The sequence below is a fragment of the Dipodomys merriami genome, unplaced genomic scaffold (assembly GCF_024711535.1).
Source record: "Dipodomys merriami isolate MVZ:Mamm:240054 unplaced genomic scaffold, mDipMer1.0.p SCAF_106, whole genome shotgun sequence".
Taxonomy (NCBI): Eukaryota; Metazoa; Chordata; class Mammalia; order Rodentia; family Heteromyidae; genus Dipodomys; species Dipodomys merriami.
In genome coordinates this window covers 2,803,776-2,926,806 of record NW_027202338.1, presented here as the reverse complement: position 1 = coordinate 2,926,806, position 123,031 = coordinate 2,803,776, and the positions used below count along the sequence as shown (strand labels likewise).

General features: G+C 56.3%; 9 protein-coding genes and 1 long non-coding RNA gene across 14 annotated transcripts in view; all 10 read right to left on the bottom strand.

Moving 5' to 3' along the window:
* Positions 1 to 5,005: 5,005 nt before the first annotated feature.
* LOC138811819 (apolipoprotein C-II-like) lies at positions 5,006 to 6,566 on the bottom strand. The gene is made up of 4 exons (XM_069999692.1): positions 6,480 to 6,566; positions 5,811 to 5,880; positions 5,365 to 5,524; positions 5,006 to 5,261 (listed from the first exon to the last, which is right to left on the bottom strand). The coding sequence occupies exons 2-4, from the start codon at positions 5,863 to 5,865 to the stop codon at positions 5,174 to 5,176; spliced, it is 303 nt and encodes a 100-aa protein (XP_069855793.1). The 5' UTR covers positions 5,866 to 5,880; positions 6,480 to 6,566; the 3' UTR covers positions 5,006 to 5,173.
* A 395-nt stretch (positions 6,567 to 6,961) lies between these two features.
* Positions 6,962 to 10,249, bottom strand: LOC138811813 (apolipoprotein C-IV-like). Its single transcript, XM_069999679.1, has 3 exons — positions 10,103 to 10,249; positions 8,046 to 8,178; positions 6,962 to 7,174 (listed from the first exon to the last, which is right to left on the bottom strand). The coding sequence occupies exons 1-3, from the start codon at positions 10,191 to 10,193 to the stop codon at positions 7,015 to 7,017; spliced, it is 384 nt and encodes a 127-aa protein (XP_069855780.1). The 5' UTR covers positions 10,194 to 10,249; the 3' UTR covers positions 6,962 to 7,014.
* Positions 10,250 to 13,566: 3,317 nt separating this feature from the next.
* On the bottom strand, positions 13,567 to 16,382 carry LOC138813864 (uncharacterized). Its single transcript, XR_011367870.1, has 4 exons — positions 16,296 to 16,382; positions 16,123 to 16,198; positions 14,430 to 14,565; positions 13,567 to 13,719 (listed from the first exon to the last, which is right to left on the bottom strand). It is a non-coding gene; the product is annotated as an uncharacterized lncRNA (long non-coding RNA).
* Positions 16,383 to 19,153: 2,771 nt separating this feature from the next.
* Positions 19,154 to 23,211, bottom strand: LOC138813856 (apolipoprotein E-like). Its single transcript, XM_070002386.1, has 4 exons — positions 23,130 to 23,211; positions 22,265 to 22,333; positions 20,517 to 20,700; positions 19,154 to 20,026 (listed from the first exon to the last, which is right to left on the bottom strand). The coding sequence occupies exons 2-4, from the start codon at positions 22,305 to 22,307 to the stop codon at positions 19,330 to 19,332; spliced, it is 924 nt and encodes a 307-aa protein (XP_069858487.1). The 5' UTR covers positions 22,308 to 22,333; positions 23,130 to 23,211; the 3' UTR covers positions 19,154 to 19,329.
* A 1,207-nt stretch (positions 23,212 to 24,418) lies between these two features.
* LOC138813845 (mitochondrial import receptor subunit TOM40 homolog) lies at positions 24,419 to 31,862 on the bottom strand. Of its 3 annotated transcripts, none has more exons than XM_070002374.1 (10): positions 31,774 to 31,862; positions 30,588 to 30,864; positions 30,019 to 30,086; positions 29,381 to 29,473; positions 28,604 to 28,705; positions 28,415 to 28,520; positions 25,544 to 25,666; positions 25,371 to 25,447; positions 25,182 to 25,284; positions 24,419 to 24,905 (listed from the first exon to the last, which is right to left on the bottom strand). In XM_070002374.1, exons 2-10 carry the CDS (start codon positions 30,856 to 30,858, stop codon positions 24,766 to 24,768), a joined length of 1,083 nt encoding a protein of 360 aa, XP_069858475.1. In that variant the 5' UTR covers positions 30,859 to 30,864; positions 31,774 to 31,862; the 3' UTR covers positions 24,419 to 24,765. The 3 variants fall into 3 exon arrangements, with proteins under 3 accessions (XP_069858475.1, XP_069858465.1, XP_069858455.1); XM_070002364.1 differs by lacking the exon at positions 31,774 to 31,862 and adding an exon at positions 30,988 to 31,070; XM_070002354.1 differs by lacking the exon at positions 31,774 to 31,862 and adding an exon at positions 30,975 to 31,068.
* Positions 31,863 to 32,413: 551 nt separating this feature from the next.
* Positions 32,414 to 54,869, bottom strand: LOC138813838 (nectin-2-like). Of its 2 annotated transcripts, XM_070002332.1 has the most exons (9): positions 54,558 to 54,869; positions 44,743 to 45,105; positions 42,140 to 42,439; positions 41,353 to 41,470; positions 40,857 to 41,005; positions 35,489 to 35,642; positions 34,260 to 34,323; positions 33,972 to 34,058; positions 32,414 to 33,433 (listed from the first exon to the last, which is right to left on the bottom strand). In XM_070002332.1, the coding sequence occupies exons 1-9, from the start codon at positions 54,658 to 54,660 to the stop codon at positions 33,161 to 33,163; spliced, it is 1,611 nt and encodes a 536-aa protein (XP_069858433.1). In that variant the 5' UTR covers positions 54,661 to 54,869; the 3' UTR covers positions 32,414 to 33,160. The 2 variants fall into 2 exon arrangements, with proteins under 2 accessions (XP_069858433.1, XP_069858441.1); XM_070002340.1 differs by lacking the exons at positions 32,414 to 33,433; positions 33,972 to 34,058; positions 34,260 to 34,323; positions 35,489 to 35,642 and adding an exon at positions 37,483 to 38,195.
* A 5,402-nt stretch (positions 54,870 to 60,271) lies between these two features.
* On the bottom strand, positions 60,272 to 72,989 carry LOC138813831 (basal cell adhesion molecule-like). Its single transcript, XM_070002319.1, has 15 exons — positions 72,866 to 72,989; positions 71,144 to 71,265; positions 70,525 to 70,753; positions 70,373 to 70,443; positions 70,151 to 70,247; positions 69,884 to 70,066; positions 68,521 to 68,657; positions 67,933 to 68,089; positions 63,252 to 63,370; positions 63,009 to 63,150; positions 62,473 to 62,609; positions 62,171 to 62,312; positions 61,937 to 62,081; positions 60,838 to 60,955; positions 60,272 to 60,753 (listed from the first exon to the last, which is right to left on the bottom strand). The coding sequence occupies exons 1-15, from the start codon at positions 72,945 to 72,947 to the stop codon at positions 60,748 to 60,750; spliced, it is 1,887 nt and encodes a 628-aa protein (XP_069858420.1). The 5' UTR covers positions 72,948 to 72,989; the 3' UTR covers positions 60,272 to 60,747.
* Positions 72,990 to 73,872: 883 nt separating this feature from the next.
* On the bottom strand, positions 73,873 to 89,831 carry LOC138813820 (E3 ubiquitin-protein ligase CBL-C-like). 2 transcript variants are annotated; one of them, XM_070002306.1, is made up of 15 exons: positions 89,479 to 89,831; positions 88,305 to 88,451; positions 88,055 to 88,211; positions 87,647 to 87,768; positions 87,377 to 87,514; positions 85,959 to 86,046; positions 84,088 to 84,219; positions 83,460 to 83,603; positions 83,188 to 83,238; positions 81,981 to 82,112; positions 81,353 to 81,496; positions 81,080 to 81,130; positions 77,559 to 77,674; positions 77,369 to 77,448; positions 73,873 to 76,512 (listed from the first exon to the last, which is right to left on the bottom strand). In XM_070002306.1, the coding sequence occupies exons 1-14, from the start codon at positions 89,817 to 89,819 to the stop codon at positions 77,439 to 77,441; spliced, it is 1,773 nt and encodes a 590-aa protein (XP_069858407.1). In that variant the 5' UTR covers positions 89,820 to 89,831; the 3' UTR covers positions 73,873 to 76,512; positions 77,369 to 77,438. The 2 variants fall into 2 exon arrangements, with proteins under 2 accessions (XP_069858407.1, XP_069858398.1); XM_070002297.1 differs by lacking the exon at positions 73,873 to 76,512 and adding an exon at positions 77,212 to 77,271.
* Positions 89,832 to 96,748: 6,917 nt separating this feature from the next.
* Positions 96,749 to 108,940, bottom strand: LOC138813813 (B-cell lymphoma 3 protein). Its single transcript, XM_070002285.1, has 9 exons — positions 108,595 to 108,940; positions 106,262 to 106,415; positions 101,369 to 101,477; positions 100,702 to 100,906; positions 100,528 to 100,616; positions 99,935 to 100,012; positions 98,739 to 98,906; positions 97,402 to 97,519; positions 96,749 to 97,320 (listed from the first exon to the last, which is right to left on the bottom strand). The coding sequence occupies exons 1-9, from the start codon at positions 108,857 to 108,859 to the stop codon at positions 97,133 to 97,135; spliced, it is 1,374 nt and encodes a 457-aa protein (XP_069858386.1). The 5' UTR covers positions 108,860 to 108,940; the 3' UTR covers positions 96,749 to 97,132.
* Positions 108,941 to 119,722: 10,782 nt separating this feature from the next.
* LOC138811489 (carcinoembryonic antigen-related cell adhesion molecule 16-like) overlaps positions 119,723 to 123,031 on the bottom strand; it is a 13,828-nt gene continuing 10,519 nt past the window's right edge. Inside the window, exons 7-9 of the mRNA XM_069999198.1 lie at positions 121,512 to 121,838; positions 121,261 to 121,399; positions 119,723 to 119,858 (exon numbers count right to left, since the gene is read on the bottom strand). Of these exons, the coding sequence (XP_069855299.1) occupies positions 119,723 to 119,858; positions 121,261 to 121,399; positions 121,512 to 121,838 (602 nt within the window). The remainder of the gene's footprint in view (positions 119,859 to 121,260; positions 121,400 to 121,511; positions 121,839 to 123,031) is intronic.

The window sequence follows — 123,031 nt, the reverse complement described above, 5'->3', positions numbered from 1 at the left end:
GGCCACAGCCTCTGGAGTTTCTGCCCCCCACACACACGCATAAATTAGGGATCATAATAGTGCCCGCCGCTCCTGCCCGCCTCCTGCCACAAAGACAAGTCAAACCCGGCCTCAGTGGCTCATGCCCATCATCCCAGCTACTCAGGGGGCTGAGATCTGAGGATCGAGGTTCAAAACCAGCCCGGGGAAGAACAGTCCATGAGACTTTTAACTCCAGTTCATCAAATGCTAACATGCCAGAAATGGTGCTGTGGCTCAAATGGTAGAGCGCTCTCTTTGACCATGCCCAGGCCCTGAGTTCAAGGACCAGGACCAGCATCCCTCCCCCCCATACACACAAAATAAGAGACAATTTGTTAAGCACCGCTACACACCTGTAATCTCAGTACTAGAGAGACTGAGGCAGGAGGACTATGAGTTCTAGGCCAGCCTGGACCCTGTATCAGAAATAACAGCTGGTAAACAAAATATACTTCAAGCGATGTAGCTCAGGCCATCATAGAGCATTTGTCTCCTGGCTTGCACAAGGCTCTGGATTCCATCCTCAGCACCAAAAATGACAACAAAAATATATTTGAGGATTTAGATAAAAGAAGACAGAAAGTCCAGGCATGCAAGGTGCTGGGAAAATAAACATCCTCTAGCTTCACCTTGAGCTCCTCTGCTCTCAGCTCTATTTACAAAGTACTCCAAATTCTCTCTTAAGCTTCCTACAGTGACAGTCAGCTAGACCAAAGGCTTTGGAGAAGGTCCTGCAGGGATCCAGGTTCCCTGGCTTGTAAGTGACCATAAATAATTCCATTCTCAGCTGGGTACAGTGACTCACTCCTGTAATCCTAGCTGCTCAGGAGATTGAGATCTGAGAATCATGGTTCAAAGACAGCCCAGGCAGGAAAGTCCATGAGATTCTTATCTCCCGTGAACCACCAGAAAACTGCAGATGAAGCTGTGGCTCAAGGTGGTAGAGGGCTAACCTTGAGCCTAAAAGCATAAAAGCTGCTAAGGGGCAGCTCCCAGGCTCTGAGTTCAAGCCCTAGTTCAAGCACCTAAAAATAAAATAAATAAATAAATAAATTCCATTCTCTTAAGGGAATTGCAGGATGCTCTGCACACTGTACCCTCCACTAGGGGGTGCCCCAACACCAATGAGTCTGGAGAGGACCTGAGCTTTAGGGTCCTGAGGAAGAAAAGATTCTGAGTCATTTGCTAAGTGTGAGGGAGGAGGTATCAGGGGCCCAGATTTCTGAGTTAATAGAAGAGTCTGGGGGCCTGGATGCTGGGGTCCTGAAGGGAGTTAGGGTGTGTGTATGTGGGGGAGGGGATTCTGAGAAAGGAAGGAGGAGCTTGGGAATGGCTTCCAGATTGGTTGGAAGCAGAGCTGGCCTGGGCCATGGTTTGATTTGGCTTGAGTCTGTGGGAAACAAGTGGACAGAGCAAGGATTGTTCCCCCAGGATCTCCCCCCTGTCCCAGTCACCCACTAGGCTTGGCAGCTCAGTTCTTCCCAGGCCCTCCGGGCTTGGGGGCATTACCCATAGCCCTTGGCTGGGCCCCTGTTTTTCTGCTGGGCTCACAGCTGCCCAACCTCAGGACCTGGGAAAGTTGCCCCAAAAAGAAATGTTGAAAGACTGGCTGGAGGGTGGATGCCAAAGAAATGAGGACAAATGCAGCCTGTGGATCTTCAGAAAGCAACAGCCTTATTCATGGCACTTGGAAAAGGGGTGGGTGCTGCCCTCAGGCCTCGGGCACACTTCACCCAGGGGCCTGGCCCTGCTCACCCGCAAACCATGGAGCTTCTGCTCTTATTCATCCACCTTTTCCTTTTCCCCAGCAAAGTCCCCACTGCTAGATAGATACCCTGGTCTGTCCACCACGCCCCCATTTCTGACCGGGGGGCCCAATAAGAGCCTCTCCACCTTCCCCCTACTTTCCAGCCACATAGCCCTCTGCAGTACAGCCTGATCACCTATGCCTTTAAGTGACAGTTCTGGGTCTCCACCCCAACACTCTGCCTCTCCAGAGAGAGACAACACCCAAGACCCAAGCCAAGTACTTTCTTGAGCCTCTTTGGCTGGTAATTTTGTTTTTGAGACAGGGACTTCCTGACTCTGTGCCCCACCCCCACCCCCCACTATCCTCCAGCTCTCTACCTCCTGGGTAACTGAGATTACAGACATGCACTACCATTCTCAGATAACAACCCAAGGATCTTTTTGCTCTGTGAGGGCCTGGGATGTCTAAGGCCAACCTGGAGAGAAAGGAACACCCCACACACACCAACCCCCGACCCCCACAGGTACATGCACACACACACACACACACACACACACACGAATTCAATAATCACAAAATCTGAACTTGCACCAGGTCCTGACCAGTGAGGGACATTTTGAGAGATCACATGAGGTCAGCACTAACTGTCTTTGCCCTGCTGTGTTGTATCCTCCAACCTTAGGAAGTGCTTGATAAATACATGCACTGTGAAGGCATTGTTGATAAAGATCCGCCCAGGCTTTGGCTGACAGTCTTCCTGGCTCACAGCCAGCACAGGCATTGATTTCTCAAGCTGAGTGGGAACTCATCTGCAAGCTTGCCATCTTTGTGTCACAGGACTCTGAGCAATTCACTTCCAGACCATATGTCAACCACCAGGCAGGGGCCTGGCTGGCTGTGTGGCTCAGTGGTAGAGGATGGATGCAGCCCTAGTGCCACCAACCCATAAACAGTGCCACTCAAGGACCGGGATACTAGCTGGGCACTGGTGACTAGCTTAGTGACTTACTGAGGAGGCTGAGATCTGAAGATCGTAGTTCGATGGCAACCTAAACAGGAAAGCCTGTGAGACTTTTATCCCTAATGAACCACCAGAAAACCAGAAATGGAGCTGTGGCTCAAGGTGGTAGAGCCCTAACCTTGAGCTGAAGAGCTCAGGGACAGCTCCCAGGCCCTGAGTTCAAGCCCCACAGCTGTCAAAAGAAAAAGATGGCCACCCACTGGTGGCTCATGCCTGTAATCCTAGCTACTCAGGAGGCTGAGATCTGAGGATCGCGGTTCAAAGCCAGTCTGGGCAAGAAAGTTCTTGAGACTCCTATCTCCAATAAACCACCAGAAAACTGGAAGTGGCACTGTAGCTCAAGTGGTAGAGCGCTCACCTTGAGCTGAAGAGCTGAGGGACAGCGCCCAGGCCCCGAGTTCAAGCCCCATGACCAACAACAACAAAAAAAAATGGACCAGGCTGCTGCTAATGTCACATCTTGGGTTCAAGGTGTGTGTGTGTGTGTGTGTGTGTGTGTGTGTGTGTGTGTGTGTGTGTGTGTGTGTGTGTGTGTGTGTTCTTGGTCATGGGGCTTGAACTCTGGGCCTGGGCGCTGTCCCTCAGCTCTTCAGCTCAAGGTAAGCACTCTACCACTTGAGCCACAGTGTCATTTCTGGTTTTCTGGTGGTTCATTGGAGATCAGAGTCTCATGAACTTTCCTGTCTGGGCTGGCTTTGAACTGCAATCCTCAGATCTCAGCCTCTTGAGTAGCTAGGATTACAGGTGTGAGCCACCAGTGCTTGGCTTGTTTTTTGTTTTTGTTTTTGCCAGCCCTGAGGTTTGAACTTAGGGCCTGGACACTGTCCTTGAGCCTCTTTTTGTTCAAGGCTAGCACTCATTTGAGCCATTGCGCCACTTCCAGCTTTTTTTGTGTATGTGGTGCTGAGGAATTGAACCCAGGGCTTCATGCATGCTAGGCAAGCACTCTACCACTGAGCCACCTTCCCAGCCTGGGTTTTGGGTTTTTTTTTTTTTTTTTTTCTTCTGTCTCTTTGGTTGGAGAGAAGGTCTGTCTATGGTTCATCCTCTCAAGTTCCTGGATTACAGGTGTGTATCACTGAAGAATTGACCCCCATTCTCTTTTCCCAGGTGCATTCAGACATCAGACAAGCCACCAAAGGTATACTCAGACAGGGCCAATGTACCTAAGCCTGCTGTAAACATTCCATTGCGGGTCCAACCTAAAAGCCCCCATCTCCCTAGACCTAATGGCTTTTTCCTCTGCCTCCTTGCTCAGACCTCATAAAAATCCAACTTCTTTCCCACCTTTTTTTTTTTTTCTTTGCCAGTCCTGGGGTTTGAACTCAGGGCCTGGACACTGTCCTTGAGCTTCTTTTGCTCAAGGCTAGCATTCTACCACTTGAACCACAGTGCCACTTTTGGCTTTTTCTGTTTATGTGGTACTGAGGAATCGAACCCAGGGCTTCATGCATGCTAGGCAAGCACTCTACCACTGAGCCACATTCCCAGTCCATCTTGGCCCACCTTTTTACACAGTCTCCAAGCCCATGGGAAGGCATGCCCTTCGCTGTTCTATCTCAATAAACAGTCCTCAGGCTGGGAAGGTGGCTCAGTGGTAGAGTTCTTACCTTTATGCTTAAGGCCTTGGGTTCGATTCCTCAGTACCACATAAGCAGAAAAGCCGGAAGTGGCACTGTGGCTCAAGTGGTAGAGCGCTAGCCTTGAGCTGAAGAGCTTGAGGGACAGCGCCCAGGACCAAAGTTCAGGCCCCACAACTGACAAAACAAACCCCGAAACAGTTCTTTCCTGTGGAAGATGGAGTCTGGCTAGTTTCCTTTCTTTCTCCTCCACTTTCCTAACAATCGCCCCGCGCAGCTAGTAGCATTTGTTCACGTGTTCATTCCTGTGATCCAGGTTCTAGGTAAAGGCTACAATCGTGTCAGCTAAACTCAATCTACCCTTATACTTGGCTCTGCACCTCAGATAAAGCAGCAACCTGAAAGCATAAATGGTGAACGGGGCTGGGAAGGTGGCTCAGTGGTAGAGCGCTTGCCTAGCATGCATGAAGCCCTGGGTTCGATTCCTCAGTACCACATACACAGAAAAAAGCCGGAAGTGGCGCTGTGGCTCAAGTGGTAGAGCGATAGCCTTGAGCAAAAGAAGCTCAGGGATAGTGCCTAGGCCCAGAGTTCAAGCCCCAGGACTGGCAAGGAAAAAAAAGAAAAAGAAGAAATGGCATATGTTTTTCTTTATTTCTTCCTTCATTTGAAAGAATTCAGGCAAATCTTGGGGAGACAACAACACAATGCGAGCCGCTGGGATGGGGAGCTCAGTACAGTCCGTGGAGGGGGTCAGAGGCGTGGGGAGGGGGCTCAGATCCCCCTCCCCCATGATGGGATTTAGTCTCCCTTCAGCATGGTGAGGAGCTGGTCTGTGAAGATGCCGGCGTACGTGGTGATGGCAGCTGAGCCTTTGCTGTACATATCCCTAGGAGAAGACAGGGTCTGAGGTTGGAGGCCCGGCCTGCACCCCTGGGGACTGAGGGAGGAGGCTTGGGGTGTGGACCAGGTAAGTGTTGGAGGGCAGGTACCTGAGCTTCTCATCCACACTGGGCAGGTAAGTTTTCTCGTACAGACCCTGCGCGGCGGCCTTGGCTGTGTCCCAGTACGTGGAAAGGGATTCTTGGACCTGAACCAGTAGAGTTGGGCTGGCAAACGGCTCGCTCTGGGGCAGCAGGGCCCCCTGGGCCTCTGTGGCGAGATGAGGGGCTGATCGTTAATTGAGGGGAGCCTTAGACAGGACGGACAGGTTTATGTCACCCTGGAACCTGATCCATGGGAATGAAAAAGTGAAGAAACACTAGTTGCCGGGCAAGGTGACACACGCCTGTAATCCCGGCACTTGAGAGGATGGAGGACTAAGCTACACAGAGAGAGGTCAACTCAGAGTTCTCAGCCTCACCCCACTCCGCCCCGCCCCGCCCCGCCCCACCCCGCCCCACCCCGCCCCACCCCACCCCGCCCCGCCCCGACTCACCGTGTCCCAGTACTATGAGAACAAGGAACAAAGCCAGCAGGAATCGGAGGCCCATGGTGTGACACCTGGACTGCAGAGGACAGGAAGATCACCTGAGGAGCCATGGGTTGGGGTCCCGCCCCACCAAGGGAGGGGCTGTGTCCTCAGATCCCCCTCCAGGATTCCCAGCCAGGATTCCCAGAGCACCAGGCCGCTCATGAGCTATGTCTTCCATTCTCACATTCCAGAATTCCACTCCTCCAGATTTTTTTTTTTTTAAGGGGGGCGAGGGATGGTGGTGGTGGTGATGATGAGGGCATTAGGCCTTGAACTCAGAGCCTGAGAACAAATCCTTTAGCTTTTTTTCTCTCAAGGCTGGCGCTCTACCGCTTGAGCCACAGCACCACTCCTGTCTAGTCAATAGTTTATTTGGAGACAAGAGTCTCATGGACTTCCCTGCTTAGGCTGGCCTCCACCCCTGATCCTCAGATCGCAGCCTCCAGAATAGCTGGGATGACAGGCGTGAGCCTGACTTCTGCTACCATTGGGAACGCTGTGATGGCCACCTGGGCTTCTCACGGAGTGAAGTTCATCCCCAGCCCCTTCCACCCTCACTACTTCCACTCCCAGGTACCCACTCCTCCCCTCTCCCCCTCCCCCCGTACACACGCATGCGCACACACATCTTACCAGGCTGTGACTCTGGCAGGCCAGTGCTGTCCCCGGAGGCGAAGCAGCCAAGAGCCTTTATAGCTCTGGGGCCCCCCTCTCTCCAAGGCCACTGCCTCGCCTAGGCCAAAGTCCTGGCCAACAGTGCTGCGGAGGGTGGGGTGGGGGCAGGGGACAGGCCGGCTGGTGACGTGTCCATCAGCAGCAGGTGACATTATGGGGAACCCGCATTGGGAGAACACACCATGACACACATAGGGCTGGTTTGGAGACTCAGGAGGAGTTGAGAACCCCAGAATTTGCTGAGGGCCCACCCAGGGGACAGAGTATCCCAGCTACTGTCCAAGCCCTCCATATCCCTAAGCAGGGGTCCCTTGATGTCTTTCATTCCCCCCTTCCCTGCGCGAGTCATTTCCCCCTAGATCCCCTTCCCCGGTGCCCCGGCTCCAGGGCCAGGGGGTGTGAGGGGCTGGGTGGCCGCACAGAGGGACAGCAACACAAGGTTTTGGACACGGAAGACCAGCTTTATTTCCCACGTGCGGGCTGGGTGCCCGCTTCAGCTCGGCGCCCCGCACAGGAGCCGCGGGCACAGGCTGCGGGTGCGCTCCAGCAGCCTGTCCTTGGAGCTCGCCAGCCAGGCCTGGGCGCGCGGCCCCACGTCCTGCAGGTGGTCTTCGTAGTAGGTCTGCATAAAACCCCGAAGGGTGCTCGGACCCCTGTGCCAGAGGGGGTGCCAGTGAGATGCCAGCTGCTTAGGGTATTGCCCAGAACGTCCATCTGGGGCCCTCAGAGAGGAGGTTCAGACCCCAGTTCTACTCTCTCAGTTCTAGGGGTCCAGGCCCCAGCCCCCTCCCTCAGACCCAGGGATCTAGACCCCAGCCTCCTCCCTCAGACCCAGAGCTCCAGACACCAGCCTCCTCCCTCAGACCCAGGGGTCCAGAACCCAGCCTTCTCCCTCAGACTCAGGGATCCAGGCCCTAGCCTCTTCCCTCAGACCCAGGGATCCAAACCCTAGCCTCCTCCCTCAGACCCAGGAATCTAGACCCAGTCCTCCTCTCTCAGACCCAAAGATCTAGGCCATAACCTCTTCCCTCTGCCCCAGGGATCCAAACTCCAGCCTCCTCCCTCTGCCCCAGGGATCCAAACTCCAGCCTCCTCCCTCAAACCCAGGGGTCCAGGCCCCAGCCTCCTCCCTCAGACCCAGTGATCCAGACACCAGCCTCTTCCCTCAGACCCAGAGCTCCAGAAACCAGCCTCCTCCCTCAGACCCAGGGGTCCAGGCCCCAGCCTTCTCCCTCAGGCCCAGGGGTCCAGATACCAGCCTCCTCCCTCAGACCCAGGAATCCAAACTCTAGCCTCCTCCCTCAAACCCAGAGATCCAGGCCCAGTTCTCCTCCCTCAGGCTCAGGGGTCCAGACCCCAGCCTCCTCCCTCAGACCCAGGAATTCAAACCCCAGCCTCCTCCCTCAGACCCAGGGATCTAGGCCCCAGCCTCCTCCCTCAGACCCAGGAATCCTGGCCCCAGCCTCCTCTCTCAGACTCTGAGCCCTGCTTCTGCTCCACAGCCCGGCACCAGTAGCGCCTCACCAGAACCACCGCCACCTGTCCTTCGTCCCGGTCACCAGCGGCTCCACCAGCTCCTTTACCCTGGTCCGCACCAGGCTCCAGCGACCCCCATCGGGCGCTGGTGGAGGGCTCGGGCTTGCGAAGGATGAGCAGGCTGATTGGGAGAAAGCAACCTAAGAGCCAGGACCCCACCATCGCTCTCCCCCCCCCCTCTCCTCACGAGTGGCCTCCACCCAGAGGTCTTCATCTCCTCCCCCAGCCCCCACTTCCACTCACAATTTGCTCCCTTCCACACAGCTTGCACACCTGAGCAGAGCCTCTGCTCCGAGTCCAGCCATTCAACAGGCACACCTGTGCATAATCCCTAGCGCCTCAGCGCTCCAAGACTCAGTTTCCCCTCCTGGAGGATGGGGTAGGTACCTACTTTAGCATCGTGGTGGGAATTACAATGTAGGCACATAATACAGGAGAAAGAGTGGTGTGTGTGTGTGTGTGTGTGTGTGTGTGTGTGTGTGTATACACACACACAATGCACATGTGCATGGGCCAATATTGGGGTTTGAATTCAAAACCTTTTATTTTTATTTTTTTGGGTCCGGTCGTGGGGCCTGAACTCTGGGCCTGGGCACTGTCCCTCAACTCTTCAGCTCAAGGCTAGCACTCTACCACTTGAGCCACAGCGCCACTTCCGGCTTTTTTTTTTTTCTGCTTACGTGGTGCTGAGGAATCGAACCCAGGGCCTCATGCATGCAAGGTAAGTGCTCTACCACTGAGCCACCTTCCCAGCCCCATGAATTCAAAACCTTTTGCTCAAGGTTAGAGCTCTACCAATTGAGCCACAGCTCTACTTGTGGTCTGTTTTTGTTTTTGTTTTTTGTTATTGTTGTTTATTTTTGTCAGTCATGGGGCTTGGCATCAAGGCCTGGGCGCTGTCTCTGAGGTTTTTTGCTTAGGGTGAGTACTCTACCACTTTGAATCATAGTGCCACTTCTGTTTTTCTGCTGGTTAATTGGAAATAAGAGTCTCATGGACTTCCCTCCCCAGGCTGGCTTTGAACCATGATTCTCATACCTCATCCTTCTGAGTGGCTAGGATTACAGGTATGAGCCACTAACACTGGCTCATTATTTTCATTTTTAGGTGCCAGTTCTGGGGCTTGAACTCACAGCCCGGGTTCAATGATAGATCTCTACCATCTTTGAGTTACAGGTTCATGCCTGCAATCCTAGCTACTCTGGAGGCTGAGATCTGAGGATCAGGTTTCAAAGCCAGCCCACGCAGGAAAGTCCCAGAGACTCTTATCTCCAATAAACCACTAGAAAACTGGAAGTGGCGCTGTGGCTCAAGTGGTAGAGCTCTTGCCTTGAGCTGAAGAGCGCAGGAATAGCGCCCAAGCCCAGCGTTCAAGCCCCACCACCACCAACAACAAAAAAATTAAAATAAAACAAATAAAAATTTGGGTGACTATATTTCTAAAAGGACGAGCACAAAAATTTTTTTTTGGGGGGAGGCATAGATCAGGTAGTGAAGTGCCAGCAGAGCAAGTACAAGGTCCTGAGTTCAAAACCAGGTATCAAAAAAAAAATGACTGGGAGTGTGGCTCAATGGTAGAGTGCTTGCCTAGCATACATGAAGCCCTGGGTTCCATTCCTCAGTACCACATACACAGAAAAAGCCAGAAGTGGTGCTGTGGCTCAAGTGATAGAGTGCTAGCCTTGAGCACAGAGATGCTCAGGGACAGCGCCTAGGCCCTGAGTTCAAGCCCCAGGACTGGCAAAAAAGAAAGAAAAGAGCCATTCACAGACACTCAAAACATGGACAGGTGTGCACTTTGTAGGAACCTGTGCACAGTGGAGTATCCTGCATCCTTTGCACACGCACGGACGTGCACCAAGGATCCCCATCTTTGGCAGCAGCCCCACCCCCACCCCATTGTCCACCCTCAGCATCACACACACACACACACACACACACACACACACACACACACACACATGTCCACATGGGGCAAGCAGCATGGTTAACCTCCCCCCTCCCCACCGGGGTCCCCGCTTGGCCGGCCACCTCCTGTTTCTCACCCAAAACCAAGGCCAGGAACAGTACACCGTAGCCCAGGATGGACCCAGCCCGGAACCCGCGACTCAGAGGGGCCATTTCTGGAGGCTGCATCCCTCTGTCCCTCTGTGCTCAGTGTCCAGGCCTGCAGAGCCTGCCCCTTGGCAGGACTTCAGAGAGAAGGACCCAGGGGACAGAGGTGACCGTCAGAAGCCATGCCCGCCCCTGCTGGCCTCCTCCCACCCACCCTCCCAGCAGCAGGATGGCCTGATGGGAAGTCAAAGGCTCTCTGCTATCCTGAACTGAACTGGATTCAAATCCTGACTCCAGGAGAAATTCTCCTCTCCAAGCAGGACAACAGCCCACCCTTGGGGGGCGGGGGTCCCGGAAAAAAGAGGAAGCAGGTCGTGGGGAGCTGGCCAGCAGGCTAGATCACACATCAAGGGCTGGGTGTGTGTGTTTGTTGGGAATCAGGGTCTTACTATGTCATCTAAAGCTGGCCTCAGACTTTAGATCCTCCTGCCTCAGCCTCTAGAAGACTAGGCAGGCAGGCAAACAAGAACCGCCATACCCAACTCCTATAGTTACCTTTTTTTATTTCTAAGATCTTTGAGCTACTGGGCTTGAGGACTGGCCATAGGGCAAAGCCTAAACAAGGCCAAAGGTGGATGGAAGAGGTCATAATACTGAGTCAGGTGACCAGATTTCAAGCTGGCCCCAGCCATTTCGACCCCTGTTGGAATCCAGTACGCATGTGCTCCCTGTCCTTGGTTTTCTTTTTATTTTCCCTCTCCTACCCCTCCACCCCCTCTCTTGTCCTGGGGTTTGAACTCTGGGTACTGTCCCTGGGCTTCTTTTGCTCAAGGCTAGCACTCTACTTAAGCCACACCACCATTTCTGGCTTTTTCTGTGTATGTGGTACTGAGGAATCGAACCCAGAGCTTCATGCATGCTAGGCAAGCACTCGACCACTAAGCCACCTTCCCAGCCCTTGGCTTTTTTTCTTTCTTTCTTTTTGTCCATCCTGGGGCTCAAACTCTGGGCTTGAGTGTGGTTCCTGAGCTCCTTTTTTTTGCTCAAGACTAGCACTCTACCACTTTAACCACAGCTCTACTTCCAGCTTTTTTCTGTGATTAATTGAAGAGAGTCTCATAGACTTTCCTGCCCAGGCTGGTTTTGAACTGTGATCCTCAAATCTTAGCCTCCTGCGTAGTTAGGATTAGGTGTGAGCCACCTGCACCTGGTTCATTTTTTTCTTTTCCTCCATCCCCTCGGCTCCCTGCTTTGCTTTCTTGCTTCTTTTCTTGGTGGTACAGGGGTTTGTTTGTACAGGTCTTGAGGCTTGAACTCTGGGCCTGGGCACTGTCCCTCAGCTCTTCAGCTCAAGGCTAGCGCTCTACCACTTGAGCCACAGCGCCAATTCCAGCTTTTTCTGCTTATGGGGTGCTGAGGAATAGAACCCAGGACCTCATGTATGCAAGGCAAGCACTCTACCACTGAGCTACCTTCCCAGCCCCCTCTATGAGACTCTTATCTCCAATAAAGCATCAGAAAACCAGAAGTCGGGCTGTGAGTGCTAGCCTTGAGGAAAGGGGCTTAGGGACAGTGTCTAAGCCCTGAGTTGAAGCCCTATGACCCTCAAGAAAAGGAAGGAAGGAAGGAAGGAAGGAAGGAAGGAAGGAAGGAAGGAAGCAAGGAAGCAAGGAAGCAAGGAAGGGAGGGAGGGAGGAAGGGAGGAAGGGAGGGAGCTAGGGTGGGCTGGTCTGAAAGAGATCTCTGCCCTCCATACTCCCTACCCCAGCACCAAGGTCAGCCGGCAGGGGGTACAGTGGGGTGCTGGGTGTTTGCAGTCTGCAATGTTTGCTGTTCCTGGGGCTAAGAACAGGCTGAAGGTCGCTCAGGGTGGTCAGGGAGGAAAACAGCTATGGAGAATGGGAGCAGGGGTGTGGGGGAGGGAAGTGGGGTCAGGACCAGGACACCCCTGAGACCAGAGGATCTGTATCCTGCAAGTCATCAGGCCCCCCTCCTCTAACCCCCAGGGTGCTTGTTCTAGGGCTTCCCATCAACCCTGAGTTCCCATGTCCTGGTGAGAGTCTCTGGCTGCTCAGAGCAGCGAAATTAGGGTGAAAATGACTTTGAAATATCCCCCCCCTACTTTTGCCTTCTACTCTCTTCCTGAGAGAGATGCTCCCATTCTAGAAAATTCACCCCTTTGGGGTTGAGGCTGTGGGTCACAGTGGATCTAGTGCCTGGCGTGCTAGCAGGGCTTGGATTCCACCCAAAGTGCTGCAAATAAATAAATAACAGGAAGTATACAATGAGATTTATTTTTTAGCTGATTCTCCAGTTTGCACAATCACATCCACATTCCAGCACAATTTCATCATCTCCTAAAACAACCCACCCGCATGCTTGATTTGAGGTGTCTGCCCTTGCTTTCTGATGGTATGGCTGGACTTGCGAGATCCTGAACATTTCTCACAAATGGAATCTTCTGCTGGGCAGGGTGGCTCATGTCTGTCATCCTAGCTACTCAAGAGGCTGAGATCTGAGGATCACAGTTCAAAGCCAGCCTGAGCAGGAAAGTCCCTTGAGACTCTCATGTCCAATGAACCACTCAAAACCCATTAGTGGTCAAGTTGGGAATGTGGCTTAGTGGTACAGTGCTTGCCTAGTATGCATGAAGTCCCAGGTTTGATTCCTCGGCACCACATACACAGAAAAAGCCAGCAGTGGTGCTGTGGCTCAAGTGGTAAAGTGCTAGTCTTGAGCAAAAGCAGCTCAGGGACAGTGCCCAGGCCCTGAGTTCAAGCCCCAGGACTAACAAAAGATAAACAAAAAGAAGGGGCTGGGAAGGTGGCTCAGTGGTAGAGCGCTTGCCTTGCATGCATGAGGCCCTGGGTTCGATTCCTCAGTACCACATAAGCAGAAAAAGCCGGAAGTGGCGCTGTGGCTCAAGTGGTAGAGCGCTAGCCTTGAGCTGAAGAGCTGAGGGGACAGTGCCCAGGCCCTGAGTTCGAGCCCCATGACCAACAAAAATAAAACAAAACAAAACAGCTTCCTTGGCTTATTTATCTCTGCCCAGTGGGTCCAGACATCATTTATTATGATGATAATGATTATGATTATGATATTGAGGGTATGTGCTGGAACTGGGGCTTGAACTCAGGGCCTTGTTCTGCCTCTTGTTTTTCTCATTCAAGGCTGGCCTCTCTACGACGTGAACTATATTTCTACTTTCAGGTTTTTGCTGGTTAATTGGAGATTAGAGTCTCTAGGATTTCACTGTCCTGGCTTCGAACAGGGATCCTCAGATCTCAGCCTGTTGGGTAGCTTGGATTATAGGCATGAGCCACTAGACCCAGCTCCAGCTCAAAGAAGCCTTTATGAAGATTCTTTGGAGATCCTCAGGGCCCCTCTCTCCTGCTGCCTCCCCTGCCCATCCCCCCCACCCCCAGCCCCACAGTAAGGAAACACTCAGGGAGGGTTCTCTGAAGGATTTTTATTAATGGGCTGGGGTTGGGGGGGGGGCTGGAGCACTCTGTGCGCTCAGTTGTCAGGCCCAGCCCTCCTATGTGCTCAGGAGAAAGCGCCTCTGATCCTTTCTTTTGCTTTGTCCCATTTCTCTGAAATCCAGGTCCTATGGAGAGAGATGGAGGGGTCCCTGCTGTGGCCAGGACATCCAAATCCTATCCTCTTCCTGGATCTCCAGGCTTGGCTTCTGTGCCTAACTTTCACCTTGAAGTCAAAAGAGCTTCGTCCCGGCCTCCTGTCTTCCCCCACCCCCCCTCTCTCTTTCTCTTTCTGTTTTGTTGTTTTTCCAGTCATGGGGCTTGAACTCAGGGCCTGAGCACTGTCCCTGAGCTTGTTTTCTCAAGGCTAGCGCTCTACCACTTTTCGTCACAGTGTCACTTCTAGTTTTCTGGTGCTTCATTGGAGATAAGAGTCTCCTGGACTCCACCAGTGCCCGTCTCTCAAAAAGTTGTTTTTGTTTTTACAAGTGTATTCTCTACTTGTCAAAGGGAGTGAAAGCTGGCCCCTTGACCTGCTGGGCATTTATAAGTGCTCCTTCCTTCCCTTCAGTGGCGAGGAAACTGAGGCTCATGGTGATGCCCCTGTCTCACTACCACAGAGAGACTGGGCATGGTAGCGCCCACCTGTAATCTCAGCACTCAGAAGATAAAGGCAGGAGGAAGGAGAGTTGGAGGCCCCAAATCAAATAACACCAAATCCACCCACAGGGACTAGAGGGTCTACCACAGCCTGTGGACTCCGAAGCTAGGGTGCTGTGGAGAGCCGTCTCTCCCAGGAAGCAAAGACAGGAGTTAGGGAACCTGGGAGGGTCCTAACCGTGTCTTGGCAAGAAATTCGCTGTTTTTGATCCGGTCGATGGTTGTGCGGGTCTTGTTTTCCAGAGTATTTCCAATCTCCTTCACTTTCTCCAAAGTGCTGGAGAAGTCTGGGGCTGCCTGCGCCGGGGCAGGCCCTGCTCAGAAGGGAAATGAGGAAGGAATGTTAGAGGTGGCATGGGAGAGTGGCTGCCTGGCAAATGCACGGTTCTGAGTTCAAATCTCCGTACTGCCAAAGGGGGGGATAAAAGCACTTGGGAGGATCCCTTAGGATGGGATTCAAGGGAGCGATTAAGTTCGTCCTCCCTCCCTCCCTCCCTCCCTGCCTCCCTCCTTTCTTTCTTTCTTCCTTTCTTTCTTCCTTCCTTCCTTCCTTTCTTTCTTTCTTTCTTTCTTTCTTTCTTTCTTTCTTTCTTTCTTTCTTTCTTTCTTTCTTTCTTCCTTTCTTCCTTTCTTCCTTTCTGTCCTGGGGCTTGAACTCAGGGCCTGGGCACTGCCCCTGAACTTCTTTTGATCAAGGCTAGCCCTCTACCACTTGAGCCACAGCACCACTTCTAGCTTTGTCTGAGTAGTTCATTGGAGATAAGAGTCTCACAGACTTTCTTGCCCAGGCTGGCTTCAAATTGTGATCCTCAGATCTCAGCCTCGTGAGTAGGTAGGATGACAGGTGTGAGCCACGCTGTCTGATCAAGTCTTTCAATGAGATTCTTGCCCAGCACTGATGATGCACACACGTCATCTTAGCTGTATCCTAGGGTGAGGTCTGAGGATTGGGGTTTGAAGCTAACCTGGGGAAGGAAAGTCTATGAGATTCTTTATCTCCAATTAACCATAGCAAAAAAAAGCCAGGGGGCTGGGAAAGTGGCTCAAGTGGTAGAGTGCTCGCCTTGAGCTGAAGAGCTGAGGGACAGCGCCCAGGTCCAGAGTTCAAGCCCCATGACCGACAAAAAAAGAAGCCAGAAGTGGTGCTGTGGCTCAAGTGGTAAAGCATTAGCCTTGAGCTAAAGCTCAGTGACAATGCCTAGGCCCCAAGTTCAAGTACTATGACTGACAGAAAATAAAGATAGATAGATAAATAAATACAACCTGCTCAGTGCTCATGCCTATCATCCCAGCTACTCATGAGGCTGAGATCTGACGATTGCAGTTCAAAACCATCCAGGCAGAACAGTCCACGAGACTCTTCTCTCAATAAACTACTCAGACAAAGCTAGAAGTAGAGCTGTAGCTCAAATGGCAGAGTGCTAGCCTTGAGCAAAAGAAGCTCGAGGATAGTGCACAGGCCCTGAGTTCAAGCCCCAGGACCAGCACAACCCCCCCCCAACAAACCACAATTCATGGGGGGTGGTCACAATGTTAGAATGGGGGTAACTGGCATGAGACTCAATACTGGTTCTCCTCCCCACCCAGCCCCTGTCAAGTTTGGAAAAGCCTAACAGCCAATCCCAAAAAAGCATGCACTCTACATCATCTGTTGCTAGGACTCCCTGGACAGATTTACTGCCAACTGGACCAACATGATTAAACCTTGACCTCTATGTGAGGCCTGGGGGAGGGGGGCAATCAGAGGGCCATAGGGGAACCCTTAGGACACAGAGGGGACCTCCCAGCTCTCAAGGCCCTTCTGTAAGTCCGGACTTGGGGCTCGAACCCTCCCCACCCCCTGCCAGCCAGCCCTCCTACACCTGAGTTACCTTCCAAGGCCACACACAGGGCCACCAGCAGGACCGGAAGCGACAGGTAGAGCCTCATGGTGGCTGGAAGGGCTCCCTGGAGACAAGACAGGGCAGAGGAGGTGGCTGGGACCTCATCCCTCCCCACCTCTCCACTCCCATTCTTTAGGTGTGGGGGGGGGGGCTCCACCAACCTCGATCTGCTGAGCAGTCAAGCAGGACAACTTTAGGACAGGTGGAGTGGAAGGTCCCGGATGCCCCAACCTTTATTAGTGTGGGGAGGGGAGGGGGCGGGGCAGCAGGATCTCTCTCTCTCTCTCTCTCTCTGTCCCTCCCTCCCCCTTGCAATCGTGACCACCCACTTTTCCCCCTCCCCCCCTGCCTCAGAAGTCCTGTACCTCCATACTTCCCTGACCACAGACAAAGGAGGGAGGGGTGACTCAGCCTGCCTGTCACCCCCTGTCTTCTTTGAGGGGACAACTGTTCAACCCTGTCTCTGTGGCATTCCCGTCTTTGGGGAGGGTCTCAGGATCAGTCCCCCCCTCCCCCCCACACTGTGTCCCCTGGTGGCACCCACCCCCCATCCCTCCTGGGCTTCAGTTCTGCTCATGTGATTCACCCCGAGTCCACTCAGATTTTTCTTTCCCACTGGTCCAGATTGCCTTGATGTTCTGGGGGGGGTTGGTGGGGGGGGGAGACACAGAGGAATCTTAGTTTTATGTTCCCATCTTCCTTTTTTTTTGGGGGGGGAGTCTCCATTTCTCTAAGGGAGGGAAACTGCTGCTGCAAACAAGGTCCGTCCCCCCCCCCCCCCCCCCGCCATCTAGGCCCCTCTGGCTCCAAGCCTCCCCTCCCCACCATGAACACATCCTCTCCGGCCTCCCCGGCTGCCAACGCCCCCCCCCCCCCCCCCCCGCTTCCCCTAGGCTGCTTTGACCGCTAGTGATCCCTGGTAGCTGGCGGGGGCGGGGGTGGGGAGGGGGGGGGCAGGAGGGTGGCAGGTGGCCCAGGCTGGCCTGGCTCAGCCACAACCACGTGTCAGCGCGGGGGGGGGGGGGCAGGCACGTGGTTATGCAAGGAGTCACACAGATGACTGCCTGCGACCCTGACAGGATTTCGACATCCCAGTTTCTGCAGGGGTGGGGTGGGGAGAGACTGACACCCCCCCTCCCCCGCTTCCTGCTTCTGTGGCTGAACCCCGTGCCCTGAGCTGCCCAGACACTTACACACACACACACCTACCCCCATACATTGTCTGCCCACATGTCCAGCCCCACAGAGGAAACTATCACTGAGGTTTGCATAGCACAGTGGTGCTGTGTGTGGGGAAACTGAGGCACAGCTGTGCACGTGCAATGATCTAGTGAAAGGGGAGAGCTTCTGACACTCTCCTCTAGATTCCTCCCACCCCTCAGCCAGGCCCCCACTGCCCTACAAGATCTCTGGGTCTGAGTGAGGCTCAGGGCTTAGGTCTTCCATCCTGGGGATTCAATAGTAAGCCCCTTACAGGGCATGGTGGCACCTGTCTAGAATCCCAGCCGGAGGACTAACTTGGAAGTCAGTTTGGGCTGAAGAAGGAGACCCCCCTCCTCAAAAAACAAACAAACCAAAGGTGACTCGTTCTTTAGTGGCAGACACAACTGATGCCTTCTCCCATTAACAGCTGGGGAAACTGAGGCTCTGAGAGGCAAGTTCCTGGGTTGACCCTCCCCACCCCCTTCCTCCCTTGGAAAGGCCCCATAGTAAGTGTGGGAGAGGAGTTGGCCCGGCCTTCAGATGGGCATCTAGAGCTGTCTGCGCCAGGGAAAGTTCTGGACTCAGGGTGTGCCAAGCCAGCAGGGGCCTGGAGAGGAGGAAGCCTGGCCCAGGATTCGCAGCTCAAGCCCTGGCCTGCCTGCAAGTGGGAACCCGGCTCTGGGTCCTGAGAACTGAGGGGGTGGCAGGCGGCTCCCCGACCTTCCTTCTTGTTCTCGGCTCTGCCAGCCCCAACTGGCCTGGTGACGGATATGGGGTGCTTCGTCCTGGCCTCCCCAGCCTGCACTCAGGCCTCAAAGGTTTATTCGGAAGGACAGGAGGGGGAGAATCTCCCTCCGGGCAGGGGGAGCGCAGGCAGGGGAGGCAAGGATAATAGATAATAGCTAGAGGAAGAAAATCAAAAATCAGATAAGACCTTGGGAGGGAGGGAGGGAAGGGAGAGGCAGAGAAGATAAGAAAACCAGTCTCAGCCAGATACCAGCGGCTCATGCCTGTAACCCCAACTACTCAAGCGGCTGCAATCTGAGGATGGCAGTTCAAAGCCAGTCTGGGGAGGAAAGTCTGTGAGACTCTTCTCTCCAGTGAACCACCAGAAAACCGGAAGTGGTGCTGTGGCTCAAGTGGTAGAGCGCTAGTTTTGAGAGGAAAAAAAAAAAATAGAGACAACTGGGTGCTGGTGGCTCACGCCTGAAATCCTAGCAACTCAGGAGGCTGAGATCCGAGGATCTCAGTTCAAAGCCAGCTCCTGCAGGAAAGTCCGTGAGACTCTTATCTCCAATAAACCACCAGAAAACGGGAAGTGGCGCTGTGGCTCAAGTGGTAGAGCGCTCGCCTTGAGCTGAAGAGCTGAGGGACAGCGCCCAGGCCCAGAGTTCAGGCCCCATGACCGACAAAAAAAATAAAATAAGGTAAAAAGAAGGGAATCAGGAGCCCAGCAAAGTTCGGTTTTGCCCTCAGGGTTAAGGGCTTTCGGTAACTTTGGTCTGTGGGTTCTGGGTGGCACCCACAGACAAAAGTGAATCAGTGAGGCCAAAATGAAGCCGGGGGCGGGGTGGGGGGTGGGGACCTCGAACTTGTCAGTGGACAGAGAGGTTCCAAAAACTGAGTGTGGTTTTTGTTCCTGTGGGTGTGCCAGTATAGCAGTTGAATTTACAGACTTTTCCTGCTGGGTCTGACTTTGAACCATCCTTAGATCTCAGCCTCCTGAGGACTGTTTACAGGGCAGTGACACACACACACACACAGATCTAGGGGACAGTGTGGGGAAGGGGGGAGAAACTGAGGCCAGCAGATGCTGTGTAGCTTGGATAATCTTTATTAAGCCAGGCTGGGGGCCAGGGGTCTCCTGTCGATCCCCGGGACACAGGGGAGCCAGGGGAGGGGGGTAGGAAGGGGGCTGGGAAGGGGGGGCCGGGGAGGTGCCCTTCCTGGGGTGGTCTGCCCAGGCGATGGGTGGGTGGCTGGGCGGCCGGATCAGTGGTTGTCGACGGCGGGCACAGGGACGGCGTTGGGGCCCACGGCCGCCTGCATCTTCTCCACCAGCTCGGCCCAGTATTGCTGCATTTCTTCCACGAGGGGCTCGAACCAGCTCTTGAGGCGGGACCGGAAGGCCTGGGCCTGCTGCTCCATCTTGGCGCGCACCTCCTCCACCTGCACGCGGACCTCTTCTAGGCGGTCGCGGGTCTGGCTGCCCACCTCCTCCAGCCGCCCTCGCAGCCGGGCGCCCAGGGCCTGGGCTCGATCGCGCAGCCGGGCGGCGCCGGCGTCCAGGCCCGCGGCCCGCGTGCGGCCCTGTTCCACCAGAGGCCCCAGGCGCTCGCGGAGGGCGCTGACGCTGCGTTCCACGCCCTCGTGGGCCCCGGCCCCGTACACGGCCAGGCGCTTCTGCAGGTCCTCGGCGTCGCGGCCCAGCCGCTTGCGCAGCTTCCGCAGGTGCGAGGCCAGCCGCGCGCGCATCTCCTCCGTGCTCTGGCCCAGCATGGTCTGCACGTCGGTGCGGTACTGCGCCAGGCGCGCGCGCACGTCTTCCATGTCTGCCTCCAGCCGTGCCTGCGCTGCCTGCAGCTCCTTGTTCAGCCGGGCCTGGGTCTCCGCCGCCATCGGGCTCAGCTGGCTCTCCACCTCGGATTTGTACGCCTTTATTTCCTTCATGGTCTCCTCCATCAGCACCCTGGGTGGGGAAGGGGGGAGGCGAGGGTGGATGGCCATCATAGAGCGAGGGAACCCTCCCCCAGAGAGAGAAATTCACAGAGGCACAAAACAGACATAGATCCACAGACACATGGACTCATGAGAAAGCAAGGGCCTCGCATGGAAGCACACGCCTGCAATCCCAGCTCTCCACCTGACGCCCATCATGCCCCAAGTGCCAGCTTTTGTCTGGAAAATAAATGGAAGCAAGACAGGCTGGGGATGGGGGGGCTGGAGGTGGGGTCGGACACTGCCCAAGTGCGGTGTGACCAAGGCCCCAAGTTCAAAGTCCAGCAGAATGGGGCACCAGAAAGAGAACAGAGACAGGAAGATCAATGGAAGAACAGGAAGGTGCAGAGACTCGGACCCTAAAGAGAGGGGACAGGGAATGCAAGGGACCTGGGGCCCCAGGGATCCACCCACAGGCAGTTGGCCACCAGGAGGGTCAAAGGTGAGGGTGGGTGACTCACGTCAATTCCTGGGTGACCTGGGAGCTGAGCAGTTCCTCCTGCACCTGGTCAGACATTGTCTGCACCCAGCGCAGGTAATCCCAGAAGCGGCCGAGCGCCAGCTCCCAGGGATGGCTGGCCTGCCACTGCGAGCGCTCAAGCATCTCCGGCTCCGACTCGGGCTCCACCACTTCAGCCCGGCATCCTGTGTGGAGCAAGTTCATGGCTCTGTGAGGGTTTGGCCTGAGGGAGCTGGTACACAGCACAGGCTCCATTAATGCTCCTGGGTGTGTTTGGAGCCACCCAGACCCTCCCCACTGAAGGGTACTGTTCGTTTACCTGGCCAACATTTATGGTCTCTGTGTACCTGTGATGGGCACATTACTATAGTGTGTGTGTGTGTGTGTGTGTGTGTGTGTGTGTGTGTGTGTGTGTGTGTGTGTGTGTGTGTGTGTGTGTGTGTGTGTGTGTGTGTGCGCGTGCTGGGGCTTGAACTCAGGACCTGGGCGCTGTCCCAGAACTTTTTTGCTCAAAGCAGATGTGCTACCACTTGAACCACAGCTCTACTTCTGGCTTTTAATGATTAGTTGGAAATAAGAGTCTCTTGCATTTTTCTGCCTGGGCTGGCTTTGAACCACAGTTCTCAGATCTCAGCTTCCTAAAAAGCTGGGATGACAGGCATGAGCCACTAGTGTGGGCACTAATTCTGGGGCTACAATTTCCCCTCCCTCCCTTTTTCTTTTCAGTCATGGGCTTGAACTCTGGGCCTCGGTGCTCTTCAGCTCAAGGTGAGTGTGCTACTACTTGAGTCACAGCGCCACTTCTGGTTTTCTGGTGGTTCATTGGAGATAAGAGTCTTACAGACATTCTGTTCCTGCCAGGCTGGCTTTGAACTGCAATCCTCAGATCTCAGCCTCCTGAGTAGCTAGGATGACAGGCGTGAGCCACTGGCACCTGACTATAATTCCCATGTTTATACCCAAAGCCCACCCAGTCCAAAACTGCTCAGGGCAAATGTCAGGAGAGTCCCAGATATGGGACTTGCTCTCAAAAAGAAGATGTAGCCAGGTGCCAGTGGCTCATGCCTGTCCTCCTACTCACTCAGGAGGCTGAGATCTAAGGATCATGGGTCAAAGACAGCCCAGTCAGGAAAGTTTAGTGCTATACCACTTGAGCCACAGCGCCACTTCCGGCTTTTTCAGCTTATGTGGTGCTGAGGAATGGAACCCAGGGCCTCATGCATGCAAGGCAAGCACTCTACCACTGAGCTACTTTCCCAGCTCCATCTTATCGTGAGACTTTTATCTGCAATGAACCAAGCACAAAAAACAGAAGTGGAATTAGAGCTCAAGTAGTACCGTGCCAGCCTTGAATGAAAAATGTAAGAGACAGGGTCCTGTGTTCAAGCCCTCAGTACTGGCACACACAAAAAGAATGAGATGGAAGCCAGGCACTGGTGGCTCACACCTGTCATCCTAGCTACTCATGAGGCTGAGGTCTGAGGATCTCAGGTCAAAGCCAGCCCAGGCAGGAAAGTAGGTGAGATTCTGATCTCCAGTGAACCATCAGAAAACCAGAAGTGGAGCTCAAAGGGGTAGAGTGCGGGCCTTGAGCAAAGAAGCTCAGGGACAGCGCCCAGGCCCTAAGTTCAAGCCCCACGAGTGGCCAAAATATAAAAAAGCAATGGAATCTAGGACTTGAGTTAGGGAGAGGGGGTGAGATGGGCCAGGGGAGAAGGGCAGAGCTGGGAACAAACCCTGCCCCCATACCTGCCAGCAACGTGACCACCAGCACAGCCCACAAAAGCTTCATCTTCTCAGAGCCTGCTATTGGCCAGTCTGCGGAGGAGAAACTGTCAATAAACAGCCAAGAGATGGCTCCTCCCTGCCACCCTCAGCCCTGCCCCAGGTTAGGGGGCTAATCCAATCACAAACACCTACCAGGATGCCCCCACACCCCCGTCTTTTGTCCTAGCCTCCTCTCTCGCTCCATCCCCAGGTCCTCTCCATTGCCAAAAATTCCACCTTGCTCTCCCAGGGTTCAAATTCCATCCCACCCCACCCCCAATCTCCAGCTGCTGCTGTGTTCCCAGAGGTCCAAACTAACTCTACATCTAAATCCCTGCTTTCCATTGCTGTGCTAATGTAACCCTCATTTTAAACTCCTGGTCCAGAGCAGAGGTGCAAATCTGTAATCCCATATAAGGGAGGCTGAGGGAAAAGGTAGCACGGAGGTTTGAGGCCAAACCTAAGTACATAGAAAGGCTAAAGTGTCCCCCCCCCCAAAAAAAAAGTCCTTCAATGTAGTTGAGGTACCCCTGTGCCCCCCAGCATGAAAATAGGACTGTGGGAGCCTTCAGTGGTGTTCGATCAGTAACAGGTTTTAATCCTGGGTCGTTTGTGGTCTCCCAGCTGCCCCCTTGGCTCACTTTCTAGCTGGACTCTTGTGGCCCCAGCCACGGGCTGCTTTTTCTCCAGTCCCCAAGTGACTTTTCTATGCTCCAGCCTTGTCCTGCCTGTCCCCAACTCTTCCTTGGAGGCCAGGGAGTCCCCAGATCCTCCATCTTATCTCCCCACTGCTCCAGGTCAGGCTGTGTCCCCAGACCCTTCCCTGCGGCTCTGTGATCCTCCTCACCAGCTCCAGGGGGGTGCACGATCCTCTCCTCCAGGGGCAGAATAGCGATCTGGGATCCCAGACCGGCCCAATTATAGGGCTCCCTGCTCCGCCCCCTCCCCAGGGCCCGAGGGCTGGGCCAGGCCCTGTCACGAGGAGGGGAGGGGAGAAGGTGGGGCTGGGCTTGGAGGCCTAGTGACCCCCCCCTCCCAGCCCCCTGAAAGGGAGGTAACCCTTCACCCAGTAATACAGGTGTCCTCCTCTATTTCGGGGGGGCGGACTGGAACCCCCAGTACTTACTCCCCGCTAAACTGGACGATGTATATACATTATGGGAAAGGGGCTGGGGTTCGCATAGAAGCGCAGGAAGGGATGAGGCACTTGGATGGACAGGTGCTGGGCTTTGGCCTCAGCCTCCCGTGGCTGTGATCATGGGTGATACACTTCTGGGACCCTCTGTCCCCAGCTGAGAAATTGGACCCTATCCCCTGCCCTGGGGGCCTGGAAACACAAGCAGTGCCCCCCCACCAATCTGGAAGCTGAGCGCACCAGTCAGGGGAACCTGCCTGCCAGACTTTGCCGGTCACCCCTATGGTGGCTCTGGGCAAGTGACTGAGCCTCTAGTGTGCACTGCAGCCTCTGAGCCTTGCCTGAGGCCCCCCTACCCCCCCATCTAGGGTGTGGGCAGAGCAGGCCAGAAGCTGGGGCCAGGGTACCAGCTGGCCCCTAGAGCTGGAAAGTGGCCCTGGGGCGGGAGCAGGGTGGACACCTGGTCCAGTGCCTTGGAGCCTAGGCTGGTTCCTGGTTAACTAGGGGTCACCTCTGGCCGCCAGCCTAACCTTGGACAGGGGCGGGTGAGGTCTCTGTTCCTGTCTGGGGAGGGCGGGCAGTGTGGTAGGCTCCGGTAGTCCCAACCTTTGGGAGTCAGCGGCTGGAGAACTGAGGAGGCCATCCTGGGTCACCTGGCCCCTAACACAAGGGGCTGGGTCTGGCCGGGTGGGGCCTGTGTCCTTCCCTAGGTGACTGCCAGGCTTGGGGCACCCTGCCTCCTGCTCTGCATGGGGGGCCGGGAAAGGCCCTGGGCTGTGGGACTCCGGCCCCCAACCCTGCACTCTGGGCTCCCCATGGCTTGTTTACAGGGACAAAGTCCTTGCAGCTCAGCCTGGGATCTGACCGAGGGCGCATTCCCCCCAGCCCCCCCAAGGGGAGCACGGGGTGCGGTGCGGCCAAGGCCCGGCCCCACAGCGCCCCCTGCCGGCCCACACCGGAGAAAACCACGTCCTCCTCCCAAGTGGTTTTTTTTTTTCCACGTATATATTTTTTTCTGCAAAATGTCCCGGTTCTTCCATAACTTATAAACATGATTTATACGGGGGAGGGGGAGGTGGACGGGGCGGGAGCTCCTCTCGCTGCCCAGGGCCGGCTCGGTGGGGCCCCGGGCTGCTGGGACACCGCCCTGAGGTCTTCCGGCTGCCTCTTGCACGGTGCTCGGAATATTCCAGAATCCCCTCCAGGACCCCAGGCCCCCTGGCGCTGGGAATCCTGAGACCCCCCTGGTGGGCTGCTGGGGGGGGGGCCGGAACCCCGTTCCCACTGCCCCCGCCCCGGGAGGGAGGGAGGGAGGCGCAGGGTGGAGGACGAAAGGCGGAGGCCGGGCTCAGCCGATGGTGAGGCCGAAGCCGCACAGGAACTTGTTCTTGCGGTGGTTCAGGAAGGCGCCCAGGGCCAGTGTGAGGGGCAGCGGGGGAAGCTTCTTCTCCAGCGTGGCGCCCACGATCCAGTTGCTGTCCACAGAGCCTGCAGGCGAGCAGGTGGTGGGGGAGCTGAGTACCGGGCGCCCTACTTCCTAGACCCCTACTCCCCAGCCCAGCAAGGACGAAGCGGTCAGTGCGGGAGCACGGGGCTGGACAGAGCCACCAACCCCGGTGAGGGGGAGAGGGGGTGACACGCAAGGCCAGGACAGCCGCCCAAACGGACGGTCTGCATCGGACTGGTGGCTCTCAGAGCCTCAGTTTCCACTTTCCAGGCGGGGGGTGGCACAGGCCAGCCGGGGCTGGCACTCTATGGGCTCACCTTTGAAGAGGAGGTTGGCCTTGGGCAGGTCCAGCTGGTACCCGAAGGAGACGCTGGTGTCCTGCATTCTCGTGCTGGCCTCAAACTCCACGCCCACCTGCAGCTGGAGGGGTGGGGCCACAGGGGTGAGGGGCGGGCCCCTGTGCATGCGCCCTCCCTGGCTCCCCCCCCACCACACCCACCCCTCACCTGGTCACTGGCTTTGTGGTAGTATGTGGCGTGCATGCCCGCCTGGCCCAGTGTGACTGTGGCCAGCCAGTTGTTCACTGAGGAGAGCAGAATGGAGGTGATGTCCCAGGTGGGACCCCGGGACCCCCTCCAGCCCCAGCTCCCCCATCCCCAGCCCTTCGTGCCCCACTCACATGTGTACTTCCCGGCTAGAGACATGACGGTGCCCTCCTCACCCGGCCGCCGGTGGTAGACCAGCTCTCCACCCAGTGCCAGGCACGGCGTGACACTTTGCAGGTAGTGGGCCACGAGGATGCCTGGGGACACACACAACGCCAGGCTGAGGTGGGTCCGGGTGGCCAGTGTGCTTGCGCAACTGGAGCCAGCACCATGCCTGCACACCCAAGACCCAGTACCGCGCCTGCGCACCCTAAGCCGGCACCGATGTGCCAACCCGGGCCTCCGCCACCCAGTCCCGTGTTATATGAGCCATCAGGGCCGCCGGGCAGAGAACACAGCCCAGGTCAGGCAACCGGGATTCAAGTCCTGGCCCATCTTTGCAGCCCAGGTGACACAGAGCCCCCGCACCTTGGGGCCCAGGACCAGGGCCAGACAAGTCTAGGCAGGGCCACCCTGAACGGCTGGAGGCTCGGGATCCCTGGCAGCAAGAATGCAGCCGTGGGCCTTGCCTGGGCCACTAGCACCCGACAGCCCCCAAGGCTGCAGAACACCAGAGACCCAAGCAGGCAGCAAGGGCCCGAGGCGGAGCTGGAGCACGGCAGGCCCGTTCTCTACCGTCTGAGTGAGCACCCACCCTTGGGCTAGGCTGTTCCAGACCGTGTTGGGACTGAAGCCTGTACCACCATGCCAAGCAAAGTGGCACCATTTTTGCCTTTTGCAAGAGTAACAAGGGTCAACATCCAGCACAACAGGACGAGGGGAAGCATTTCGCACAAGGAGCACGTGTAAAGGCCCGGAGGAAAGTGCCGTATTGGTGGAGCTTTGTGGCTCAACCGGGGCGACAGTGTAAGCCGAGTGGGTGGCAGATACCATCAGGTCAGCAGGACACAGGAAATATGACCTCCACCCTCGAGCCCCTGACCAAGCCTACGTCAAGCCCTCCAGCCCCCAGCTTCTCGCCATGCCCTTCTCCACTGCCCCCTGCTCAGGATGCTCTGGCTTCAGCCTCCTGGGTACACAGGCCCGTCCTGACCATGCAACCTCAAACTTCCTCCCTGAGGACTCTGTCCAAGACATGGGGGACAGGGCCTGCCCTCCACCAACACGCATGCTCCCCTGGCAGCCATTCCCAGCGCTCCACTTTCCACAAACGAGCCCCTGTAGTCTGCTGTCTGCTCCCTGTCCCTGAGCACAAGGCCAGGCCTGTCCCTCACTAGCTCAGCTCTGGTGGCAATGCCCCAAGCTCAGGAAGAAGGTTGAGTTCTGTAATCCTAGCTACTCAGGAGGCTGAGATCTGAGGATCATGGGTTCAAAGCCAGCCCGGGCAAGAAAGTCCGTGAGACTCTCGTCTCCAACAAACCACTAGAAAACCAGAAAGTGGCACTGTGGCTCAAGTGGTAGAGCGCTCGCTTTGAGCTAGAGTTCAAGCCCCATGATCGACCAAAAAAAAAAGAAGCCCAGCCTGGAAATGTGGCCTAGTGGTAGAGTGCTTGCCTAGCATGCATGAAGTCCTGGGTTCGATTCCTCAGTACCACATAAAATAGAAAAAGCCAGAAGTGGCACTGTGGTAGAGTGCTAGCCTTGAGCAAATGCAGCTCCGGAACGGTGCCCAAGGCAGAGTTCAAGCCCCAGGACTGGCAAAAAAGGAAGTCCAGAGGGCAGACACTTCAGTCATCCATTTATCCCTTCTCCTCAGGACCTAGAAGGCACTGTACAGAACATGCTGAAGACATACACACTGAAGCTGGGTGCTAGTGGCTCACACCTGTCATCCTACCTACTCAGCAGGCTGAGATCTGAGGATCATGGTTCAAAGCTAGCCTGGGCAGGAAATTCCATGAGACTCTCATCTCCAATAACCTACTCAGAAAAGGCCAGAAGTAAGCCGGGCGCTGGTGGCTCACGCCTGTAATCCTAGCTACTCAGGAGGCTGAGATCTGAGGATCACGGTTCAAAGCCAGCCCGGGCAGGAGAGACCGTGAGACTCCTATCTCCAATAAACCACCAGAAAACCGGAAGTGGCGCTGTAGCTCAAGTGGTAGAGCGCTTGCCTTGAACTGAAGAGCTGAGGGACAGCGCCCAGGCCCAGAGTTCAAGCCCCACGACCGACCAAAAAAAAAAAAAAAAAAAAAAAGGCCAGAAGTGGAGCTGTAGCTCAAGTAGCAGAGTGCTCGCCTTGGCCTTGAACAAAACAAGTTCAGAGACAGCGCCCAGATCCACAGCTTAAGCTCCAGGACTGACCTAACAAAAAAACAGAATGCATTGAGCATATGTGCTCATGCCTGTAATTCCAGCACAAGAAGGTAGAGGTGGGAAGATAGTGAGTTTGAGGTCAGCCTGGGATGCACAGCAAGATCTTGTCACACACACGAAGAGTGTAGGTATTTAGCTACTTGCAGAAACCAAGAGGAACCACAAGGAAGAACTTGGAAGTCCAGTCAGTAGTCAAACCTGCCCCCCCTCCCCGCCTGCCCAATAGTAGTCACCACCCCCAGCCAGACCTTCATCTCCCCACCTGCACATGGTCTTGGGCCACCCTGTGACCTGCTGTGTTCTAGAACCAGCCACTAGGGCTCACCAGGGGCGACCAGCGCCCGCCTCAACTAAGCTTTCTCTGTGCATCAGCTTTTCCTTTGGCACCACTGGGGTTTGAACTAAGGGCCTTGTATGTTAGGTGGGTGCTTTCCCCCTTGGACCAGGCCTCCAGACCTGAGCTTCTCTAATCGCTGGCACCCGAGGAGGAGTGGCCTTGCAGAGGGGCCCAAGGCACTGCCATGCCACCAGGGCTCTCATTCTGGGGTCACTGGTTCCCTGACAAATGCAAGGGCAGGAAAGGAGGGACAGCGGACAAGTTCTGGGAGCCCCCTCAGAGGCTGACCCCTTACCTGATCCCACCAGGACGTCGGGGTTCCCCAGGGTGACAGCTGCTGTGAAGTCGGAACCCCGGTACTCGCCGTCCACCTGCCAGTTCACAAACTTGGACTGCTGGGTCTGTGGGGAGAGAAGAGGTGAAGGCGGCGTCGGCAGGCGGGGTGCACCTGCAGGCGAGCGGCAGGCCCTAGCCCTGCACTCACCTGGAAGGCCATCTTGGACCTAAGGCCTGGGCTTAGCTGGTGGATGACCTGAGCATTGAGGCTGCCGCTGTTGTCCATGTCGCCCACCAGCACGGGGAATGCCTGGGGACGCCGAGCAGGCGAAGGTCAGGTGTCAGCCGTGAGCCCCTCTCCCAAACCACCTTGCTTAAGCTGTGGACCCCTGGGGCTCCCACAGCCCTTCCAGGCCTCTTCACCCAGGCCAGTAGCTCTCTGGGAACAGATCCTGGACACATGGGATGGAGGCTCATGGCTGCGCAGTCCCTGCTATGTCCCACAATGGCAGATGGTAATGCAGCCCAGGGAGGGAGGCTGGAAGGTGCCAGCCTCCCATCTCAGCCTCCCAGGTGTTTCAGGAACTCACTGAAAGAATTCAGGCAATATAGACAGGAACCTAATACAGTTCCGCCTTCCATAAGCCTCAATCCTGCACCCCAGGTCTGGCACTCCCAGGGCAGGCATGTCTACATGTCTACAGCATCAACTAACAGCTCCGTGTTTGCCTGGGTCAGGTGTTCCATGGCTCACCAGCGCCCCCTAGAGCCAGTCCCGGCAGCAGGCCTGGCTGGTCTGCACCAGGTGCACCAGGGAACAGGTAGGGCTCAGGGGATGCTGATGGAGGAGGAGGCTCCCTGTACTCCAGTCCACATGCTGGGGAGACCCAAGCCCACAACCCAGCCAAATATTCCAGCACCTCAGCCAGGCGGGCCATGTGGTGAACATATTTGTCCAAAGACACTGAAGCGGCAGGAACCTCACCTCCGTGGGACTCAGCTGCTTTGTCCCTACATAGGTGACCCCGAAGTGGTAGTTGGACTCCCCAATTGTGCTCAGCGCTACCGTGTGGTTCACCTAGGAGAAGGAGGAAAGCTTGAGGCACTTGCTGGCCTGGGTTGGCCCCCCTACAGAGGGTAAAGACAGGGTCCCCAGCAGGGGGATGGAGGGAGTGTGTGGCCTAGTGATGGGACACTGCTTTCAGGGGCCTTGGGTTGGATCTGCACAGAGGTGAATAAATTCAGAGGTGGGGCCTGACTAGATTAGAAGCCATGCATCCGAAAAGGTGAGCTGGGGTGTTCTCCACACCTAGCCCTTCACTCTTGCCTGGATATTGTGGGTTCCAGGCCTCTGAGTCCTGAAGTCCTACCACTAAGTGGTGAGCATTCTATTTGTCTTTGGTTTCCCCCGGGGCCCTCCATGTCTTCCTAGTGTAGCCCAGGCTGACCTAGGAACTCTTGTTCCTTTTGCCTCCTGAGTGCCAGGATCATAGGTGTGTGTCTCTACACTCTTTTTTTTTAAAGTGTTTCCAAGCCCAGGGAGCCCAGTCCTTCAGGCAGAGAGAAGACTTAGGGGACAGCGCTGTGAGGTCCTGGGAGGGCAGGGTCCCAGGAAAAACCCACCTGGAAACGGTTACTCAACCCTTTGTTGACTGTAAGCTTGACACCCTCCATCTGAACGGGAAACAGCTCTGGGGAAGAGAAATCCACACAAAACTCTTCTTTCCTTACGACCCCATCTCTCTCCCCGGAGACCCTGCCAGCAGCACAACAGATTCCAAGGCATCCCAACCAGAACAGTGGATGGCACCAGGGCCTTATCATCTTGGAAGATGGGGAGCCTCATCATGCAGGATGCGGACGGGAAGGATTTGACGAGTTATCCCAGACTGAGGATTCGAGGACTCTTTGTCAGTTCCTCCCACCGTCACCCCACAATTACCCCAATTACTCCAGACTTGATAGTGAGGCGCGTTGGAGGGGGGGGGGGTTTCCCACCTGTCCAGGGAGCCCTGCTGACACCGTGACCTTGGGTGTCGGTCCCCTCCGTGATCACCCCCCCCAGGAGTCTGATTCTGCCGTACCCCGAGTTTGCACCATCGGCTCCCGTAGTCCGCGGACCCCCCACGGTCCGCCCCCGGCCCCCCGCGGCAGGGTCCCCAGACGCCGCCCCGCCCCCCGGCGCCCCTCACCCTTGCACTTCCGGTGGCACTCCTCGAACGTGCCGGGGTTGGGCAGGCAGCCGTAGGCCCCATCGTCCACGGCCCCGCCGGCGCCGGCCGCGGAGGCCCCGGGACTCCGCTCCGACCCTCGGCCCGCGCTGGTCCCGGCGCCCAGGCCGCCCCCCAGCGGAGGCAGCGTGAAGCCGGGCGGCGCGGGCGGCGGCGGCAGCCCCACGAGGGACGGCGCGGGAGGCGGCGGCGGCCCCGCGGGCGGCGAGCTAGCGGCCAACACGTTCCCCATGGTCGCCTGCGAAGGGAAAAGGTCAGAGGGCGGAGGTCAGGACCCTCTCTCTCCTCTCCCCCCGCCCACGCTCGGCTCAGCCTCAGCTCAGCCCCTCCCCCAGCCCTGCTCCGGACCCTGGTTTCTCACTGGCGGCGACGCCTGCTCCCGGCCTGGGCTCCGCTCCCACCCCGTGCGCCACGCGCAACCGAACCCGCTGCCGCCGCTGCCACCACCGTCGCCCCGCCCCACCTACCTCATTGGTTCGGTACTCTCCAAGATCCACCCACCTCCCCTCAGGACCCGGGCTTGCTATTGGGCTTGTGGTTGGAAGTCCCACCCACTCACTTCCAACGTCCTACTCTAATTGGTTGTCACTCGCAAGAGGGCCTGAGCAGACCCTCACCCTTCCTATTGGCCGACACTACCTGCGTCTATTGGTTCGTGACGCCGCGGGTTCAGTTCTAAGGGCGGCACTGGTCTGTACTGCTTGCCAAGAGACGCCTATCAATGCGTCGCCCCGCCCCCTCCCTGGTGGGAAAGCCCCCGCCTCCACTGAAGGCGAATGTCCCGATAATTGGACAATTTTGGCTCACGGAGCATCTTGATTGGCCGGGGAGCATACGAGGGCGGGTCAATCCTAGTGACGTATCAGCTTGATTTTTCTCATTGGCTAACGTGCTGGGGTCAAAGGACACCGGTGAAGATGGGTTGAGCGGTAGACGCTGCTAGGCAGCAAGGTCAGGCCCCCGCATCCCACCAGGCACTGCGGCCGAGAAGGGGGAGGTGGGAAGGCACCCCCTGAATGCCGGAAGTGCTGACCCTTCCCACAGTGCTGCGGGCCATTCCTCGCCTGTTTCGCCAGCCCGGCCCCGGTGCTGGCTCACCCACAAGGCCCGGATTCAGCTCTTAAAGCCACAGTTGCCCTAGACCTACCTCTTCCGTTACCCATCATGCCGCCTGCCCCGGCGTCACTGCGGCTTCTGTCTTTGGTCCATTCATTCCCGTCCCATTACCCGGCATGCACCTGCCTCATTCATTCCAACTCCCGTGGCTTCCACCGCCCGTGGCCCATTTCTTCCTGGTTACCTCCCAGCAGCCTTCCGGTCTTTCTTTTAACTGACCGTCACGTGGGTGCTGGCTGTCCCGACACCGGCCCAGCACCCATCATGCCCCAGTCTCCATCCCTCCTCCATCACTTTGTCTCTGCCTCCATTCATTCAGGTAAATTACCCATCATGCCTTGGGGGCCTGGTAAATTATTAGTTTCGTCTTTAGCCTAACTTTACCTGCGATTTATCCCTTGAATCCTTCTACCTAGTGACGGTAGGTTTATCATCTGTGATGTCAGACTTTATTTCTGTTAGATCGATCCCTACCCTCACACCCGTTGGTTATTTTGGTTGGTGGTTTGCTATATCTTGAGGACCTTGTCATTTTTCTTTTCCTTGGTGGGCATCTTTGGTTCTTTTGTTTGTGTTTGCAAGCCATTCAAGTTGTGCAGCCTTTTCCTTTTTTTTTCCCCTTCCCCTCGTGTCTTACCCTTCTCCACAGCCCACAGAAAACACAGACCTGATAAGTATAAATTCATCTTTTGTAGGAAATACTAGTGTACAAAACAATATCGCATCACCCAACCCAGGTGGCCCATGTTTGCCCTGCCAAAGAGGGATGTTTAGGTTTTATGCCACTGGGCCAAAGTAAAAGGCTTCAGTAGTCAAGAAATCAGCAAATGTTTCCCAAAGCTACAACTGCTCTTTACATGGGAATTGGGGTGCTAGGGGCTCAGAGAAGGATGAGGAGGGAGATGGGCACATTCCCTCAGGATGGGGAACTCCCTCCTACATTGGGGAGCAAGGATGAGGGGGGGCAGGGGGAGCTCTGCTGCTTGGAGGGCTCAAGTCTGGATAGCAGGGAGCTCTTACTGCCCAGTGCTTGCCGACCCAGCGGCGATTACTGCCTGAGAAGGAATGAGAGGTCTGGAGTTGTGGGTGGTGAGATGTGGGTGGCCGGGAAGTGAGTGGCATGGTGTAAGGTGTCCTAAGAAGTCTTAGGACTTCTTGGGGACAGAGGTGGTGCTCAGACACATCCTCGCTACCCCCTGCCACATGAGATAAAATCACCAGCTTTCCACTGTTGTGTGCAGCAGGTTTCTCGGGGTCAGAGGTCACAGTGGACTGGCTAAGGTCGATGTCACCAGGGAGAATATACAATGTGTTAAGTGACAGTGGCTTGGCTGGGAGTTCAGGGCCACTAGATCCCTGGCAGAAAGCTAAGAGATCAAAGGTGAGAGGTGAGAGGGCAAACCCACATATGCAGCCTACTACACATACATGGCCCGGGACACAATGAAACCTTTGCCCTGGTAGGAATCAGAGGGGCTGGGGTAGGTTAGGGCATCATAGATGGGGTTAATTTTGTCCAGGTAGTCTTCATCCTCATCATCGTCATCGTCATCTTCTAGATCTAAGGAGACCCCCTCTATAGTTGGTGGTGCTGGAGTGACCAGGATGGGGGGTGCCATGCTTGTGGCTCCTAGCAGCATGTGCCCTGATCGCTCTTCCAAGGTGGGCAGCTCATGATACCGAGGCATTTCCTGGAGAGGACGGGAAGTCTAGGTCATCTGACTATTACAGAATCCCAATCTGCCATTTGACCCCAAATCCTGAACACCCTCTCTGCATAACAGACCTAATTTTACCTGTCACCCCTCCACCTCTGAACAGGGACAAGTACAAGTACATGTCAATCTGTAACTCCAAACTTAGAATCTGGACCTCACTTGGTCAATCCTGGATCTCACCTATGACCCTTGATCTATGACCTCTCAGTTCTTTACCCATGAACCTTTGACCTCAAACTTGAATTCACCTTACTTAACCTTGAGCCCTAAGTTGCATTTGAACTTAGAGTTGGTTCTCAGCCTCCAAACCTGACCCCCCTGACCTCCAGGAGAGGGGAAATGACTGTTGTGTTCCAGCTCTAAGGACAGCAGTCTACAGTGACAGAGTAACTGTAACCTCCTGTCCTTGGACTTTGCACCCCGCACCTCCCTCAAGGAATCCTCAACACTTCTCAATGTCATCTATAAACTCAGACCCAAAAGCCACCCGGGTCCTCCTATGACTAAATACCTGTTCAGGGCCTGAGCCGCCAGCATCAAAATAAGGGGTCTTGAGTGGGCTGTGTTCAGAGGCCCCCAGGGTGAAGAGCTGGGAGGGCTGTGGTAGGAGAGGAGGACCAGGTCAGGATGCCTCCACATCGCCTCCCCCTCCCCTCCGGTCCCACCCACCAGCCACGCCCACCACCACAGAACCACACCCAAGGCAGCCCCACTTGGCCTAACAGGCCCCTCCCACCCAGTGGGCCAAGCCCCACCTCCACGGGGAAGGGTAGGTTCTGAGTTGGGCCACAGGACTCACCATCTCAGGCTCTTCTAGCTTGGCCTTGGGGGTCGGTGGCTTGTAGGACGGAGGAGCTTCCAGGCTGTGCAATTAGGAGGCAGGTCAATTGGAGGCTCAGCCCTGAAAATGCCTCCTCTGCAGGAGAATGTCTGCACAAATCCTCCACAAGGAGACTCTTCCTGTCCCTGATCTGGCCCTCTCCTACCCATCATCCCTCCTCCTGTGAATCCCACCTTTTCCTGGAAGCATCCCTGATTCCGCTCCGGGATCAGAAAAGAAACTGCTAGTCACATCCTCAGGGACCTTGCTGAGCCTTCATAGTTTATTTCATTTCTGTTTTGTTGGTCGTGGGACTTGAACTTAGCCTGGGTGCTGTCCCTGAGATTTTTTCATTCAAGGCCAGTGTGCTACTGCTTGGAGCCACAGTGCCACTTCCGTTTTTCTGGTGATTTGTTGAGATAAGAGTCTCATTTGGACTTTCCTGCCTGGGCTGGCTTTCAACTGTGATCTTCAGATTTCAGCCCTCTGAGTCAGCGAGGATGATAGGTGTGAGCCACTGTTGCCCAGCTGAGCTTTACTTTATGTTATTTATTAACCCAGCCTGGTTGGTGGCTCACACCTGTCATCCTAGCTACTCAGAAGGCTGAGATCTGAGGATCATGGTTCAAAGTCAGCTCAGGCAGCAAAGACCTTGAGACTCTCTCCAATCTCCTTTTCTTTTCTTTTCTTTCTTTTTCTTTTTTTTGATCCGGTTGTGGGGCCTGAACTCTGGGCCTGGGCGCTGTCCCTCAGCTCTTCAGCTCAAGGCTAGCGCTCTACCACTTGAGCTACAGTGCCACTTCTGGCTTTTTTTTTCCTGCTTTATGTGATGCTGAAGAATCAAACCCAGGGCCTCAGGCATGCAAGGCCAGTGCTCTACCACTGAGCCACCTTCCCAGCCTTTTTATTTTCATAGTGACTGATATTTAATGTGGACCGATGGCCACTCAGAATAAAGACTACATTTCCCAGGCTCCTTTGCAGCAGGGGGAACAGCCATGTAACCTGATTCTGGCCAATAGGAAATGAGAAGGGGTACCAAGTAACTGGGATGTTCTTTACAGGCTAGTCACATGTTCTCTATTCAAGTGATCACAAGTACACAATACAAGGCCTTGATGGCAGAGTGGACCACCATCTTTGAGTGTGAATGAAGGAGCCCAGCACTGTCCCATCCTGCCAGCCCTTCCCCAGCACCCATCACTCACTCCTCCTCCTCCTCTGCCCCCTGTAGCCTCTGCTCCTTCCGCTGCTGCCTGCAGATGAGGATGCCGGTGACAGCCACCGCGGTGGCGATGATGGCCGCAATCATCCCTCCGATGATGCCTCCTGTGGCCCCTGCACCTGCCGTGTTGGGCGTCTCTGTAAGGAGAAAGACAAAGTAAGGGTCTCCAGCCCCAAGTCACCACCCCCCTGCCTTGTGCCATCCAATCAGTCCTCGCTGAGCACCAGCAAGCACAGGTGTATGAATATTTTGGGGAGTGGGGGGGATGGATGATGGGTGATTGACAGTGGGGAGCCAAATATATTCAGCGTCCACCTCCCCAGAATACACATTCATTTGCCAACAGCAAATAAAGATCAAGAGTGGAGCTGGGTGTGGTGGCACATGCTTGTAATCCCAACACTTGGGAGGCTGAGACAGGAGGTTCTGGTCAAGGCCTGCCTTGGCTCCCTGTCTTAATGACTGAATATATAGATCAGTAGTAGAGTGTTTAGGCAGGCACCAGTGGTTCACACCTATAATCCTAGCTTACTCAAAAGGCTGAGATCTGAGGATCGAGGTTCAAAGCTGGCCAGGAAAGTCATGAGAACTCTTACCTCTAATTATCCACCAAAAAGCCAGAAGTGGAATGTGGCTCAAGTAGTAGAGTGCCAGCCTTGAGCAAAAACAAAAAACAAAACAAAAACAAAAAAATAAAACACTTAGGCCCCGAGTTCAAGTTCTAGTACAGGCTCACCAAAAAAAAAAAAAACAAAAAAAACCTCAGAGTGGGAGAAGTATTGGAGTGGACCCCCCGAAGATAAGAGGTGAAGGAGAAGCAAGAGCAAGCCAGGGGAGTGTCACAGGCAATGGGATTAGCCAGTGCAAAGGTCCTGGGGCATCCTCATGGTGTTTTAAAGGAGTAGGAAGATCACATCAGGGCTGGGCCAGAATGAAAGGAAAGAAGATGACTATAAAGGAAGGAACCAGCCAGAAGGTCACCTAACAGGTGAAATGGAAGACACTCTGCCAGGCAGCAGAACCCCTCATTTATGACAGGGTCCATCACAGAGGAACAGAAGGGGTTGAGGGCTCATGGCTTCTCTGTCACAACGTTTTGTTTCTTTTTCCCACTTCTGTCCTTCCTGATGGGAGTAGTCCCTACAATCATTACCTACTCAATTGTCATTTGTCTCCTAGACTAGGGAGCCTTAAGGTACTGACTGTGTATCCCGGGGCTGCCTGGGGACCAGGGACTACAAGCAGTAGAGACCCACAGGTGATAGCCACCCAGATGTCCCCAGGTGCAGATGTGGCTTCGGGTGGAGGCTGTGTGGCTTCCATGCTCCAGAGCTCCAGTGTGCGTGACAGCGGGGGTCCCAGCGCCCAGGCCACGCCCCCAGCATCCTAAACACGCTCTTCCTGCAGGTATCAATGGCGGGCGCCCTGGGAAGGCAGGGCCAAGCTATCCAGCCAGGCCATTGCTGGGTCCTGTGTGGCCAGTGGGGGTCTCAGCCTTGTCTGGAGAAGGTTGGCACTGAGTGAAGTCATCTTGGAGTCCTGGGGTCCAGGCTGATCCACGCAGGGGGCGATGCCTGCTGCTTCTTCTCCCCAACTCTTTAGCTTTCTAGTTTTTTTTTGGGGGGGGAATCCATTCCCAGGTCCCCGAGGATAAAGGGAGGCTGGGATGAGATTCTCCCAGCATCCTCAGTACCCATGCTTGACCTTCCCCCTGACCCCCCAAAAAGAAACTTGATGCCCCAAGGAAGGGTAAGGGCAGCCAGGCTGGACCTGCACCTGTCCTGGGACACAGAAGCCCCAATGTCCCATTAGCTTTATGGAGGGGGGAGGGGTCATGGCCTAATGCCCTCCCCTCTCCCTCCCAGCCCCAAGGAGCCCCATTCATCTTTCCCAAGCCCCAGGACTAAGCTGTCCCTGCCCCACATGCTCTTCCCAAAAGAGGGGGGGCATGTATTACAAGACACCCCAGAGTTCACCCCCAAGGCATTTATTAACTCCTGAGTGGCAAGAGACCAAGGGGTGGGCTGAGGCCAAAACCGCGTCTCTGAGGGGCCCTCCTAGTGGGAGGAAGGAGGGGTGTACCACCATGCAGCTTCTGGGGTCCCCCATTCCCCCATGTGTCCCCAGAGCCCAAAGGAGTCTGGTGTGTGTTGCCACTGTCCCCTCTGTCCTCCACATCCAGTGGCCAGATGAACCAGTCCAACCAGTCTGGAGCCCATAGCCAGGGGGTCAGGGCGGGAGCGTGTCTGTCTGTCCATCCATCCGTGTGTCCTTGTATCACACATAGACCGCCCGGCGAGAGATGAGGGAGCCATCCAGGTGGGATTCCATGTCATCCTTGAGCACCACAGACGGAGGCAACATGAGGCCTTCCTCAGCCTTCTTCTCCTCTTCCTCCTCCTCCTCTTCCTCCTCCTCCCTGCCATCCGGCCTCCGGGGACTTGGGATGTCCGGTGTCCAGAAGACAGGGCCCCCATTTCCAAACACCTGAGTCTTAGGATCGTAGGATCCCCGGTAGCCGCCACCGCCACCGCCTCCTCCTCCTCCAACTCCAGGGCTCTTCCTCCTCTTCTTCCTCCTCAGCAAGACAAAAGCCAAGGCCCCCCCAAGAAGGAGAAGTACCAGCAACGTTCCCCCCACGGCCCCCCACACCAGCGGACCCACGTCACGGGAGGAGGCCTGGGGAGTGTCTGAGAAAAGAGAGAGAAACAGAGACAGATGAAAGTCAAGAGGCTGCATCTGGGGGGAGGGTTGGGGAACTCAGGACACAGGGGTTAGTGACAGGAATTAGCGGGGTGACTGGCTGGGAAAAGAAGAGGGGGAGAAATGGGAGAAGGCATGCATGATCTCTCACTTTAGGGAGACCCTTGTACAGGTATGGAGCGGGGGGGGGGAGGAGCGGGGGGGGACAGATAGGTATCCCCAAGATACAATTTTCTTTAAAAAGTAAACCTAGCTGGGCACTGGTGGCTCACGCCTGTAATCTCAGCTACTCAGGAGGTTGAGATCTGAGAATTGCAGTTCAAAGCCAGCACGGGCAGGAAAATCCATTGAGACTCTTATCTCCAATGCATCCCCAGAAAACCCAAAGTGGCGCCGTGGCTCAAGTGGTAGAGCGCTAGCCTTGAGCTGAAGAGCAGAGGGACAGTGCCCAGGCCCAGAGTTCAAGCCCCACGACCAACAAAAACAATAATAAAATAAAATAAAAATAAACCTGCCCAGGCATGGTGGTACATGGCTGTAATCTTAACTACTCAGGAGACAGAGGTAGGAGAATCCTAAATTTGTGGAGAGGCTTGGTAATTGGAGACCTTGTCCCCAAAATGAAATGTAACAGGCCCTGAGTTCAAATCTCCCACTGCCCCCCCCCAAATGAAATTAACACAAAAGGGCTGGTGGGTGTGTGGGAGGTGCTGGGTTCCATTCCCAGCACTGCAAAAGAAAATAGAAGGCCGGGTGCAGGTAGTTCATGCCTGTGATCCTAGGCCCAGATGGGAGGATCAGGGTTTGAAGCTGTGGTTCAAGTGGTAGAGCACTAACCTTGAATGGCAAAAAGCCCAGGCCCTTAGTTCAGGCCCCAGTACACAGTTAGACAGGCAGACAAGACAGGAAGCACAGGCAGAAATTGGTTCCCTCCCCCACTTCCAGTAAAGTACGTAAAATAGCTTAGTATTTGCATAAAATCTGCATATACACTCCCATAACCTTGAATCGCCAGGGGATTGCTTATAACACCAAATACAGAGGGAGGCAGCCGAGGTAGCTGGTACACCAAACTGTCTGGGGAAAATGTGGGGGTACACACTGAAGAAAGAGGCTGGGGAACAGGAAAGGGAGAAGAGCTGTTAAATCTCCCAAAGTTTTCTTTGTTGTTGTTTTGTTTTGTTTTGTTTTGCCAGTCCTGGGTCTGGTCACTGTCCCTGAGCTTCTTTTGCTCAAGGCTAGCACTCTTTAACACTTGAGCCACAGCCCCACTTTCGGCTTTTTCTGTGTATGTGATACTGAGGAATCGAACCCAGGGCTTCAAATGCTAGGCAAGCACTGTACCACTAAGCCACATTCCCAGCCCTCCCAAAGTTTTCTTCTGTATCATTCATTTTCTTTTTTTTCATTCGTGGGGCTTGAATTTGGGAGCCTGGGCGCTGTCCCTCAGCTATCAAGGCAAGAGATCTACCACTTGAACCACAGCACCACTTCCTGTTTTCTGGTGGTTAACTGGAGATAAGAGTCTCACTGACTTTTCTGGCCCCGGCTGGCTTTGAACCTCAATCCTTAGATCTCAGCCTCCTGAGTAGCTAGCATTACAGGTGTGAGCCACCAGCACCGGGCTTCATTTTTTTCAGTCATGGGCTAGAACTCAGGGCTGGGCACTGTCCCTGAGCCATTTTGCTCAAGGCTAACACTCTTATCACTCTGAGCCACAGTACCATTTCAGGTTTTCTAGTGGTTCATTGGAGGTAAGAGTCTCACAGACTTCTGCCAGGCCTGGCTTTGAATAGCAAATCCCCTGATCCCAGCTTCCTGAAGGATTTACAGGCATAAACCCCCAGCTGCTTTTTCATTTTCTTATTTTTCCTTTCGCTTTCTCACTCAAGACAGGTGCTCTACCACTTGAACCACAGGTACACTTCTGGCTTTTTGCTAGTTAATTGGAGATAAACAAGAATCTCACAGGCTTTCGTTCCTTGGCTAGTTTCCCACCTCAATCTATAAGATCTCAGCCTTCTGAGTAGCTGGGATTACAGGCGTGACCACCACCAATGGGCTAATCCTGCCCAGGATGGGGCACAGACAGCTCTCTGCCCAGACAGGCTCTCTACCAGAAAGCCACACCCCAGTCCTCCGTTTCTTCCTGGCTGTGCATCTTGGGCTGATCTATTCTTTTTTTTAGGGGGGAAGGGGTTAGTTCTCGATCTTGAAATCAGGGCCTGGGCGCTGTCCCTGAGCTTTTCTGCTCAAGGTGAGCGCTCCACTACTTTGAGCCACTTTGAGCCACTTCCGGTTTTCTGGTGGTTCACTGGAGTCAAGAGTCTCACGGACTTTCCTTCCCTGGGGCTTGGCTTGAACTGCAAGTGCCCAGCTCTGATCTGTTTCTAAGTTGGGGCTCCGGGAACTCGGGGTGTTTTGGCTCTCGGTTGCTTGGTGTGAACTTTGGGGTGCACGTTGCCCCTGCTGCAGCCTGGCTGGCATTCCCGGTCCCCTCGTTACCCCATGTCCAAGCGAGGCGGGTCTGAGCCCCTCCCTTCCCAGATGGCACTGACCACAGCGTAGCCCTGAACCCCAAAGTCAGAGACGTCAAAGAGCGCCCTGGGGCCTTTGTGTTCCCATGCAGCGAGCCCCAAGTTGCTTACCTCGGAGCACGATGACCTGCTCGGCGCGCCCGGTGCCCACGGCATTGGTGACGGTGCAGATGAAGGTGGTGTTGACCTCTCGGTCCACCGAGTGCACGAGCAGCCGGGGGCCCTGGACCACCGCTGAAGTGGGGAACATGCCCGAGACCCTGGGGGGGGGGCAGTGAGGGCCGGGATAGAGCCTCAGGGCTTATCCCTCCTCACCCAAGAAGGCCCTAAAGGCCAGCCCTCCTCCCTCAGACCCTGGGGTCCAGACCCTGCCTCCTCCCTCAGACCCTGGGGTCCAGGACCCGGCCCTCCTCCCTCAGATTAAGGGTGCATACCCAGCAGTCTCCCTTAGACCCAGGAGTCCACGCCTCAACCTCTTCCCTCAGGTTTAGAGGTGCCGACCCAGCCTCCTCCCTCAGACTAGCGTTCCAGGCCCCATTCTTCCTCCTTTGGCCCCAGGGATCCAGGCCTGGCCTCCTCCCTCAGCCCTGGTGCAGCCTGGACTCACGTGCTCCAGTCGTAGCCCGTGGGCTCGGGGTTGCTGCGTGCGCTGCAGGTCAGGGAGGCCTCCGTGCGGCCCAGGTACCAGTTGTCATCGTACCCGGAGATGGAGACCTCGGGGGGATCTGGGGAGACGGGGGGCCTGGCTCAGGGACAGGGACAGCGCCAGGGGGGACAGGGCAGCAGAGGGCGGGCGGGGGTGTCACTGCTGATGCAGGGCGGCCTCGGGGAAGGAGGGAGGAGCAGCAGTGCCGGGCAGGGGAGGTAGCCCCAGGCCTGGGCTGGGAACTCAGGCGTTTGGGGGACAGGGTGACCTGGAGCAGCGCTGGCCCAGGAGAGTTCGCCAGGATCTGGGTGAGGGACCTGGGAGGCGCCCCTGGGGACTGAGGCTGAGGGGCCTGACCCAAGCTGTAGAGCACCAATGTGGAGTGAAAAAGACGAAGGGACAGCCAGGCGCTGGTGGCTCATCAATCTAGCTACTCAGGAGGCTGAGATCTGAGGATTGCGGTTCAAAGCCAGCCCGGGGAGGAAAGTCCGTGAGACTCTTATCTCCAATAAACCACCAGAAAGCCGGAAGTGGCGCTGCGGCTCAAGTGGTAGAGCGCTCGCCTTGAGCTGAAGAGCTGAGGGACAGCGCCCAGGCCCAGAGTTCAAGCTCCAGGACTGGCACGCATGCGCACATGCACACGTTAGAGCCCTAGGTGGATGATGGCCCTGGCAGATGGGACCCCAGTGTCTAACAGGCGGCAGTTACGGGGGACTGGGGGAGATGGAGGACAGCGCCCCACACTCACAGCGCACAGCCAGCGTGACGGGCAGCAGCACCGGCTTGTCGAAGCTCTCGTGCTCCACTCTGCACGTGATCTTCGCGCCATCCGTCCGCCCCGAGGGCACCAGGGTATAGCGGCTGGTGACGGTGACGGTGCCCGTGTAGGGCCCCGGTGCCTGGCTCTCTCTGGCCTCCCCACCCTCCAGGGTGGAGATCCAGCTGATCTGGGCAGGGGGGCGGCCGCCTGTGGCCACGCACCTGGCCACGGGCATGGGCTCCAGGCTGAGGGTGACCTCCTGGGCTTCGGCGTGATTCTCAGGCTGAGCTGGGAAAGGGGGAAAAAGGGGGTATGTCATTCCTGCCTAAGCATCCCATGGGCCCCACTGCAGGCCTGCAGGAATCCCCAAGTCTTTTTTTTTTTTTTTTTGTTGGTCATGGGACTTGAATCCTGTCCCTGAGCTTTTGCACTCAAAGCAAGCACTCTACCACTTGGAGCCACAGCACCACTTCCGGTTTCTTTCCAGTTAGTGGTGCATTGGAGATGAGGCTCATGGACTTTCCTGGCCGGGCTGGCCTCAAACCATGATCCTCTGATCTCAGCCTCCTGAGTCGCTAGGGCCATAGGTGTGAGTCACCAGCCCCTACCTCCAACCCCCCAAGACAGATGTGTGGTAACACTGTTTCCTCTGTGTCAAGATACATGAACAAAGTCTCAGCCCTGGGGATTGGTGTGTGATCAAAGAAAGCAAAGAAACCCACACAGGTGGCCAGCACACATGATGTTCTCCCGGGTGTGAACTGTTTTATGATGTTGCTGTTGTGCTGTTTGGAAACCTCAGATGGGAGCCGGGAGCCTGTGGCTCACGCCTGTCATCCTCACTACTCAGGAGGCTGAGATCTGAGGATCTCCGTTCAAAGCCGCCCCAGGCAGAAAAGTCCATGAAACTCTTATCTCTAGTGAACCACCAGAAAACCAAGTGGCTCAAGTGGTAGAGTGCTCGCCTTGAGCTGAAGAACTCAGGGACAGTGCCCAGGCCCAGAGTTCAAGCCCCATGACCAAAAAAAAAAAAAAAAGAAAGAAAGAAAGAAAAAGAAATGTCAGATGGGGGACACAGCACTGCCCTCCTGTAATCCCAGTCTCTCGGGAGGCGGGGGGTAGGTGGATCACTAACTCAACGCCAATCAGTAGAAAGCAGAACCCTAAGAAACAAGATACAAAACTAAGAGTGCTGCAGGCACTTCAAGTGGCAGAAGGAGCGTAGCAGAGCGGGGTGGCCCTGGGGTGAACCCTCAGAACTACTGAACAAACAAACAGAGCCTGACGGAAAGTCCGGCTTTCATGTAGCTACAATCAATCTGTGCACTCAAAGCAGATTGAGATAAAAGGAATGGAGGTAAGGAGGGTACCAGGGACTCTCGCCAGTAATCCCAGCTACTCAGGAGGCTGAGATCTGAGGATCTTGGTTTGAAGCCAGCTCGGGCAGGAAAGTCCATGAGACGCTGATTTCCAAGGAACCAGCAAAAATCCAGAAGTGGAGCTGTGGCTCACGTAGTTAGAGCATTAACCTTTTGTTGTTGTTGTTTTGGCCAGTCCTGGGCATTGTCCCTGAATTTTTCTTCTCAAGGCTGGCACTCTACCACTTGAGCCACAGCACCACTTCTGGCCTTTTCTGTTTATTTGGTTACTCAGGAATGGAACTCAGAGCTTCATGCATGCTAGGCAAGTACTCTACCACTAGGCCACATTCCCAGCCCCCAGTGCATTAGCTTTGAGTAAAAGAGCTCAGGGACAGTGTCCAGATCCTGAGTTCAAGCCCCAGGACTGGCATAAAAACAAACAAGCCAAAAGAGTCTTATACCTGTAATCCTAGCTACTCAAGTAATCAGAGGATTATGGTTCAAAGCCAGCCTGGGGCAGGACAGTCCAGAAGACTCTGATCTCCAGTGAACCAGCCAAAAGCCAGAAGTATGGGCTGGGAAGGTGGCTCAGTGGTAGAGTGCTTGCCTTGCATGCATGAGGCCCTGGGTTCCATTCCTCAGCACCACATAAACAGAAAAAGCTGGAAGTGGCGCTGTGGCTCAAGTGGTAGAGTGCTAGCCTTGAGCTGAAGAGCTGAGGGACAGCGCCCAGGCCCAGAGTTCAGGCCCCATGACCAACAACAACAACAACAAAGAATCTCATAGAAGCTGGGTGCTGGTGGCTCATGCCTTCAATCCTAGCTACTCAGGATGCTGAGATCCGAGGATCCCAGTTCAAAACTAGCCTGGGCAGGCAAGTTTGTGAGATTCTTATCTCCAGTGAACTCTCTCCCTGAGCTTCTCTGTGGTCAAGGTGAAGCGCTCTACTACTTGAGCCACGGTGTCACTTCCAGCTTTTCCTGAGGAGTTCATTGGAGATCAGAGTCTCACAGACTTCCCTGCCTGGGTTGGCTTCAAACCACGATCCTCAGCTCTCAGCCTCCTGAGTAGCACAGTAGCTGCTTCGATGATTATTTCCCAAACGCTGCAAACGCACACAGCCCACAGTGCTCTTACAACTATTTCCCAAGCCCCTTGCAGTCAAGACAAGCAATGTGTGTGGGGGGGCGCTTTGGAGCACCCCGATCCGACCCTCCCCAGCCTGCTCACCTATGACCCGGAGCCAGGTGACGCCCCGGCGGGTGCCGTTGGGGAAGGTGGCAAACTCGCAGGTGTAATTGCCCTCGTCCTCTACCTTCAGCTCCTGGATGACCAGCGTGGCGTCGCGCAGGTCTGACTGCGCATCGTCTCCCGCCCTGACAAAGGACAGGCGGTCCTTGGTGGACTGGGGGTTGGGGAAGTGGACGCCGTAGGAGGGGTGGAAGGCGGCCACCGCGGAGTTGAGGAGCTGCCAGGTGACCTGTGTGATGCGGACGCTGGGGCTGTGTGACAGCAGGTGGCAGGGCAGCTCCACCGTGCCGCCCAGGAGACCCCGCACCTCGGGCAGTACCTGGACCTGGACATCTTGGGCTCCTGGGGGAGACAGAGAAGAGGGGGTCAGCTGGGGAAGGGATCCGGGGCCTCCAGGGCCATCCTCCTACCCACTGGACCTGACCTAGAGAACTGGGAAGAAACACACCCCGGCTCGGTTTTAAAGATGGGGTCTCTCGCCAGGTGCCAGTGGCTTACGCCTGTCATCCTAGCTACTCAGGAGGTTGAGATCTGAGGATGGCAGTTCAAAGCCAGCCTGGGCAGGAAAAATCTGTGAGACTCTTTATGTCCAATAAACCACCAGAAAACCAGAAGTGGTGCTGTGGCTCAAGTGGTAGAGCGCTAGCCTTGAGCTGAAGAGAGCTGAGGGACAGTGCCCAACCCCAGAGTTCAAGCCTCACAATCGACCAAAAACAAAAAGATGGGGGGGGGTCTCTCAGTAAGTAGAGTAGGTTCTCAATCTTCCTTATCTCAGCCTCCTGATGGCTGGGATTACAGTTATTGTCCCCCTTTTCAAGTTCAAGCACGGAGACTTCAACTCAGGACCTTGCTGCTCTTGCTCAGCTTTTTCATTAAAGGCTGTTTAACCACCTGCTCCATGCCTCCACTTAAGGGTTTTTGCTGGTTAACTGGAGATGAGTCAGTCTCATCTTATAGTCTATGAATATTCTTGTGCTTGTTATAATTTTTTTTTTTTTTTGGTGTGTGTGTGTGCGTGCTATCCTGGGGCTTGAACTCAGGGCCTAGGCACTGTCACTGAGCTTTTTTGCTCAAAGCTGGGGCAGTACCACTTGAGTCACAGCTCTGCCTCTGACTTGTTTTTGGAGTGGTTAATGTGTTGTTTTAACCACTCAGGGCCTCAGACATGCTAGATTGGTGCTGTAAGCACTTGAGCCTCATCCCAGTCACTTTGTTGTTTTTTGTTTTTGTCAGTCATGGGGCTTGAACTCAGGGCCTGGGCGCTGTCTCTGAGCTTTTTCATTTTAGGCTAGTGCTCTAGCATTTTGAGCCATACTTCCACTCTTGGTTTTCCAGAGTTAACTGGAGATAAGAGTCTCACAGACTTGGGGCTAGAAGGTGGCTCAGGGGTAGAGCACTTGCCTTGCATGCAGGAGGCCCTGGGTTCAATTCCTCAGCACCACGTAAGCAGAAAAAAAAAAGCCGGAAGTGGCGCTGTGGCTCAAATGGTAGAGCGCTAGCCTTGAGCTGAAGAGCTGAGGGACAACGCCCAGGCCCCAGAGTTCAGGCCCATGACCAGACCCCACCCCCTTAAAAAAGTCTCACAGACTTTCCTTCCCCAGGCTAACAGCCTCCTGAGTAGTTAGGATTGTAGATGTGAGCCACTAGTGTTTTTGTTTGTTTTGTTGGTTGTGGGGCTTGAACTCTGGGCCTGAGAACTGCCACTCAGCTCTTCAGCTCCAGGCTAGCGCTCTACCACTTGAGCTACAGCTCCACTTCTGGTTTTCTAGTGGTTTATTGGAGATAGGAGTCTCACAGACTTTCCTGCCTGGCAGGCTTTAGACCATGATCCTCAGATCTCAGCCTCCTAAGTAGCTAGGATGACAGGCGGGAGCCACCCATGTGCGGTTTTTTGTTTTTGTTTTTTGGTGGTGGTGGTGTGTGTGTGTGTGTGTGTGTGTGTGTGTGTATGTGTGTGTGGGGGGGGGGTTTGGAATGGAACCCAGGGCCTCATGCATGCAAGGCAAGCACTCTACCACTGAGCCACCTTCCCAGCCCATGGGTTGGCTTTTTTTAAAGTTTGTTTTGCAAACAAGAGTTGCCTGATTTTGCCCAGACACCAATTCTCTTACCACTGCTTCCTGAGGAACTGGGATTATAGATGAGTACCATCATTTCCCAACAAGTGTTTGAGAGAGGGTCTTAAGACTTTTTGCTTGGCCTGGCCTCACTGAGACATGATCCCACTGTGTCACTGAGACAAGATCCCACTGTCTACCCAATACCTAGGATTCTAGGCATGAGCCACCATGCCTGGCCTGGATATGAATTTGTTGTTGTTGTTGTTGTTCGTGGGGCTTGAGCTCTGGGCCTGGGCACTGTCCCTGAGCTCTTTATCTCAAAGTGAGTGCTCTACCACTTGAGCCTTTCAGCACCATTCTGGGTTTCTGGTGGTTAACTGGAGATAAGAGTCTCACGGACTTTCCTGCCCAGGCTGGCTTTGAACCGTGATCCTCACATCTCAGCCTCCTGAGTAGCTAGGATGACAGGTGTGAGCCACTGGCGCCTGGCTTGTATATGAATTTTTTTTTTTTTGGGTCCGGTCATGGGGCCTGAACTCTGGGCCTGGGCGCTGTCCCTCAGCTCTTCAGCTCAAGGCTAGTGCTCTACCACTTGAGCCACAGCAACACTTCCGGCTTTTTTCTTTTTGCTTATGTGGTGCTGAGGAATCAAACCCAGGGCCTCAGGCATGCAAGGCAAGCACTCTACCACTGAGCCACCTTCCCAGCCCCTTGTATATGAATTTTTGTGTGAACCTAATTTGTTCATTTCTCAGCCTACCATCTGTCTTCTTGTTTTTGGTGTGTGTGTGTGTGTGTGTGTGTGTGTGTGTGTGTGTGTGTATGTGTGTGTGTGTGTGTGTGTTCTTGTTCACAGTGTGTGTGTGTGTGTGTGTGTGTGTGTGTGTTCTTGTTCACAGTGCTAGGGGTCAGAGGACCTTGGGCATGCTGGGTAAGAACTATCACAAAGGCATACCCTAGCCTGGCTTTCTCCCTGTACAGACCAGGGATTCAGAATGTGCGTGTTTGAATCCTCCCCCTGTCTGAGCTGGTGACTTAACATCTCTGTGCCTCAGTTTCTCAGCTGCAAATGACAATAATGATTAGTGCTTGTTTCTCTGGTGTGTGTTACTTAAAGCCTGGAGAGCATGTAGGCCACCGGACACTCAAGATAAGAGCTAGTTACAAAAAACACCTTCTCCTGGCACTTCAACCCAGGGTAGCGTGGGGACAAGGGTTCTTAGCCCATCTTAAGGGACAGGGCACACCCCAGCCACACAAACAGAATCTGGTTGGAGCTGCAGCTTGGGGACTGGGGTGGGGGGAGGGGTAAAGGAGAGGGGATGCCAGCCCAGCACCCCAGAGGAAAGGCAAGACAAGCAGGCCCCACAGGCCAAATACCCCAGGCTTTGGCTCTTCTAAGGAAGTAAAACTTAAAAGACAGACATGTGACTGCTCACTCACGCCTGTAATCCTAGGGACTGAGGAGGCTGAGATCTGAGGATCACAGTTCAAAGCCAGCCTAGGCAGGAAACTCCATGAAATTATTATCTCCGATTAACTACCCAAAAAAGCTAGATGCAAAACTGCAACTCAAGTGGTAGCACGCTAGCCTAGAGCAAAAAAGCTCAGGGAGCCGCGCACTGGTGGCTCACGCCTGTCATCCTAGCTACTCAGAAGGCTGAGATCTGAGGATCGCGGTTCAAAGCCAACCTGGGCAGGAAGCTTTGTGAGACTCTTTTTTTTTTTTTTTGTCGGCCGTGGGGCTTGAACTCTGGGCCTGGGCGCTGTCCCTCAGCTCTTCAGCTCAAGGCGAGCGCTCTACCACTTGAGCTACAGCGCCACTTCCGGTTTTCTGGTGGTTTATTGGAGATAGGAGTCTCACGGTCTCTCCTGCCCGGGCTGGCTTTGAACCGCGATCCTCAGATCTCAGCCTCCTGAGTAGCTAGGATTACAGGTGTGAGCCACCAGCGCCCGGCTGTGAGACTCTTATCTCCAATGAACCACCAGAAAACCAGAAGTGGTGCTGTGGCTCAAGAGGTAGAGCACTAGCCTTGAGCTGAAGAACTGAGGGACAGCGCCCAGGCCCAGAGTTCAAGCCCCACAACCGACAAAAAAAAAAAAGCTCAGGGACAGGACCCAGGCCATGGGTTCAAGCCCCAGGACTGGTGTGCGTGTGGGTGTGCGTGGGCACACGCACACACACACAGATTTATGCACGTACACACACACACACACACACACACACACACACACACACACACACGGAGAGAACATTTGTTCCTATGGGATTATAGAAGGGAAGAAGTGAGCCGGTGCCAGTGGCTCACACCTGTAATCCTAGCTACCCAGGAGGCTGAGATCTGAGGACTGAGGTTTGAGGCCAGCCTTGGCACATAGTTTGTGAGACTTTTATTTCCAATTAACTGGCAAAAATGCAGCAAATAGAGGTGTGGCTGGAATGGTAGAGCGCTCAAGCCCTGAGTTCAAGCCCTAATGCAGGCAAGCAGAAACACACACACACACACACACACACACGCATGCATGCATGCACGCACTCACACCATCTATGAGACCCAAGGTGGTCCACCTGCCAGCCCAGATCAATCCACCATCACCACCCCTGCATTCCCAGGGAGCCACCTTCCACCTGGCGGATTCTAGGCTCACACACAGCCAGAGGTAAACTACATTGTTGGGCTTTTCTCCTGCCCCAGGGCCTTTGCTTGGGCTATACACCCTTTTCCTCACTTCCCCTAGGGCCTTTTGGCTACATTCCTTGACCACTGGGTCCATAAGGACACTCTGTGGCTTTCTTTTCACTAATTAAGCTCAGAGTCACTAGGAGTGGGGCAGATCCTGTCTGTCTTCCCCACCTGACAGGAGCCCCAAGGGGCAAGAGATCTTTGTTCCTTCCACTGGAGGCTGGTCTCCTGAGACAGAGCTCCACAGGCTCCCTACCCATCCACCTGCTGAATGAATGAATGAGATCAAGCTGGAGAGTCAAAGCTCACTAGATCACACCGGCTGAGGCTGCATTTAGCGTTTTTCTCTGCCAGCCCTGGGCGGCTATGGCCCTATAACCTCAGGGAGAAACAGGGTGAAGCTGGTGCTCTAGAAAGCTGCCTGATAAGCCAGGGGCTGGGGGGGTCTAATGGCTCACCCCTGTAATCCCAGCCAACTCAGGTTGGCTCAGATCTGAGGATCACAGTTCAAAGTCAGCCCAGGTAGGAACATGTGTAAGGCTTCCATGAACCACCAAAAAGCCCAAAGTGGAGCTGTGGCTCAAGTGGTAGAGCACTAGCCTTGAGCAAAAGAAGCTTAGGGACAGTGCCAAGCCCTGAGTTCAAATCCTAGGACTGGAAGAAAGGGGGGGGGAGAGAGAGAGAAGAGAAGAAAAGAAAGCAAAGCAAAGCAATCTGAGGACAGAGTTGGGGCTCTGGATTGGAACTTTCTGGAATGGGAGTGTGGGACTGGGAACAGGGAAGCGGGGAGAGAGAGAGGGGCGGGCAGGCTATGGCGGGAGGTGATGTGGCTGAGGGCGTGATCACCTGCAGGTCAGGTGGAGGCCGGGAAAGAACAGAAGATGGCAGCTCTGGGATTAGGACCCTGTTGTCCAGCACAGGGTGGCCAGGCGGTGGCCGTGACCTTGGCGGGGATGCAGTGTGTGCCTGCTCAGGCTGCCGGTGATGGCTTTATGGAGAGATCAGCCAGGTCCCCAAACACACTTCCTCTGTCCCTGCGGACTGGCCGTCCGACTTCCTGTAGGGCCTAGGGTCCGCAGAGGCCCAGGGAAGACATCAGTGAACTGAGACACGGAGTCCGGGACTGCAGGAGGGACGACCGGGACAGACAGGAGGCTTGGGGAGAGCAAAGGGGCCCTGGAGGAGGCGGCTGAGGCCAGGAGACCTGGGTCTGGGAGCCTCTGTGGACTATAAAAACCTGGTGACCCCATTCTCTGAGCAGGGCGGGGCAGGACTGGAGGTCTCGGAAGGTGGAAGTGGTTGGAGCTCAGGCCCCAGCTGCCGCCTCAACCACGGGGTTAATTAATTAATTACATTAATCACGGGGCCCACCCCCACAGTGGAAACCCAGAGCAGGTCTGGGGGGGCAGGGCTGTCTGGCCTGGAGTCTCCAAGGCCTTAAGGAGCCCCCCTCCCCCACACCCCCCTGCAGTGGCCTGAGGTCGGGCTCCCCCCCTCCCCCCCCCTCTCCCCCCTACATCCGTCTCAGGAAATTCACACCTTAGTGTCCTCTCTCAAACATCTTTTCTAGAAACATCTCCCTGATTTGGGTTCCAAGTCGGGTCATTCCTGGGGGAGGGGGGGTTAGGGCTCCTCCCTCCCCTCTCTCTCCCCTCCCCTTATTTATTTGCTTATTATTCATTTTCATGCCAGTCCCTCACACTCTTCACTCTTTCTGCTCAAAGCTGGAGCGCTACCACTTGAGCCGTGGCTCCGCTTCCTGCTTTTCGGTGGTTCATTGGAGAGAAGAGGCTCGTGGACTTTCTTGCCCCTGGCTGGCCTCGAACTGTGATCCTCAGATCTCAGCCTCCTGAGTGGCTAGGATGATAGGCTTGACCCCCCCCCCACAGTCACCCGGTTCAGTCCACCCACTTAAAGCATCCAGTTTAACATCTTCCAGTTCATTCGGAGTTGTGCATCTGTCCTCACAGTTTTAGAACATTCTTGGTAGCCACGGAGATGCCCACATTCCTGACTCTTCTCTCTCTCAGCCATAGCCCTAGCCTTTTTATTTTCCTCTTTGTCTTTGAGACAAGGTCTCACTAACTTTGCCTGGGCTGGCTTTGAACTCTAGATCCTCCAGCCTGAGCCTCCTAAGTGAGCCGGAATTACAGGTGGATGCTACTATGACCGGCTTTCCGAGTCCTTGCCTTCTTTTTAACTATACATCTGAAGTTTCCAGGGTGTGGGGTCTCCCAGGGCCTTCAATCTTCTCTGTGGGAAGATTCCTGATGGGGGGGTAGGGAGGGGGGGGCTCTGACCACCCCAAGATGTCTGGTAATGAGACTCTGTGTCTCTGCAGCTCCCTGCCTCCTGGCGCTCCAGTCTCTCCTTATATCTGCAACACTTTCTCCACGCAGCCATCTCGGGTCCCCTGTCCTCCTCCCCCCTCTCTGCTCCATTTCTCAACAGCGCTGGGACATTAAAAATGTAACAAGAGTCCCAGGCAGAGGCGGGGGAGCTGGGGCTCCTGTGAAACTCCCTGTCCCTCCCCACGGCACTCACAGCCTGCTGGGGCCCTGAACCCTGGGTCACATTACCCACACTCTCCCTAAGCTTTGGGGTCTTTGGGGCTCCCCCATTTTTCACCCCCAAGCCTCTCAGCTCCTCTCCTTTGGCTGTCCCGGCCTTTACTCTGGTAATCTCCCCCCCCCCACTCTGTCCCTCTCTGGTCTTTCTACCCATCCCCAGGGGACAGTCTCCCCCCACCCCATGTCTCTTTTCTGTCCCCTACCCCATCCTTGGGTCTGATTCTGACATTCCCCTCCCCCTCCCTGGCTTCGAGCCCCATTCCTGTATGTCTATCCTGTCTGTGGACCCCTCCCTCTCTCCCCATCTACCTGAACCCCTGCGCCCCCCCCAAACCCACACACACACACACACACACACACACACACACACACACACACACACACACACACACACACACACACACATCCTCCTCTGCTCAGTCCCCCTTCCCTAACAAGAAGAGACAGCCAGGCCTGGAGTCCCCTCTCCTCCCCTCCCCCACCGCCGCCTGGCTGACAGGGAGGAGCAGAGCACAGAAAAAGCCAGAGAGGAAGATGGGGAAGGGGGGGGGGAGAACTCTGTCTGCGGGCTCAGGCAGAGGTCCAGGTGGTGCACTCCCATTCCCAGAGAAGGGCACATGTGGGGGGGGCAGGCAGAGAGAGACAGAGGAAGACACAGAGAGGAGACAGAGAGACAGAAAGACACAGCCAGACAGACGGAGCAGAGGCAGAAGGTGGAAGGTTAGGAAAGTAAAAGCCCCTTCTCATCTTTCTGAAGACATCAAGGAACATCCCTCAGGGACAGGATTTAAAGGTCCCCTTGTTCCCACAGGGAAGGGACTGTCCTCAGTTTTACAGAAGGAAGTAAGTGTCACAAGCACCTGCTCAGCCAACAGCCCAGAAGTGCTGACTGGGCGCTCTCTGTGCTGGCTTTGGAGGCCGTGGGGCCCTGGCAAAAGCGGCTGGTTCTCTTTAAGCGCCTGTCTCCTCATCTGCACAAATCAAGACTTCTTCCTTGGGGGGGAGGGGGTGGGAAGGCGGAAGAGAATCTGGAACCTTCCACGAACACCTACCCCCAGTAAAAGCTTCCCTCTATTCCAAGGCTCTCAGCTCAGGGATGGCGGGGTTTTGATCCCCAACCCCCCCCCGCCCCCGCCCCCCCCCAGCTCCCCGCTTTTCCCTACCCGGCTACCATAGGAGGGAGAGGCCCGGAGAGAGAAGAAGCAGTTTCACAAGTCAGAAACCCCGACATCAGAGGGCAAATGTCCACTGGCCAGTGGAGGGACAGCAGCCCCCCCCTCCACGATCCCCCGGAGCCCCCCTTTTCCGTCTCAGCCATTGGGCGACACCAGGATTCCAGAGTTTCGAGCTGGGAGCGCGCTGGGCCAGGCCACCTGCGAGGGGCGGGGCCGCGCGCTACACCTGTTTCCTCCCGCCCCGCCCCCGCCCTGGCCGGGGCAGGAGCCCCTCCCCCCGGGTGGAGGGGTGGAGAGGGGACGCCGGGATTAGCCAGGCAGGGTTCCAAACCCGTCCCCCCACCCCCCAAGAGGCTGGGAGGACAAAGACGGGACCCGAGGAAAGATAAGGCTCCCGAAACCGACCTGGAGAGAGGAGCCCGCAGCCCGGCGCGGCCACCCCGCCCCTCCCCGCCCTCCCCTCCCGGGCTGGGCGAAAGCGATACCCGGAAAACTTCCCCTGGGAAGTCTCCCCGGAGAGGGGGGCTCCCCGATAGGCACAACCGATCGCCAGCCCCCCCCCACTTCCAGCTTCCAGGCAGAGCGCTAGGGTGTGGGGGGCGGTCCTGGCTTCCATCAGTAGGCCGGAGGACGGGGTCGCCATGGCCACCTGAGGATCTGAGTCTCAGATCTTCACGGCCCACCGTCCAATCGGAGCCTCCTGACCCCGTTTCCACCTTTAGGACCCCAGGATCAGACAGAGCACCCTGCTCACAATTAAACTGACACCCCACAAATGTGAACCCCCCCAATTCTACCCAGACCACCCCCAGAGGCTGGGGTAGGAGTTGGCCTCAGGCCCTTCTTCCCCACCCCCCAGGGCCCCCAAAGTCCGAGCTTCCCGCCCCTTCTCCAGGGGAACCCCAGTGAATGGCCCCCCCAAATCTTACCGGGGCCTCAAACGTCCCAAGCCCTTCAAGACGGAAAAATTAAGGGGGGTTGGGGGATCACATTCCCCACATTCCTGAGGGGGGGCGGCGGAGACGGAAACCCAGCTTCCCGGTCGGCGCGGGGTGGGGAGGGGGTGCGCGGCCTCCGACGGACCTCGGATTTAACCCCTTCGGCGCGGGGATCGGAGGAAGCCGGGGTAGGATGGGCAGGTGGGGTTAGGAGGGGGGATCGGGGGCTCGGATGGAAAAGGGGGTGGGAGGACGTAAGGGAGTAGGGCTGGCCTGGAAGTGGGCGCGAGGGGCATGGGGGAAAGATGCCCAGGCTTCCGCCCCCTCGGAAGGGAAAGGGAAAGGAAGGGCATCCGCGGCCTCGCACCTGTTTCCCGGAGCAGCAGCAGCAGCAGCAGCAGCAGGAACGACCTCAGCAGCAGCGTCGGCGGCGGCAGTCTGGACGGCGGGAGGACTGCGGCCCGGGCCATGGAGGGCCCGGGAGGGGTCTGGGCCCGGGCGGGGGCCTGCGGGCCACTATGCGTGCACCGATCGGCTGGGAGGGCCAGCAGGTGTCTGCAGAATCCGGCTCCAGCCCGGTTCCCGCCCCGCACGGCGCTCCCAGCTCGGTTCTCCGGGCTCCAGCTTCGCGCGCCCGGCTCTCAGGATCCGCGCCCCCAGCCCCGGGGTTAGTTGTGGCGATCCGTACTCGCTGACGTCACAGGACACGCCCCCTCTCCCGGTGACTCTCCCCGCGGAGCCGATCCTGGGCTCCGGCCACGCCCCTTTTTGATGGTGTGGTCACGCCCCTTGGAATTTCACACCCCGCCCATTCAGGAATCGACTCGACGTTAAGCCCCGCCTACTGGCGTTACGGCCACGCCCCCTGCTCGGAGTCCTCTCTGCCCTCTCGATTGGCCCGGGCACTCAGGTTCTGACCACGCCCCATCGGAACTTCCGGTCACCGCCCTCTTGAAGCCACGCCCCCACACCACGCCCCCTGCCCTCCGGGTGTCTTGTCCCCTGGGTCCCGGGGAACCCTCAGCCTCAATTGGGGCCCATTACACCCGCGGGAGTCACGTGGGCTCCCGTGGGCCCTCCTTCTCTCCGGGGCGCCCCCCGGGTGTTTCCCGCCCCCCGGGTCCCGGCTTGTGTCAGGGGCAGCTTTCAGGGTATCCCAGTCTCTAATGATCTCTGGATTCGCGTGTCGCCTGAAAGATCTCGATCATTCCTTTCTAGATTTGCCTCGCTGGGCATCTCGGCCTTTCTGACTCTGGTCTCCGGGTTCTGGCCTCGGGGTGTGGGGGAGATCTTTCAGGACTGACGCCTCCGTGTCGCCGTGTTCCTGATCTTTCTTTGTCTCGCCGAGTTTCCACGTCGCGCGTCCCCGGAGTCTCCTTCCATCCCCGGGACTCGGCCCGTCACTGACCCTGCCTGGGGCTGTGCTGTCTGTCTCTGATCCTGTCCTCTGTAAGTCAGTTTCTCTGGGTGTCTGTCTCCCCGCCAGCACCGTGTTTCTGCCCCTGCCTCTTTCCTCGTGTCCCCCCTCCTGGGGTCCCCCCCCCCCGACCTCCCACATTCAGGGAGGAGGACCCCGCTGGGCCGCCAGGGGGCAGCACAGACCGGCCCGCGCGCCGCCAAGCACCGCCCAGGCCGGGATGGGCGGGGCCACGAATCTGAGGGTGTGGCCAGTATTCGGGCACGCCCACCAGACGGCCGGTCCCGCCCCGCGTCCTTGTCCCGCTTCCCCTGCCCCCTCCACCGGCCTTTGTGTCTCCCCGGCCGCCTCCCTCCTCCCCACCCCCACCCACCTCTTCACATTCCTGGGGCTGGGAGAGCTAGGGAGGCCGCACAGCCTGCTGGGACAGAGGAGGGGGTTGCGTGGGGAGGGAGAGGACAGGGGAGGAGGGATGCAGAACACTGGGGGGGGGGCTCTCCCAGGCTAGGACCCTCCCTCCCTCCCCACCTACCATCCACCGGGTTTTCCTCCCCATGGACTGAAGGCTCTAACTGACCCGCATTCAAATCTTTAGGGGGTTGCTGGGATTCGAACTCAGGGAACTGAACTTGCTAAGCAGGTACCTCCTCCCTGAGTCATGCTTCCAGGTCCCATCCACCTCCCCCTTTTTATTTAGTCGGTTGTGGGGATTGAACTCAGGGCCTGGGCACTGTCCCTGAGCCTCTTTGTACTCAAGGCTAGTGCTCTACCACTTGAGCCACAGCACCACTTCCAGTTTTTGAGTAGTTAATTGGAGATAAGAGTCTCACAGGGACTTTTCTGTACTGGCTGGCTTCAAACCATGATCCTCAGATCTCAGCCTCCTGAGTAACTGGAATTATAGGTGTGAGTCACTGGCACCCAACATGATTTATTTATTTTTGGCCAGTCCTGGGGCTTGAATCTGGTCCTGAGCGCTGTCCCTCAGCTCTTCAGCTCAAGGCAAGAGCTCTATCACTTGGGCTACAGCGCCACTTCCAGTTTTCTAGTGGTTTATTGGAGATTGGAGTCTCACAATCTTTCCTGCCCAGGCTGGCTTTGAACTGAGACCTTCAGATCTCAGCCTCCTGAGTAGCTAGGATTACAGTGCCCAGCTTCATGATTTATTTTTTTGAGACAAGGACTCATTATGAAGCTCAGGTTCTAGTTTGCCATCATACTGCTTCAGCCTTGGGAAGTCTGGAACTGCAGGTGCGCACTACTGTAGGTCACCTATAATGATGCTGTTTTTAAAAAACATGTCTAGTACTTCTTCTTATGTCCAATTATCACAATTAACTTGCCCAGGACATTGTAGGATAAAGAAAATGAAGGTACAAAAAGCAGATTGGTCATTTTTATTTTGCATGCCAGTACTGGGACTTGAACCCAGGCCCTGGGTACTGCCCCTTAGTGTTTTTAGCTCAGGGTTGGTGCTCTGAAACCCATTAATTAATTTGAGATAAGAGTCACACAGATTTCCCTGCCTAGTAGGACTATGAACCTAGATGCTCAGATCTCACCTGAGTAGTTAGGGTTACAGGTGTGAGCCACTGGCATCAGACTGGATGAAGGAACTTATGCAAGTCTCAGGTCTGTCTGCCAGGGTCAGGAGGTCTGGGTTTTCGTGAGTCTTGTTTGGTAAAACCCTGCACCCTACATCCTGGATTTCTCCCATGAGTAAAAGAACCAAAGTCAAGTATGGTGGTGCATGCCTGTAATCCCTGTCTCAGAAAAAAAAAAAAAAAGAACCCGGGAGTCTTCTTCCAGAAAGGCCTCCTATCTTCCTCCAGCAACTGAGCGGGCCCTGTTGCCTCCTGGCTGGTCTGGACACTGGGTTGAGACCAGGAAGGAAGCCCAGGTGTGGCAATCGATTTCCCTTCCCCCCTCCCATCACACTTGGGGGGATACTTAGGGCTGAGCACTGCCACTTGATGACAAATGACTGGGTAGGTCCTGTGCCTAGAGAGTCAACTTCCTGCCTCAAGGAGTCTCAGAGGTGGCACTTCACTCAAGAGCAGAGCCATCAAAGGTTTCCTGAGAGACCCTCAGAGTGGACACACTCCTAAGGATTTCACCTGCCCAGAAACCTGCAGCAGCAGCAGCCCCACCCTCGCCTCCCCAGGCCTGGCCAATTAGGGCATTTGATCTCACCAGCCACTGGCTTTGGTTCAGAGATAGGGATCTGAGCTCCAGGATCAAGCTATACCTGGAGGTCCTCAGCTCTTGGATTGAATAATTTTTCAATTTTCACTTACATCAGTGTTATTTAGTGTGAGTGTGTATGTGTGTGTGTGTGTGTGTGTGTGTGTGTGTGTGTGTGTGTGTGTGCGCGCGTGCGCGCCTATGTGCCAGTCCTGGGGCTTGAATTCAGGGCCTAGGCACTGTCCTTGATCTTATTTTGCTCAAGGCTGGTGCTCTACCACTTGAACCATAACTCCACTTCAGGGTTTAGGGTTTTTTTTGTCAGTCATGGGGCTTGAACTCTGGGCCTGGGCATTGTCCCTCAGTTCTTCAGCTCAAGGTAAACGAGCCACAGCGCCACTTCCAATTTTCTGTGTGGTTTACTGGAGATAAGTCTCTCAGACTTTCCTGCCCAGGCTGGCTTTGAACCATGATCCTCAGATCTCAGCCTCCTGAGTAGCTAGGATGACAGGCATGAGCCACCAGCACCCGGCTCCCCGTTTGTTTTCAATGGATTCAATAAACCAGGAGATTTGAGTTTCTTAATTTGGCAGGGAGGTCTGAGGGTGCCCTGCTGGGCTGCCTACCCCAAGGCTCTTCCAGTTCACAGGAGAAGCCTTTAGAGGCCAGAGCATGAAGACACAAGGCTGAGGCAGAGGTGAGGTCTCCTGGCTGAGGTCACATCATCATTGTCTGAGCCACATCCCCAGGATCCTAGGATTGTGTTTGAGATGTCTTCAGTTACCTGAATTGAATCTTCTGCCCCAGTCTTTGGAGAGGCTGGGATTACAGACGCACACCATCAGTCTCAGCTTTTATTTATTTACTTTTTTTGGCTGGTACCAGAGTTTGAACTTAAGTCCGCAGGCTTGCTTGGCTGGCACTCTACTACTTAAGCCATGTCTGGTTTTTTTTTTGGGGGGGGAGTCTGGTCATGGGGCTTGAACTCTGGGCCTGGGCGCTGTCCCTCAGCTCTTCAGCTCAAGGCGAGCACTCTACCACTTGAGCCACAGTGCCACTTCCAGTTGTTTGGTAGTTCATTGGAGATAAGAGTCTCATGGACTTTATTTTTTTTCCTTTTTTTTTTGCCAGTCATGGGGCCTGAGCTCTGGGCCTGGGCGCTGTCCCTCAGCTCTTCAGCTCAAGGCTAGCACTCTACCACTTGAGCCACAGCGCCACTTCCGGCTTTTTTTTTTTTTTTTTTTTTGCTTATGTGGTGCTGAGGAATTGAACCCAGGACCTCATGCATGCAAGGCAAGCACTCTACCACTGAGCCACCTTCCCAGCCCTATCTTTTTTATTTTTAGTCAGTCATGGGACTTGAACTCAGGGCCTGAGCATTGTTCCTGAGTGCTTTTACTCAAGGTTATTGCTCTACCACTTGGAACCACAGCACTTCTGGCTTTCTGGTGGTAAACTGCAGATAAGATAACCATGATACTCAGACCTAAGCCAGAGAAGCTAGGATTGTGGGCATGAGCCATGGGCACTGGGCTCCCCACATCTTTTTTTTTTTTTTTTTTTTGCCAGTCCTGGGGCTTGAACTCAGGGCCTGTGCACTGTCCCTGAGCTTTCTTTTTCTTTTTTGATCAGTCATGGGGCTTGAACTCTGGGCTTGGATGCTGTCTCTCAGCTCTTCAGCCCAAGGAGAGCGCTCTACCACTTAAGCCTCAATACCACTTCTGATTTTCTGAGTGGTTTATTGGGGATAGGAGTCTTATGGCCTTTTCCTGTCCAGGCTGGCTTTGAACCATGATCCTCACATCCTTGAACTTCTTTTTGCTCAAGGCTAGTGCTCTACCCCTTGAGCCACAGCGCCACTTGCAGCTTTTTCTGTGTATGTGGTACTGAGGAATCGAACCCAGGACTTTGTGCATGCTAGGCAAGCACTCTACCACTAAGCCACATTCCCAACCCACTTTTTGTGTCTTTCTCCAAGCTTCCCCCATCTCTACTCTCCTTCATGGACATCCTGTGTCTCTCCATTCTTCTCCCATATCCTTCTTCCTAGACCTCAGGAAGTCCAGCCGTGTGCCTCTTCGCTTGGCCCCAAGCTTTGGCAGCATTGCTTGAGCTGGCCTGACTTCCCCAGGGCGGGGTGGGGGCTCCTGGCCTCCCACAGCGGGAGGCACCATGTTCAGTGAAGCCATGAATGCCTTCCCCCGGCCTTGGTTCCCTAGGTGTGTGTGGGGGGGGACCAGCTAGAGTTGCTGGCATTTCTCCTTAAAGGGATCGCCCCCCCCCCACATTCCCAGGTGGGCACTGGCCACTGGTCCCCAAGGCTTCAGAAGATCCCTGGCAGCTTTCTCTGTCAGCCTTGGCTAGCTGAGTCACCCTGGGGAGTCTCTCTCTCTCTCTCTCTTCTCCATGACATCATGCTTCTCCAGGAACAGCTGCAGGGAAGGACAATCACCTGGGCACCCTCCCCCGTGTGACTCCGGTCATGTGACAGGTGGCATTTATTGGGGTCTCCAGTGTTCACATATAATGGGGTGGGGGGAGATCCAGTGTCAGACTACGCAGCAGGACAGAGATGGAGTCAGGTGGGGGGGGGACCGGCGAGAGAGGCGGAGGTAAAAATAGCCGCGCAGGCCCCGACCCTCGGGGCCTGGGGCTGGCCGGGCGCTGGCGGGTGCTGGGCTGGTGTCCAGCAGCTATTCTGGGCCTGGGAGACTCACACTCACACACACACACACACACACACACACACACACACACACACACACCGGAGGAAGGCCCCCCCCCCCCAGCCTCACTGCACCCGCCCCAGGCCGAGGCCATGGCGGTGGAGGAAGGAAGGGAGGGCCCGGTAGGCAGCAGAAGGAAGGGGGCGGAGGCCTGCGGGCCTTGTCCCGCATGTCCAAGGTGTCAGGTCCAGTGATGGCTTCTGGGGGAGGGGTGAGGGGGGGACCTGGGCTCAGCACTGGGGAGAGAGAGAGGATAACTCAGCCCATGTCCACAAGGCTGCCCCGGCCCAGTCTGCTCCCCATCCCAGGCCCCTGCTCACCTCATCGCCGAAGCCCCCGCTGCCACTCCTTGCGCCCCCAGAGGTGCCTCCGATGAGGAGGCCTGTGTGTTCCGGCCGCTCAGATGCCGAGTGGCTCAGCTCTGGCTCCCCCGGTGGCCTGGGGAAGGCGGGGCGGGGGGGGGGGGAGAATGGGGATGGGGTCACCCCTAAGAAGGAACTAGGCTTGGGCGCTGGTGGCTCATGCTTGTAATCCTAGCTACTCAGGAGGCTGAGATCTGAGGATCACAGTTCAAAGCCAGCCAGGGCAAGAAAGTCTGTGAGACTCTTATCTCCAAATAACACCAGAAGACTGGAAGTGGCGCTGTGGCTCAAGTGGTAGTGTGCTCGTCTTGAGCTGAAAAGCTGAGGGACAGCGCCCAGGCCCAGAGTTCAAGCCCCATGACCGACTTAAAAAAAAAAAAAAAAAAGAGAAGGAACTAGGGGACTGGTTGAGGACCGGATAAGATCAACAACAGTGGAAACAAAGCCAGGGGCTGTAGCACATGCCTATAAGTCCAGCCACTCAGGAAGCTGTGATACAAGGAGAATTCTAACCTGCTGGGGCCAAAACAGAAGCACTAGGGGTGTGAGGCTCAAGTAGAAGAGTACTGCCTTGCCAGCACAAGGCCCTGGGTTCCACCCCAGCTCCCCCCAAAACACAAAAGACTGGAACGGAGAGGGGCTGGGAAGGTGGCTCAGTGGTAGTTGTGCTTGCCTTGCATGCCTGAGGCCCTGGGTTCGATTCCTCAGCACCACATAAGCAAAAAGCAAAAAGCTGGAAGTGGCACTGTGGCTCAAGTGGTAGAGTGCTAGCCTTGAGCTGAAGAGCTGAGGGACAGTGCCTAGGCCCAGAGTTCAGGCCCCACGACCGGACCCCCCCCCCCCCCGCAAAAAGACTGGAACGGAGAGAGATGGAGGCAGATCTGAGGGTTTGGGGTGAGCAGGGTGGGGAGAGTCGAGGTGGATAGATTTGGAGGGGGGTGGAGTGGAGGTGGGGTAGGGGGCTGGGAGTATCTGAGGAGAGGTGGGGCAGAGGGGTTGGGGTACATGGGTGGGCTGGGGGGCTGAGGGAAGCTAGGAGGAAGTTGGGGTGACTCACGGGGCCCCCTTTTCCGCCCGCCGGCAGCAGCCGGGGCGACCCTTGCGTCTCATGCAGTAGAAAGCAGCCACGACCAGGAGCAGGAGACCCACACTGACCGCCACGGCCATCACCGCCACGCCGGCCTGGGCCATCTGGGGGGCCACTGTGGGGACAGGGTGGGGAGGTGGGCTCAGCCTGCCAGGCAGGGCCTGCCAGCACCCCACCCCTGGCTCCCCAGAGTGGGTGACTCACCCGTCCCGAAGTGGAAGACGTGGCTGGTTTTGCCATGGACGTTGGAGGCCTCGCAGGAGACGCCCTCTCGGCCCAGGGCGCTGCTCACCTTCAGGGTCAGCACGCTGCTCACCCAGCCCGGGCCTCCACTGGGCTCTGGGGGCTGCGGAGACCTGGATGAGGCCCGGCCCTTGGGCTACAGGGCAAGGGCCGAGGGGGACAGGGGACAGGCCAGAGGAGGCCTGGTCCCCCAGAGGTGCAGGGATAATACAGGATACTGGGATGGGCTAGGGGTTGGGGGGGTGCTCAGGGCTGTCCCTTACAGTGCCACCCCGCTGGCTCCAGGTGAGCGTGGGCTCTGGGTAGCCGCGGGCGGAGCAGGCCAGTCGTACTTCGTCTCCCTCCGTCCAGCCATCTTTGGGCTTGGGCTCCATCTCTAAGGGTTTTAACTCAGGTGACCCTGTGCAAAATGGGGGATCCCAGAACAAGTGAGCGGGAGGCCCAAAGACATGGGAAGGGGAAAAGAGAGGAAGGGGAGGGGAAGAAGAGTTCCTTGAGCTCTGGTGGCTCACGCCTGTCATCCTAACTACTCAGGAGGCTGAGATCTGAGGGTCGAAGTTCAAAGCCAGCCTGGGCAGGAAAGTCCGTGATCTCCCATGAGCCAGCTGGAAGTGGAGCTGTGACTCAAGTGGTAGAGTTACTACCTAGCCCTGAGCAAAAACAGCTCGAGGATCGTGCCCAGGCCCTGAGTTCAAGTCCCAGGGGAACCGCCCCCCCCCCCCCCACACACACACAAAAGAGAAAGAGAAGAGAGAAGACAGTGCCATTGTCTCCATCCCAGCCGTCCCTGGTCTTGAACCTTGAACCAGCAGCCTGAAGCTCCGGGTGCGGCTGAGGAGGGGGACGGTGGGCGTGGAGGCCTCACACAGGTAGGTGCCCGCCGAATCAAAGGTGATGTCGCTGATGGAGAGGGTGGCGCCATCCCCCAGGGGGACAGAATCCTGGGGAGGAGAGAGGAGAAGGCCAGGTGGGGCTGTGAGCAGGTGAAAGGGGCCAAGCAGAGGGTCGGAGACTTGGGGCTCCGTTTCCCCCCACCCCTTACCTTGGTCCAGTGGACGGTGGGTTTGGGCAGGCCGTGGGCAGAGCAGTGGACAGGTGTAAGGCTGCTGTTGAGAAACACAGGGAGCTGCTCTTCTACACTCAGCTCCAGGGGGTCCAGGTCTATGGGGGGGGGACAGCATGTTACCTACCCCAGAAAGCCCCCACCTCAACCAGGGACTCTGCAGGGCTGTCTGGGGTAAGAACACCACCGGATCTCCTCCTCCAATCCCTCACCTAGGCCCTCAGGCCAAAATCTACAAGTCCAGGAATCAAAGCCCAGGTCCACTTTGCTCCCAGGCTGATGGCTGAGCCCCAAGCTTTGTTGTGCTGTCTGGCGATGGATCCCAGAGCCTCCCTGAGGCTAAAGCAAGGGATCTGCTTCCAAGCCCCAACCACCCCCGCCCCTCCAGCCTCCATCCAAATGCTTGTTCAAGCTCTAACTTTTGCCTCCTTCCCATGGATCCACATTCATCATGTGTATGTGGTTTAAGACTTTGTGGCATGGGGCTGGTGGCTCACGCCTGTCATCCTAGCTACTCAGGAGGCTGAGATCTGAGGATCGCAGTTCAAAGCCAGCCTGGGTAGGAAAGTCATGAGACTCTTATCCCTAACGAACCATTCAAAAACCTAAGGTGGAGCTGTGGCTCAAAGTGGTAGAGTTGTCAGCCTTGAGCAAAAGAGTTCAGGGACAGTGCTCAGGTGAGTTCAAGTCCCAAGAATGACCCCCCACACTCCCCCCCAAAAAAGGACTTTATGAAGGTGACATTGTCCATTACCTGACTTTAAATAACAATTTAAGAAACCAAAAACCTAGTTGGGTGCCTGTAGTCTCGCGCTTATAATCCTAGCTACTTAGGAAGCTGAGATTTGACTATTGCAGTATGAAGCCAGCCTGGACAGGAAAGTCTGTGAGCCTCTTATCTCCAATAAACTATCAGAAAAAACTAGAAGTGGCGCTGTGGCTCAAGTGGTAGAATGCTATGCTTAAGCACAAAGAGACTCAGGGATTTAGGCCCTGAGTTCAAGTCCCAGGACCAGCAAAAAATAAGAATAAAAAACAAAAACTTTATGAAGCTGGGCCCAGACCGTGGGCATTGGTAGCTCATGCCTATAATCCTGGCTATGTGAGAGGTAGAAGTAAGAGGATCATAGTCTGAGGCCAGCCCTGAGCAAAAGCTGGAGACTCTATCTGAAAATGAAATGAAGCAAACTGGGTGGGAAGGGTGACTCTACAAGGCCCAAAGCCTGCAGATTAAACACAAAGCTGGAATTCAAGCCCCACAAGTGCCAGCAAAATCGCCACCTGCTCCACCTGCAAGAAGGAGCCTCCTTCCCTTCCCTCCATCTCTGATCTGGCCTCCTCCTCACTTCCTGGCCCTGCTCCCCACCTGAGGAATGAACCTCGGGGTTCATTGCTTGATGGGCATCTGCAAAGCCAGCTGGGCCACACCCACCAGGCCACACCCACCTAGAGCCACGCCCACAACACGGCCACACCCCACCCCTACTCCTTGATTCCCCTTTCTCACTGCATCTTCCAATGAAGAAGACTCTTCTCAAAGCAATTCTTGCAATGGCTTCGGGATAACTCTGGATCCCATAGTCAAATTCCCTGACACAGCCCACAAGATCCCGCCCTGCTGGCCTCTTCTGATCAGCATCTTCTGCTCCTTTTCCTACTTAGCTCCACTGAGGGGATCTCTTGCTAGTTTTAGATTTCTCCAGTGCCAAGTCCTGACCTGCCTCAGCTCCTTCAAACATGCTTTGGTTATGCTGCTGTGTTTAGCTCTTTGCATTTCTATTTTTTTTTGTCGATTGCATTCAGGACCTAGGCGCTGTTCCTGAGCTTTTTCACTCAAGGCTAGTGCTACTTGAGGTTCTCCAGTGGTTCATTGGAGATAAGAATCTTAGCCGGGCGCTGGTGGCTCACGCCTGTAATCCTAGCTACTCAGGAGGCTGAGATCTGAGGATCGCGGTTCAAAGCCAGCCCGGGCAGGAGAGACAGTGAGACTCCTATCTCCAATAAACCACCAGAAAACCGGAAGTGGCGCTGTAGCTCAAGTGGTAGAGCGCTCGCCTTGAGCTGAAGAGCTGAAGGACAGCGCCCAGGCCCAGAGTTCAAGCCCCATGACCGACAAAAAAAAAAAAAAAAAAAAAAGAATCTTAAGGATGCTGGGTGCTGGTGGCTCACGCCTGCCATCCTAGTATTCAGGAGGCTGAGATCTGAGGATTACGGTTCAAAACCAACCTGGGCAGGAAAGTCCATGAGCCTCTTATCTCCAATAAACCACTAGAAAACTGGAAGTGGCACTGTGGCTCAAGTGGTAGAGCGCTAGCCTTGAGCTGAAGAGCTGAGGGACAGCGCCCAGGCCCAGAGTTCAAGCCCCACGACCGACCAAAAAAAAAGAATAGTCTTAAGAATTTTCCTGTCCAAGCTGGCTTGTTCCCCCTCCCACCAACCCCCATCATGGGGCTTGAACTCTGGGTCTGATTTTAAGCTCAAGGCTAGCACTCTACCACTTGAGCCATGGCACCACTTCCAGTTTTCTGGTGGTTATTTGTGAGATAAGAGTCTCACAGACTTTCTTGCCCGGGCTGGCTTTGAACTGTGATCCTCAGATCTCAGCCTCCTGAGTAGCTAGGATGACAGGTGTGAGCCACCAGTGCCCAGGTCCTGGGCTGGCTTTGAACCTCGATCCTCAGATCTCAGCCTCCTGAGTAGCTAGGATGGCAGGCATGAGCTACCGGTGCCTTGGGCTAGGTACTGGGGTTTGAACTCAGGGCTGTAAGCTTGCTAGGCAAGCCCTTTTCCACTTGATCCATGCCTCCAGCCTTCATTTTGGGTTTCCCCTCTCAGTTTCTCACCCTTTTCCTGACGCCTCTCTGGCCTCCTCCTGCCCCCACGTGCCACCCTCCCCCCCTCCGTGGGCACTCAGATCCTCCTTTAACTGCTGAAGGACAGATTCCCCAGCTGTTGCACAGCTGACAGCTGCCAGATGCAGCTGTCCTGCTTCTCTGGGAACGGCCTCAGCTGCGCAGGGGCCCTCACCCCCTCAGCACACAGCCTGCTCCCCTGTCCCAACTGGGGACAGCTGGCAAAGGCCAGCCTCCTGTCCAAGAGCCCTGGAGGGCCAACCCAGGCCTTCTTTAGACCCAGGCCAACCTCTGCCCTGCCCACTCTCATCTCCCAACAGACATGGAGCCCTCTCGATGCCCTGCAGACTCTGCCACAGAGTCGCATGGCCAAGGAGACTGCGTTACTCCTTGTCTAATCCCCTCCCTTGATATTATCAGCGCTGTTACCCAAAAAGACCAGAGTCTCGGCCAGCATGTGTCTGCTGGCTGCTCTCCTGCAGAAGGAAGACTGCACTGTCTGCCTTAGAGCGGGGTCCCCACCATCCACTCAGGGCCCTCCTCCCTCCTCCCCCAGGAAGGCTGAGGGGAACCAGTGAATGCCAAAGAGGAACAGAGCCTCTGCCCTGTGAATACTGCCTAGAAAAACAAGATCGAGTCTAGGCTTGGTAACTCACGCCTGTAATCCTAGCTACTCAGAAGGCTGAGATCTAAGGATTTTAGGAGCCAGCCTGCACACAAAAGTCTGTGAGACTCTCATCTCCAGTTAATGAGCAAAGAAAAAAGGAAAAGAAAAAAAGCCAGAAGCAGAGCTGTGGCTCAAGCATTAGAGCACCAGACTTGATTCTACTCAGGAGACTGAGATCAGAGGATTTCAGTTCAATGCCAGCCCAGGCAGGAAAGTGTGTGAGACTCTGATCTTCACTGAACCACCAAAAAGCTGGAAGTAGAACTGGGGCTCAAGTGGTAGAGTATTAGCCTTAAGCAACAAAGCTCAGGGACGGTGCGCAGGCCCTGAGATCATGCCTCAGGCCCCGCACAAACATATAAAAAAAGTTCAACGCTTGTCTGAGCAAAGTTATCAAGACCCTGTTTCAAAAACAAAATACAAACAAAAGGACTAGAGCTGTGGTTCTTGTCTAGCTAGCAAGCCGGAGGCCTTACGTTCTATCTTCAGGACTGTAAAAACAAATTAAGCAAATAAAACAGAGTCCAGAAGATAAGAACTTAACAATCAGGTGAGGAGATGGATGTGTGTGTGTGTGTGTGTGTGTGTGTGTGTGTGTGTGTGTGTGTGTATGTGTGTGTGTGTGTGTCTGTCTGTCTGTCTGGGGGGGGGGGGAACCACAGCTTTCAGGAAGGGTCCATTGGTGATGTAGCAGGAAGATGGGCCTTAAAGGCCAAGGACAGGTTCTAGGCTCCTCCCTCCTTCACTTATGCTAAGGAGCCATAGCAGGTTCTATGCAGGTGAGGGTCATGATATTGCTCTCTGGTGGTGGTGGTGGTGGTGGTGGTGGTTGTGTGTGTGTGTGTGTGTGTGTGTGTGTGTGTGTGTGTGAGAGAGAGAGAGAGAGAGAGAGTCCTGGGCTGGCACTCTACCACTTGAGCCACACCTCCATTTCTGACTTTTTTTTTTTGGTAGTTCACTTGAGATAAGTTCCAGCTTGGGCTGGCTTTGAACCATGATCCTCAGATCTCAGCCTCCTGAGCAGCTAGGATGACAGGTGTCCGGTGGTCTGGTGTGGTGGCCCAGACTGAAAGAGGCAGGTGTGGGAGTGGGTGGGGTGAGGAGACAGTTGGTGGCCCCCCTTCTCTCCCCAGGCTCTCACACGCCACGCGCAGCTCCAAGGTCTTGACCAGCTGGACGTAGTCCTCAGCGTCGTAATCCTCCACACGGCAGCCGTAAGTCCCGCTCTGGTTGCGATGCACAGACGTCAGGGTCAAGTTTCCCTGGAGGTTGACGCCGACTCTCTGCTCCTCGTCGTTCTGTGTGATCCAGAGACCAGAAACCAAGGCTCGGGAACCCTCCATTAGGCCAGGGGACAGGGACTGAGGTGTCACAGGCTGAGGTGGGCCCAGGGTCAGGGGTCATCCAAGCTGCATATATTTAGCCACAACTCTCCCAAGCTGGTGTGTGTGTGTGTGTGTGTGTGTGTGTGTGTGTGTGTGTGTGTGTGTGTGTGTGTGTGTGTGTGGTCCGAGGTCCTTCTAGCTTAGGTGGGATGGGGGTGTTGGGGTGGCTCTGGTGGTTGAGTGCTTGTCTGGCATGCACCAGGCCCCCGGGATTCTCTCTCCAGCACCGCAAAGAAAATACATAGATCAATCATAAGCCGGTGCAGGTTAGAATAGCAAGGGAGTTTTAGGGGCCAGGGACGCCGAAGGTGGGGAGCACAGGGGTAGGTTGAAGTGGGGGTTACCTGTAGGCGGAAAAAAGTGTACTCTGGGCTGGGGCTGCCGTCCCCCTGGCAGAGCATGTGGACCGAATCGCCCTCGCGCACCCAGCCCTCGGTGGTGGACGGGCTGCCCAGCCAGAACTGCACGTGCTCCGTGGGGTCTGCAGAAAGACCCAAAGAAGGCAAGCACCATCAGCACATGCGCAGTGTGAGGATTCCTCCGCCCACTGTGTGCCCATGCGCACATGCGCAACAGGTGCACGCAGGTGAGCGCCCCCCACCCCTCGCGTGCATGCGCAAAGGCAGGACTACAAGTCAGGTCAAGCCCTGCCCCAAAGGGCACTGATTTCAAATCTCAGACTCACATTTATTCTATTTCCTTTTTTTTTTTTTTTTTTTTTTTTGTTGGTTGTGGGGCCTGAACTCTGGGCCTGGGCGCTGTCCCTCAGCTCTTCAGCTCAAGGCTAGCTCTCTACCACTTGAGCCACAGCACCACTTCCAGCTTTTTTTGCTTATGTGGTGCTGAGGAATCGAACCCAGGGCCTCATGCATGCGAGGCAAGCACTTCTACCACTAAGCCACCTTCCCAGCTCACATTTATTCTAATTGGAGACATCAGAGGTCAGAGGTGGACGTACTCTGAGGGTAGGGTCAGGGGTCAGAGTGGGTGAAAATGAATGTGAGGTACAGAGCCAGATACCCATTGGGACTTTGTATGTATGTGTGTTAGTGGGTTTGAACTTGGGTCCTTGTGCTTGCTAGGTAGGCATCTTTAATGCTGAGCCACGCCTCCAGTACTGATTTTGTTTTTTCCAGTCCTGGGGCTTGAACTCAGGGCCCGGGCACTGTCCCTGAGCTTCTTTGTGCTCAAGGCTAGCACTCTACCACTTGAGCCACAGTGCCACTTCTGGCACTGTTTGTGTGGCATTGAGGAATCGAACCCAGGACTTCAGGCATGCAAGGCAAGTACTCTATCACTGAGCCACCTTCCCAACCCTTTGTTTTGTTTTTTCAAGGATGAAGTCTCGAGGACTATTCTGCTCAGGTTGGCCTCTAAATGCCATCCTTTAGATCTCAGCCTCCTGCGTAGCTAGGATAACTACTTGCCTGCCTGCCTCCCTCCCTCCCTCCCTCCCTCCCTCCCTCCCTCCCTCCCTCCCTCCCTCCCTCCCTCCCTCCCTTCTTTCCTTCCTTCCTCTCTCTCTTGTTTTTGAGACAGAAGATCTCAACAAAGTAGTCCAGACTGACCTGGAACTCCTGATCCTCCTGTGTCACCTTGGGCTCCCATTGGAGGTCAGAGGCCAGCGGGCAGGCCTTGAGCAAGAAGTCAGGGTAGGTAGAGGGACAGGGAAGAGTGTGTGTGTGTGGGGGGGTGTCAGGAACTCACAGTGAAGGGTGAGGTGGAAGGTGGGGCTGTCCAGGCGGCCATGGCGGCCGGAGGGGAGGTTGTACTGAGCGGCACAGTGGAAGCTGGCGTTGCGGTCCTTCTTGTGGAGCCGTAGGTAGAGGGTGCTGGTGAGGGACAACAGGCCCGAGGCTTCCCGGACTGTGCGGCTGGTCATATACCTATCTGCGAGAGAGGCGCCAGGCAGTCACCAACCCCGGTCACCACCACCTGCTCAGCCCGGGCATGGGGCCGTCCCCGATCACTCACCCTGGTTCATCTCCATGGGTACCTTCAAGTGCTGCCCATCCCGATACCACGAGATCTGCGGGGCTGGGTTCCCATTGCGGCTGGTGCAGGTGGCGATCTGGGACAGACATGGGCGTGGCCTTGAACTTGGGGCGGGGACTCTGAAGTCTGGTTCTCCTCTTCCCTCGCATCCAGATCCTTCACCCCAGAGCCCCTCGAGGTCAGCCCCCAAGGTCAGCTTACCTCCTGGGCCAACTCTTCCATCACTGACAATGTCCCTTTGTTGGGGGACACCTCGGGGGCCTCTGGTTTGGCTGTGGGGAAGGGAGATGTTCAATTCAGGGGTTCCTTCCTGGGTCCATGGCCATCTGCCCGGTCTATCCCGGGAGACTCACCAAACACTCGGAGGCTGGCGGTGGCCTCCGCGGTGCCGGCTGCCCCTGCCTTCACCACACACCCGTAGTCTCGCTCATCGCCCACATTGGCCTCAGCCAGCACCAGGCGCCCCTGGGAATCCAGCTGGTATGGGGGGCTGCGGCTCTCAGAATCGTCCACAGAACCCTGGAGCTTGGAGTTCCGGTACTCAGCTGAGGCGAGGCGGTGGCGGGTCCCTGAGCGGTCAGTCTGCAGATGGACACGGGGGAAGCTCTGGGCTCTGGCACCCACTCCCATCAGCCCCTGCTCCCCTCGGCTGTGGCCTTTCCTCTCCCTCCCTGTCCCTGTCCCTGCCTGTCCCCCCCTCCTCCCAAGGTCCTACCCGCTCTCCATGGCCTCCTCCCTCCCAGCCTCTCACCTCTGGCTTTCTGGGTCCCCTGTCCCCCTCCATTCCTCCTGTCCAGATATCTGGGGTCACGCAACCTCCCAGCCCTTCACTGGGCTTCCACTCCCCAATTTTACTGCTGATTCTTGGGGTATAAACCTGGGCAGCCCTGATTGTGCCCTGAACCCCTGACTCCCCCCCCCCACACCCTGTCTCCCTCCTTCCGTCTCCCGAACTGAGCCCAAAGCACTTACAAGAAACCATTCCAGCATGTATTGGTCAAGGTTCTCCAAGACGGTGCAGTCCAGGGTGACCAGCTCCCCCTGCATGACCTCCACCAGAGAGGGCACAGACAGGTGCACCTCCGCCTGCACACCTGTCGGGCAGCGTGCCACTGTTCATGGCCACTCACCTGGACAGCTCTCTAGACCCCAGCCTCCTCCCTCAGACCCAGGAGTCCAGACCTCAGCCTCTTCCCTCAGTCTGCAGGATCCAGACCTCACCCTCCTGAATCAGACCCAGTGATCCAGGCTGCAGCCTCCTCCCTCAGACTCAGCTCCCTTCTTTCTCCATCTCCCACCTCTGCATCTTCGGGCAGGTAGGGACCATCAGAGAAGCTTCTCATCCCTACACCCGTAAAGCTACAGCTCTCTTGTGCCAGCACTGCTGGTGGCACAAGAACCTCGTGTCCTTCCCTCAATGCTTCAGAATAAACTGTCTACTCCTGCTTTTCCTACAACAACAAAGGCCCCTTAATAAGGGCAGGGCCACACCTGGCTCATCCGTGCCCTCCAGCACCTGTGCAGGTCTGGCTCAGAGACTTGGGTCTCTGCAAGAGGGTCTCTCCCTGGCTTGGTCTCCAGATCGCTGTGAATCTCTGTGCTTCCCTGGATGGGGCCTGAGCTCCTGGAGCTTTTGTGCTCCCTCATGCATGGGGGGCTGGGGTGTGGGCTGCGGCCCGGGCCTGGAGAAGGATGGGTGTGTGGGGGTGGCCAGGGGGGACAGGGCTGGGCAGGTTTCAGGAATGTGGGAGGGCCAGGCTGGCTGAGACCTGCCCGGCTTGGCGCCAGAGCCCCCTACCCGCCCCTTGGCTCTCCAACCCTTTTAATGGAAGAGCAGAGAAGGTAAGGTGAGTCACCCAGCATGGGATACGGGTGAGGTCAGGATTTGGGTCCTGGGGGCATGGGCGGCTGAGTCTGGGACTCCCGTGAGGATCCTGGCATGTTGAGCACTCGGTGCTGGGAATGCACCCTCCAGGCTGGCATCTTGGCATAGCTTCCAGTTCTGAGAACCTCCCAGCCAGGCCCGGGCTTACCCCTGGGGACCCACTATTTACCATGCTTGTTTAGGAGCCTGGATTCCTAGGCTCGCGGGCTCACCTCTGGCCCCAGCCTGCCCCAAGGGAGTAGAGATGGGGCCAGGCTGGTTCCCAGGGCTGGGGTGGAGCTGCAGACAGCCAGGGCTGGCCATCGGATGTCCTCCGGCCAGCCCTTCAGGCCACCACGCAGGTGTGTGGATTTAGCTGAGGCCCCACAGGACAGTGGAGGGGAAAGGGGGTGGCGGTCACTTTGTTCTAAGGACTCACAGCCAGGGCTGGGACTCTGGGCCCTCGCTGAACCAGGAGACTACTTTCAAACTACACGAATGGCTGGTTTGGCCACAGAGTCCCCCCCTGAGCTACCAGAGAAACTGGAAGAGAGGGGGGGGGGACAGCTTTCTCCGGGGTTTGTTTTTCACTCTAGCAAGTGGAGGGTCATGACTCGGGTCCCAACGGCCCAGATTCCAGGAACCCCAGAAAACAAGGGGATTCCTGGGGTCCTGAGCAGGGGAAGGAGTGGATCACCGCGTCCTCGTGTCTCCTCCTCCTCCTCTCCAGGGGTCCCCCAGATTTTGTACCCTGGGACGGTGGTGTTTAGTCCTGTTTCCTTCCCCGGGGTTCTCCCCAACCCCTCCCTGTTCTCACCCCGAGTCCCTACCTGGGTGCACCGTCAGCAGGAACGCGAGCCACAGCAGCCGCGGGGCCCCGCGCGCCCCGATTCCCGCGTCCGGGGGCTCCATGTTCGCGGCTGCGGCGGCGGCAACTGAGCTTGGGGTGAGGCTCGGCGGCGGCGGCGGGGCCCGGCGGCAGAGGCCACGCCCCCGAACCACGCCCACCAATCGCACCCGCTTCTCCGCTGGGCCACGCCCACTCCGCACCGCGACCACGCCCACTCCTCCCTGCTGCCTGGGCGCCGGGCCAGGACCTCCCACTGCCCGGAGCGGACCCCTGCGCGCGTGCGCGTGCGCCCCAGCTCCGTCCACCCCCTGGGGGTGGGGGTGGGGGGCCCAGGGCTTTGCCCAACCCGCCTAGCTGGGGTCCTGAGCTTGTCCCCCCACTCCCTTTTGGACCTGAGGCTTTAGAAGACCCCCCAACCCCCTTACCCTGTGACCAGTGGCTGTGGATTTTGTGTGTGTGCCAGTTTGAACTCAGGGTGTGGATGCTGTCCTGAGCTTAAGGCTGGTGCTCTACCACTTGAGCCACAGCTTCCACTTTTGGTGGGTCATTGGCGATAAGTGTCTCAGGGACTGTGCTTCAAGCCTTGATGCTCTGACGGCACCTCCTGAATAGCTAGGATGACAGGTGTGAGCCACCAGCACCTGGCTTAGTGTGGATTTGAACCATCTGACCTCAGGTGAGGTTAGAGGCCTCTCCTCCTGTGACTGTCCCCCCTCTGACCCCAAGCAGCTTCTTTCTCCCTGGTTGCACCTCACATCCGACCCTCAGTGGCCTGGAACGAAACCAGTTCACTCACTCTCTTATCTCGAATTGTCTTCCATTTTCAGTTCTGCCTATAGAACTCTGGAATGATGGGTGGGGGTGCAGGGTGCCCTCTCCTCTCCCAAGCACGCTCTCTCTCTCCCTTTCCCCCCTCTCTCTTTGAAAGGCCCTATCTCTGCCCCCCCCCAGCTCAGGGAATCCCAGGAATGTCACCCCCTCCTTTCTCCTTCCTTCTCTCCCCTTCATTCCTTTGGCAGGCCAAGGCAGGTGAGGGGAGGAGGGGGTGGAAGCCAGGGCCCCTGGGAAGGAGAGGGAAAGAGGAGGTGGAGCCAGGCCACGTGTGGTTAGGGTTCACAGGTCAGGCAATGGGTTGGTGGGGGTGTCACAGATCAGGAAGCTCAAGGCTTTGTACAAACCAGCTCAGAGTGTGTGTGGGGTAGATGGGAGGGGTGGTACTTGGTGGTAGTCAGTGGTGGGGGTCACTGGTCACGCCTCTGATCAGCTGGAAGGGAGCTTCCCATAGTATCAGAGAAGGCTTGGATTACAGGTAGCCTGACTTGCCAAAGCGACTTTGTTCTCCTTGGTGGGACAGGACAGCAATTGGGTATTAGCAATATTTATTCCCTCCTTCAAAATGGATGGGCTCGCTCTTTCAAGTTCTCTCTGCCCTAGCCCCGGCCCCCATCCTGCATGCTCTGGGTGGTCCCCATTGGAATGGCCCTGTCTTAGCCCTTCTAAGAGGCTTGGCTGTCTTTTGTTGTTTCTTTTTTGGTGCCTATGCTGGGACTTGAACTCAGGACCTGGGCTCTTCTCTCTGATCTTTTGTGCTCAAGGCTGGTGCTCTACTGCTTAAGCCACAGACAGAGCCACTTCTAGCTTTTTGATAGTTCATGGGAGAGCAGAGTCTCACAGACTTTCCTGCCTGGATTGGCTTTGAACCATGATCCTCACATCTCAACTTCCTGAGTAGCTGGGACTACAGGCATGAGCTACGGTTTTATATTACCTTTCTGTTTTTTGTTGTTGTTTTTTTGCTTTTTTCTTTGCAGTGCCCCTGCCTGGCTTTGCTTGGCATAAGACAAGTAAATATTTGTGAACTGAATTGTGTTCTAATTCTGGCCGGGCTGTCTCCCAGGTTAGAGCTGATCACACAGTCACCTGTCACTTCACAAGGGGTCATGTGATGTGGGGCTATCTTGTCATTGCGTGAACGCCACGGGGCAAACGCTACACACTCCAACCACAACAGCTAGTCACTAGGCCATGGGACCTTACGTGGCCACCTCCTTGGCCAGCAGTCATGGTGAGGAACGCCTTGCTACCCTTCCGTGAAAGGCTGTAGTATTTGCCCAGACGTTTTCAGCATCCTGCCATCTTGCATTTATGTGTATGGGCTCTGGCCTGAACTCAAGGCTTCGTGCTTTTGCTCAGTGGGTGCCTCCACTGCTTGAACCATGCCTCCAGCCCTGCCTTTTGCTGGTTAATCAGAGTTATGAGTCTCAAGCACTTCCCTCCCCGGGGCTTGCTTGGCTTTGAACCCCAGTCCCTCAGATCTCAGCTTCCTGAATAGGTAGGATGGCAGGAGTGAGTTACGGGTGTCTGGCTCTGATGCTCCCTCTCTAAGCTAAAAAGGACGGATGTTTGCTTTCTTGCTTCTGTGGGAGGCAAGGTGATGTCAGCGTTGGTAGCAGAGCCAGACTTGTGACAAATGCAGGAGCGAATCCCGCAGGAGGAGCTGGGCGTGGCTCCTCTCCTCCAGCCCTGGCCACTGGGCACCTCCTGTCTTCCAGAGGAGCCTGCCACCCCCTTCCTGGTGCTTATCTGAATCAAAGCCTGACTTTCTCTCTGCACCAAAGCCGGGAGCAGTGGCTCACACCTGTAATCCTATAGCTACATGGGAGGCAGAGATGGGGGGTTTTGAAGTTTGAGACCAGCCCACGCAGAAAAGTGAGCGCGACACCCCCCTCAACCACCAAGCTGGATTTCGTACGTAGTTCACGCTTGCCATCCTAGCCATACAAGAGGCAGAGAGGCAGAAGGATCTCACTCTGAGGCTGCCCCAGGGGCAAAAATGTGAGACCCTACTTGAAACATGACTGGAACGTGGCTCAAATGGTGGAGCACCTGCTTAAGCAAGAGTATGTGGCTGAGTTCAAACCTTAGTGCTCCAAGAGACACAGAAAGACAGACAGACAGACAGACAGACACACACACACACAGATAAGGGGGTCAGCTAGGCGCTGTGGCACATACCTGTAATCCCAGCTACGTGGGAGGCAGAGGAAGGAGGAGGATTACAGTCCAAGGCCAGTCGGAGGCCAAAGCCTGAGACCCTATCTGAGAAAAGGAACTGAAAGCCAAAGGGTTGGGGGTGTGTGTGTGTGGCTCAGCCAGGAATCCTGGTGTACACCTGCAGTCCTGGTCCTCAGGAGGCTGAGGCAGGAGGATTGTAAGTTGAGGCCAGCCCGCGCTGCAGGGCCACCACAGAGCTCTGTGCCTCCCTGGGGACCGGGTGCTGTGGCTTTAGGAGCCAAGGTAGTGGGTGGCAGCCACACGGGGGACCCCTGGGACCGTTGTCTGGTCCAGCTCTCCCGCCTGCCCGGGGGACCCCATTGGCACAAGGTGACTGGCTGATGGCAAGGCCGGTGGTCATCGCTGGCCCCTCCTCCCCTGCCCCCAGGCCTCGCTGGGCCGGTTCCGTGGGGCAGCGGTGGTTGGTGACCTGGTTGGCGAGTGGCCAGTCTCCTGGCTGGCTTTTCCAATCCCAGCTCTCTGACTGACTCCTGGCATTGTTGACTGACCCCAAATCCTTCCAACAAAGTCCCTCTGTGTCCCCGAGGCGGCAGCGGCGGCGTGCGGCGTTGCCTGGAACAGAAAGCCACGCTCTGGGGGCCACCGCCCGTCCCCTCACCTCTGCGGCTCGGCCTGGACGCCGCCTCTTCCCAGAAGCCCTCTGGGACTTCCCAGGGTGGGTCCACCTTCTGCTCCCTGTGTGCTCCTGAGGCCCCCTCAGTCCCCCACGTGGGGTCACTCCTGACATGCAGGAAGGGGGCAGTGACCACCATGCTGTCCCCAGGGCTGGGCACCCAGCAGGACCTCAGGAGTTGGCCCATTTAATCCCTTGGTGACAAGGGCACCAGTGGCTCACGCCTGTCACCCTAGCTACTCAGGAGGCTGAGATCTGAGGATCGCGGTTCAAAGCCCACCTGGGCAGGAAAGTCCCGGAGACTCTTATCTCCAATAAACCACCAGAAAACCGGAAGTGGCGCTGTGGCTCAAGCGGTAGAGCGCTCGCCTTGAGCTGAAGAGCGCAGGGACAGCGCCCAGGCCCAGAGTTCAAGCCCCGCAGCGACCAAAAACAGTCTGGTGGAGGATGTGGTTGTGGGGAGAAGAAAGGAGGGGAGGGAGGGTGAGGCCAGGGCAGAGGGAGGCTGGCCGTGTTATATGAGGGGCTGAGGGAACCCCCATCTTTCCCCACAGCAAAACTGCCCCCTGGTGGTTGCTGGCATTTATTTCAGTTTCACCAACCTGGCCTGGCTTTCCCCCTACCCCCCCCCCCCCCCCCCCGGGCCCCCAGCCCCCAATCTGGGGTCCACTGTGTGTGTGTCTGGCTGGCGGGCTGCCCTGTGGGGACAGAAGACAGCTGGTTAGAATGTGTGATGCCCAGAGCAGCATCCTCTCCACCCACCCAGGGAAGTTGGAAGACGGGGCGTGGCCTCACCTGGTCTCCAGGCCCGGGATGGCGGGGTTGCCGCCCCCTCCAGGCCCAGCTGGAGGGGTGACTCTTCCCCTCAGGAGCTTCTGCAAGGAGAATTGGGGGGGCTGTGGATCTCCTGGGACTCAGTGTCCCCGCCCCACCCCACTTGATTTTCCCTGGAGGCCCAGAACAGTCTGAAGCCCTATGCACTTACTCCGTGGCCTCCTCCGTGGCCTGGGGGTGGGGGGTGGCGTCCCACGGGGCTGAGGCCATGGTTTTTATTCTAGGCAGGGGAAGAGGAGCCCGGAGTTTGGGTAGGACCAGAGGGGCCTGGAAGGGAGAAGATAAAGAAATGTCTCAGGTAGGCTGGGCATGGTAGCTCATACCTGTAATCCCCGCCACTGAGGAGGCAGAGATTGGGAGGATCGCAATTGGGAGGCCAGCCTGGAAACAAAAGTTTCCATCACAACAAACGGGTCAAGTCTGGTAGGCTCCAACTGAGATCTCCGTTGCACAGAAAGTGCAGATGGGATGGAGTTCCAGGCTGAGCCCGGGGCAGAGAGATGAGATCATATTCAAAAAGTACTGACAGCAGGCAGGCACCCAGTGACTCACGCCTGCAATCCTAGCTACTGAGGAAGGCTGGGGCCAGGAAGGTGGCTCAGTGGTAGAGCGCTTGCCTAGCATGCATGAAGCCCTGGATTCGATTCCTCAGCACCACATACACAGAAAACGCTGGAAGTGGCGCTGTGGCTCAAGTGGTAGAGTGCTAGCCTTGAGCAAAAGAAGCTCAGAGGAGGAGAAAAAGAAGAGGAAGAGCCGGGCACCGGAGGCTCACGCCTGTAATCCTAGCTACTCAGGAGGCTGAGTTCTGAGGATCTCAGTTCAAAGCCAGCCTGGGCAAGAAAGTCTGTGAGACTCTTGTCTTCAGTAAACTTAGAAAACTGGAAGTGGCGCTGTGGCTCAAGTGGTAGAGCACTCGCCCTGAGCTGAAGAGCGCAGGCTCAGAGTTCAAGCCCACAACCGACAAAAGAAGGAGAAGAAGAAAAGGAGGAGGAGGAGGAAGAGGAGGAGGAGGAGGAACAAAGAGAAGGAACAGGAGGAAGATAACAAATAACAACAACAATAATAATAATACATGTCCCAGAGAGCTGCTGGTTGGGAACTAGTGCTTAAGGCAGAGTCCTGTCCCCCGTCAGTGCTGTTCCCCGCCCCCCACTCTCTGCCTGGAGCAGGAAGATGTTCTGACTGAACCTCTGTCTGTCCACCGCTATCCGTCTGTCCATCCATTCCTTTACTCCCACCCAAACTCTGGGAACCTAGCTTGACCAAGACAGAAGAAAATTTCCATCCTGCCGAGCTGATGGGCACCGCTCGCGCGACAGCTTGGCTCTGAGCCATCAGCTCAGAAACAAGGAAGTGCCTCTAATGTTCACAGTCCCTTCTGACTGATGGGGAAAGTCAGGGTAACCAGGACACGGGGCGGGGAGAGGGGGGGCGGCTGTGGGAGACGGAATGGGCACAGAGGGAGTGCAGAGGCTTTGGACAGAAGGCTTGAGATGACCTCTGTGATCGACAGTGAGCAAGCCGGGCATGGTGATGCACGCCTGTAATCCCAGACCTCCAGAGGCCGAGATAGGAAGATCTCTATCCCAGGCTACCCCCACATTAAAAAAAAAATGACAAGTGTCTGGTGGCTCACACACCTGTAATTCCAGCTACTCAGGAGGCTGAGAGATTAAGGATCATACTTCAAAGCCATCTGGGGCAGGAAAGTCCATGAGACTTTTTTGGGTCGGCTGTGAGGCTTGAACTCAGGGCCTGAGCACTATCCCTGAGTTTCTTTTGCTCAAGGCGAGCACTCTACCACTTGAGCCACAGCACCACTTCTGGTTTTCTGGTGGTTTATTGGAGATAAGAATCGCACAGTCTTTCCTGCCCGGGCTGACTTCAAACCACGATCCTCAGATCTCAGCCTCCTGAGTAGCTAGGATGACAGGCGTGAGCTACCTGCGCCTGGGCCTCTGGGAGATTCTTATCTCCAGTTCACCAGGCCCAAACCAGATGCGGAGGTGTGGCTCAAATGGTAGAGCACGGGTCTTGAGGAGAAAAACTAAGGGACCACACCTAGACCCTGAATTCAAGTCCCAGTACCACTTCCCCCACCCTCAAAACAAACGGCAGGAAGGAGACGCCATGGGAAAAGGGGCCTGGGCGTGGCTCAGTGGTCACCCTGGCTGGCAGTGCCATGCCCAGGGCAGGCTCTGAAGAATGACTTAGGAATGGACAGGAGTTGGGGTCACCCCGGGTTTGGAGATCTGGCAGGGCATGCTGGGCGGGCGGGGGGGGGGTGGGGGGCACAAGCCCGGTGCAGGTGTGCGCAGAGGCCGGGTGCTGGGCAGCCTGGCAGGCTCCTTGCCGCGGGCCTGGTCCTCAGGGAGTGGCTGAGTGTCTCTAATGTTTCCATTTGCCTCTGGCTGCGATCCGGGGCTGTTTTTAGCTCAGGGCCAGTTCACCCCCCCTCCCTTTTCTCCCCCCCCCCCTTCCTGCTGGCTCCCTTGTTCCCACTGGTGGAGCTGCGTTCCCGGACTTCCTGAGCTGTTTGTCTCACGTCCTGGCTGTATTGATTTTTGTGCGCAGCTAGGAGGGAGGGAGGGCTGATCCCCCTCCTCTCCCCAAGCGGGCAGGCCAGGAGAAAAGGGGAGCCTGGGGTACACAAGGCCATTGTTCCATCCCCACCTCTGCAAAGCAGTAGTAAGAGGAGGAAAAAAAAAACCCCACAAAACAAAAACAAAAAGCTGGGCGTTGCTGGGCGCAGGTGGCGCACGCCTGTCATCCTAGCTACTCAGGAGGCTGAGATCTGAGGATCGTGCTGCAAAGCCAGCCCGGGCAGGAAAGGCTCTGAGACTCTTGTCTCCAATAAACCATCAGAAAACTGGAAGTGGAGCTGTGACTCAAAGGGGGTAGAGTGTTCCCCTTGAGCAAAAGAGCTCAAGTTCCAGGACCTGAGTTCAAGTTCCAGGACCAGCACACATACACAAGAAAAGAAGGGTTGGGAAGGCGCGGCTCTGTTTGTAGAACACTTATCTATCAGGTTCAAACCCCATATTCTGAAATGCCCTAAGGCTGCCTTATCTTCTTTCAGGCTGTGTGGCTCTGGCTGGTACAGGCCCCTCTCTGAGCTGCTCTCTTCCTGGGAAATGGGACATTTTTGCCTTTATCGATGTTGGCAAGACTCAGGTCTGTGCATGCACGTGTGTGTGTGTGTGTGTGTGTGTGTGTGTGTGTGTCTGCATGTGCATTGTTCCTGGGGCTTGAACTCAGGGCCTGGGCACTGTGCCTGAGCTTTATTTGCTCAAGGCTGGTGCTCTACCCACTTGAGCCACAGCTCCACTTCCATATTTTTGGTACTTCATTGGAGACAAGAGTCTCACAGACTTGCTTACCCAGGCTGGGTTTGAACTATGATCCTCAGATCTCAGCCTCCTGAGTGGCTAGGATGACAGGCGTGAGCCACCCACCAGGGCCTGGCTGTCCAATCTGCTTTTTAGCCACTAAAAAAATAAGAACCACCCATAAACCAGACCCACATAGGGCCCGGGCCACCTGTGTGCTTGGCTGTCTGGCATGGTAGTGTATGCCTGTAATCCCAGCGTTCAGGAGCCAGGCTAGAGCAGGAAGCCTGGGACCAACTGAGGCCCCAGCCACCCCACATCAGCCCTGCAGGTCACTTACCACCTCCAGCCAGCTCCTGGGCCTCCTGGGGGGCAGGGGGGGAGGAGATACCTGTAGGAGGCAGGAGGGAGGAGCTGAGATCAGCCCTGTTCTAACTACTTCCTGTAGTTAGAGGCTGTTCTAGAATCTGGTATGGGGGGGGGGGGGGGAGGGAGATTCAGATAGGAAAGGCTCCAGAACCAGAGTCCTACGTAGCAAACATCCTGGCCTCTATCATCCAGCCTCCTCCCTCAGACTCAAGAATTCTTCTTAGGGTGCCTCCCTGGCTCTCACCTGTCCTAGCTCCTCCTCTTCCTCACCAAGGCCATCTGGGGCACTGGTCCGCGCATGCGCCCCGCCCTGGGCCTGGCAGATGCTGACAGCCTCTCGGCCTCTGATCTGCCCGCGGCAGAAGGGGCAGGTGTGGCTGTCCGTGTGCTGGGGGAGGTGGATGGGGGGGCACCGTCACTCAACCCCCAGGGCTGGGGAATACCTCCCCCCCCCATGGTGGGGATAGAGGGAGTCACAGGCTGGGAGGGAGACGCTGGTGGGGGTCTGGGAATGGAGCCCTGGGGCCAGGAGGGGACACAGGGTCCCCCAGAGCCAGGCCTTTGTGTGTGTAGGGGGGGACTTGCAGGCTCAGACCCTCACAACAGCCTTTTGGGGGGGGGGTGCCACGATCATCTCCAGCAGAGTCTTGCTCCCTAGAAGGGGTCAAGGCCCAGAGACTGAATGCAGCTGTCCCTAGCTGGCCCAGCAAGGAAGGAAAGAGCGCTCTGTCCTAATTATACAGCTGGGAAAGGAAAAGTGGAGGTTCGCAGAGTGGGGTGAGCTGGGGACACAGACAGGCAGGCCCCTGAGTGTCCTGAGGAGGCGTCTGCTCTCTCCGGGTCTCAGTTTCCCCATCGGGGCTGACCCCCACCTCCCAGGTGGTCAGGCAGCGGCTGCAGAGCAGATGGCCGCACGGCTCCAGCCTCACGTCCTTGTCTCTCTCCGCGCAGATCTTACAAAGCTCGAACGTGGAGTCCATGGCCAGGTAGAGCCGCAGCTGCTCCTAGCAGGGGAGGGGAGAGGGGGGCAGGGATGGGATGAAGCCTCTGGGCCAGTCCCAAGTCACCCCCCAAACCAAGCCCCCCCTCCCCAAGTCCCAAGTTCAAGCCTTGCTTCGTAGGTTTCCTGTTGGCCTGAGATTCCTTCTCTGAGCTCCTCAGCATGAGATTCAGCCAGGAGAACACACAGGTGCCCTGTTCCTGGGATTCCCCATGCCCAGCCAAGAGACTCTAAGCATGAGCCTATCCCAAATATAGCATAATAAACCATCAGAAAACTGGAAGTGGAGCTGTGACTCAAAGGGGGTAGAGTGTTCCCCTTGAGCAAAAGAGCTCAAGTTCCAGGACCTGAGTTCAAGTTCCAGGACCAGCACACATACACAAGAAAAGAAGGGTTGGGAAGGCGCGGCTCTGTTTGTAGAACACTTATCTATCAGGTTCAAACCCCATATTCTGAAATGCCCTAAGGCTGCCTTATCTTCTTTCAGGCTGTGTGGCTCTGGCTGGTACAGGCCCCTCTCTGAGCTGCTCTCTTCCTGGGAAATGGGACATTTTTGCCTTTATCGATGTTGGCAAGACTCAGGTCTGTGCATGCACGTGTGTGTGTGTGTGTGTGTGTGTGTGTGTGTGTGTGTCTGCATGTGCATTGTTCCTGGGGCTTGAACTCAGGGCCTGGGCACTGTGCCTGAGCTTTATTTGCTCAAGGCTGGTGCTCTACCCACTTGAGCCACAGCTCCACTTCCATATTTTTGGTACTTCATTGGAGACAAGAGTCTCACAGACTTGCTTACCCAGGCTGGGTTTGAACTATGATCCTCAGATCTCAGCCTCCTGAGTGGCTAGGATGACAGGCGTGAGCCACCCACCAGGGCCTGGCTGTCCAATCTGCTTTTTAGCCACTAAAAAAATAAGAACCACCCATAAACCAGACCCACATAGGGCCCGGGCCACCTGTGTGCTTGGCTGTCTGGCATGGTAGTGTATGCCTGTAATCCCAGCGTTCAGGAGCCAGGCTAGAGCAGGAAGCCTGGGACCAACTGAGGCCCCAGCCACCCCACATCAGCCCTGCAGGTCACTTACCACCTCCAGCCAGCTCCTGGGCCTCCTGGGGGGCAGGGGGGGAGGAGATACCTGTAGGAGGCAGGAGGGAGGAGCTGAGATCAGCCCTGTTCTAACTACTTCCTGTAGTTAGAGGCTGTTCTAGAATCTGGTATGGGGGGGGGGGGGGAGGGAGATTCAGATAGGAAAGGCTCCAGAACCAGAGTCCTACGTAGCAAACATCCTGGCCTCTATCATCCAGCCTCCTCCCTCAGACTCAAGAATTCTTCTTAGGGTGCCTCCCTGGCTCTCACCTGTCCTAGCTCCTCCTCTTCCTCACCAAGGCCATCTGGGGCACTGGTCCGCGCATGCGCCCCGCCCTGGGCCTGGCAGATGCTGACAGCCTCTCGGCCTCTGATCTGCCCGCGGCAGAAGGGGCAGGTGTGGCTGTCCGTGTGCTGGGGGAGGTGGATGGGGGGGCACCGTCACTCAACCCCCAGGGCTGGGGAATACCTCCCCCCCCCATGGTGGGGATAGAGGGAGTCACAGGCTGGGAGGGAGACGCTGGTGGGGGTCTGGGAATGGAGCCCTGGGGCCAGGAGGGGACACAGGGTCCCCCAGAGCCAGGCCTTTGTGTGTGTAGGGGGGGACTTGCAGGCTCAGACCCTCACAACAGCCTTTTGGGGGGGGGGTGCCACGATCATCTCCAGCAGAGTCTTGCTCCCTAGAAGGGGTCAAGGCCCAGAGACTGAATGCAGCTGTCCCTAGCTGGCCCAGCAAGGAAGGAAAGAGCGCTCTGTCCTAATTATACAGCTGGGAAAGGAAAAGTGGAGGTTCGCAGAGTGGGGTGAGCTGGGGACACAGACAGGCAGGCCCCTGAGTGTCCTGAGGAGGCGTCTGCTCTCTCCGGGTCTCAGTTTCCCCATCGGGGCTGACCCCCACCTCCCAGGTGGTCAGGCAGCGGCTGCAGAGCAGATGGCCGCACGGCTCCAGCCTCACGTCCTTGTCTCTCTCCGCGCAGATCTTACAAAGCTCGAACGTGGAGTCCATGGCCAGGTAGAGCCGCAGCTGCTCCTAGCAGGGGAGGGGAGAGGGGGGCAGGGATGGGATGAAGCCTCTGGGCCAGTCCCAAGTCACCCCCCAAACCAAGCCCCCCCTCCCCAAGTCCCAAGTTCAAGCCTTGCTTCGTAGGTTTCCTGTTGGCCTGAGATTCCTTCTCTGAGCTCCTCAGCATGAGATTCAGCCAGGAGAACACACAGGTGCCCTGTTCCTGGGATTCCCCATGCCCAGCCAAGAGACTCTAAGCATGAGCCTATCCCAAATATAGCATGGGACATACTGATGCTAAGAACAAGAGGGCTGGGAAGCCGGGCACTGGTGGCTCATACCTGTCATCCTAGCTATTCAGGAGGCTGAGATCTGAGGATTGAGGTTCAAAGCCAGCTCGGGCAGGAAAGTCCATGAAACTCTTTTTTTTTTTTTTTGTCGGTCGTGGGGCTTGAACTCTGGGCCTGGGCGCTGTCCCTCAGCTCTTCAGCTCAAGGCGAGCGCTCTACCACTTGAGCTACAGTGCCACTTCCGGTTTTCTGGTGGTTTATTGGAGATAGGAGTCTCACAGTCTCTCCTGCCCAGGCTGGCTTTGAACCGCGATCCTCAGATCTCAGCCTCCTGAGTAGCTAGGATTACAGGCGTGAGCCACCAGCGCCTGGCGTCCATGAAACTCTTATCTCCAATAAACTACCAAAAACTCAGAAGTGGCGCTGTGGCTCAAGTGGTAGAGCGCTAGCCTTGCATGCATGAGGCCCTGGGTATGATTCCTCAGCACCACATAAGCAGAAAAAGCCGGAAATGGCACTGTGGCTCAAGTGGTAGAGTGCTAGCCTTGAGCTGAAGAGCTGAGGGACAGTGCCCAGGCCCAGAGTTCAAGCCCCAGGACTGGCCAAAAAACAAAAAAAAAAAGTAATATTGGGTGGCGCATGCCTGTAATTCCAGCATTCAAGAAGCTAAGGGCAGGGGGATGGTAAGTTCCAGGCCAGCCTCAGGGGGAAAAAATTGTAGCACAGAGAGAGGAATTTTTTTTTTTTGGGGGGGGCGGTCCTGGGGCTTGAATTCAAGGCCTGGGCACTGTCCCTCAGCTCTTTAGCTCAAGGCGAGCGCTCTACCACTTGAGCTACAGCGCCACTTGCATTTTTCTGAGTGGTTCATTGGAGATAAGAGTCTCATGAACTTTCCTGTCCAGGCTGGCTTTGAACCATGATCCTTAGATCTCAGCCTCCTGAGTGGCTAGGATAACAGGCAGGAGCCACCGGCGCTGGGCTCTGGCTTCTTTTCTAATTGGAGGTTAAGAGTCTCATAGACTTTTCTGCCTGGGCTGGCTTGGAACTTTGACCCTCAGATCTCAGCTAAGATTGCTGGTGTAAGCCACCAGTGCCTGGCTTTTTGTTTTTTGTAGTGGAGATTGAACTCAGGGCCCTGCCCTTGCTGGGAAGAAGCACTGTCACCAGATCCACGCCTCCAGCCCTTTAGCTTTTAGTGGCTTTTCAAATAGTCTCAGATCCATTTTTCCTGGGCTGATCTCTGACTTGGGGGTCTTCCTATGTCCTCCTCCCACTGCATAGCTGGGATTACAGGCATCCATCACCACACTGGGCCTCTCTACTTGCAGCTTGTTTCCTGAGAACTCCCAGGAAGCAGTAGGGGCGGTGGGAAGTTTCCAGTGGGTGATATGAGTCTCAAGAGTGGCCAAGCCTGGGGGGTCAGAACCCCAGCCTTGGAAACAAGGTGTTAGACAGAGGCTATGGTCAGGGGCTCACCTCCGACACGTGGATGCGCTCGTGGGGTTCTACACGGCACAGCTCCGTCAGGTCTGGGTTGTGATTCTTCCCATCAGGGTACAGGTAGCTGGGGAGGGAGAGAGCCCATCACAAAGGTCGCCTAGCACCTCCTACTTCCAGACTAGCAAGGACCATCCCCCCCCTTCCTCCCCCCCTCCCTCCATGAGAATCACTGGAAATCCCCAACCTGCAGAGCTGTGGCTGAGTGGTAGAGTGCCAGCCTTGAATGACAAAGCTAAGGGAGAGCACAAGGCCCTGAGGCCAAGCCCAGGACCAGCATTAAGAAACAAAAAGGGGGGGGCTGGGAAGGTGGCTCAGTGGTAGAGCGCTTGCCTTGCATGCATGAGGCCCTGGGTTCAATTCCTCAGCACCACATAAGCAAAAAGAAAAAAGCCGGAAGTGGCGCTGTGGCTCAAGTGGTAGAGCGCTAGCCTTGGGCTGAAGAGGTGAGGGACAGCGCCCAAGCCCAGAGTTCAGGCCCCAAGACCGGACCCAAAAAAAAAAAAAAAAAAGACTAGCACTCTACCACTTGAGCAGAATGCCACTTACTAGCTATTTCTGAATAGTTTATTGGAGATAAGAGATTCCTAGACTTTCCTGCCTGGCCTGGCTTTGAACCCTGATCCTCAGATCTCAGTCTCTTGAGTAGCTAAGATTACAAGCGTGAGCCACTGGTATCTGGCAAAATTCAATATATATTCTACATTCAATGCAAGGGAAGGAATGTTGAAAGGGATGATGTTGTTCAAGATGCATTGTACACTGGGTGCCACTGGCTCACACCAGTAATTCTAGCTACTCAGGAGGCTGAGAACTGAGGATCAGGGTTCAAAGCCAGCCTGGGCAGGAAAGTCTGTGAGACTCTTATCTCCAATTAATCACTCAGAAAACTGGAAGTGGTGCTGTGGTTCAAGTGGTAGAGCGCTCGCCTTGAGCTGAAAAGCTGAGGACAGCACCCAGGCCCAGAGTTCAAGCCCCACGACCACCACCACCACCAACAACAAAAACAAACCCAAAAAACCAAAACAGGGGCATTGTACTCATAAACTGCCTTGTCGAATGGCAACTCCTTTGTACAACTACTAAAGATAACTAAAAGTTTTGACCAGAGGAACAATAGCTCAGGATCTAATACCTTCCCTCCATGTGGTTTCAGAGAACACGGCTTCGATGAGCACTGATAATCCAGTTTATCTGTCCACCTGTCCACCTGTCCACCTGACCTCACACAGCCCCTTGTGGATGGAGCTCGGTGACACTCCAGATGCTTGACTGCCACCTGCTGTCTGGCGGCGGTACTGCAGCCAGGGGGGCCAACCTGGGCCCCTGTTGATTTGGACAGAACCTTTCCAGGTGGATTTTGCCACCACCTTCTACCTGAGGGGATGGGGACTCACAGGCCGTCCTTCTGTCCCTCCAGGAGCACCTGGGACAGGGGTTTGTTGGAGGGGATGATCTGTAGAATGCTGCCACCCGAGCTCACGTAGCCGATGGCCCACTGTCCCAGGCGGGTGCAGCTAGGCCTGAAGATGTAGCTGGAGGGGCCAGAGAGGGGTGAAGGTATGCCGAGTGGTCTCCACCGTCCTGACTGGGAAATGCCAGCTCCCTCCAGCCGCCCACCCCCGCTTCCTCTGCACCCCCCAGCCACCCCCTCCCCATGCACCTACCTGCCCGGCTTGTCCCTGCAGGACTGCAAGCGCGCCTGGACCTCGTCGTACGTGAGGAAGGCCATGTAGCCCGGATGGTTGACGGCCAGGAGTTGCCAGTTCTTCAGCAGCGTGGGCCAGGGCTGCGAGGGGCGTGGCCGGGTCACAGGGGGCGGGGCAAGGAGGCAGCCACGCCCCTCACATCGCTGGGGCTAACCTCCAGCTCTAGCCTACACCCGTGGCGGGGTTGGCTGGGCACAGTAATCCTTCCAAGGGAGAGACCCACGACCCTGCTTTCCCCAGACCCAAGGGTCCAGGCCCAGCCTCTGCCCCCAGATCCAGAGATCCAGACCCCAGTCCTCCTCTCTCAGACCCAAGAGTCCGGCCTCAGCCTCCTTCCTCAGACCCCCCAGGCCCCATGACCCTGACCTGGAAGAGCCTGGTGAAGATGTCGAACTCAAAGATGGACACGTGGCCGCTGCACGTGAGGTCCATGGTAGAGCGCAAGGCCTGGGCGGTGGGCCCGGCCTCTACAGGGTGGCAGGTGTCCAGTAGCGACTGGAACTCAGCCCAGGGCACCACGCACCTGGGTAGGGGAAGGGAAGGGGGCTGAGGATGGGTGGCCTGTAGGAAGAAGCCTTCTGTTTCAGGAGTCCCTGGACAGGGGGTGATCACTCACCGGGCTCCACAGCAGCTCCTCCAGAAGGTATGTGCAGGGGCCTTGGTCAGCTGGTAGAGGTGGCCGCGGTATTTTCCCCCAGGGAAGAGTGTGCCCAGCTCTGCATGCATGTGGCTGAAGATGAGGGCCAGCTTGGCCAGCTGCCGCCTGAAGAGATAAGCTCTGAGGACCCAGCTGGCCCTGGGGCTCCCAGTCACATCTGTGTCTAGGAATCCCCACAAGGTTAAACCCCCAGACTCTTGTGTAATATATGAGTGCATTGTAAGAGTCCTTTCCTAAAACCAGGTGCGGTGATATACGCCTGTAATCCGGGCACTCAGGAGGCAGAGGCAGGAGAATCTAGAGTTCCAGGCTAGCCTGAACTACACAGCAAGACCTTGTCTCAAAAACAAGCCAGGCACCAGTGGCTCATGTCTGTCATCTTAGCTACTCAGGAGGCTGAGATCTTAGGATCTTGGTTCAAAGTCAGCCTGGGCAAGAAAGTCTGTGAGACTCTTATCTCCAATAAACCACTAGAAAACTAGAAGTGGCACTATGGCTCAAGTGGTAGAGCACTCGCCTTGAGCTGAAGAGCTGAGGGACAGCGCCCAGGCCCAGAGTTCAGGCCCCACGACCAAAACAAAACAAAACAAAACAAAAAAATGACATGCAGGCGGGTCACCTGGGCTCAGGTGTTCTAAGCAGCCACTGTTTAGAAAGGGGCGTGGCTCCTGAAGACCTGCAGACTGGGATGCAGACCTGCTTCCGGACTCTAGGTGCCCTTCCCTCCCCCACATTTCAGACTGGCAGAGTCCAAAGTCCTCGGTCGGCCCTGCTGGTCCCTGACACCTGAGTTCAACGGGAGCCCAGGGCTGGGCTGCCTTTCCATCCGGAAGCCTGTGCCCCCCACATTCACAGCATCTAAGGGACAGTGGGCATCTGGATCCCCATTGTGAAGAGACCCAGAAATAAGAGCAAGGAGACACTGAGGGTTTCAAGGACCCAGTTTTCCTGGGTCCTAGGGAGGAGGCTGGGCTGTGGAGGATCCCAGGGAGGAGGCTGGGCTGTGGGGTCCCAGGGACGAGGCCGTGGGGGCCTGGGGCGTAGGCTGTGGGGGCCTGGGGCGTAGGCTGTGGGGGCCCGGGGTGGAGGCCGTGAGGTCCCGGGGCGGAGGCCGCGTGGCGCCCGCGCTCACCTGGGCCGCGCGCCCTCCCGGAAGAGCCGGTCTTCGGCCCCGGCCCGCGCGGACAGCAGCGCCGCCACCTGCCGGCCCTTGGCCTCCAGGTTGGCCAGGTAGACGGCCAGGAAGTGCCCGGCGCCCCCGGGGCCCTCGGGATCGCCTCCCGCCGCGCCCCGCCGGGCTCGGGCCACCTCGCGGAGGAGCTGCGCGATGCGGGGCAGCAGGTCCCGCAGCGAGGGGGGCCCCGAGCCCAGCCGGGGGTCCCCGCATCGCTCTTCCAGACGCTGCAGCAGCCGCACGGCTCGGCCGAGCGCGCGGGGCTCCCCGCGATGCCACCCCTGCGGCACCGCGGCCATGGCCCCCAGGTGTCGGGGACCCAGGACGACCGGGAAGGGCGCGGGCACCGTGGGGGCGTGGCCGCGCAGGGCGAGGCATGCAGATGGGCGTGTCCGAGCAGGGGCGGGCCTGCGGGCGAGGGCGTGGTCATACGAACGGGCGTGGCCTCTATTGGGGGGAGGAGCCTCCCACGAATGGGCGTGACACCACCTATGGGCGTGGTCGTGCCGGGCGGGGCCACATGAGTGGGCGTGGCCTCCAGCGGGGGGGGGGGAACCTCACGGTAGTAGGTAGACATTCTCTATGGGTGAGGACTCTGGGGCGGAGCCTGCTGTAGGAGGCGGGACTTGTGGCCAGAGGGCGTGGCTTGGAGCTGGGGACGCGGGGCTCCTCTGCAGGTGGGGCGGGGTCTCTGGTTTCCAATGGGGGGGGCAGGAAAGGAGATTTCCTGGGGGCTTCAAGGCGCCCCCGGGCTGGGTGGTTTTGGACTCCGCACACCTGGAGGTCCGAGGTCTTTGCTCCTGACCTTCTCAGGGGTTATTGGGGAGCGGGTACTAGCCCTTTGCTCCCCCAAAAGGGGCTCAGGGCACAGAATGACCCACTGCACCCCCATGGCGGGGGACCAGCGGGAAATTAGGCTCGAGGTTTTTGTTTCTGTGTGTGTGTGTGTTTTAAGAGTTTGAACTCAGGGTCTTGACCAGCTAGGCAGGTGCTCTGCCACTTGTCCAATGCCCTAGCCTTAGAGAACCCCCCCAAAACCCCCACAACTTTCCCCAAGTCTCCGGTTTTTGTCGCTGGCGGGCTTCAGACCCCGATCCTGCGCCTCGTAACCGAGGCTCCGCCGGCATAGCTGGGATTACAGGTGTGCGGAGCCCTGCCCGGGACAGGCTGGAGTCCGGATACGTAGATTTCCTAGGCAGCAGACCCCTGGGCTCCACAGGGGTGACGTGGGAAACTTGGGGGGAGGAGGAGAGGAGGCTGGGCTGGGCAGGGCGAGGCTTTCACCCCAACTGGCCCAACCGGTTACAGCCACCTAGACCCAGGCTGCGCGCCGGGCCGTGGGCCCCGTGAAGCCCCGCCCATCAAGGCCCCGCCCACCACAGGCCCCGCCCCCTGTCGGCCCCACCCCCTTCTAGCCTCGCCCAAGGAGACCTTCTAGGCGCACATATATGCGCATACCTGGAGAGCTGCAAATCAGACAATAATAGTTTATTCACTCATTTGTACCTGGAACAGCACCGGGACTCAATCACAAATGTGAGCTCGTGCCAGTAAGCGCTGTTAGGTGAGGTCCTGTGTGTCAGATTCTATGAGCATTTGTTCACTGGTTTTGTTTTTATTCTTATTCTTTATTTTTGCGTCGATACTGACACTTGAACTCAGGAGCTAGGCGTTGTCCTTTAACTGTTTTTGTTTCCTACCATTCAAGTTACACTTCCACTGCCCACTACTTATTTTGGGGATAAATTGGAATAAGAGTTTCACAGCCTTTTCAGCCTGGGCTGGTTTTGAACCACAATCCTCAGATCTCAGTTTTCTAAACTAGGTTTGTAGGAGTTAGCCATCAGTGCCGTGCCAGTATAAACTTTTTTTTTTTTTTTTCATTTGAGACATGATCTGGTAGGTATCACAGGCTGGCCTTGAATTTTCAATTTTCCTGAGTCAGTGTTTCAAATGCTGGTATTACAGGTGTGGGCTACCATGCCCATTCCCCAGATAGAGACATTTAAAACAAACATTTTACATCCTAGCCATTATCTTGGCTACAAGTATGCACATTCATATCTTTTGCCCAGTTTCATTAATGAAAGAATCGTGTGTGCAACCCACGAAATGGACCTCAAACCCCACTAATGGGTCATGTTTGGAAGTTCATAAAATGCTGCTCTAAAGAGACATAACGGGGATATTCATTTCAGTTTTGTTGGATGGAAATGGAGAGAAGGAAGGAAATAGGTTTGCCCACTGGAAGATGGAATGAATGAATTGTGGTCTTCCCACAGGGCCTCAAGTCAGCAGTGGAGATGAATAGTAGAAGCATGAGTCATAAAGTGTGAGGATGAGTGGAATGGGCCTCGCCTGCCACTTCCACAACCATATTTGCAAACAGGGTCTTTGAGGATGTGATTCATTAGGATTGATATCTAAGGGTGTCCTTACAGATGAACATTTGGGTTGGGCATGGTGACGCACATCTGTAATCTCAGCATTCAGGAGGCTGAGGGCAGGAGGATGGTGAGTTGGGAGAGAGCTAGGAGAGAGCTGAGGGCTTGATTTGAGTTCCCCAGCCTCCAGCACTGCAGCCAATAAATGTCTGTTGTTTGCAGCTGCCTGGATTGGAGATCTTTGTTCCATTAGGTCCCTGGCATGCTTTTTTTTTTTTTTTTTTTTTTTTGTCAGTTGTGGGTCTTGAACTCTGGGCCTGGGCGTTGTCCCTCAGCTCTTCAGCTCAAGGCGAGCACTCTGCCACTTGAGCCACAGCGCCACTTTGGGTTTTCTGAGTGGTTTATTGGAGATAAGAGTCTCACAGACTTTCCTGGGTGGGTTGGTTTTGAACCGTGATCCTCAGATCTCAGCCTCCTGAGTAGCTAGTATTACAGGCGTGAGCCACCAGCCTCTGGCACACATTTTTAAACTGAGACAGTATTGATAACTTAGCCATTGTGGCTGTTTGGTATGAGAAACCAAGATACAAGCAGCATTCATCACCTGAGCATTAAGTGTCAGTGTTCAGCATCTATTATGGTGGGAAGATTCGCTTACATATGAAGCAAAATGTAATATAAATTCACACGCCTAAAATCTACTGTTTGGTTTGGTGTCCTTGCTGGACTGATGTTTCTGTGAGTTGTATTTTGTATCACAGAGTGTTGAGTCTGTTTGCATTAAAACACAGGACTCCTCAGGCTTTGTCACTTGAAGCAGAAAGTTAAAAAAACAAAAACAAAAAACAAAACAGAGCTGGGGAGGTGGTTTAGCTGTAGAGTGCTTGCCTAGCATACATGATTTCTCAATATCACATACACAGAAAAAGCCACAAGTGTCACTGTGACTCAAGTGGTAGAGTGTTAGCCTTGAGCAAAAGTAGCTCAGGGACATTGCCCTGGCCCAGAGTTCAAACCCAGGACTGGAAAAAAAATAAACAAAAAAATCCCCAGGTTAAGCCAGGCATTGGGTCTCACGCCTGTCATCCTAACTACTCAGGAGGCTGAGATCTGAGGATCGTGGTTTGAAGCCTGCCCAGGCAGAAAACTCTGTTGAGACTTTTATCATCAATGAGCCACCAAAAAGCTGCAAGTGTGTGATTCAAGTGGTAGCGCACCGCCGTTGAGGAAAAAAGCTCAGAGACAGAGCCCAGGCCCTGAGTTCAAGTTCCAGGACGGGGACACACACACACACACACACACACACACACACACACACACACACACACACACACACACACACACACACACACACACACACACACACACACACACACACAGTTTCTGGTGTGATTCCATAATTCTTGAAGCATATGAAGCGGTGAGTTGTACACATTAAGTAAACCGTGTGGTGTTTGCATTCGATCTCAATCTGTTTTTTAAGAAAAGTGGAAACCAGACACTTAAAAAGTTAGTCTCCTTGAGCTAATCACAAGAGGGCGCGCGGAGCACAGATTTTCCTCCGCCCTGGAGCGCTAAGTCTTTGAGGCTCCAGACTGTGACCACGCCTCCAGGCAAGGCCACGCCCTCAGACTCTGGCCACACCCCCCGGCCTTGACCACATTCCCTAGACCTCAATTCAGCTGTGTCCAGGGAGCAAATTCATCTCCCAGTTCTGACCAGCGATGTGTGCAGACTTAGAAACTTACAAGCACAAAACTGAAAATTAGACTTAAAAACAAAGAACACCAAACCTGAGGTTGTGTATTGCTTTTTATTGTTTTTGTGTGCGTGCCAGTACTTATGCTTAAACTCAGGGTGTTGTCAAAGCTGGCTCTCTACACGTGAGCCGCAGCTCCACTTCTGGCTTTTTGGTGATACACTGGTGATGAGTCCCAGGGACTTTTTTTTTTTTTGCCCCCGCTGGCTTCAAACCAGGATCCTCTCAGATCTCAGCCTTCTGAGTAGTGAGGATCACATCTGTCTTTGTGTGTGTATCATGAACCTGACAGTTTTGGAGGTTACAGACTCTTTTTTTTTTTGATCAGTCGTGGGGCTTGAACTCTGGGCCTGAGCACTCACTGTCCCTTGGCTCTTCAGCTCAAGCAAGCGCTCTACCACTAGAGCCCCAGTGCCACTTCTGGTTTTCTGGTGGTTCATTGGAGATAAGCATCTCACAGACTTTCCAGGCTGGTTTTGAACTGCGATCCTCAAATCTCAGCCTCCCGAGTAGCTAGGCTTATAGGTGTGAGCCACTGACACCTCTTGATGTGGATTTGTCTTGTATCTCCTTGTGATTAGATTCTGGTGTCAGGAATATCCTAGAAAGGATGCTAGACACTCCCTCTGCTTGGTGACAGAGGGACATGATGTGATCAATTTGATTGGTTTGGTTATGGGGAAATCATGAAATCCAGGACCTATAGATACAAAGTTCAGTTTCTTTCTGCTCTAGGCCTCAGTTTCCTTTGCTGTCAGAGGCAGCTGGGACTACCTGAGAGTCTGTAATATGCCATTGGTTGCCTGGCAGGTCTCATGTTCTTAAAAACATCTATTGGGCTGGGCACCAGTGGCTCATGCCTTTAATCCTAGCTACTCAGGAGGCTGAAATCTGAGGACCACAGTTCAAAGCCAGCCTGGGCAGGAAAGTCTGTAAGACTCTTCTTCTTTTTTTTTTTTTTTTGGTCCGGTCTTGGGCCTGAACTCTGGGCCTGGGTGCTGTCCCTCAGCTCTTCAGCTCAAAGCTAGCACTCTACCACTTGAGCCACAGCGCCACTTCCAGCTTTTTTCTTTTTGCTTATGTGGTGCTGAGGAATCAAACCCAGGGCCTCAGGCATGCAAGGCAAGCGCTCTACCACTGAGCTACCTTCCCAGCCCATCCGTGAGACTCTTATCTCCAATAAATCAGTCAGAAAACTGGAAGTGGAGTTGTGGCTCAAGTGGTAGAGTACTAGCCTTGAGCTGAAGAGCTGAGGGGCAGCACCCAGGCTCAGAGTTCAGGCCCCATGACTGACAAAAAAAAAAAATCTATTGTAACGTTGGCATAACATTTTTTGTATACCTGTACCAGGACTTGAATTCAGGGCTTCACACTCTTGATTTTGTTTATACCTGGTGCTTGACTACTAGAGCTATACTTCCAATTGGGCTTTTCCTGGGTAATTAGAGATAGAGTCTTGTGAAATTTTCTTTCTGGGCTGGCTTTGAACCTTGGTACTCCAGGTCTCAACTCCTGAGTAGCCACTATTTTTTTTTTTTTTGGTCGGACATGGGGCTTGAACTCTGGGCCTGGGCGCTGACCCTCAGCTCTTCAGCTCAAGGCGAGCGCTCTACCACTTGAGCTACAGCGCCACTTCCGGTTTTCTGGTGGTTTATTGGAGATAGGAGTCTCACGGTCTCTCCTGCCCCGGCTGGCTTTGAACCGCAATCCTCAGATCTCAGCCTCCTGAGTAGCTAGGATTACAGGCGTGAGCCACCAGCGCCCGGCCTGAGTAGCCACTATTACAAGTGTGAGCCACTGGTGCTCACTGTGAGATACTATTAAAAAAAAAAAAGCCAATCATAGTGGCTTACACAGGAGATGGGAGGATCATGGGTTCTAGATTAGCTATACTAAAAAAATAAAATACAGGGCTGGGAATGTAGCTTAGTGGTAGAGTGCTTGCCTAGTGTGCATGAAGCCCTGGATTTGATTCCTCAGTACCAGATAAACAGAAAAGGCCAGAAGTGGCGCTGTGGCTCAAGTGGTAGAGCGCTAGCCTTGAGCAAAAGGAGCTCAGGGACAGTGCCCAGGTGTGGCCAAAATAAAATAAAGTACAAGTTTGTTATTCAACTAACTGGGAGGCAGAAGTAGGAGGATCAAAGTTGGAGGCCAGCTGGAACAAAAAGGAAAAAAAACAACCCATGAGTTTGGCAGATTTCACATGGAAGTTTGGAAGAGTTGCCTGATGCCCACTGGGTTTTCCAGGGTGGAATAAGCCAGTGACACTGGCAACAGGGACATGAGCTGTCACTGAAGGAGTGGCAGCCGGATTGTGCCAAGATCCTGAGGTCTGGAGGCCGAGAGGGGATTTCCACGCAGAGGGGACAAGAGCCTCTGTTTTAGAGAAGTAAGTGCAAGGTTAAGGCTGAGTTCAGCCTCAAACCCCAGTTTCTCACACACAGAGGCCCCTCACCCCCAGCCTGTATCACCGCCCAGCACCCCAGCTCTCCAATGTACACCCCGTATCACACAAGGACCAGTACTGTGTCCAGCATCTGCATTCACACCTTCACTGAATCTTCCTCTTCCTCAGGGCTTGGGAAGTATTGTCTTTGTGCAAAAGAGGAAACTGAAACATGGGGTGGTAAGTCACTTAAGTCTGAGTCAGACAGACCCCAGACCTCTCCTCTTCCTTTTGAAACAGAACTGCATCTCATCTGGGTAGCTGCTTCTGAGATCAAACTACATTTCCCAGCATGCTTGGTGTCAGGCAGCACCATGTGACCCGGATGTGGGGCAAACACACCCCAAGCACCCAGAGATACTTATTTATTTCTTCAAGTGCCCAGCATGGGGCTTGAACTCAGGGCTCATGCCCTGTGTGTGAGCTCTTTTGTTTTTGTTCCTCTACCACTTGAACCACACACAGCTCCACTTCTGGCTTTTTGGTGGTTCATGGGAGATAAGAGTCTCAGGGACTTTCCTGCCTAGGCTGGCTTTGAACCATGATCCTAGGCCTTCTGAGTAGCTGGGATTACAGGTGTGAGCCAGATGCACCCCGTTGTGCCAGACTTTCTTACAAGATCCCCCATTGAGCCTGGTGTATGGTACAAAAATAGTTTATTACAAAAGATATCAAACCAAAATGCCTAATAATTTACATCGTCCTCCTTCCTCAGACCTGGGAGACGACAAGGGGAGCCCTTGCTCCCTGGTTTGTTTCCCCTGTTCTAGAAGGGGCTGTGATGGGCGCCAGACAGGTAGCAGGTGCCTGAGAATGAAGGGGTGAAGTCCTTGGGGCGGGGAGGATATGGGGTGATATCTGCACAGAAGATGGGGTTCAGGGTGGACATGACATGTGCACTGGTGCAAATCTTGTTCCCAAAGATGGGGGACAGAGTGAGATCTTCACAGTTTACAGAAGTGTTTGCCGCTTTGCGGGGGGGCGGGGGCTCCTCACAAGTCCGGATCTGCCCCCCCATCCCTCTCAGCTGCCTCCTGGGGCTGGTGAGGGGGGCACGGGCCGGCCAGGGCCTCGAAGGACCCCAGGGAAGGACAAGAAGGTAGGTGGAGATGGAGGAGGAAAGAAGAAGTTGTGGGGAGCCAGAGGGAATCCAGGGATGTCCTTGGGGGGAGACTGGGAGGGCGAGGAGGATGGCGATGCAGACGGGAGACCTGTGGAGGGAGAGAGAGGTGGGGAGGTTGAGGGCGGGCTGAGGCCACAATGGGGTTCGGGGGGAGCAGGCGGGCTCTCACCATTGGAGCTGAGGCGGCTGCTGCTCTCTGGGGAGGCGGTGACACTGCGCTCGGGGGATGGCTCCTGCTGGGACCCAGAGGCAGCCCGGGTGGCCTTCCCCCTGAGGATATCGATGACCTGGGGTAGATGGATGGGTCAGCGGACACGGCATGCAGGGGAGGGCCGCTTCTCAGCAGGTGAAGGTAGACAGGCATTTCTCTGTGTGTGTGTGTGTGTGTGTGTGTGTGTGTGTGTGTGTGTGTGTGTGTGTGTGTGTGTTGGCACTGGGGCTTGAACTCAGGGCCTTGTACTCTTTTTTTTTTTTTGCCAGTCGTGGACCTGAACTCAGGGCCTGGGTGCTGTCCCTCAGCTTTTCAGCTCAAGGCTAGCACTCTACCACTTGAGCCACAGCGCCACTTCCGGCTTTTTCTGTTTAGGTGGTGCTGAGGAATCGAACCCAGGGCCTCATGCATGAGAGGCAAGCGCTCTACCACTGAGCCACCTTCCCAGCCCAGGGCCTTGTACTCTTGCTTGGCTTTTCTAACTCCATGCTGGTACTCTAGCACTTGAGCTCTTCCTCTTTCTATTTTCTTTTTTTTGGTGCCAGTGCTGGGGCTTGAACTCAAGGCCCCATGTGCTGTTGCTGAGGGGTTTGGTTTTGCTCAGGGCTAGCTAATGCTCTACCACTTAAGCCACACCTCCACTTCTGGCTTATTTGGAGATAAGAGGCTCAGCGAGCATCGGGCAGGTGGCTCACACCTGTCATCTTAGTGACTCAGGAGGCTGAGATCTGAAGACCATGTTTTGAAGCCAGCCTGGGCAGAAAAGACCCTGTGAGACTCTTATCTCCAATGAACCACTCAAAAACTGGAAGTGGCGCTGCGGCTCAAGCGGTAGAGTGCTAGCCTTGAGCATAGAGAGGCTCAGAGACAGCGCCCAGGCCCTGAGTTCAAACCCCCCCTCCCCCAAAGTCTCATAGTCCTTCTTGCCCAGGCTGGCTTCCAACCATGATCCTCAGATCTCAGCTTCCCGAGTACCTGGGATGACAGGCATGACCCCCGGTGCCTGACTGTATTATACTATTTTCACCCGTGCATGTAATGTACTTGGATCATATTCACCTCCCCTACCCTCTCTTATCTTTCTTCCTGCCTCAGTTTCCCCATCTCTAGGTCTCACATCGCGCTTCCCCTTCCACTCCCCCCCCCCATGCTCTGTTGCTAGGTCACTGGTCAGCAGCCCGCAGACACCCCCCCTGCCCCCTGCCCCCGGGGCGCGCTGCCCAGGCCGGGCCCACCCCGCCCGTGTGCCGCGATCCGGACCCCCGGCGCCCCCCACCCCAGGCGCCCCGGCTCACCCGGCGGCTGCGCGCCACCATGAGCGGTGTGTCGTTGTGACAGTTCTTGAGGCCGCTGTCGGCTCCGCTGCGGACCAGCGTGCGCACCAGCGGCAGGAGCCCGCGGCCGGACGCCGAGTGCAGAGCCGAGCTGCCGGAGTACATCTGCGCATTCACGTTGGCGCCGTGCTGCGGGCGGGGTGGGGCCAGAGTGAGGGGCTTGGGAAGAGCTGTGGGGCTGGGGTCCGCATCACATCTGCCACTAGGCTTGGAGCAGGGCCAGATCAGGATTAGGATGTGTGTGTGTCTTAGAAAGACGGAAGCTATGTTGGGCCGAGTAATAGTACTCGTCTGTGATCCCAGCATTCGGGAGGCTGAGGCAGGAGGATCGCCAGTTTGAGGCCAGCCTCGAATGACTCGGCAAGATCCTTTCTCAAATAAAGGTACCAGAGCTGGCGGCTCAAACTTGTCATCCTAGCCACTCAGGAGGTTGAGATCGAAGTTCAAAGCCAGCCCCTATGAGCTAACCACCAAAAAACTGGAAGTGGAGGTGAGGCTCAAGCGGTAGAGCTAAGGAACAGAGCTCTGAGTTCAAGCTCCAGGACCGGCACACACACAGACACACACACACACAGGGACCAGAACTAGATAGGGTGGTTTGTGTAGGTAGGGAAGGGGTCAGAAGGGATCACGGGCCGGACGCTGGTGGCTCACACCTATAATCCTAGCAACTCAGGAGGCTGAGATCTGAGGATCGTGGTTGAAAGCCAGCCCGGGCAGAAGAGACCATGAGACTCCTATCTCCAATAAACCACCAGAAAACCAGAAGTGGCGCTGTAGCTCAAGTGGTAGAGCACTTGCCTTGAGCTGAAGAGCTGAGGGACAGCGCCCAGGCCCAGAGTTCAAGCCCCATGACCGACCAAAAAAAAAAAGAAGGAATCACGGATGGAGTCGGGGCAGAAGGCCAGCGCGGGGCCAGCGCGGGGCCATTGCGGGGCGGGGCGTGGCCTTGGAAGGGACGGAGGATGAACCGCAGGGGCTCCCGGCCAAGTTGGCAGCAGAGAGAGAATGAAATCGGACTCCTAGCATGAGACCAAGCTGGATGTGGAAGCAGGGCTGGGGGGAGGAGGGAGGAGAGGAAGAGGGGGGGTCCGGATGACAGCTGCGTGGGCGTCAGAGGGGGTTGGGGAGGAGCCAAGGGCCGGGGCCGCACCCACCTGCAGCAGCAGCTGCACCATGCTCAGGGTGTTGTTTTCCACCGCGTGGATGAGCGGGGAGCGGCCGCTCTTAATGTCCTGCGGCGGGAGGAGAGGTCTTGGAATCCACACTGAATGCAAAACTCCCCTGGGCATCCAGAGGCTGAATCCAGGGCGAATCCCATTGGCTACTCTAATCCCCGCCCCTCGAGGGCGTGTCTCCTTAGGACCGCGCCCTTTGCCACGCCCCATCACCACTACCCACAGTTCAGTCCAGCCTGGATTCCATTGGGCATTCCAAGCTCCACTCACTAGGCGTGCTTCCCTACGGGCCACGCCCCACTAGGATCTCATTGGATGCTCCAAGCTCCGCCCATCAAGGCGGTGCTCAACAGCCCCGCCTCTGGCCTGGATCCCATTGGATACTCCAAGCCCTGCCCACCGAGGCGAGCTTCCCCACCAACCCCGCCTCTGGCCACGCCCCACTATGATGACTTATCACAAGGCTGGGATCCCATTAGACAATCCAAGCCCCACCCACAGGCGCGCTGCTACGCCGACCACGCCCACCCGGCCCCGCCCCCACGCGCGGGCCACGCCCCCTCCCTGCTCACCACTGCATCAATGTCGGCCCCGCGCTCCAGCAAAAGCAGCACCGTCTCTGGGCAACCGGTGTTCACCGCCACGTGCAGGGCGGTGAGCCCTGGGGGAGGAGGAGCCGCGGTCAAGCCCGGTCCCGCGGTGTCAGGACCGCCCGCCCCACCCCAGGCCGCAAGTGCGGGACTCACCGTCGTAATTGCGGGCCTCCAGGTCCACCGTGCCCGGGGCCGCGCTGTCCAGCAGGGCCCGCAGGCAGGTGGGGCTGCGGTGCTCGCACGCTAGGTGGGCTGCCGTCTGGCCATGGCGATCCAGCGCCATGGGGCTGGCCCCGGCGGTCACCAGGAGCTGGACGACGGTGGGTAATGTGGTAATGACAGCCAAGTGGAGCGGCGTCTGCGGGAGGGTGATTGTGAGGGGCTGGTGTCCTGCACCCCAACCCTGCCTGGGGGCGTGGGGGGGGAAGAGAGGGGGGGAAGCCACTTCCTCACATTTAAGGACCAGGGCCCAAGCTGGGCGCTGGTGGCTCACCTAGCTACTCTGGAGGCTGAGACCTGGAGGATCCAGGCTCTTCTAAGTCAACCTGGTCAGGAAAGCCTTCGAGATGCTTGGAGGCATGGGCCAAACGGTAGAGCACCAGTGAGAGGGCAAGGCCATAGGGAAGCCAGAGTCTGTGGACTGTTTTTGTTTTTAAACTAGGGGAATGAGTCCTTGAACTCATGGCCTCCATCTTGGGCTTGGCTTTTTATGCTCAAAGCTGGACTTCTGCCGCTTGAGCCACAGCCTCTGTTTCTGAAGGCAGATTCTCGGGTACCACCCACTAGGCCCTCAAGTCCAGTTCCCTCCAGCCCACCTCACCTGGCGAAGGTGGTTGTAGACATCAAGCTCCTGGCCTCCATGCTGGAAAAGTCTGATCAGCCGGTGCACAGCTGGAAGATTCTCCTGGGCCACGGCGATGTGGAGAGGCCTGAAGGACAGGGCAGGGACCACCACAGATATTAGCGGTCCCCCCCCCACACACACCATGGTGGCAGAATTAACACTGATGAGCCCTGGGGTGCTTGGGAAGCCTACCTCTGCAGGCCTTTGCTCTGGTATAGCCACCTTTGCAGCCTTCTAGAACATTCCAATCTCCCCTTCCTCCTTACTACACCCTTCTCTGCCAGCTGGGGACAGAAAGAGCAGGTAAAAGGACCCTTTCACAGTGTGCCCCAGGGCCTTTGCACTGGCTGTCTCCTATGCTTAGGTCTCCTGATATAGTTGTAGCTGCACCAGGGCCAGGTTTGCCTCACTGCCCAGTCTCTGGTGGGCAGTTGATGTTCTGCCGGTGCTGAGTGGCCAAGCTCCCACCCCACAATCTCTGGGCCAAGCTCTTCTCCTATTGTAAATTGTGGGAGGGCAGGAGCCTCAAGCTCTCTGATAGCTGATTTAAGTCTATTCTCCAATTGAACTCATGCTATCTGCACAGAACTGGGATGTGGGGGTATCACTGCTCTGGAACAGGGAGTCTAGATTGAAGGACTTTTCTTTTTTTTCTTTTTTTTTTTTGGGTCCAGTCGTGGGGCTTGAACTCTGGGCCTGGGCACTGTCCTTCAGCTCTTCAGCTCAAGGCTAGGGCTCTATCACTTGAGCCACAGCGCCACTTCCGGCTTTTTGCTTATGTGGTGCTGAGGAATGGAACCCAGGGCCTCAGGCATGCAAGGCAAGCACTCTACCACTGAGCCACCTTCCCAGCCCCAGGACTTTTCTTTTTTCCTTAATTGGCAGTACTACGATTTGAATTTAATGCTTCACAAGTGCTAGGTGGGTGGCCTACCCCTAGAGCCATACCCATAATCCTTTCTGCTTTAGCTACTTGTAGATGGGGTGTCCCAATTTTTGCCTGGGCTAATCTGGACTGCGATCTTCCTACTTATGCCTTCAACAGCAGGGATGACGGGCAGGCTTCACCATCCTCAGCTCTTTTGTTGACATAGGATTATGCTCAAGTTGACCTCAAAGCCTGATCTTCCTCATCTGTAGCTCTGGACTAGCTTGGATTACACGTGGCAGCCACTGCATCTGGCCTTAAAGTAGACATTCTCCTAGCTTCTGGGGTCATGGGCTGTCAAATAAGCTGAGGGGAAGAGAGCTGATGGACCGATGGACCGATGAGAGCAGGAACTGATCAGCTCTCAGATGGCTCCAGCCTCCTGACTCAAGGCCAAAGGACACCCCAACTTCTATATTGTCTGGGGATGAGAGGGTGGAGGATGGGAGCGGGGAGGGAAGGCCAGCTGCCCAGACCTGCTTTCTTCTCCCTTGTAGACTGCTGACTGTTGGGAGCCAGACTCTCAGTGAGCCCTCACTTTCCAAGGTACCCCAATCTGGGGATGGGGTGTTAGAGAGGGGGGACAGAGCGCAGCACCCCAATGCCTTGCTAAGACTTTGACTCCTAACTATGTAATAGGAGCTAGCGTCCCAGCTGATTCTGAGGAGGGGTGGAGGGAAATCCTGGGGTGTCTCCCATGAGGGAGGGGCTTGGAGGGGACAAGATCCACTTGCAAACACCCCTACAGTGCCATCTAGGGCCAAATCACATGACTCGATGAGCCCCCCCCCTTTCCCTTCTCCCCTGGTGAAACACCGCAGCAGGCCACATGCCAGGACAGATTAAGCAGGTGACTCTCAAAGCCAACCCGATTTAAATAGAGAATGTTGGGGTGGGTCTGGCCCTGGGCCAGGGCGCCCCCCCCCCCCAGCCCCCACTACCTCCCCCTGAATCTCCCTGGATTCTAGCCTAGGTCCCTCCCCGGGCGGGGTTAAGCCAGGGCAGTGCAGTGAAGGATTTCAGAGAAACCCAGCCGGCGCAAGTTCCCATAAACGCGAGGGCTGCAGGGGTGGGGCGGGGCTGGAGGAAGTGGGGAGGGAGGGGAGGCCCAGCCCTGGACTTCCAGTAACAGCCGGCCGGGCGGGGCTGCGCTTCCTGCTCCCGGGGGAGGGAAGCTGGTCCCTTGGGGGATCTACCCTGACACCCCCACCTTACAACCCCAATTTCCACCTTCAAACTAGGATGGGTGTGTATGTGTGTGTGAAGAAAAAAGGGCTCAGAGTTCTCCACCCTGGGTGGGGTGGGTGGGAGGAGATGGACACCACCGCCCCCCACCCTCAACTGAGCCCCACAGTCTCTGGGTATCACTGTGTGAGATTTATGGTGTTTTGTGAGGCCCAGGTACTGAGTTCAAGGTTCTGCAAAGGAATGGAGCTGGCTTCTTCCCCTAAGGCTTTTGTGGAGCCAGGTCCTGCAGCTGGTCCCTTCTCCTGTTCCCCAGAATACGTACAGCACCCCAACTCAGAGTCATGGGCCTCATCTCTTGAAGACTTCAGTTTCTAATTCTCCTGTCCCTAATTTCTTTGGGATCAAGCTTCCTACACCTCCACATCTCCACAACCCTCTGTCTGTCTGTCTGTCTCTCTGTGTCTCTGTCTCTGTCTTTTCTCTGTCTGTCTCTCTGTCTCTTTCTCTCTCTTTTTTTTTTTTTTTTGTCAGTCGTGGGGCCTGAACTCTGGGCCTGGGCGCTGTCCCTCAGCTCTTCAGCTCAAGGCTAGTGCTCTACCACTTGAGCCACAGTGCCACTTCCGGCTTTTTTCTTTATGTGGTGCTGAGGAATCGAACCCAGGGCCTCAAGCATGCAAGGCAAGCACTCTACCACTGAGCCACCTTCCCAGCCCTGTCTCTCTCTCTCTTTTGTCCCTGGGTTTGAATTCAGGACCCAGCTGCTGTCCCTGAGCTTTTCTGCTCATGGCTGGCCCTCTACCACTTGAACCATAGCTCCACTTCTGGCTCATTTTGGCAGTTCCTTGGAGAGAAGAGTCTCATGGACTTTCCTGCCCTGACTGGCTTTGAACTACCATCCACAGATCTCAGCCTCCTGAGTAGCTGGGATTACAGGCGTGAACCACTGGCATGGCTCTGGCTCTCTTAATAAGGACTCTGAAGTGCAGCCTGTAGAACTTTGCTTTGTTTTGGGGAGTCAGACTTAGCAGCCCTCCCTGTGTGAAGCAGGGCTGGTGGCTGTCCTTTCCGGTAAAGTCTGGGCCCCAGTAGAAGGGGTTAAGGTTGGAGGGAGTTGGGGAGGGAGGGTGCTGGGGTGAGCAGCTGGCTGCGGTCAAGTTCCCCCAGAAGGGATTTCCCCGGCAGGCAGCTGAGACACAAGTGTTTGTGTTGGGGTGGGGGGAGGGAAGGGGGGGCGACAGGGAACAGAGCAAGAAGGCTGAGGGCCTGCACCCTGCTTCCAAGACAACTGACCAGTCCCTCCTGAGGCTGACCCGGAGCGACACCTGCTTCATAAGAGCCCAGTGGAGGCATCCAGAACTACAGCTCCGTGTGTGCGTGTGCGTGTGCGTGTGCGTGTGCGTGTGCGTGTGTGTGTGTGTGTGTGTGTGTGTGTGTGTGTGTGTGTGTGTATGTGCGCGCGCCTCAGTCCTGGGACTTGAACTCAGGGCCTGGATGCTGTTCCTTAGCGTTTTCTGCTCAAGGTTAGTGGATTTCTGATGGTTCACTGGAGATAAGGGTCTCAGGGACTTTCCTACCCTAGGCTGGCTTTGAATTTCAATCCTCAGATCTCAGCCTTCCAAACAGCCTGGATTACAGGCGTGTGCCACAGGTGCCTGACCCACCGGCAAGTTCAAGCTTTTAGACAACTACCTTTCTCCAACTGCTACCTGGGGCTCCTCTGTCTCAGTGCGCAATGTCAAGTATTGAGCACCGACTGCCTATGCTAGGCTCTGATCTGCTGAATTCGAATTATGAGAAGTGCTGGGATGGGGCCCAGTTTGTAAAATGGGAAATTGAGGCTTGGGGCCACAGGATGGTGAGCCCAATGGGTCTCTACGCCTTTCCCTGTGGTTTCGAGTCCCCAACTCAATTCCCATGAAAGGGCATTACAGACATCATTTCAGAGAGGTACACACCCTTAGAGTTCCTGTTTGCATAGAGAGGGAAACTGAGGCATGGTAGGGCAAGAAAGTGGCCAGCCAGGAGTCAAACCCATGTCCAATGAGTGACAATAATCTCCAAGGTGAAAGGCTCTGAGCACCAATTATGCACCAGGCACACAGCTAAACTGTCTCCTGTGCGGAGTTCTAGGTGAGCTCAGAGGCAGCGCCCAGGCTCTGAGTTCATGAGCTCAAGTCTCAAGACCAGTATCTGCGCATGCGTGCACGCACACACACACAAATCAATCAAGATGGTCGCTGTACCTCACGCTTGTAATCCTGGCTGCTCAGGAGGCTGACATCAGGATATCACACTTGGAAGTCAGGCCAGGAGAAAAATTAGTGAGACTCTTTAGTTCCATAATAGCTAGCAAAAAGCGAGGCTGGGGACATGACTCAGGCTGTAGAGCACCAGTGTGAGCGAGCACAGGGCTTTGAGTTCAAATCAGGAAACCAGCAACAAACAAACCCTATAAGGTGATCAAGGAATGTGTGCCTCCTATTTTTCTAAAACAAACAAACAAACATGGGGAGCCAGGGGTATAGCTTAAGAGATTAGAAGGCGTGAAGGCTTGGGTTCGAGAGTCAGGGGGGGAGAGGAGAGAGAGGGCAAGCAAGTACCACTGCCTCAAAAGCAGCTCCAGGAGATACATGTTCTTAGAAGCCCATTTCTCAGAGGAGGAAACTGAGGCTCAGGGGTGGGGACAGGACTGGCCGCTGGGCGGGTGGTAGAGATCTCGGCTTCCCTCCCCCCTTCCCCTGAGCATCACTCACGTATCTCCATCCTCATCTGCTCGGGTGGCCACAGCGATGTCAGCTGCCAGGGGGTGTTCCACAGGACACACCATTGGGTACAAGGGTGCAGGCAGGTTGAGCAGAGGAAAGGGGGACCCCAGAGTCGGGGTGGGATAAAGAGGCAATAATGGTCCTGAAGAAAGGAGGACAGAAAGGGGCTGAGTGAAGCCAGGTTCTGTCTGAGCCTTGGTTCCTACAGTGGGATCTCCCTTCCTCCCAGACCCACTTTCCACTATTACTATTATTATTATGCCCAAGACCGGGACTTGAACTCAGTACCTGCCACTTGAACTCAGTACCTGGCTCACGGAGGTGCTACCAATGGAGCCATGCCTCCAGCCCATCCTGAACTAGGTCCTTAAAGCCCCAAGACCAAGCCAAGTGCTCATCCCAGTCCATAGCCCTCCTCTGAGCCTCCCTGTCCCCCCAACTCTGATTCTGATCATTGTTCTCTGAAGGGACCCAGCGGAGGTCCCCAGGGGCCTGTTTACTCAGGCTTTGTGGGGGGGACACATAACTGAGGAATGAACTAGGTGCTGGGAGGGCATGGAATGAAGGCTCAGTGGGTTGGGGGAGAGAGAAAAGTCCCCCATCTTTCATTGGTCAGGTCAGGGAGAAGGCACCTTTGTCGATCTGCACACACCCATTGTGCAGATAGGAAAAGTAAGGCTCAGGTTCTAGCGAGGGCATAAGAAGAGGAGGCAGGGGCCGGCCTCCTGCTGGGCAGAGGCACAGGCCACTGAGGCAGTAAGAAACTAGGGGCACTAGGGACACTGCCTTGGGCAGTTCTCGGGTCACCCAGTCACCAGGATAAGCTGATCCTGAAAGGGAACCCCCCCACACCCATCTTTAAGTCATAAGGAGATAGTGGCCAGGCATAGTTGGCTCACACCTGTAATCCCAGCTACTTAGGGGGCTGAGAACAAGAGCCAGTAGTGGAGTTGTGGTTCAAGTGGTAGAGCACTAGCCTGGAGCACAAAAAGTGAGGGACAGCACTTAGGCCCTGAGTTCAAACCTCTGTACCAGGGGGAAAAATTTTTAAAAAAATTTAGGGCTGGGAATGTGGCTTAGTGGTAGAATGCTTGCTTAGCATGCATGAAGCCCTGGGTTCCATTCCTCAGTACCACATGCACAGAAAAAGCCAGAAGTGGTGCTGTGGCTCAAGTGGTAGAGTGTTAGCCTTGAGCAAAAAGAAGCTCAGGGACAGTGCCCGGGCCCTGAGTTCGAGCCCCAGGACTGGCAAAAGATAAGTAAATAAAAATAAAGAAGAGAGAATCTGGCTTTCTCTGGCTCCCCTTCCCGTCCATTTGGGTCCCAGTTATGTCCAGAGTCAGCCCTTGGGATCCTAAGGCCTCCCATTCAAAGACTGCTCAACGGGTCTTAAAAAAATTTTTTTTCATGCCAGTCCTGGGCCTGGACCTCAGGGCCTGCATGCTGTCCTTCAACTTTCAAGGCTAGCGCTTTACTGCTTGAGCCACAGCTCCACTTCCGGTTTTCACCTGGCTCATTGGACCTAAGACTCTTACAGACATTCTTGCCTGGGCTGGCTTTGAACTGTGATCCTCAGATCTCAGCCTCCTGAGTTACTGGGATGACAGGCGAGAGTGACAGGTGTCCAGCCCCTGGCTAGTCTTAATACTCTGGACTCCAGTCCCCCTAGCATCTCTGAACTCCTTGGGTCCCCAATGCCCCTGGGAACTCTGAACCTTGTGACCCCCAACAGGAAGTCCTGACCACTGGAGAACACGCACACCTGGGTGCTAGAACACTGGCTCTCCAGCCCCTTGCCGTGTCTAGGTCCTTGAAGCTGTGAGTTTCCAGATATTGGGGTGTGTAGAACCCCAAGTATATCTTCTCCTATGCCGACTCCTCCTGAGAGTTTGCTTCCTGGGACTTTTCACCTCTTAAGACCCCCAATATCTTAGGGAACCCCCATCTCTGATGGGGTAACTGCCTTCACATTATCCGGGTGCCAGGAACCCCAGTTTCTAACCCTATTCATCTGCTTCTCCTGAGCTTGTAATTCCGTGTTTCTGGATGCCAACTTCTGATTCTCCCCCCAAATTTCCCTTACGAGAGACCCCCCTGGGGCTCTATTCCCGGGATCCCCTCCACCCCCCAGTGCCTTGGGACCCAAGTCACTGCTCCCTGGCTCCCAGATCTTCTTGTTCCTGTGTCCCTGGAACCTCGACCTCCACTCTCCCCAGAGCCCCGTTTCTTTGCGCCCCGGGTTCTGTCTCTGGTCTCGGCAGGCAGTGGTTTCCAATCCCCCCACCCCATCCCCAGCCCACGGAGGGGGGGGCGGCACTCACCCGGGTAGTAAAGCGCCTCCGGCCTGGCCAGCCCGTGGGGGACCCCGGGGACCCCCAGCGCGTCGCAGCCTCCACGCAGGGGGTCGGCGGGGACCCCGGGGGCGGCGGTGCCTCGGGGGGCGGCGCGCTCCGGGGAGGGCGCGCGGTAGGGGCGCTTGCGGAGCGGCAGCGCGGCCCCGGGGGTCCTGGGGGTCCCGGGGGCCTTGGGGCGGGTGCGCAGGTCCACGGGCCCCTCGTCCATGGCCCCCGCGGGGCATCGGGGCATGGGGCGGCCCGACACGGCCGGCCGGAGCGCGGCCGGGGAGGCGGGATCGCGGGGCGCAGGGACTTCCCCCCCGCCGCCCGCGGAGCCGAAGGGACTTTTGTCGGCCGGGGCGGTGCCGCCCGCCTCCCCGCCCCCCGGGCCACCCCGCCGGCCCCAGGGGTTTCCTGGACCCGCGCCGCCCCGCCGCGCCCGCGGGGGCGGGGTCTGCGTCGCGGGCCATTCATTACCTGCGCGGCCTCCCCGGTGGCCAGGTTCGAATCTGCCTTCCTCCTTCCGGGCTGGGTGACCTTGAAGCGGACATCAGCCCTCTCGGAGCCGCTTCCTCCTTTCTGGGGGGGGGGGTACGGGGACAAACCCCAGCCTGGCTGGGACTGGCACGGGGCAGGCACGGGGCAGGAGCCCCGGCTCTCCTCCTCCCCTGGTCCGTCTCTGCCTCCTCCATAGGCCTCACTTGGGGGTGTAGGGGAGGGGGGAGTACGGGGTGCGCGCGCAGAAGCGCTGAATGAATGCAGGGGTGTCTCTGAGGCCAGCCAAGGCCCACCGGGCGCCAAGAGGTGCTGGAGGAGCCCCAGATGCAGAGGAGAGGCTGCGGTGCAGAGAGAGAGAGAAAGGGGAGAGGCTAGACAAGCAGTCGCTTGGGCGCCCCAGGCCAGGTCCTGCAGCTGGGGAGCAGGCTGACCCCCCTCTGCACCCCTATTTTCCCTCCCACCCCAGGGAGGGGCCGGTGAGCGGCGGACAGGCCGGGCGGGTTGGGCGCGTGAGTCAGAAACAGAGGCGTCCTCTTTCCAGACCACGCCCCCGAGAGACCACGCCCACCCGCGGCCACGCCCTCGCCGAGCCGCGGCCACGCCCCTCGCCTCTCCCCGCCCCGGGGTGGGGCCGGGTGGCGCGCGGGGCTTTCCCGGATTTCCCTGGGAGCCGGGCTGCCGCTGGGGTTACGTCCGGGTCACTGAGTCACAGGCTTTGAGGGGAGGGGTCGGGAGATGGGGGTGGTAGGAAAACGGAGATTGCACCCCAGAGATGCCCAGGGGACAGACCGGGTGTCCCTGGATCTCCTGTCTGAGGGTCCTTGTGTCGTCCCCCCCAGCCCCGCCCCATCCGTGGCAGGGCTGGCCCCGCCCCCTCGTTCCTGCCCTACCAGAGGCCCCGCCCAGACCACGCCCTTGACCACGCCCCTCGCCCCTTGGCCACGCCCCTCCGCGGCTCCCTGCCATCCGTCTGTGTCCTCTGGGCCGGGACCAGGGGTGCGGCCCGGTCCCCGGAAGGGACTTTGGCCCGCTGGGCCCCACCCAAGTGGATGGTTAACCAGAGATGCGGGCTGAGGGGGGGTGTGGGGGCCCCCTCCTCCTCCTGGCCCCCCTCACTCCCCCCTTAGGTGAGGCACGTGAGGGTTGCAGGCCCTGGGATCTCAGCCCCCCTCTCGTGAGACTCAGTTTACCCTGGAGAGTGGGCGGCCGGGCGCCCTCAGCGCACCCAGAGGCCTGCCCCAGCCCTGTCCCTTCCCTGGGGAGGGATCGGGGTCTGATGGGAGAAGGCAGTCGGAGGGTGGGGAGGGATGATGAGCGGGTCTAAGGGAGGAGGCAGGGGTCCGAGGGAGGGGATGGGAGGTCTGAAGGCCGAGGTGGGGGGGTCTGAGGGAGGAGGGAGAACTTGGATGGAGGAGGCCCACAGCTCTGAGGCTGAGGCAGTTGGGGAGCCCCCCCCTTCTGGGGGGGTAGAAGGGGAAGGAGGGGTGCCTGGGGACCAACACTGCTATGGGGAGTGGGGAGGGAAGGGAGGTCAGGAGTGAGCCCCGCCCTGCAGCTGTCTCTAATTTCCCAGAACGTTCTGCAGCTCAGGAAAGTCCCTGCTCCCACCGCAGCCTCCCTCCAATGTCGGGAACAGAGGATGTGGGACCAGGATGACCAGCCCCTCCTTCTCCCCGGCCCTGGAGAACGAGGGTCTCCCCTCTCTGGCCCTTGAGCCTCCCACCGGCAAGGGACAGCCCCTGGATGAGTCCCAGAAACTCAGAGAAAGCCTGGAAGTCCTGCTTGCTGTCTAACCACTTTCCTTTGCACAGCCGGCCTTTGTATCTGTTCCCATTTTTTTCTCCTTCTGTTTCTTCTCAAGTACTCTTGGGGAGTTGGGGGGGGGTGTTGTGTGGGGAGAAAGCCCACATTTTACCTGTTCAAGGTGCCCAGAGGGAAATCAAGTCTAGCTCAAAAGGACTGAGGACCAAGGACAGGTTTTCATTTTCTTTGATTCTCTCTCTGGGCCTCGATTTCCCCTACTAGCAGAGAAGATGAAGTTGGTCCAATCCCAAGTTCCTTGCTGTCTCGATTCCTGGGCCTCGTAAGGTTTTGCTTTCCACTGTGGCCTGAGTGCGAATCCTGCCTCCTGCCCTTCAGCTCTGAGTGAACATGACAGAGCTTTGGTTTCACCTGGGGAGAGGCGAAATGAGAAAAAGCTCCACGCCGTCCTCAGAGCCTGGAGTGTGGAAATTGCCGGAATCAGCTCAACTGCCAGGAGTCACCAAATATGACAGAATACCCCCCCCCAATCCAGGTTTTCAATTAGTGTAGACCCCATTTCATCGGGAAAGGACTTCAATCCACAGTATTTAAGGACATGCCAAGTTTCGAGTCCTCGTTCTTCAGTGTATGCTGAGTGACCTTCCGCTGAGTGGCTTTCCCTCTCTGGGCCTTTTCTCTGGCTCCCCCCTTTTGTTGTTGTTGTTGATTTGTTTCTGAAGTCAGGGTCTCACTATGTAGCACAGGCTGGTCTCTAACCTGTGATCCTCCTGCCTCAGCCTCCTGAGGGCAGGAGTTACAGGAATGTACCATCAAGCCTGGCTCCAACCATTGGTAGCAGGTCTTACTTCAAATGGCGGAGGAAGTAGAGAGAAGTGTGTGGAAGGAATGAATGGATGAATGAATGATGTCCATTCTCCACACTGTTGCTTTAACCCTTACCCCAGCCCTCAGGCCGGGACCTCCTGGGTTTTTTTCTTTTCCCTCCCTTCCTCCCTTCCCCCTTTCTCTCTCTCTGTCTTCCTTCCTTCCTTTTTTTTTGGCAGTATGGGGATTTGAACTCAGGGCTTTACGCTTGCTAGGCAGGCGCTCTACCACTTGAGCCACAACCCCAGGCCTTTTGTTATATTTCAGATAGAGTCTCAAAGGCCAGTTAAGTGGACCTGGACTGTGATCCTCCTATTTAAGGCCTCACAGGTAGCTGGGATGGTAGGTGTGAGCCACCTCACTAAGCCTACGAATTGAGATGAGGTCAGGACTCTGTGCCCCCAGCAGCCTGGCCATTAATCCCAGTGGCTGTGGACCAGCATCTCTGTGTGTACCCCGTACATTCCTTCGAAAGAGGGAGTCATGTGTTTAGCCTCCAGGAACGGGGAGGGTGAGGTGGTAGAGAGACACCCTCCATGCAGCAGGAAGAGAGAGAGTTAGACTTCAATAGCTCCCGAGACACACCTGGGACCAACGGGGTCAGGGAAACTGAGTCTCCAGCCTGGACCTCACCGGGCTGGTCCTCTTACCTTGGACAGAAGCTCTGTTCCCTGGGTGGGGCCACCCTGCCCTCCAGGGGAGAACACAGGCCTGCTTCCAGGATGGTGGATCACTCATCCCAGCCCCTCTCGCCCTGGGGGTTGGGCAGCTGCCAGAGCCCCTGGCACTGGACCAAATCAGCCCATTTAGGGCCCAGGCCAAGGCTTCGTCTTCCCCTTTCTCCCCTGGGGACTGCTGGGTCTGCACGCAGGCGCTGAGTCAGGATTTTACCATCCCACTGCTCATCAACCCCTTCTTGATTGCCTTCCCTGTGGGGACGGGGTGGGGGGAGGCGGGGCTGGAGGCTGCCCTGAGGGGCTGTGAAGGTTGGGGTTAGGATAGAAGGCCACAGGACTCCTCCTGAGACTATGAGAGAAAGCTGGGCCATGGGCCCTGAGGTCCCCTTTGGAAACAGGATGCTCAGATGGTTTGGGTTCAGCCGGGCGTCATTGTGCATGCCTATAGTCTCAGCACTCAGGAAGGTGGCAGCATCTAGAGTTCAGAGATGGTTTAGGTTTTATAACAAGTTCACAACCAGCCCGGGCTGCGTGGTGAGACCCTATCTCCAAAAAGGAAATAAACCAGGCATTATTGGCTCACGCCTGTCATCCTAGCTACTCAGGAGGCTGAGATCTGAGGAGTGTGGTTCAAAGCCAGCCCAGGCAGGAAAGTCCATGAGACTCTTATCTCTAATTAACCACCAGAAAACCGGAAGTGGCGCTGTGGCTCAAGTGGTAGAGTGCTACCCATGAGAAAGGAGCTCAGGGACAGTGCCCAGGCCTCAGAACCAGAGAGAGAAAGAGAAAGGCTGGCCAGGTGGGGACAGGAGGGTCTGACGGGGGCCCCCCCTTCTCTCCAGTGCCGCTTCACCCCATCTTTTGTTCCCCTTCAGTTCCACAGAAGCGTGGTGGAGCTGCTCTGAGGACTTCTCTGCCTCCTGCTCCTCTGATCTCCCTGGGCCTCAGTTTCCCCCTACGTCACAGCCTGACGGGAAGACAAGAAAGATGATAGCTAGGAAAGCGGGGTGAGTCGGTCACGAGACCCCCAGGGCACAGCTGCCCGGCCCAGCAAAGCCTCTGGTGTCATCCGCTCTTCCCTGTCGCCATGACCCTCCCCCAGGGCCCAGCCCCCCTCCCCCAGACTATGTAGGAGATGAGAGGGGGCCCTTCCAGGCCAGGCCAGGCCAGGGCAGGGCGAGGTTGAGTCTGGAAAGCCCCGAGGAACCTGGCACGCTCTCCCGTCTGCCCCGGACACTCAGTCACCAGCTGAGGGGGGAAGGGGGGCGGGTATCGCTGCACCATGCTGGCCTACTGGGGCCCTGGGGGTCATGGCCACAGAAGTCCTGGGCCCCAAACGTGGAATTCCTGGTCTCCTAGAAGTTCCTTCCCTCTCAGATCCATCACAGAATGAGGAGGGAGAGGCCTAGGATACATTCGTTCAGTCCTCAGATGTCAAGAAGAACAGACAAGGAAGATTCTGAGCCGGGCATGGTAGTACACACCTGTAATCCCAGTGCCAGGGAGGCTGAGGCCGGAGGATTGCTAGTTTGAGGCCAGCTGAGGCTCTAGAATAAGACTGGCTCAAGCCTGTCATCCTAGCTACTCAGGAGGCTGAGATCTGAGGATCACGTTTCAAAACCAGCCCGGACAGGAAAGCCGGTGAGACTCTTATCTTCAGAAAACCAGAGGTGGTGCTGTGGCTCAAGTGGTAGAGCGCTCGCCTTGAGCTAAAGAGCTGAGGGACAGCACCCAAGCCCAGAGTTCAAGCCCCATGACTGACAAAAAAGAAAGAATTTTTTTTTGAGGGAGGGAAGAGGTTATGGGTCCTGAAGAGGAGGCCCAGGAGAACAGAAGGCCTCCGCCCTCAGACTAGGAGACCCCTGAGTGAAGGCTATGTCCCCCCCCACCGCCCTGGTCCTGGGGCCTGAACTCTGGGCCTGGGCGCTGTCCCTCAGCTCTTCAGCTCAAGGCTAGCCCTCTACCACTTGAGCCACAGCGCCACTTCCGGCTTTTTTCTTTTTGCTTATGTGGTGCTGAGGAATCGAACCCAGGGCCTCAGGCATGCAAGACAAGCGCTCTACCACTGAGCCACCTTCCCAGCCCATGGAGGCCATGTTTGCCCAGCAGTTTCAAGAATTCCTTGTGGGTCTGAATTGCATTTTGCCGCCTCTGTCGGGATCAGGACGTCTCTGAGAACGAGGGAGCCTTCTCCCCAGATGCCATAGGACATGCCTCCGCCGTCAGACTTGCATCTTCACCAGCATGAGGAAGTCTCCCCTCTCAGACTAGCAGTTCACTGAAGAGGGGGTAGCATGGGAAAAAACCATCAGGCTAGACTGCCACCAGCGTGCTATACCAGGCGCTCTGGGAGTCTCCTGAGTCTGCCTCCTTCATCAGACTGGAACTGGAATCCTCCATTTGACTAGAACCTTCCTTCCTTCCTTCCTTCCTTCCTTCCTTCCTTCCTTCCTTCCTTCCTTCCTTCCTTCCTTCCTCCCTCCCCCTCTCTATTTGATGGTGCTAGGATTTGAACTCGAGGCCTTCCATTTGCTAGGCAGGAGGCTGAGCTCTGAGGATCAGGGTTCGAGGCCAGCTCAGGGCAGGAAAGTCTAGGAGACTCTTATCTCCCATGAGCCAGCAAAAACTTGGAAGTGGAACTGTGGGTGAAATGGCAGAGGGTTAGCCTTGAGTGAAAAAGCTCAGGGATAGCACCAGGCCCTGCGTTCCAGCCCCAGGACTGGACACACACACACACACACACACACACACACACACACACACACACACACACACACACACTAATACAACAAGAAATGGAGACCGATCGTAAGCAGGGGGCAGAGCCAAGGGCTGGAGAGACAGCAGGTGGCCATTCCCAGAGGCCTGGGTGACAACCTTCCAGCTGGAGAAACTGAGGCTCGAGGACACAGGGAGATTCCAGGGCCAAGGTTTGGGCCCAGAGGAGGGGAGGAGAGGGGAGAAGAGAAGGAACATGGAGGCTCGTGGGGGGGAGGGCTGGGCCTCTGGGGATTCCCCTGTCTTGGGTTGGGCCCAACTCCCCCCCCAACCCCCCCTCCATATCCGCTGGGAGCCCCAAGCTGAGCTCCGGACTTTAACCCCTGTCGCCGCCACGGCGCCAAGGAGGGCAGACAAGGGCCATGGGGCAGAATTCCCCTGGTCCCTGTGCCAGGGGAGTTACCCAGGGTGTGAGGCTGGGGCGGGGACAGGTATGTGGAAGAAGCCAAGGTAGAGGGAGGGCGCATTGGCAGCCCTGCTGAGCACTGAGGCTTTGCTTGCCCAGGCCTCAGTTTCCCTCTCTGGGATGGAAGCAAGGAGGAAGAAGGTTTTGCAGGGGGGATGAGGGGTGGGGAGGGCGTTTCTCTTCTGGTCTGATGGGGGAGATGTGGTTTCTTCCAATCTGATAGGGGAATTGAGAAGCTCCATCTAGTCTCTGTGTGTGTGTGTGTGTGTGTGTGTGTGTGTGTGTGTGTGTGTGTGTGTGTGTGCGTGTGCATGCGTGCACACGTGTGTGCCAATTCTGGGCACTGTCCCTGACCTTCATGATTAGCGCTCTACCACTTCTGGTTTTCTGCTGGTTCATTGGAGATAAGAGTCTCACGGACTTTCCTGCCTGGGCTGGCTTGGAACCACGATCCTCAGATCTCAGCCTCCTGAGTAGCTAGGATTACAGGTGTGAGCCATGGTGCCTGGCTCTCTAACCTGTTGCTCAGCCAGCTCTTGCAAGCAGCAGTCTTGGGGGTCACCTACCTGGGGGCCAGGACCCAAGGCCAACGTGGGTCAGCCTGCCCCCCACCCCAGGCTCGATTCTGCCTGCTCTTGGTCTTAGCCAGGCCTTGGTAGGCTGTTGGCTCACCAGCGCCACCTAATGGCCATGGGGGAACTGTGGAGCACAGGACCCCGCAAGGCCATGAAGGGAGGCTGGTGTTCCCTGGGACCCCCAGGCAGAGGCCTGGTGCCCTCCTGCCTGCCGGGGACACCGGGGTGTCTTAGTTTGTTGTCCATGGGGCTTGAACTCTGGGCCTGGGCGCTGTCCTTCAGCTCTTCAGCTCAAGGTGAGCGCTTTACCACAAGAACCACTGTGCCACTTCCGGTTTTCTGAGTGGTTTATTGGGGATAAGAGTCGGATGGACTTTCCTGCCTGGGCTGGCTTTGAACCACGATCCTCAGATCTCAGCCTCCTGAGTAGCTAGGATGACAGGCATGAGCCACCAGCGCCCGGCTGGGGAGTCTTTTCTAAAGGTCAGTTCTACCCCTGTTCTCTCCAGTGCTCCCCATATTTCCATGGCTCCCCAGTGCTCTGGGAGGCAGACAGGAGGCGGGCCCTGGGGAACTGAGTGCCGCTCTTCGCACAGGCTGTTCCCTGTGCCGGAACACCCTTCCAGCCTCTTCCCTGGCACCTGGCTCCGGCCTCCTCCTGAGGTCCTCCTGCAAAGATCTCCTTCTTCAACACCTTCTGTGGAGCCCCAGGTCTGAGAGGGGGGGTCACACACCCTAGTGGGACTAGGGTAGGCCCCGACACCCTAATGTTTGTTTCTGGGTTTCCTAACAGGAGAGATGTGATCGGCTTGGACAGCCTCAGTGTCCTGTTAATCAGAGGCCTTGGCACACACAGGGAGTGTTTCTCAGAAGAGCTGTCCCCTCCTCCAGGAAGTCCTCTGGGATTTCTCTGTGGGCGCCCCCCCCCCCCAAGCCTCTGAGCTCCACCTGCATCTGGGCTGGGACCATGCAGAGGGCCAGGCTCCATTCTCTCCATCTTCCTTCCCCCCTCTGAGCCAATCTTGGGAGACCTGGGTTCGAGTCCCACCGGTGAAGAATCTCAAGTGAACATAAAGTCTCTCCCAGAACCCCATTTTCTCCCGTGAAACCGGTGGAGCCTCCAGAGCCACTGAGGAAGCGGGGGACACCGGGAGCTTCTCATGTCCCGAGTTGACCCCGTGGTGGGGTGACCCACTTCCCCTTTCGGGGTTTTGTCTGGCTGGATGAAGGGCCTCAAGGAGCCCCATCCTGCTGGGATGGGGAAGGAGGAAGAGGCCACTGGGGGTTCAGGGCTTCCCGGGCAGGAAGAGGGGTCTGCGGGCTGAGGGAAAACCCTACAACGGCTGGTGGTGTGTGTGTTGGGGGGGACAGGAGGCTGGGGAGGGGAGGCTGGCTCTGCTGGTGCCCTCAGGGTGGCCTTGAAGCTTGGAGACACCCCCCCCATGTCTGACCCCTTCCCCTCTCCCCTTCTTCACCCTCCTCCCTCTTCCTCCTCCACCTTCTGGCCTTTTCATATTGGACCCACATTCCAGTGCAGTACGAAAACAGGGCAGGCTTCCTTCCTGGGCAGGGCTCCAGCCAGGGATGGGCTATCTTCGGAAGGTCTCAGGGCCACTCCTGCCCTGCCCTCCCCTCCCTGCTGCAGTTACTTGGGGGAAAGGGGAGGGGTGAGGCAGAGGGAGGCAGAAGGGTCCTAGAGGCTGAGTCCTGCTCTCCTCCTGGGTTAGTGCTCCAAGCATGAAGCTGATGGAGCCATGAGCGGCTTCCCTGGACAGAGGAGCCCAGGGTCAGTCCTCAGCTGGAAACCTGCTGTGTGTCTCCGCCTGGTGTCTTGCCATCTCTGGGCTAAATCCTGACTAGGTACAAGTTTATATACAAGTCGTTGTTCTCCTCCTCCTCCCAGAGCTCTCCCTGTTTGGCAGGGATGGAAACTGAGGCAGGGAGAGCTGAAAAATGTGGCTCCAGCTCCTGCAATTCCGCAGGCTGCCGAGAGGGGGCGCTGGTCGGGTATGTGGCCTCAGGGCTCTTCCTGGGGAATCTCTGGGACTCAGGGCCTTTGCCCAGCCTGACTACAACAGAGGCAATCACAGCACCTCTCTCCTTGGATGGTGGAAAAGCTCCAGCCAGTGATATGCCTGTGAAAACCTGGCTGGTGTGTAGGCAGCTCTGTCCTGAGTGGAGGATGAAGGATCCAGTGGCACCCCCAGAGAGACAGGCTCCTGGGGACACCTGATGCCCCCCTCCCTGAAGATAAGATACTTGTCTTGACCTAGAAACCTGAGTGGCCTCTTGTCTCTCCTCCCACTGCCCCTCCTGCTGGCCTGGTTCCTGTACCCAGGTCGCATGCAGCCCTCCAGGCTCTGCAGTTCTACCCTGAGTATGGCTGTCACCCGGGGGGGGGGTGGACGGGACAGGGAACAAAAGCCTTTCTCTTTTTATTTTTTCTGTCCAGTTGGGAGGTCAGTGGCCCATAGCCCAACCTGCCAGCTACCCACTGAGGGATGCATTCTCCATGACCATCATTAAAACCAGAGCCCAAGGGAAAGACTACATTTCCCAGAGTCCCTTGCGGCCAGAGCAGACATGTAACCAAAATGGCCAATCAGATTTAAGTAGGCACACACACACACACACACACACACACACACACACACACACACACACACACACACACACACACACACACACACACACACACACACACACACACACACACACACACACACACACACACACACACACACACACACACACACACACACACACACACACAGAGGCATACCAGCTATCTACTGTCTTAGGGACCCTTTTTTAGACCTGGGGTTTGCACTCGGGGCCTAGGTGCTGTCCCTCAGTTTGTGTGTTTGTTTTTCCTTAAGGCTGGCGCTCTACCACTTGAGCCACAGTTCCACTTCCAGCTTTTTGATGGTTCATTGAGGATAAGAATCTTGTGGACTTTCCCACTTTGGGCTGGCTTTGAACTGTGATCCTCAGATCCCAGCTTCATAGCTGGGATTACAGGCGTGAGGTACTATTTCCCATGTCTCTTACTAGCCAGAGAAGAAATTCTACCCCATCTCCCTGCGCATTACTGAGTCTCGGGACCTGGGGTGGGTGAGGAGTGGTGTGGCTGGAGGTGTACACAGTGGGGACCCCAAAACAATGCAGCAAAGGACCATCGTAACTAGGTGTGGGCCAGAAGGTGCTGGAACCTTCCAGAGCCCAGTGATGGAGTGAGGTGTAGCGTGGGGCTCCTGGGGCCCCCTTTTCCCATTACCTGGCTCTGATTAAAGGGTCTTGTCCTCCCCCACCCCCAACCCGGGATATAACCTGGGGAGCCATAGGGAGGCCTGGGAACCGCCATGCAGCGGTGGAGCCTGGGGTACTGAGTTCTGGGCCACGGTGGGCATGCGTGGGCCCAGAAGGTTGTCAGATCCGGAGCGGGACAGGAAAGAGACGGTACGTGAACCAGCTGCGTGAACCAGGACGTTTATGGCCAGCGAGGCTCTCTGACAGCTCGGGGTGGGGGAGGGGGGCGCTGCGGGCTCTAGCTAGTGGACGCAGAGCAGGCGGCCCCCCAGCAAGGGCAGGCTGGGGAGCCAGTGGTCCTGCGGGGGTCGGGGGGTGCGCCGCAGTGAGATCTTCCCCCAGGGGTCCGAGGCGAGCTCGCCGGCTGCTACTCCAGGGCTGTGGGAGAGGATGGGGCAGGGGACCAGGCCATCAGTTAAATGGGGGAGCCACCCCTGGTGCCCCCCCATCCTGTTGTCCCCCTACCCCAGCCTGGCCTCCCCCCCTCCCCCCACCCCTGCTCAGCCGGTGCCAGGGCCAGGCAGCTGCCAAGTTCCGTGTCCTGGAGCGAGGGAGGAGCCTGACTGGGAGGAGAGACAAGGTAAGGCCCCGGCGCCCCCCCCCATCCCCAGGCCTCCCCCCAGTCCTGGCCCCCTCCATCCCTGGCCCCCCGTCCTCAGCTTGGCTGGGGATGGCTGCTGGCCTTCCCACCCCTCATCCACATTCCATCACACACTGAGGAGGAAGGCTGTCTAAAGGGGATGGGGTGGGGGTGGGGCAGAGCCTGGAAGCTTCCAGTTTGAGGCAGAAACACCCTTGACTCAGCCACAGGACTCCTGAGAATCTGATGGGGGAGGCAAGACTCCAGACTTGGGAAATGGCCTGGTTCCCAGGATCTGAGTGACCTTCTAACGCACCATTCTACTGAGCAGGCCTGTCTGAGTTTTGGGAGCACCCAGTCTGATGGAGGAGACATGGCCCCTAATTTTCTAGGAGCTCCCAATCTGATGGAAGAGACATGGTCCCTAACTTTCTGGGAGCTCCCAGTCTGATGGAGGAGACATGGTCTTTAGCTTTCTGGGAGCTCCCAGTCTGATGGAGGAGATATGGTCCCTAACTTTCTGGGAACTCCCAGTCTGATGGAGGAGATACGGTCCCTAACTTTCTGGGAGCTGCCAGTCTGATGGAGGAGACATGGTCCCTAACTTTCTGGGAGCTCCCAGTCTGATGGAGGAGACACAGTCTCTAGTTTTCTGGGAGCTCCCAGTCTGATGGAGGAGACACAGTCTCTAGTTTTCTGGGAGCTCCCAGTCTGATGGAAGAGACATGACCCCTAGTTTTCTGCAAGCTCCCAGTCTGATGGAGGAGACACGGTCTTTAGCTTTCTGGGAGCTCCCAGTCTGATGGAGAAGACACGACCCCCTAGTTTTCTGGGAGTTCCCAATCTGATGGAGGAGACACAGTCCCTAACTTTCTGGGAGCTCCCAGTCTGATGGAGGAGACACAGTCTCTAGTTTTCTGGGAGCTCCCAGTCTGATGGAGGAGACCTGACCCCTACTTTTCTGCAAGCTCCCAGTCTGATGGAGGAGACACAGTCCCTAACTTTCTGGGAAGTCCAAGTCTGATGGAGGAGACACAGTCCCTAATTTCCTGGGAGCTCCCAGTCTGATGGAGGAGGCTGTTGTCCTCATTCTTCCCATGGTAGGAAGGAAGAGAGGTGGCCCCATGGTGTAGGCCCACTGAGGTCCCTGTGGCACCCCTGTGCTCCGTCTCCAGCTGGGTGGGGGAGACACACACTCACCAGGCGCTCAGCCCCCCAATTATAGCAGAAGGGGTGAAACCATCTTGGGAGTCCACTGAGCTGCAGAAGATGCCTGCCCTCACCCTGTGAACCTCTTCCAAGTGCGGGGGGGAAGGAGGGTGGCAGCGGCCGGGCACCCCTGGGGGGATGTCTCTCCAGTCTGGTGGAGGAGGCCTCTGCCCTCTGACCTAGTCAGATGGAGGAGACAGGCGTGTTCCCCCCCCCCCCCGCCCCCTGGCCCGTACACTCACGAGCCACCTGCAGCTCCACCTCCAGGGTGTCCGTCCTGCCCTGCAGGGTGACGGTCTTGAGGGTGTAGCGGCCGGCGTCGGTCAGGTTGAGCTTGGCGATGAACAGGGAGCAGTTGGCGAAGCCGACCTCGCGGCTGGTGTGCGCCGGCCCGGCGATCCAGTTCCCCGACGGCAGCTGGCTGAGCAGCCGGTTGGGCTCTGCGGCGGGCCCGCGGTACCAGGCGTACACCAGCAGGTCCTTGGGGTAGCCCTGCACGGTCAGCGTCACGTCCTGGCCTTCCGTGGGCTTCGTGGGCACCGGCACGATCATCATGGCCACCACCGCCGCTGGGGAGACAGAGAGTTGACTCCACGGACTCCAGCCTCCCCCGTCTGACTGGCACTGCCCATGGGGGTGCTGGGGGAGAGGCAGAAGGCGGTGGGCACGGGGAGGTAGGTCACCAAAAGCAGCATCTCCCCCAAACCAGTGTCTCTTCTGTCACATGAACACCCTAAAGGGGTCAGGGTCTGTCTCCTCCATCAGATTGGAAATTCTAGACTGGGGGGTGGTGGTGGTGGTGGTGGTTGGCATCTCTCTACAACAGAGGCTTAGAATTTGTACCCCCCCATACCATGTGGGTGTTGTTAGGTCAAGCGCCCCCCTCCCAGCATGTGGGGCACCCAATTCCTCCTCAGATTCAAAGATTCAAGAGGGAGGAGGCCGTGTCTCCCCCATCAGACTGGAAAACTCCATACTATTGCAGCTTGGGGAATCCCAGGTTTGTTTATTGATTGATTAATTAAGGGGAGAAACAGGCCTATCCTATCAGATGAGAAATTCCTAGAAAGAAAGAGGGGCAGGCCAGTACTCCCCCATCAGATTGGGAGTACCCCAGTGGTGGAAAATGGGCCTCCCTCATCAGACTAGGAATATTCTCCTCATTGTGTCTCCTCCATCAGAACAGAAGCACACCCAGGGATGGAGGGTGAGCATGGCCTCTTCTCTTGGACTGGCAGCTCCTTGAATGAGGCCAGGTCTCTACCATCTGACTAGCCTCTCCCCCAGGAAGGGAATCACAGAGTCAGTCTCTGTCTGTCTCTGTCTCTTCTGTTTTTGACCTACTCAGCCAGGGCTGGGGGGTCCCCAGAAGCCATCTGACCCGCCCGTGTCTCCTGCCGTGGCCCTGGGTGGGCGGTGGACTTACCTCTGTGGCCCCCATCACCATCTCTGCTCTGGGGTTTATTTGTCCCCCCCTTGGGGTGAGACCCAGCCTGTGTAGGGGGAGGGAAGGGCGGAGCACAGAAGGAGGGGGAGGACCATCCTGCTGCCCTCCTTCCCCCCTGGGGGGGGGCGATGACCACCATTTAGGAGAGAAACCCAGGTAGAATTAACAAAGTCCTAATGTTCAAAGCCACCCCCCCAAAACCCCCTTACAGGGGGCGGTCAGAACCCTCTGGGACCCCTCCCACTCCCCAACAGTTCCATACCCCCCCAAATCTCTTCTGTCTTGCTCTCCCCCCTCCCTCCCCCAAGGTCAGAA

Bases quoted from the DNA above. Each gene is read 5' to 3' on its own strand.
- LOC138811819 (XM_069999692.1), bottom strand. From the start codon at position 5,865: ATGGGCCTCCGATTCCTGCTGGCTTTGTTCCTTGTTCTCATAGTACTG. The intron at 5,525-5,810 runs GTGAGTCGGGGC...ATCTCGCCACAG, and splicing joins TCTCATAGTACTGGGACACG to AGGCCCAGGGGGCCCTGCTG. The intron at 5,262-5,364 runs GTACCTGCCCTC...GTCTTCTCCTAG, and splicing joins AGTGTGGATGAGAAGCTCAG to GGATATGTACAGCAAAGGCT.
- LOC138811813 (XM_069999679.1), bottom strand. From the start codon at position 10,193: ATGCAGCCTCCAGAAATGGCCCCTCTGAGTCGCGGGTTCCGGGCTGGG. The intron at 8,179-10,102 runs GTGAGAAACAGG...TCTCCCAATCAG, and splicing joins GTTCCTGGCCTTGGTTTTGG to CCTGCTCATCCTTCGCAAGC. The intron at 7,175-8,045 runs GTGAGGCGCTAC...CCTCTGGCACAG, and splicing joins GACAGGTGGCGGTGGTTCTG to GGGTCCGAGCACCCTTCGGG.
- LOC138813856 (XM_070002386.1), bottom strand. From the start codon at position 22,307: ATGAAGCTTTTGTGGGCTGTGCTGGTGGTCACGTTGCTGGCAG. The intron at 20,701-22,264 runs GTATGGGGGCAG...TGCTCCACACAG, and splicing joins GGTGGTCACGTTGCTGGCAG to GATGCCGGGCTGAAGTGGTG. The intron at 20,027-20,516 runs GTGAGTCACCCA...TTCCCCACCCAG, and splicing joins CAGGTCACCCAGGAATTGAC to GGTGCTGATGGAGGAGACCA.
- LOC138813845 (XM_070002374.1), bottom strand. From the start codon at position 30,858: ATGGGGAACGTGTTGGCCGCTAGCTCGCCGCCCGCGGGGCCGCCGCCG. The intron at 25,667-28,414 runs GTAAGGGGTCAG...GTGTGTCCCCAG, and splicing joins CGACGTCCTGGTGGGATCAG to GCATCCTCGTGGCCCACTAC. The intron at 25,285-25,370 runs GTGAGGGGTGGG...CCACCCCTCCAG, and splicing joins ACCACAAAGCCAGTGACCAG to CTGCAGGTGGGCGTGGAGTT.
- LOC138813838 (XM_070002332.1), bottom strand. From the start codon at position 54,660: ATGGCCCGGGCCGCAGTCCTCCCGCCGTCCAGACTGCCGCCGCCGACG. The intron at 45,106-54,557 runs GTGCGAGGCCGC...TGTCTCCCCCAG, and splicing joins GCTGCTGCTCCGGGAAACAG to GAGCCCAAGATGTCCAGGTC. The intron at 33,434-33,971 runs GTATTTAGTCAT...CGTCCTCTCCAG, and splicing joins GCGGCTCAGGCCCTGAACAG to GAAATGCCTCGGTATCATGA.
- LOC138813831 (XM_070002319.1), bottom strand. From the start codon at position 72,947: ATGGAGCCCCCGGACGCGGGAATCGGGGCGCGCGGGGCCCCGCGGCTG. The intron at 70,754-71,143 runs GTAAGTGCTTTG...GTCCATCTGCAG, and splicing joins ACATGCTGGAATGGTTTCTT to ACTGACCGCTCAGGGACCCG. The intron at 63,151-63,251 runs GTAAGGGGTGGG...TCTCCTCCCCAG, and splicing joins CCACCGTCCACTGGACCAAG to GATTCTGTCCCCCTGGGGGA.
- LOC138813820 (XM_070002306.1), bottom strand. From the start codon at position 89,819: ATGGCCGCGGTGCCGCAGGGGTGGCATCGCGGGGAGCCCCGCGCGCTC. The intron at 88,452-89,478 runs GTGAGCGCGGGC...TTATCTCTTCAG, and splicing joins CGGGAGGGCGCGCGGCCCAG to GCGGCAGCTGGCCAAGCTGG. The intron at 81,131-81,352 runs GTGAGAGCCAGG...TGCCTCCTACAG, and splicing joins AAGAGGAGGAGCTAGGACAG to GTATCTCCTCCCCCCCTGCC.
- LOC138813813 (XM_070002285.1), bottom strand. From the start codon at position 108,859: ATGCCCCGATGCCCCGCGGGGGCCATGGACGAGGGGCCCGTGGACCTG. The intron at 97,520-98,738 runs GTGAGCCGGGGC...CATCTACCCCAG, and splicing joins TGGTGGCGCGCAGCCGCCGG to GTCATCGATATCCTCAGGGG. The intron at 97,321-97,401 runs GTGAGAGCCCGC...CTCCCTCCACAG, and splicing joins CAGCCGCCTCAGCTCCAATG to GTCTCCCGTCTGCATCGCCA.